This window comes from Thalia democratica, chromosome 4, assembly GCF_965202585.1.
Source record: "Thalia democratica chromosome 4, ktThaDemo2.hap1.1, whole genome shotgun sequence".
In the NCBI taxonomy this organism is placed as follows: domain Eukaryota; kingdom Metazoa; phylum Chordata; class Thaliacea; order Salpida; family Salpidae; genus Thalia; species Thalia democratica.
Window position 1 is genome coordinate 28,979,911 of NC_139168.1, and position 144,179 is coordinate 29,124,089.

At 25.2% G+C, this 144,179-nt stretch overlaps 4 protein-coding genes across 6 annotated transcripts in view; 3 read left to right on the top strand and 1 right to left on the bottom strand.

Moving 5' to 3' along the window:
* The first annotated feature begins 55,934 nt into the window (after nt 1-55,934).
* LOC145835079 (guanylate kinase-like) lies at nt 55,935-62,457 on the top strand. Its single transcript, XM_082942619.1, has 5 exons — nt 55,935-56,106; nt 56,503-56,662; nt 60,810-60,952; nt 61,133-61,261; nt 62,158-62,457. Exons 1-5 carry the CDS (start codon nt 55,955-55,957, stop codon nt 62,276-62,278), a joined length of 705 nt encoding a protein of 234 aa, XP_082798745.1. The 5' UTR covers nt 55,935-55,954; the 3' UTR covers nt 62,279-62,457.
* A 7,167-nt stretch (nt 62,458-69,624) lies between these two features.
* LOC145834099 (NADH dehydrogenase [ubiquinone] 1 alpha subcomplex subunit 12-like) lies at nt 69,625-75,057 on the top strand. The gene is made up of 3 exons (XM_082941444.1): nt 69,625-69,790; nt 72,560-72,710; nt 74,530-75,057. Exons 1-3 carry the CDS (start codon nt 69,634-69,636, stop codon nt 74,684-74,686), a joined length of 465 nt encoding a protein of 154 aa, XP_082797570.1. The 5' UTR covers nt 69,625-69,633; the 3' UTR covers nt 74,687-75,057.
* A 12,043-nt stretch (nt 75,058-87,100) lies between these two features.
* Nucleotides 87,101-103,596, bottom strand: LOC145834342 (uncharacterized). Of its 3 annotated transcripts, XM_082941752.1 has the most exons (18): nt 103,532-103,596; nt 99,399-99,852; nt 99,073-99,199; nt 98,818-98,926; nt 97,362-97,459; nt 96,042-96,100; nt 95,889-95,953; nt 95,563-95,622; nt 95,324-95,359; nt 92,708-92,746; nt 92,133-92,210; nt 91,385-91,417; nt 90,763-90,798; nt 90,192-90,272; nt 89,388-89,448; nt 89,014-89,066; nt 88,037-88,189; nt 87,101-87,389 (listed from the first exon to the last, which is right to left on the bottom strand). In XM_082941752.1, the coding sequence occupies exons 1-18, from the start codon at nt 103,568-103,570 to the stop codon at nt 87,366-87,368; spliced, it is 1,605 nt and encodes a 534-aa protein (XP_082797878.1). In that variant the 5' UTR covers nt 103,571-103,596; the 3' UTR covers nt 87,101-87,365. The 3 variants fall into 3 exon arrangements, with proteins under 3 accessions (XP_082797878.1, XP_082797879.1, XP_082797880.1); XM_082941753.1 differs by lacking the exon at nt 92,133-92,210; XM_082941754.1 differs by lacking the exon at nt 90,192-90,272.
* Nucleotides 103,597-138,918: 35,322 nt separating this feature from the next.
* Nucleotides 138,919-144,179, top strand: part of LOC145833211 (bifunctional purine biosynthesis protein ATIC-like) — a 6,925-nt gene continuing 1,664 nt past the window's right edge. The window contains exons 1-2 of the mRNA XM_082940406.1: nt 138,919-138,980; nt 143,998-144,179. The exon at nt 143,998-144,179 is cut by the window's right edge and continues 1,664 nt beyond it. Of these exons, the coding sequence (XP_082796532.1) occupies nt 138,919-138,980; nt 143,998-144,179 (244 nt within the window). The remainder of the gene's footprint in view (nt 138,981-143,997) is intronic.

Genomic DNA, 144,179 nt, shown 5'->3' on the forward strand with positions numbered 1-144,179 from the left:
AGAACGGCTACTGTTAGCTTTATATGAGCTGGAGATTGGAATTTGTAAATTTCTCATTTGTGTTAAGTTTTACCACAACTATTTGAGCTTGAGGCACTGCTTTTACTTATTACCGTGACGGCTAGAAGCATTTTTATACTTTGAATATAAAAGTCGGTTTTTCAATATAAAATTAGAAACAAAAAAATTATTAAAAATCTAAGATTAGTAATTTTTGATATTACGGTTAGACTCACAATGATATGCACTTGGATATTATTTTTAAACAAAAGTTTAGAGTTTAAAATCGTAATTTAGTTTTTAACACAGTACAATTGTTAAATTATTTTTTTTTAAAGTGAAAGTAAAAGTTTTTAATACCTTAAATTGTAATCAACAAATGTCTTAAGGGTAAATTATAAAAATTATAAATCAGAGTAGCTTCAAAAACGCAGTTTTTAAATCTTTTATAAAAACGTAGTTAGAAAAACTCAAAAACACTTAAATAACTACACAGTTTAAAATAATTTAACTTTAAACTAAACATCTGTACTAGTTTAAAGAAAGAGTATAAAAAACAAAAACTAAAAAATCAAAAATTGTAGTTTAGTTTGAGAAAGTATAAAGAAAAACTTTCTAAATTATCAATTTAAACAAACTTCATTTTAATGTTTCAATTTTTTTAAATCAAAAGCTACCAAATACGTGTTATTTGTAAAATTAAGACTGCAACAAAAATTTACTTCCACAGTTAAAGTTTATATGTAGGTTACAAACTTAAAAATTTAAAATAAAATCCAATAAAACTAAAAGACGATGAAAGCATTATCAAACAGAAATGTAGATAAATAAATATTGATTCATTAACAATGTTATATAAATATAGATACAAACTTTAAAAGCTTTAAATACGAAATTAATAAAAAAACTTAAAACTTACAATTGAAAACAAGTGAAAAGCTTACTTTAAGACAGTATCTAAAAATACTGTATAAATTATTTTTTAACAGATTTTTCCTAATACAACAAAAGTTCAAATTTAAAGATTATAGCATTGTATGCATTGTTATAATATAACTGCTTTGTCACGCATCATAAATACTCAAGTACACCGGTCAAGTAGTACTCATTAAAATACTTTCACATATAGCAAGTATAATTCAATAACTTAGATGGGTTCATGCAATAAACTTTATTGACTCATTGAAATGTTTTAAAAGTTTGGTATTATAAAAAAAGACTAAAAAAGTGTTAATTTTATTTAGAAAAAAATTATCAAGCATAAGTTTATAAAAAATATAAACAAATAGAAAAACTGTATTAAATGTTTTATAATGATGTTATAACAAGCTAATGTCTTTTAAAAAACTAACTGAGAATTCATACTTTAAAGAAATAGTATTAAACCTTTGCAGAAATTTAAAGGTTAAAAAATTAAATGCACAGTAGGAAAAATAACAATAAAAGGTGAACAAGTTTAAATTAATTTTAAGTAAAACAGTAGAACAATTTAAGATAATTCTTTTCCGAAGAAAATTTTTCTTAGTTTATGAAAATCTTTTTTAAATAGTAAAACTTTATAACTTTTGTAAAAACCCTATAGTTGTTCTACAAACTAAACTTCTTAATCGACAAAAATGTGTTGCTAGAAATAAAATAGAATCTGAAAAAAAATTGGCATTTTTTTTTTACTTTTTCTTTAAATAACTTTATCAACAATTTAACATCTGCTGTAAAGCAAAAACGGTAAAGCATTTTCAAAAAGTCTTAAAAAATATTAACTACATTAATCATGTGTTCCTAGATAAAGTATATTTCATGCATTTTTGAAACAGATAAATTAAAAGACAGTACCAACAAAAGTACTTGTTTAATGTATTTATTCTTTTTTTGTTAAAGAAGTTTAGCGGATTTAATCTTAAAATTATTTTTCAACAACTTTCGCTAAAGAATTCAGTATCTATATAAACTTTTAAATAAGCAATGAGACACAAAAAAAAAACAATAAAAGCTTACAACGAGGAAGTTTTTGCTAAATTCAAAATTTTACAAAAGAGTACAAAAAATAATTGTACTCGTTTTAAAAACAAGTAAACACTTTAAAAAATGGCCATAAAAAAGTGTTTAGGACAAAAGGCGGTGTCAAATAAGCTATTATTATATTGCTGGCATAAAATGTTAATCAAAAGTGAAACAATACAAACAACAAACACAAAATCCACATCAATTGCTCACTACTTGCGGGCATTTGTTTTAGTAATAAAAAAAAACATACAAGTAAACAAAATAGTGCAAAAACAAAGTGTTTTAATTTAAAGTTCGTAACAAAGATAACTGCTCATTCTCACCACTTTCTTCTAAGCAAGATAAACATGATAATGACGTAATCACTCAAATTCGCATCCATGTATTGCGTCACAGTTTACAGACGTCGTGATAATATCAGCTGTCAGTTGAGAGCTTTCCTCGTCTAATGATGAGAAATAAGATAGCATTAATGTTAAGCATTAAGTTTAACTCATTAACCCACTTAAATTAAACAAAAGATAAACAAACTAATAAAACGAATTTTGATTAAATTACAAATTACTTGAACATATTCTTAATTTCTAAAGTAAATGAGACAATATTAAACTAAAACTTTTGTTGTAAAGTGTTTGAAAAACCAAGCCAGTTTAAGTTTATTTCATAGTCTTAAAAAAAAATTAAGGCACTATTTTGCCAAGCCTAGTTGTTTCAAATGAATCAAAAATCGTCAGTTTACTTTTCAAAAAATTAAGTAGTTAGTAGTAGAAAAAAGAACTCAAAAGTATAAGCATAATATAGCTCGACTACTAACTAAATACAAAACTGAAATTCCACTCATTGTAAGCTTTTTATAAATACTTAGATCTTACTTACTTACTTAGTTTACTTAGATCTATAAATAAAAAAAAACTGTAAATTTTTTTTAACATTCTAAGTAGTAATCTAAATATTTATAACCATTACAGATAATAACGATACAAAGTTAAACTAAAAACACAAGTTCTTTAAAAATATAACTAACTCAAATAACTAAAAATAAAGTTAAAAGGGGAGTTTAAAAGAGAATAAAATGTATTAAGCTGTAAACAAAATATAGTTTTAAATATTTTTTACAAACAAGTTAATTTTTTTTTTACTAACTTTAAATACTTAAAACCGATAAATAATCTTATAATGTTCATTTGTGTTTTTAAAACAATAAAGAATACAAACTAAACAAACTAACGTTGGTTATACAATGCAAAAAAAAAAAGTTTTTCTGTTTAAATAACACAAGCAAAAAGTAATGAAACTATCTTAAACTAAAACCAAAGTTTACCTTTGGCTTTTAAACTAGTAAAAACCAAATGGAACTGGTATTTTACTGTCTAAGGTATTTTTTTAAATGTGTTTTAAGTATGCAATATTCTAACAATGGCTAGATGCAGTTCCTACATATACAAATAAAGCCATCTTAGTTTTCTTAACATAGTAGATAACAAACAAAAATTAAACTATAAAATACTTAGTTTTATTTGAATATACGGACTATATGCTGCGTAGAATTATTGATACAAAAATTAAGAGTTTTGTATTAAAAAAAGTAAAGTTAACTAGAAAAAAGCAAAAGTAGTTAACAAACCAAAAAAGTATCTTAGTGATAAACAAAATACGCAAACTTGAAAGTAAACAAAACTAAACTAGGTCAAAAATAAGTATAAAAAAATTCAACGCAAACCATAAAAATACCGGTATAATGTGAAAACAAATCGACATAAAACTCAATGTAATTTTGACAATGAGAACGAAATCACGCAATTGTCGGAACGTTCAATTGTCATCAAATATTTGTGTGTGCCGAGAGGGCGTATTGTTCGACACGCTCGAACGATCACGCTTTTCTCTCGCGTGTTGGAGATAAAAGAGCAGTGTTTCCAAACTGGAAAATAAGCAAAATTGGTTTGGGCAGACCAGGTCCGCATTTTGGTGACTTTTGAACTTATTTGTTGGGTTTCGTTTTTGTGTATCTAAAAATAATAAAAACTTTGTTTAGTCAGTTTGTATATTAATTAACAATTTTGCTTGTGTTATTTTATGAAACAGAAAAAATTGTTCCGTTTTGTACATTTACTTAATTTAAGCATAGATTATTGTTAGTCGGGTGTTTTGAGATAAGAAAAAAATAATAACACTAACCAACATTTTTAAACTAGATTACTGGCAGCATTAAAAATGTGTTAATTAGCTAATAACATTTGAATAGTGAAGTATTAAAAAAATTTAAACCTTAAGAAACCACTTCTCTTATTTTTTTTAAGTTGTCAAGATTCTTAATTAAAATGAGTATTTTTGTTTTACAAAAATTTATGTTTTTCAAATACAGCATATAATTTTTTTTTATCAAACAAACTTTTTTGGTGTGATATTAAGATTAGGTTTAGAGAAACAAATGATAAATATTTATAATTTTTTTTTCAAAACCAAGTTTAAAAATATTTAGATATTAAAAAAACCTTTGCGTTAAGAATTATCAGTTATATTTATGGTTTGCTAAGACTAAAATCTTTCTTTTTAAATAAAAACAAAATAAATTATGTTTAGGGTAATAAGAACGATGTATGTGTACGTGTAACACCATTTCAAAAGATAGTGGTATAACTAAGCAAAAAGTTTAAAATGTTAGAAAAATTGTTCATAAATCCTTTTTTTTAAAGCTCGAAATGATTATTTATCACTTTATAACTCGTCAGGCAGGTTTTCTTATACTTCACATTAGTACAGTACATTGTTATTTCAATGAAAAAACCGCTCAAAATTTGATCTGAGGAGCTGGTTTCCCAAAGAAAAAAATGCTTATAGAGTTTTACACCACGGTTTTAGTTTAACATCGTCATACTTATTGTTTACTTACTTGTTTAAACTCTTTGTACAAGACACACTTTAAGCTAATTCAAACACTTTATTACTAAAGGGATAACAAATTAGTGATAGATTGATTAAAAAAAGTGTTGAACAACAAGAATAAATTCAAAACTGTTCAAATTTATAACATTTATTTCCAACAAAAACAAATCGCAACTTATAAACTCTCAGCAAAAAAAAAAAAGCATCTTACGAAATTCAACTCACCAATCACTTGTGAAACGCACTCTGCACTGAGGACAAGGTGGAGTTCTGCTCAAACCGCTCCCTTGTGCATCCCTCGCAGTAAACGTGGTCGCAGTCCAGACGCATCTTCCCTGCAACAACCCCGTCGATGCAGATGGTGCAGCTCGCGTACACGCAGTCGTCGTCGGCGTCGTAACAGGGGAACCTGTCGACTACGGAAGCGGGAAGACCGTCGTTCGGCTGGTGCTCGTCTTCTGGGTCGAGATCCACCTCGGAGTCGTCAAGTGGAAAACGCCGTAAAGTAGAACACATGATGGTTTATCAGTAGCTGTAGAAATTGCATTAGTTTGTTGGTAATTAGTTTATTCACACCAAGTGTAGGAGTTAAATTGTACAGCAGTTGTTATCATGGTTTGTACGAATAACTGTACTAAAATTTGAATTTTTTCCAAGGTGTTTCTAAAAAACTGATAAAACTTTTTTTTAAGAAAATTGATGATAAATATGTATACAGTGAGCTGAGTTGAACAGCATTTCATTTCATATAGGAATTTTTTTGTAACAGTTAGCATTACGAATATTATTTTCACACTAAAATTTGATAATACTTTTAGTAAAATAAAACAAATACTTAATATAGGTCTTACAAGTAACAGTATGTAAAAGTATTTTAATTTAACTGAAAACCCTTTGCATCTTTTTGTATAATTTTTATAACTGTTAACATAACATTCTTGAATGAATGTTTAAATATTATTTCAAAAATTAGGATGTTTGACATGATTTTTAAGTTAGTTGATAAAAACAAAAACAAATTTGTATCTGTCAGAGACAAAATTTTAAAAGTGTAGTTTACATTTTCTTTTTTTAATCTTAATCATTTGAAACTCTTGCTTTTAGCATAAAGTGATGTAGGTTATGGATCTATATCTACAAATTATTAATATATTTTCTGGTGTTGAACATTTAGTTTAATGAAAATCTTAGCCAGTATTTATAACTAGTTATATTTGTAATCCATAGCAATGTATACTATTATTTTAATTAACTTTCACTTACTAATTAACTGATGACTCAAATAAAACTTTATATTCAAAAAGTTTTAAATTATTGTTAATTTCAACTATTTCTAATATCAAAGGTTCTAAGGAATTTTTAGTAATTGTTCATTTAAAGTTGTATGTCCGAAGCATTTACTTGTAATTAAAAAAACATTATAAAATACAACTAATTAGAGTTTATTACTATGATAAGATATCAACTGTTATTAAGTAAGTAATTTTTGACCAAGTTTCTTAATCAACCATAAATTTAAATAATTAAAAAAAAAGTATTTTTTACTCAAACTTTAAAAGTCTAGTAATTATTGTCGTACTTAAAAAAATTAATTTGTGTATTATAATACAAATTGATTTTAAGGCAGTTGAGTTTTAAGTAGAAATTTTTAAAGTTTGAAAAATAAAATATGATTTTTCTTAAATTTTTCGTCTCCTTATTTAAACAAAAAAAGTAAAAAATTTACAAAAACAAAATTATACTAGTCTATACTAGTTGTTTTATAAAGAAACTGTTGTCAAAAAATCAAGCTTATCAAAAATGCAAAAAAAAAGTTTCAAAAATTCTTACACTGTATGTATTTTAACTTATTTTTTTTTAATAGTTTACATGTTACTAGACTTTAGTTTTGTCTTAAAAAGTATTAGGACAAGGTTGTTAGAATTCTAACAGTAATTTCTGAATACTGAATAAACCTCAGTTTGCATGTATTTTGAAATTTAAACGAAGTTCTTTAAACATCACATTAATATTAAAACTTAACTTTTAGTAGAAACCTTTTATGTTAAACTAGGTCAATGAGTGTTGTAAGATCTTGTATAAATATCGAAGTTATGTATTTATTATTCGTTTTTAGGAAAAAAAATCTGTTTGTAATTATAACTTCGATAGCAAATTTTTGAAACTATAAAAAACCTAACTAGAGGTATCTATAAAAATTTTGTCTTGATACTTATTTTTATTAGAAACATTATACAAAAAAACTAGTTTTTAAGTAAAAACTTTATTAAAGTTTTCGTTTAGCTTTCACAATAAGTATGTGTTTTTGTAATCTTTTACTTTTTGTATCAGGTTTAAAACAAATTTTCTGTAATACTGTTTTTTGAAATTCTATCATTTCTATCTTAAACTAATTTAAAACTAGTAAATAATTACTTTTCCCAAAATAAACATACTTGTTTAACATTTGATTCTTATTGAGGTAATTATTTTTAATAATTTTTTTGTAACTTTTTATCACACTTAAATGTTTTTATGTCTTGGACATAAAGTTAAACTGCATCCGTGGTGTAAGACTTATTTCCGAAAACGTTTTTCGTGCACCAGGTCCTTAAGCTTTTGAACAACACAAGAAGTTTATTATATTCTGCAAAATATTAAGTAAACTAAAATGTGAAAAAAAACTAACATATTTATAAAAGAGTGCAAATTAAACTGCTTATAACGTAACGAATATCAAAGTTTTCTTGCATCAAACTAAAACAAAGTTTAATAGCTGATATAAACTTCAAGTTTAAGTTTCTTATGTTTACGTGTCTTTACACCAAAATAATAGCTATTTAGCTTTAGTATTTTTATACATTATTTCCACAAAAATTAGTTTAAAAGGCGAAAAGTTAGGATAAGAACTATGTATAAATCATACAAGTTGGCAACGTTTAAGAAAAAAAAAACTGAAAATTTGATATACTAATTATGTTAAACTAAATTTATGAGCACAAACATTGTTATTGGTTAAAGATATAATAAGAAAAAAAAGTGAGCTTGTTAAGTAGTTTAATAAGTGCTACCTAAATAGGTAGTTAATTTTAATTCATAACTTTACAGCCGTATATTGTTACTCAGTTTATTACTGTACAATTAATTAGTTTCAGTATATGACTATATTCTAAATTTTTAATGATTAAGAAAGAAAAAGTTCAGTTATAAAAAAATCTGTACAAAAAAAAATAACACTTAAAAAAGGAGATGTAATTTGTTTTAATTAAAAAAACTAAGGCAATCAATTATAAATATAAATAGGTTTTTTCTGAGATATTAAGCTTTTAGAAACATTTTATGTGAGATTTTACTTAAAAAACTTTGTATGAAAGCTAGAATTTAGCTGTAATCAGTTAATCCACTAAATACGAATTTGATACGTTTAACGCTTATAGCTTTAAATGAAAATTTAAATTAAAGTCTAGTTTGTGTTAAAGTTAGATCTCATTAATATAGAAATATAAAATTTACTAACTTACGATAACCAAAATTTTTTTTTGTTCAATTGGTCCTTGGACCAAATCTTTTTGAGCGCTTTATTTTTGTCATTCCACAAACTATTAATTTCTTAGATGAAAAGCCAAAAAACAATAAACAATGTAAAAAAAATTGATTTTTTTATATTTATAACAATAATATTTTTTTAAATTTTAGATGTTACTGAAGTATTTATTGAACAAACCTTTAAATATGTAGGATCTGTTTAAAAATCTTTTAGTATGAAGGTTTTTATTAAATCTCTACATTTGTTTATGTATTATTTTTATATAATAACATGAATCTAGGCGAAATGATATAGTTACTAAACACTTTTTAAAATTTCAACAAGTTATTTCAAAGATAAAAACACAACTCAAGTTTTTATAACAAAATATAAATCGTGCTAACTCTTCAGTTGTTTATTTGTTTTATATTGTCTAATTCTAAAAGGAACTCCAGAACTACAGAGAAAAATATCTATTATTCAGCAAAACCGAGGGTTAGTTTTTATATCTAAACTGCTGGCCATTACATTGAGCAAATAACTGACATAAGAATTTCAAAACATGTATATGTAGTATGGTTGTTTATTATTCTTCAATGAATATAGTTATGTCAGAATAACTTCTAGGCTATTTGGTAAGAGGATAGAGGACCATACTTTAAAAAGTATAGAAGATTTTTGTAAAACGGATAAAAATAAAAAACCTAAAAGAGTCGTGAATGCTACAAAACGACCTAGTTAAGAACCTTGATTGTGCAAGTAATTATAGTTTATAAAAAATTAAAATTTCTAAAGATTATTATAACAATTTTTACTTAGTGAAAATTAATGCATCATGTACTTAATTTGTGTAAACATAAAGATTTTGATTATACTGTTTATTTGTTTTCAAGTGTTTTATATACTGTTATGTATCTGAAATGTTTATCACAATTTGTTTTCATTTTAATTTAAATTGAAACTGCTAATGTATTGTAAAATATTACTTTAAACCTCATTAATAACACTTTTGCATTGATTATTTTTTGACTATATAATATGGATTTGAAACTTTATTTTTATTGCTGAGTAAACAATGATGAGTTAGCATGAAATATATTTTGTTATGAAAACTTCAGTTATGTTTCTATCATTGAACTTATTACTAAAAATAAGTTTATAAAAGTATACTGAGTGTAAGTTAAACATTTAAAAAAATAACTTAAATAAACCCTTAATTCTTTAATTTTATATAACTTAATCGTTTTGAAATACGAAAGTGTGCAACAATTGTAGTTGCAGACTTTACTTCTGTATTTCATTTAATAAATTGAAAAAAAAAACTTTAAAAAGTATGTAAATCAGTATAAATTCTAAAAAACAGTTTTGAATTAAATTATAATCCTTATTTTTTAAAACGAATGAATCAATAGTTAATTTAACTCAAAATTAATAAATAAAAATATAAATCTTAAAGTGAAACAAATGTAATGACCTATAAGAAAGTCGTTCAAAAAAATATTTTATAAATATAAATAAAATACTGTAAAGTTTTTTAAAAAGCCAGGCTACAGTAGTTTTTAGTTTGAAAATCGATTTAGTAATCTGTTTTCGTCCATAATTTTAATTTAATCTGTATAAAGAAGAATAAACTAAGACTGTTTAAATAGCTTTGAAAGCTAAGCGTAAAACGTATGTCATGTACTGTTTAGTTATGAAAAATTAAGATTTTTTTTCTTAAAATTAAAATAGGCAAGCTTGAGTTCTACTTACATATACTTTATTTGCAACAGGTTTTAATTTAATATAATTTAAGTTACAAAATTAACTTAAAGTTACCAATCATTTACACAAAAACTTATCGTAATTATTGTCATGTAATAAAACATAACAAAATTATTTCAAAATATCTAAAACAATTTTATTTATCGAAGAAAAGCATATTTTCAATAGTTAATATTTAAAAAATTCAAAAAATGCATAAAAAATTAATAAAATATAAAATAAAAACATTATTTTTTTTTTGTATTGTTAGATGTGTTTTTATTTTTAGTTTATAACTAATATTTCTAAAAATAAAATTGTTTTTCAAAAAAGTTTATTGATTATAAAAGGCTTGAAAACATTTGTCAGAGTATGTGATAAAATAAATAGCAATGAACCATAAAATGAAAACTTTTGTTAAAAATGTCTCTAACAAAAATAAATTTCAATTATTCACAATCATAGTTATTTCCCTAAAAAAAGAGAGTGAAGTAAACAAAGTTACACAAAAGCTTATAAATAAAAATTTAAAACATTAAAACAACAAGAAAAAACTGGAACTGTATGTTTTTATGAAATAAGTTACTTGAACAGATACATTTTTGGAATTGCAGATTTAAACCTACCTCAAATTTTTTTTCGTGTGTTCTTATAGTTAAGTAACAAGACCAATTAGTACTATCGTAACAAAAGTGAGTACATTTATAAACAAAGCAAATAAAATCTAAGTAGAGAAAATAGTTAAATTAGCAGTTATTTATCAAAAAAGTAACAATGAAAATAAGTATAAGGGCGTTGGGAGTTTGTTCAGCAAAATATTCAAATAACGATTTCCACTCAAATCGAACACTAGCTTGTAAACTTTTGATACTCTGATTGCAATTACTTGCTTCTGATTTACCTGTAGTGTGTTGTTGTTGTGTTCTTCTTCTGTGATAATTACATAGGAAGTATTTAACATAGTTTCAGCTTATTAAATTTACTCAGTAAACAGTTTTGTAGCAATAGTATTTTTTTTTTGTTTTTTAAATGTTCAAATTTGTTTAAAATAAAGATTTTTGATTTTTTAAATTTATGCTTTTTTCTAATTTAAATATTTGAAAAAAAAAATCCATCTAAAATAAAAATGTTTAAAATTTGTACAACAAACTGGTGTTTACGAATTTCAAAAAATTTGAATAGTATTTGGCATAAAATAAACTCAAACAAAACTACTTCTTTCTGGATTTTGTAAGTTATACTTGCTGTAAAAAAGTTAAAGCATAAAATAACCGGACATACAAATTACAAACTGATGGTTGTTTTAGTTAAGTTTATACTTGGGTACATAATTAAGCTTACACAAGCAAAATAAATAAACCCTCAAAAAAGATAGTCTATAAATGCCAATTAATAGCAATACTTGTTTCCTATAAAATTATTGTTTGCATGTTAAAAATATTTAAAACTATATATTTTGTTCTATTAACATTTTTATAAAGAAACTAATCTGGTCTATAAGTAAGCTCCTAAGAAATGCTTTGAAAATTAAGAGTAAGTTTTAGTTTGTTTTTTAAAACATTTTAAAATTAAAAAATGATGAAAGACGATTTTAAATCATTATCCTTTTAAACTGTGTAGATTTTAACTTGAAATAGTTTATTGCAACGCAAAATTTATTATTTTAAGATTATTAAGTTTTTTTAATTATAAAAACTAAACCTGGTCTACCGTAAGAACATTGTAGATATACATAATAAATTTTAATGAATCATTAGACTTTGTCTGTCAAAAGGTTTTTAAGGTTCGTTTTAAAAATACAAAGATTAAATGTATTTTTTTAAAGTTTTTCTTTAACCAACAATCGTATAAATTTATAGTACTAAATATAAAAAAAGTTTACTTAATATATTTTATGTAACTTAAAGTACAAAGTTTTTTCTTTTTTTTTTAATTTTGTACAAAACTTAGTTGAATGAACTCTTGTTTATAAAAAAACTTGGACAACATATTTGATAAAATTAGTTCAAATTAGCCTCAGTACTATGCAAAATAAAATTAATAAAAATAAAACTCACTTCTTAAGATGTTTTTCCTTACTAACGGAGAAAAAACCATAAGAAACAAGGAAACTATAAGCACAACTAAAGTAACCATAACTACATCTTTCATCATATTAATAATATATCTGTAACTTTTTATTAACACAAGTAAAAAGTATGCGATTTGTTAATAAACGTTTTGTAGTTGTTAAACTAAGAAACCATTTGTTATTTATAGTCTAAACTTAGTGTTGCTTAAAATAAACATATCTTAAAAAATGTATAAATTGTTAACAAAAATTATTTTAAAACACCAATGAATAGTATTGTTATTTTCTAAGTCTAAGTAATGATTTAAATGATATTTCACTTACATACTTTTAGTTAATATAAAGGACAAAGTTTGTAAATTTTTCTAAAAAATTTCGTTAAGTACAGTTTTGCGGAAGTTAAAATATTAATATTGATATCTTAGTTTACTCTATATAACATGTGTTTTGTTTTACTTAATTTTGTAGAACATGTATTATGTTATTAAATAAAATAAACACAAACTCATTAATTAAAATACTGTATTAGTAAATTAATTGATAAAATGAGTTAAGGAAATGCATAATTTAAATTAAGAAAAAAAAAATTACTTTTAAAAAAGAGTCAAATTATGTTGTCAATTTGAGTTCTTTTTTTTATATATATTCACTTAAAGTTTGATGTAGATATAGTCTAACCGCATAAAAAGTGTTTTAAGTTTTTTAACTTTGCTTTACATGTTGTTGCAAATCTTATAATCATAGAATAAAAAACTTGACTATACTTAAAATAATATTTTAATTTTAATATGCAAACTCTATGTGTGCGTCTTTGTTTAACTAGTTGTCTTTCTTATATATTTGTGAATCTTGATTTATTTTTAGCTAATTAAATTTTCATAAACTATATGTATCTACTATAAGTATAAACTATAAGTATCTACTCAAAAAAAAAAACAAGACTATAGTCCAATTAAAAAATTAATAAATAAAAAAGTAAACCTTCACAATGCTTTCAATGAAAAAGCCGAATAAGTAGTAGTATACTGCGTAGTATATTATCAAAAGAAAAAACTTTCTCTCAAATTCATATTGTTGAAACGTGCCTTATAGGTTAATCAATGTTTAAATTCTGAAGCAGCATAGTATCAATTTACTCTGCTATTTTTACTGGCTTCAAACTTGAACCTAGATTTAAGTATTTTCTAGATCACAGATTAACTTAAATAAATTCGAATTTTATCCAGAGAAAATGTGTTCTTAAAACAAACTTTTGAAGAAATAATTTTAAAGTGTTTTACTTTTAAAACAGCACAAAGAGAAGGGTTATGAAGCTCATTTGTTATTAAAAAGGTAGTCACTGAAACTTATAGTTATTTTTTTAAGTTTAAAAGTTTAAATAGTAAACTTAGATTATAGATTCAAACTTTAAGCATAGCAGTTTTTTTTGAAACGTATTAAAATTTAAAAATCAACAGAAAAATTTTATTTAAAGACTTTGTAAATATCTAAACTTTTATCTTTTTATTGTTTTGAAAATTTACAGGTTTTTTTTTGACCTGAAACAAACACAAATACAAGTTGTACAAATCAACAAAATCACTAAAGTATTACAAACAGTTTGATGAATTTATCAAATTCTCATCACTACACTAATATTGAAATTAAATTTGAAAAAATTCATTCAGATTTAAACACAACTTTTTGTTTTTATTTGAAATTAAGTATAATTTGAACTTAAACTTGTATTTGCTTATTGAAAACAATACTGCAGCTTAAAATGTTTGGTCAAGCTAAAATTACTTTTGTTGTGCTAAAAAGACTTATCTGAGCAAATATCTAAGTGCAGGTGAACTTTAAAACTAATTCCAAAGTCGTTTATGTTGTCTAGACCAGAGTGAAAATAAATTATGTCGTTAAAAAACTTCAAATAAAGTAAAAGTTCAAGCTAAAATAATTCTATTAGGTTCAAAAAACCAGCCTTATCAACTTACAAAGCTACTTTTAAGGTTTAATAGTTTATAGCTGTTTTGTAAGATTTTAGACAGTTTAAAAACATATTAATAACATTTAATTATGAACTTTGACTGACGTATAAGTACTTTTTTAGTTTACTTATTTTCTGTAAAATAAAACGTAATTAATTTTTTTTCTTCAAAGTTATAAGTTTACTAAAAGTAATAAAATGAAAATAGCAAAAGCACCATAACTTTGATGCAAAAATGTTTTTATACAACATACAAATACCTTATACTTCAACAAAATTCTAAAGTATTCACAAAAATCTCATATAAAAGTAAAGTCTCTAACTGGTAAACAAAACAAACATGTAATAAAAACAACGAATTAAGTTTGTTTTTTTATAATCACATCCACGTTTAAAATGTTATTATAAAGTTGTTTCAAAAGGTTTTTGAAATATTTTATGTTTAAAACTGTACAATAACCGCAGTTTCCTTCTTACTCAACAATCATAATTATCACTTAAGTTTGATAACTCAGTTACGGATCTACTGAAAATATCGTTACGTTGGTACACGTCATACGAACAATGGACATTATAGCACTTGTAGTAGATAAACAGCGTTATGATTGTTGTATAAGTGTTTTTGTCATTAATTTGTGATCAATGTTATTATCAAGTTTAGAATTCAATTAACAATGATCGTTTACAACTACATCAAAGATAGTCAGATCGTTTGTTCAGTTGGTATTAATAGCTTTTATTTATAAGTTCTTGCATTTATATCAAAGTATTACTTAAGTATAGGTTTCTCAAACCTTACAAATATTTTAACGAAAACGCTGACTATTTTAACTCAAAGTGGAATCAAAAGTGTTTTAAGCTAAAAGATACTGCATTAAACTAAAAGTTTATTGAAAAAATGTAGACAACTTAAAAAAAGTATATTTCTATAAACATAGACTTATATTCACAAAAAAATAGCGAAAAAACGATTTATTATAACGGAACAACCACTGGTTTTCACTCAAATAGATTAGAGTTATTATAAAAGCTGCAATTTACTACAAAAGATCTTAACTACTTTGTGATAACATTATACTTAGGAATGAAAATGAGTATCATTTTTGCTACAAAATGTTTATTTAAGATAAAAGAAAAAAGATTATTGTTGTAAATTCAATTTTTTTTTACTTTAAAAATAATGTATAATAATGTTTAAACTAGCAGTATAACTCATAGCAATATTTATTTTTTAGTTTGTAAACTGTCTATTCATAAAACTTTGTTGGTTTTTCATATTTTTCTTTTGTTTTTTAAGATCTCATAAAAAAGGTTTAAAAATAACTTTAGTTCTACTTTAAAACGTTAGTTGTATGATATAAAGCTAATTAGTTTTGTTTACATTAAATCAATAAAGAAATTTATAACAAAGCTAGTAAACAAAAATAAAAAAATATTTATAACGATTCTCACAATTTAAAAAGCTATTAAAACTCACAAAATATGTTATACCACTGTTATACCACTGCGGTGCACTACAATATCTGTGTTCTTCTTGAGTCTAAATTCTTATGAAGTTTATAAGTTAAAAAAAATTATGTGGAGTTTTTTATCATAGCCGGTACACAATGGTCTCTACGCACCGGAACTCGGCTATGTATATTTGGTATTTAAAAATTCGTTTAACTTTTCGAATACTACATAAACATAGTTGAAAAACAAGCAAATTAAGCAGGGAAAATTAATATTTAAAGGATACGATAATACATTTTTTTAGGTGGAACGCATGCGCCAGTGTTCCTCCCCACGCTACGCCTATGGCCACTGCTATGTAGTAATCAAGGACTTCTAAAAAATGTCGGGAGTTTAACAGTTTTTAAGTATTGCAGACTCATGCTTTTTGTTTAGGTTTTTTGAGTTAAACAAAAAGTATACTAAAAAAAAATAAAACTCCAAGATGAAATTTAACTAAACTCTTATAAGAACTCAAGTAGAGTTTGTCCAAACTCAAAGAACAATATGTTATATGTAAAAAAATTACGTGTATAAATAATTTAAACCGTTTTGAATATTAAAGACCTTCAAGTTATTTTAATATACCAATATACAAAACTAACAACTATACCTACATGATATACATTTGCTTTAAAACTTTTGCTAGCTTTCGATATAACTTATTTTTATACCAAAAATAAATACAATACGAACTTTATAATTGAAACAAGCACAACTAATTACTCAAATACCAGTTTTTCGTTGCTCGAACTACTTGAAATTTTGTTTTTAAACGATCATTATTTTAGACGGTCTAAACTAATCTATTAAACTTATGTTACAAATTTATACTTCAATAATTCATAGCTTAAATATACGTGTAACATTTTATTATTTAATGAAGCTATGTTTTAGTTATTATTTTCATTTACACTTACTCTGGTATATTTCAACTTTTTAAATAAACACATGTGTCAAACTAATCAAATAACACATAAATACAAATTTTAAGCTGAGTAACTTATAAAAACCAAGTCTTTACTAAACTTTTTAAGTTGAAACTAGGTTTTAAGTATTCAAATTGTTTCACATATTATGGAAGTAGATAATTAAATATAGGCTAACACACATGTATATAAATAAATATATTTTATGTAACTTATAACACTGTTAACGACAAATTATTGCCAGTAGTAAACATTCTAAAAAATTAAAAACAAGTATGTTTGTTTTTTTAACTCATATAATACTATTTATTTGAGGTTATAAAAACATACTGAAATAGCTAATTAAAAACATTTTTTATTTATAACTCACTACTAAACTTGTTTAACGATTGTAGAGTTTTAACTTAAGTTACTATTTTTTAAATATGTAAAAATTTATTAAATTTTTAGCATTAACAAATAAATTTAGGTTATAAAAACAAACATATATTTCTTATTAAAATTTGTACTAAACTGACGATAGATTTGTAAATCATTTTTAAAACTTTTTGTTACAAACTAAATAATGGTATCATTAAAATTCATAGTTGTTTTATATTGTAAACTGAATAGTACTAAAAGTAGTAGTCTTGTATAGCATTTATAGAATAGTATGTTTATGTAGAGTAAAACCGTAATGTTTTTTATTAAGAAAACTAGTTTTTAGGTTGCAAAAACAACTAAGGAAGCGTTGATAAACAATAAAGATAGAAAATAGTACAACAGAGTTAAGTGTTTTTACAAAAACTAATTTAAAATAAAATTAATTAAAAAAAAAAGTTTATTAACAACATCAAACTAGCAATATTTTAATTTTTAACTTCATAAACAAGTAGTCTAAGCTTACATAAACATCAGTGCTAATAACAAATTTTAATGATTCAAATTTTATTGTTTTGTCACTTAAACTGTTTAAAAACGTTATAAGTGCTTAAGCTTTTTTTTTGTGTTCAATTTTTATTTAAAGCTAAATTTTTTTTTAACTTTCAACTTCCAAAACTATACATATATAAACTTAAATGTAGATTTTTTTATGAAAAATAGATATACACAAAAATAACATAAGTAATTAATTGATACTTTAATGCATTAAGAAAAGATGTACAAAAAATATAGAACATAGTGAACTTTTGTTAAAAAACAAAAACAAAGCTCTTACACTTGACAATACACGTAAAAGTAAAACAGAATAATGTCAAAAAAGCAGCAAGGAAAACAAATAAATAGGAGTCGGAAGTTTTTTTAGCAAGACACTCAAATAATCATTTCCGCTTAAATCAATCATCAGTTTGTAAGCTTTTGATATTTTGATCGCAACTACTTGATTCTGACTAATTTGCTTTAGTTCTACACTGTTTGTATGACCTGTTATAAAATATTTTTTTTACTTCTAAGCAATTATCATCTCAATTAGGTAAATTTTAAACAGCCATTTGATATAAGCAGGTGGGTACGATGTCAAAATATTTTTTAAATGTTTAAATAAAAATTGTTTAAATGTTACAAAGCTGTTACGGTTTTTAACTGTTTTGGTAAGTGTTATAGTTTATTCTAGATAAAAGTGGTTTTTGGTCAATAACGCTGACTATATAATATATCTAAAAAAATTCTACAAGAAAACGTCTTAAATATCTGACTAGACAATTTTAATTTCGTTTTTTATGTTTTTTGTCGGTTAGTTTAATCTAAAAGTAAATTAATTGTAGTTAAATTGTTGAAAAGAAAATAAGACTTGATTCTTGTTAAAAATTAATTTGTTTCGGAAAAGTGCTATTAAAAATTAGTAGTGTATAAAACAATTTTAAAACATTTATATCAAGATATATAGATAAAAAATTGACCTTCTTTTGTACTTCTACTTAGTAAAGGTGATACCATCGTTAACAAACAGGAAACTGAAAAAACTGTTAGTAGTACAAAAAATATTTCTTTCATTTTATTTATAAGTTTTACTGTAGGACTTTCCTGCAATATCTTTGTCAACTTAAGAGTTAATTTTTTTAATTAATTTCATTTAATGTAATTTTATGCTATCTATTCTAGATAAATATTGTTATTGAAAAAACACTTATAAATAGATTACAACTTGTTTTCTGATTTAACTAATAAATTGGTATAATCTAATAATTTTTTTTAATTATAAAATAACCACTTGTTTAATTAGTTAACATAGAAAGCCTTTTTTGACTATATTTTGTGTACTAAAACGATAGTGCTTCAAAGACAGACAAGTTCTTCATTATTCTAATTAAAAAATTCAAAGTATTTTAACCAAATTTTATTCGCCTTAAAAAACTTTAAACTATTAAAACATAAAGTACTAATCAATCTTATAAAACTATTATTTTTACGTTTCTGTACGTGCTAAAAACTGAACAAAACTAATTCGTCAAGTATTAAAACCAATGTGGAGCTATATAAAACCGAAAAAAAAACTTAAAATTAATAGTATGCTTCTTTTACAAAAATAAAACCATCATATTTATTACGTGAAACTAAAGTTTTTCATACTTATGTTTACAACAAAGAAAAAATTTATTTAATCTTTTTTTAAACTGTCACTAATTTTACTATACAATGTATGACTTTAATGATTGATTACTAGTACATTAAACTAAGTTTTTGCTTGGAATTTAAGAAAATAATTTTTTTCAAAGTTTATCTTATACAGTAAGACAGAGTGTTAATGTACTGTTTATGTCTTGTATAAAAATTTAAAAGCTCTTAAGATAAATTACTTACTTAAACTTTATTAGATTTGAATAAAATCGTACGCTTCACTAAATCAGAAGCTTTTATTTTTTGACAGATAGTTTTTAACTATTTTGTAATATAAAATGACCTTTGACCATAAATTATGTAAAGAAAAGTTTAGAAGGCAAGTTATTGAAAAAATTATCATTTTAAAAGTAGCAGTTTACTGTTAAACAGTTTTGTATTTTTTGTATTTATACAGTAGTTAGTTTTTTTGTTAAATATAAAAAACACATATGATAATAAGTATTTAGGTTTAAAGTTTTTTAGCCTGTTTCTTATTTATGCGATTAAAAAGTGTCTAAAGATATTTAAAACTTGTTTTATTCTAAAAAACTACTTAAAATGTGTTTTTTATTGAGTTGAAATGTTTAAATTAATTCATAGTACATTTTATACTTTAAATGAGCTATGTATTACAAATATACTTCAAAATGAAAACCAAAATAAAACAGAACACTACTATAAAAATTTAGGTCTTCAAACCGATAATTTTCTATGAAAACTGCCTTAATTTTTGCTAAAAAAAAACAATATGAGATAAATATTAATCTAAAGTACTAATAAAAACCTAAAAACTGTCTAAGAACAAAATAAAAAGCTCTGCTGAAAGTTTTTACGTTTTGTTAATTTTTATCACCCAAGCCTTAAAACTGTAGCAGTTTTAAATTTCTCTAACTGTTGTTTTTATTGATAAGGGCGAAAGTTTTTACTGTAAAAACAATTGACGCAGCAACTGAACTTAAAACTAAATCTAAAATTTTGTTTTATTATTTTATCTACAGACTCAAAATGCGCTGCTTAACAAAAAACTAAAAAATTGTAAAAAAGTGATAAGAAAATATCTGTTTACATGACAAAAAGCTCTAAAACGTGTAAATAAATGTGTATTTTGTGCAATGCGTACTTGTAAACTTGCCCACTTTTACCAACAGCTTAAAAAAACTCAGTCGGTTTGTTTTGCTCATCAATTCCGATTTACGTTTGTGTTGTGCAATTTTCTTTTCAACTCATCATGCAGTTTTAAATCCAAAAAGAAGGTTTTGTTTGAAGCGCATGTTTAGTCTGTTTAAGGATAAGGTCGCATGCAATCATAAAAGAAAATGCCAACAGGTGGTTAGGATTGCAAGTCACAAATGAAACCTGACTTTAACTTCTTTTAATCATCAGATCATGCATGATCAAAGTTTTTATTATTTTTATGATAAGTTTTTCTTTTTAAATGTGCAAAAAAGTAATCGGCTTTGAAATAAATTCCCAGCTGTGTAACCCTTAATGATTTTATAAAAACTTGTTTTCAATTGTTTGAAAAAGCAGGTTTAAAGTTTAAAACTGTAAAGTTAAAAAGTATGGTTACATGACAATTTAAACTTGGACAATTCAAATTCCGACAGTTAAAATTCTTAGAAAAAATTTCAAAAGGACACAAATCAAAAAGTAATGTATTTTTGAATAAGAAAAAAAATACGTATTTAGGTCTTATTAATACCTACAAGCCATTTTTTCTTTTTTAAAAAATTTCGAATACAGTTTTAGATATGTTTAAAATAAGTTTTAAAGTTCAATTACTTTAAGTTATTTCTATTTATCTTATAAAGTATTTAAATTTTTTCATTAAATAAAAAATGGCTTGTAGGTGTTAATAAGACCTACATATATACATATTTTTTTTATTCAAATATGCATAACTTTTTGAGTTGTGGCCTTTTGAAACTTTTTCCAAGAATTTGAATTGTCCGAATTTGAGTTTTCGTGCACCCAAAAGTATAAATCTACCTAAAACTTAAAATGATAGGTTTGTTTGTTTTTTCTTAATACTGAGTAAGATTCACAAGTGTCATAAATTTCTTATTGCTTTAAACAATTTTTCAAAGCTTTTTATGACACTAAATAGTAAAAACTACTATAGAGAAATAATATAACTAAACTAAAACCTTAAAAGCTGTCAATAAATACTCTAGATGTTCTTTTTTATATTAAACTTACAAACTTTTCGATATTTGTTGCAAAACTAATGCTGGCTGCTTTAACAAACTAGTCTTTAATTTAAAACACAAATAAAATAAAAATTTCAAAACCATGGTTTATAAATCTTCTTAAGTAAATAAACAACTTTTTATGTAAACAATGAACAATCTTGCTGCCAAACTTCTTTTAGTTAAAAAAACAGATTTTATAAATAATAAACAATGATTACACAATTTTTTATTTACTCAAGTAAAAAACTTTAGTAAATTTATTTGCCGTAATATACAGTGTTTTTCTATACGTTTTGTTACATACAGTTGTAAATAATAGTTATAAAACTCTTACTAAAAATATTTCAGATTTTAAAAGTTCAGAGTTATGAAACGAACTGAAACAAAAAACGTTGTCAACTTATTTTGTTAGTTACACCTGTTTCTAGCAATTAAGATTTTGAACAACTTAAAGCGTTATAAGTTCAAGCAAGTTTAAAATAAATAGCTAAATTATATTTCGTAAATGCTTGAGAGCAATGCAACAAAGTCACCTATGAAAAGTATAGTTTTTCGAATTCGATTAATCTACCCAAAAACAAACTATAAAAATCAAAGATACGAGTTTAAATGAAGTACTGAAAACAACAGATCTAAGTTGAAAGCCTAAATAGTTTTATCGCAAAAAAAACTAGTACATACACGCTTGCTTTGATTTGCGCACTTAAGCACGCTTTTTAAACGACAATACATATTCGTTTTAATGGATTTCGCTTAAAACTAATTGTTGGAAATCACAAAGAACACTAAGTTGGTTTTTCAACTTCTAAGGCGGTTGTTTGAAAAAGTAAAGCTTTGGATTTATGACAAAGTTCTTAGCTAGCACTTATGTTTAATGAATAAAGTTCCGAAAAATTTGGTATTTTAAATAAAATATAAGTTAGTTCCTGAAAACTAAAATCAAAGTTTTTAGAACTTATTGGGACGGTAAACAGTTTATAACCAAATAGAAAAGTTAAGCTTTTATGATTTATCGAAATAAAAAGGTTTGATAAGCCAAAACCTTTTATAGCTTATAAATAATAAGCCTTTTAAACTTGGTCGTATTATTACGTACAAACAAACTTATTAGATATAATTTTTTAATATAATTTTCAAGTGCAAACAAAGCACTATTTTTCCCTTTATTTCGTTTTTTGAATGTAAAGTAATTAAACTAGTTCCTAAAAAATTAACTATAACTTTAAAATTTGTTTGACAGTAAAAAGCTTTTAAAGTTTTAGTGTTCTTAGTAAACAAAAGTTGTATTTGAAAACTTTTTTTTCTACTTATAGAAAGAAAAACTGTTTAGCTGAATTTATCAACATTTATATTTTATATGCATGGTTAAGTTTCTCAACTTTTTTATGTATAGATATTGGTAAAAAGCGTTGCTTAAAGTTTTATGGTACTATTAAGTGAAAAGTAAATATAATTAATTAAAGTAAAAATTTTAACATTTTATTTACACCTCCATAAACTCAATATCTAAATGCCACTAAGACATAAAAAACGACCGTTTCTTTTTTTTGTTTAATGTTTAAGTATTTTCGTTCTGGGCTACTTTCCAAAATCAAATGAGTTATAGCATGCATAGCTATGTTAGTACTAATTATACACAGTTAAATGTGAAATATTAAGTTATACATTAAACCCTTAAACTGTGTAAAGTCTACAAGTAAAAATTAAAACTTTCCTATAGTATGTAATGAAATTACGAGCCTACGATGTACTTATCAGCTAAAAAAGTACTTATTAGATTAATAAGGCTCTTAATTTTAATGATTAATAAGTACTACTGATTTGTTACAGTTTTATTTATCACATTTTTTGTTAAAAGAAATATTTTTATAATGATTACAACAATTATTCAATTGATTACGGCCTGCAAAAGACATTTTTCTATAAGAAGCAACTTTCTGAAGGAAAATTTGACCGAGGCTTACAAAAGGCTGCCGACCTCTGATATAGTTCTACTGTTTATAATAAAAACCAATAAATTATTCTAAAATGGTAGTTAAATCTATAAAAGCTCTTTTTAAGAAAGCTCATTATGACGTAAGCTGCTAACTTTTTTTAAAAGTTCCTGAATACATTCACACTTAAAATTAAAAAAGTCAGCATGAAATTGTTCATACTAATCTTATCAGCTTCTATCTTATTTCAATTTGCAAATAGCGAATTTTGCTTTTTATGCCAAAATTGCAAGCACATGCCACTTGAAACCTCTGAGGCTTTTTGGAAGACCCCTTATTGTGCCGTGGGCTGGGAAGAAGAACATGGGGTGAAAATGTATATGAGGTAAAGTTTAATTTCTAACAATTTTTTAGTTTTTAAAAATCAGCGTTTATGTATACATTCTGTTTTACAAGCTTATAATAGTGTTTACTACATTTTAAAAAGTTTAAAGTATGTTGATTGATATAATAAGTAACACACTATCATGTAACAACTTGAAGTTTTGTGGGTAGATATCTTTTAAGTAAATACTTAATGTGTAAATATGATATATAAATTTTTTATACTTTCAAAGTTTTTATTTGTTCACTAACTTTTATCTTATAAAAAAATATTTTTGTATATTCAAATTGTTTGTATATCAAGCATTAAGTGGTTTTGAAGATATTAATTGATATTTTTTACTGTTGTTGAGAAAGTATTAATTCATATTTACTTCTGTTTACAAAATTAAAAATGTTAAACTTATTTTTAAATTAGATATCATTTTTTAACATCTTGGTTTTCTTGGACATTAGTGTATGTAAAGCTGCTTTTTAGATATATGGCAGCACGTAAGGGGAAGCTGAAGTTTTGCAGATATTCAAAATCCGATATTCGCATTTTTGAACACTTATTCGCTATAAACACGTTTTTGTAAAAAATTAATGGAGCTTTTAATTCTTATTCAATTCCAACAAAAATATCTTAAACGATTCGTCTTGCTTTGTAGATATGACATTTTTGGTTTAGATTAAATAAAAACATCAAAAAATTATTATTTTTAGACCTAAAAGTTCAACTAGTTTTTTTCTTGTTTATTCTATATAAAACGACTAAGTTTCGTAGAAAATTAATGGAGTTTACAAATCTTATTCAATTTGGATGAAAAAAATCCTAAACGATTTGTCTTGTTTTGTAGATATGATATTTTTGGTTCAGATTGAATAAAACATCAAAAAAAAAATTTTATAGCGAATAAGTGTTTAAAAATGCAAGCATCTGATTTTTAGTATCTATGAAACTTCAGCTTCCCGTACGTAAGTGCTCTTTACAAATACAAAAGTTTGCTAGTTTAAAATTATACATGTTTACTGGTTTAAAAGTTTTAATAATTTACAAGCTTATTAACAGTGTTTTACAAGAGCAAGAAAAGTGTGAAATAAATAGCTGGTCATAGAATCATTTCGTTTAAAAAAAAGCTTTTTATTTACAAAAGTCGTTAAGGAAATACAAAATTTTAAAAGGTCACTAGATCTATGTGTATTATAAAATTTTTAATACATACATTCATAATACATAATGTTTAAGTTAAATTGTATCAAACAGAAACTTTTGAAACATTTGAAACTTTTTTTATTATACCATTCACTTCATGCTTTACTCTTATGGGCGTTTAAGGAAAACTTAAAAAAAAAGAATTCAAAATAAGTCTTTACTGTTAAAAAAAATGCTGTAGCAAGCTGTGCAAAGTAATTAATACGAACGTAAACAAAAATTAAGTGACTTAAAACGGTTTTGAGTAAAACTTTAATGAAACTAATACTCAATCAATTTATAGCAGCTGAGTAAACCAGTATTTTTTAAACATGTTATAAACTATGGCTTAAAATGTGCATTAAAAATACTTTGAAAATATCAATAAAATGTTCATCGTAAGATAACTATGCCACAGTAAACACAAACTTTAAAATAAGTTGAACAACTCTCTTTAGCAGGAGATTTTATGCGTAACAACTAAATACATCCAACAAAAAACATTTAACATTTCGGCACTTTTTTTAACTAACAGTTTTGTTATTATCAACTAATTGGCACTTAACAACTTTAAAAGAAAACTGAACAGCCTCGCTCTTTTTTAAGCACGGTTTTTATGCAGAACAGTAAAGCATACTCAAATAAAAACATCTAAACTTTCAACTATTTATTTATATACTTAATATTTTCTAACAGATGGCACTCACATGTACATCCTGATTCGGAAGGACACGTCGGAGGTGTCAGGTGCGGAAAAGGTTAGAAAAATGATTTGAAAAGAAAAAGTTATTATGAAAAAATATAAAACTTGTGCGAAATCTTACTCAATGTATTGAAAATTAACGAAGTTTCTTTGATAAACTAATAACAAAAGTCTACTGCGTTTTTTTACGTTCCAAAAAAATTGTTTTGTTCGGATATTGAATTAGCAAGCATAATTAAAAATTGGCATTTAAATTACATTAATCATCATTAAGCTGTTAGTGTTTGCAAGTTTTTATAAAAGGTGTTTTTAAATTAAATTGCATTTAACTTAATAAATGTTCAAATTAACAGGAAAACACGGAATGAATTATTGCTTCAAAACTTGCAAAGGTGAATATTGCAACTGGGGAGCCATTGATTTCTGAATTGTTTATAATAAAATTGATACTAAATTTGTATACCGATTTCTCGATTGTTTATGATAAAATTGGTATTAATATGATAAAATTGGTATTAAATATGCACATTAATTTCTTTAATATTCTTAATAAAAGTAATGTATGAATATTTTATTTATTTTTATATAGAGTTTAAGTAATTACTGTAAAGGTTTACTGTAATTAGCGCAACATTATGTTTTATAGTAACTGGTGTTATCAATTAATTATAAGTATCAATTATTAGTAAAGTTTAAGTTTTGTTTCAATATATTGAAGGTAGTTATTGTAGTTAAGTCAGTAAAAAATAATCTTTAAAAGTTTTTTATTTTGTTTAGTTTTAAGGTCGTACAAGCTGGAGACAAAAAAAAGTGTTTTTATTTGTTAGAAGATAAATTAAATTAGGTTCACAATTTGAGTTTATACACTTTATTGTTATTTGTAACTTCTTTTAAAATCAGCATTATTTTAACCATGACTTTTTTTTCAAAATTCGCTTGATTTATTTTCTCCTTTTGCTCACCTGAACTCCGAAAGCTCAAGTTTTTACTTGTAAAGAAGCGAGGAAATGTACTCTATTCCAGTATGTTTGTACAAAGAGTATTTTAAGACTTTTGAACAAATAGGAAATACATTCTAAAGTTAGTTTTATATTTAGTTGCAATGATCAAACAAAAGTAGTATATTTTATTTGGTTATGGTAATCGAAAACAGCACTTGGTCTTGAAAACGAATGAAATTGTGGCTTCTTTTGTTTTTGCTTTTGTAATTTTATAAAGTACATAAAGAATTTTTGAACAGAAGTATTTATTTCGACGTTTATTTACAAAGAATTTTTGTTTAAAATAGTTAGTAAAACTAAGGAACATGTACAAATGACTTTTTTTCTAAAGTAAGTTAAGTGAATTACAGTTATTGAATTTTTTTATAACAACATAAGATTTTTAGATCTCCCTAACTACACTTTGAATTTCTAATCTGAAAATAGTACATGCATTTTAAAATAGCCTTAATTTAATGGGCAAACCTTAATTTATTATTACGACGGAACCAAGTTTTTCTTTCTTTTTTTCAAAGCTACTCTCTTACTTATGAATGGTTGGTGTTTACAAATCGACATTAACAGTCAAAACTATCAGACCTAAACAACCTATACTTAAAAGCACTAAATCTATTTTCTATGAATATAAAAGAATTAAAATTTAGCTAAACGTGTCAATACAGACGATGTTTTCATAAGTATGTTTTATTAATCGAGTTTTAAACTGAAGTTTTCTAAATTTTTGTTAAACATTAAGATATAGCTGATTTAAAGTGTAGTTACTCTGAAGTTGTATGCCTTTTTATTTAAATCAAAATACGTTTTTGTTCAAGAGCTTAATTTTGTTAAGCCGCTGAATTAAATAGCGACCACATACACGTTGTATATTGGTGTTAGCTAAATTTATTGAAAAGTTTAAGGTTCTTTTACATAACGTTGGTAGTATAACACATTAGACATTTGGTAAACTTTAGTAAAAATAGTGATTTGATGCATGGTTAGTGGTGTATAATGGTTAACTCATTTGCTCAACTACTAAGCAGAAAGTTAGTATAGAGTACTTAGCTTAACTCAGCATAGTTAAAGAGAAATGTTTTAACATTAAGCATACAAAAAGTTGATTTTTTTTTCTTTTAAGTGAAAAGTTTGCTTAATGTTTTCAAGCAAAAACAACTTATAACACAGCAAATGTAATCGATTGCGCTTTTAGTGTGAAACTAATTCAGTTATCCGTCTAAATTTAAATTTTGCTTAAAATTTTACTACCAGAAAGGCTTTTACAGAACTACTGTATCAAAGTTCAGACTAACAGAAAAAAAAACTTTTTTTACTAGTGTTTAATCATACATTTTTATATACTAATAGCTTTTAATTGAAAGTTACTATACCTGCTTTACGTTATTTCTTTCATCCAGATAAAACGTTTTTAATTATGCTATTTATATTTAGATATAAAGTGAGTGTACATGATTAAAAAGCTTAAGTGAGTAATCTAATGAACTTCGTTTGTTTTTTTTTTGTTTTTTTTTGCTAAAGAAATCTCATCGTTTTATTTGATTAGCTTTATTTATGTAGAGTTAAAGCCTCTTGTTTTGTTTATATAACATCGTTCTAACTATAAACTAGAATTTGACCGTAAATGTTTGAGCTTTTTAATTGTAAAAAAAGCTTTTATTTAATTTTTTTTTTTTTTTCAAATTATAATTTATTTATGTAAAGTATTTTTTAAGCAAGCGATTGTAGATTGAGTTTAAAACAATTAGTTTATTTTTATATCTAAATGATAAATAAACCTATACTTCTTTCAACTTAAAAATAAAGACTATTAAAAAACAAATGTGCTTATTTGTGCATTTGTAAGCGAATTCGTGTTCATAGCAGTTTATTTGTTTTAAAGGTAAAAGAAACTTTAGTATATTTTAATCAGAAAAAATATGCTTACAATAAAACTATTAGTTATCATTAAACATTTTTTACAACTTTTATAGATTAAATAGTGACAAGAAGTTTAAATAATCATTAGGTCAAACAGATTTTCGAAAATTATCAAGACAAAATACCTTAATATCAAGCTTGACCATATTAAAGAAAGAAATATAGGTTATCAAATCTAAAGATAAGTTTTAACAACTTAAGTAAAAAGAAACTTCTTCATTTTTAAAATATTTGAATAAAAACTAAAACGGCATTGTTGATGCTTTTATGAAGTTAGGATACCTATACCATATTGAAGTTTTAGCAATAAATTTTTAAAGAGCTTCACAATTAAGGAGCCTTTATACAATTATGACAAAAGTTAAATTGTTAAAAAGTTTATTACTTAACAATTGTTTCACGCTAGTGCGATGATCACAAGTAAAAAAGTAAACAAACTAATAAGTTGCAACGGACAAACATTTTATATAGTTTTAGATAAGTAATTAGTTGATTAGGTAATTGGTTAACTAATTGAATTTTAGTAATATTCAGCAAGAATATAATTCAGCAAGAATTCAGTAATTAATGTAAATATAATTATAACAAAAATTAAACGACAAAACGAAACTATATAATGAAAACAAAGGTAGATTAAACTTAAATTTAGTAAATTAAGACTTTAAATAAAATTTTGTAAAATGTCTACATTTTCCCACCAATTCTGATCTCAAGTTTAAAAGTTTTTTGTTGTCTGCAAATGCAATTTCGAGTCTTTCCAAATTACATAGGGTGGAAATTTTACTGGGCTTATTTTGGTTATTGCGATGAATAATTTCCCATACCTATACCATATGTTAGTGGAGTTACTCATAATTTTATGCTTTTACAACTGCTATTGACTTATATGGAAAAGTTTATTTGAAATTCTTGGTAACAATCGATTTTGTAACTTAATGTCCAATATTGATTTCTCGTGATTGAAAAAAGTTATATCAAGTAATTTAAAACCTATGCTCTTTATGTAATAAGTACTTTATATTGGTTACACCTACACGAAGGTAAACCAATATTAAGTTATTTGTGTTACTTTATCTGATGTTTCATTAACTTTTTTTTTAAATGTATTTAAAAGAAATAAGAAACAATTATGAGAACAGCTAAATGTTACTTCATTGAAGTTTTCTTTTGACTTCTTTTCAAAGCCTTAAACAACTTTAGCTTTTTTTTTTTGAAAAATAAGGGAAAGATATTATTTTTTTATCTTCAAACTATTTGTTGTAGTTTCACATAGTTGGAAAAAGTTACATCAAGTAATTGAAAACCTATGCTCTTTCGCGAAGCAGTTTATTATTTGTTTATTATTTGTTTCACCTTTTGCGAAGATAAACCAATATTAAGGCATTTCATTTACCTTATCTGACGTTCTATTAACTTTTTTATGTTTTTCAAAGAAATAAGAAAATTTTTGAGAATAGATAAAAGATACTTTGTTATAGGTTTCTTATAACGATTTAGTTTTCTTTTCAAAGCCTTAAACAACTTTTTTTTTTAAGTAAAAAAAAGTTATTCTTTTTATCTTCAAACTGTATAATGTGTAATATTAGAGATAGAAAAAATATTTGTTAAAAAGTATGTGCAGATTTTGAATAGTATAAGACTCATCACACATAAAATTTTAAACAATATTTAATAAAACAATTAAAAACTTTAGTTTTGTTAGTTTGTTTTATACCTTTGTCTGAGTATATTTATTCTGATTTAGATTATTTTTTTTTAAAGACTATCGGAGTAATTTCATAAAATTTATTTGTTGCCTGAGTAAAAAAATCTGTTATATCATATTTACAAAATTAAAATCATAGAAACAAAAAGTAATATACAAACTTGAGATATTTTTTTTCATAGTTAAACTAAAAATCCGATTCAATAAAACGCATTTAGCTTTAGTTATTTAAACCGAGATTTAGAGGAGCTTAAAAAATCACTTAGGCATAACGTTTTCTTGGACTGAATGAAAATTATTTACTATTGTTCTTCATACAAAAATAAAATATGTATAACGGTTTCGTAAAAACAATATCTTCTGTATATTAAGTTCTTTTCTGTCAGGAATTTTCTTTTGTTCTTTTATCTATTTGTTGAACAAAACCAAAATTTGAAAATTTAAACTTAAAAGACATATATCAACACTTTTCTTTATGCATTGAAGAAGAAATAACGTTTAGAAAGCAGTTTAGTTTAAAAAGATCCTTTCCAAGTTAAGTTGCACAAAAAATTGAAAAAAATATTTGAGAATAACTAGTTATTTAATTTATTAATTTTTTATACCTAGTTTGTTTCGAATATTGAAAACATGATAAAAAGTATAAAATTGAAAAATTTTACTACAAAAAGTATAAACGTGTTTGTTTTTGTTTTTTTAGTTAGAATACTGTAAAACATCAAGCTCATATAGAATAATAATATCAAATTAAAACTTTAAAATATTGTTTTAAGCTAGCTATTGAACAATTGAAAACAGCTTTGTGATGTTGGTGAATACAACACAATATATCAAATACAATTTTTTTAATTATTTGTTTGATCTTACTCAAGTACAATTGTAAAGAATAAATTTATAAAAACTTTGCTTTTAGTAGTGAAAAAAAGTAATCTTTTTAATAATTCTTTTTATAAAAGACATAAAAAACTTAAAATATCGATAGGAAACTTCTATTTTTAGCATGTATTGTTGTCAGTAATAAAACTTAAAGACTCAAATATTAGTTTTGTAAAATAGAAAACACTCTTTCAAAGACTTGTATTTTAAAATAATCAACCTTTTTTACTTCATTTATATATTTTTTTGGTGTTTTATTCTTAAAAGTAAGTTTTTGTAAAAGTAAGTTCACAATATTTAAGCAAAAGTTTTCAGTTATAAGTTCAAGAAAAATTGTAAGAAAATAAAAAAGAAAATAATTTTACTTCGTTTTATGCTTTCATTTGTTCAAAGAAGCAGACTTAATAAATATTGATTTTCAAAATAAATTGTACCATTATAAAAGTAGTAAAAGGAACAAAAGTCTTACATGATATTTAATAGTTTTTCAAAACTTATAAATATTCCTATAGTTTTATTAAAAATTATACTTAACAACTTAGTCTATATATTTTACGTCAACTAGTATACGTTTATCACATTGAAAACAAGCATTTTCGTATGAGACAAACGTAATTTTAAATAGCATTTTACCCAAATCTTTAGCTTGTAAAAAAATGAACGGAATAAAATCTACCAAAGATGTTTTTCAGAAACTTAATTTTTCAGCACATTTTTATAAACTACAATTTGAAAACTTTTTTAAGTTTTTAAGCATATAATAAAAGGAATGTTATTGTTTCTCACGTGAGATTGTAAGTAATACACATTGAAACAACATATTGTACACGCTTTGTTCCAATAAGCATTTAAGGTTTTTTATTTATTTGCATTTGACTTAGAAAAACTTTTAGTGTTTATTGGTTCAACTTGAAGTTTATGTTTTTAATAGTTGCAGAAAATAATATTTAAGGTAATGTAAAGGTGCTGTACGAAAAGTGTAGTCATAAGCATAAAAAAATAAAATCATACAAGATTTCTTATGAGAGGTCGGGTACTTTACACTATTTGTCACTATTTGTTTAAGTAAATGTACGAGCTGTTGATTTTTGTTTAAAAGAGTTGTTATAAAACTAACAAGCTAAATTTTATGTTCTTATAAAATAGATAGATTGAGTGAAAAATTTTCAGCTAGTGATAATACTAGCAGCTTCGATAAAAAGTTTTAATGTAAACTAAAGAGTTAAAAAAAGCTTTTTTTCTTTTGTTTTAAATTTAGAGGAAAGTTGAATATGTGTAGCAATAATTTACAAATTGATTAAAACTTTTCCAATTTGATTTGTTGACTGTGAATAATTCACTTAAGAATAAAATAAGGAGTTTAGTTAAAGAGTTACAATTTAAAATAAAAAAGTTTCAAAAAGCCTAACTTTAACTTTTCTTTTATTTTAAGTTTATAAGATTCATCTATAGGTAGGCTATTTGTAACAAAAAAAATTGACAAAGTAAGTTTTTTTTTTTTCATTTATTTTTATTACTGCGGTCTGTGAACAATAGATCACTAAAAAACAGATTTGTGCAGTAAACATAAAAAGTAAACACTTGATATTAAATTTAAACTCTTGTTTAGTGGTTTAAATGTATTTTAAGCATGTAGTATAATTGAACTTTGTTTTAAGTATTTTCATAGAAAGTTAAAATTTTAAAGTATGTTATAAAATAAAAAAACATGTGTTTACTATCTATTAAAAGTTTTTATACACTGTAAACTAATTTCTATGAATGTTACGGCATACTAATTTACATTGCATTAAAATTTTTAATAGGTAGTTGATACATACTTTTTTTATTTTATAACATACTTTAGTATTTTTGTCACATGCTTTTAAAACACCGTGTAGAAAATTATTACAGTGTTCTTAATTTATGTACAAAAGTTGTATTTAAGCTTTGACTTACTTAAAACGAAGACTCTACAATTAGTTTTTGTTTTATTCTACTAAACATTTTAGTTGTAAGCATCAATTGCTTGAAAAGCCTTAGAGGTCTCGTAAATGAGTAAAAAATTCCAAATTAAACTTTTAACAGTTGATTTACTTGACAAATGCAAAAGTAACTATTTAAGTTTATAAAAAAAAACCACACCTAAAGTTTGTTCAAAAAAGTAATTTTCCTGTGTAAATGTTTAATGCACGAAAAAAAAAACGAGTATACTGCAGTATTTAGTCTTTACCTTTTCAAATAAAGTTAAAACCAACATCGCAAAGTAGTTTTTAAACACACTCTGAAAACTTTTGCAAATAATTGCTGTTGAAATTTGTTATTCGAAAAAATGTAAAATAGTTTTCTAAAATTAAAAAAAGGTTGAGCAAATATACCGAATAGTTTAAGAACGAGTAGGTGTATACTTGATGGGGTTGACAGTTTCTTTCTTTAGGTTGTCCTAAAAACTTTTTGTTTCAATTTTGAGTACTCTTAGTTTGAACAGTTATTACTAAATAGTACATAAGAACTTAAACTTACTTTAGCAGCTGTGTACCAAAGTTTTTCATGTGATTTTTTCTCTAACTACTGTTAAAGTATACTACTATAAAAGACATATTAAAATGATTTGTTGCTGTTGTTAAAAAAACTACTAGACTAGTATTTTCTAATGTGTTTGTAGACAAAAAGAGTTAGATATTCATATAAAAAAGTAACTTTAGATTATGTAGTATTTTTTTACAATAAAAAACTCAGCTTGTTAACCTTAGGACTAGTCTTTTTGAAACAGTATAATAAAATAAATTTAAGAATATAAGATCGGACAGAACTTTTTGTTTGGAACTTAAACCGAGTCCAGTTATATTTTTCTTAAATAAACCAAAAAAATATAGCCAGCTAGTTTTTTCAGTCAATAGTGTTTTAAATTAGAATAATAACGCTAATCATTATAAACAAATTTTCTCTTATATTAACATTTACTGAGACTTATCTTAAAGCAGATGCCCATACAATAATATTTTTTGATATATAACATTTTTCATTGTATTACAAAATTTTGATTGATGAATGAAGATAAAACTTTATTAGCTAAAACTTTTCGATATTCAAAGCATGTTAATGTAAAGAAACACGTTTGAAACAATATTTTTTATATTAAGAAAATTTAACTGAGTAAAACGTCTAAAAAGTCTATCAATCATCTAATTTCTGCATACTTTTTATTTTAAAAAGATGGTTGAACCATGTATCCTATATTAAACTATAATCTATTGAAATTAGAAACTTATGTGTAAAAGGAAAACTAAAACTAAATGAATAAATCAACAAATATTTCAGTATTAAAAAGTATTAAAAAGGTTAAAGCAAACTTTTTTATTAGCTTGTAGTAACAATAGCCGCTTTGTAAAAAAAGTATATATGAAGCTAAAAAGCTAAAAAATCCATTTTACAATCTTTCGTCCTAACATTTTTAATTTAATTGTTATAAAAAAGCACACTAGTGCAAAATAGTAGTTCTAAAAGTTTCAAAACATGTGTTCAGCAGACCATTAACAAACTATTTTTTGTTCAGACTGTGTGGTACCGTCCTGTTAATTCGTAACTTTTTTGAAAAAGTTAGATTAAGTTAAAATAAAGTACTATAAAACTTTTTGTCTTCCGAATATATTACTTTGTTAGTTTGAAACCTTTTTTAAAGCTTTTTTATTTCGTTAGTTCTTAAATTTGAGTTGGCGGTTTTTATTTTTCTTCGGTTATTAAGAAAACATACTTTATCCATTTTTAAAACAGTTTGAATAAAGCATTTTTTCTACGTTTTTATTTATTGTTTCATTAATGTCTAGTATAATAAAATAAATATTGAAATAAAATTAGCTGTAACTTTTGTAGTTTTCATTTATTTTACTAACATGAAAATCAATCAAACTATATCTTAACAACCTTTAGTATCATTCAAAGCCTTTTTTTTCGAGTAAAAAATGAAACTACTTGTGTATAGTAAATTGTAAGTTTAGATACAGTAAAGTTTTACATAATAAAAGAAAGAAAGTTTAATAAAAGATTATACTCAACAAAAAATGAGTAGGTGTGAGTTTTATACTTAACTAAGTTCTATGCTCTCAGCACAAAAGTCAGTTTATTTCAAACCATTTAGTTTCATCATGAATATTTTTTTAGTTTGAACAGTAACTACTTTAAGTTTAACATATTTTAAACTTGTATTTTACAGCAGTGTAGCTAGTGTACTTATTTTGTTTTATAAAGTTTGTGTTTTAAACTAGTTCATTAGTTTTTTTTTTATTTAACCTGTATATTTTTTAATAGTTTGTTACTATTTTCAAAAACCTTATTTTATCTTGACAAGTAAGTAGTACGTTTTCGTTTGTTGTTTCTGATTAAAATGAGTAATGCAGTTTCAATAAAAACGTTTTACTTTAGTCTTACTTGCAATACTAGCTATTCTATAGTTATAAAAATAAAATTATAAAAGAGTTTTATTATTCTGTTTAATATTTATAAATAAATTTTAAAAACTAACTATTGCTAAGACAGACATTTTTATTGTGATTTTGTTCTGGTTTACAATCTATTTCAATCAAATTCTATAAATACAGTCGAAAAGATTTTTAAACATTAATAATAACTTAGATAAGAGTAATGACTATTTTTTTATTTTTCCTAATAGCTTGCGTTTTTCTTATGTATTTACTGAGGCTAAGCTTACTGCAAGAGTTTTTTACAAATTAAAGGGTTATAAAATGGTATCAAGCATTTAATTTTAGCTAATTTTAATTTTCATTCTAGCTTTACAGTCTAAAATGCAAATATTTTCAAGTTTTAACTATATTTTGTTTTTACATACTTTTAATAGTGTTTTATTTAATTTAGCTGATGATAAAGTGTTTCGGTGCTTTTAGTTTTATTGTAAATATTTCTGTTAGTAATTTCTTATTACTTTATTAGTTTGTTAGAACTTTAGTGTATTCAAAATTACTGTGGCCCGTTAAAAACTTCTAGTTAGTGTTGCCGTTACTTACTTGCTTGCCAATATTAATGAATAAAGAAGATCAAAAACTAACTATTTTTAAGAAAACAAAAAATGTATGCACTATATTTAACTTCTGAATTTCTGTTTTAGTTTTTCTTTTGTAAAATTTCTTAAATTTTATGTTGTTGAGTCAAGTTGTCTGGACTTAGCTTAGAAAAACTATAATTTTATTAGATAAACAATACAATATGTACTTTTTTTTCATTTAATCTCTTATAAGTTTTGTTGAGTGTAAAGTTTAAAAACTTAACCAAAGAAAGACTATATTTGTCGAAATTAAAACATTTTTATGTTAAAGCTTGTTTTCAAAAACTTTCAAACTTTAAGTGTAAAAATTAACCTGTAAAAGTACTACTTTAAGACAACTAACAGCTGAAAGTTTTAAAACTTTACAATCAAGTTTAAAAACTTTCAAGATTTAAAATTAATCGAAGTCATTTCTTTAAAGTTGAAAATAAATGCAAACTTAAAACAGCAGCACGGGCTTGAAGTACATTCTAAAAAAAAAAACTTCAAAAATTTAGTTATATTTTTATCACATGGTTAACGTGCTTCAAGTATTTTAACTTAATAAAAGTATTGCAAAAATAAAGAACGTTTAATCAAAAGACAATCGAGGTAATTTTCGTTTTTTTATTTATGAAAGCTTTTTTTTTATATTATCTTTAAAATTAGAGTTTAGTGAATTTGTTTTTATGATGACTAAAACTGTTTTCATGTTTATTTTAATAGAACTTCATTTTATTGAATTGATAAAAGAAGCGTAAGTTTACTGAATAAACTCTTCACACATTGAGTTTTATCTTTTCCACTGTTTTGCTATTTTAAAATTAAGAGCTTTTTTAAACCTACCGCAAAAACAACATATTGCGAGGTTCAATACTTAGAGCGTAAAAATAGACAGAAACATTTTTTTTATTCGATTGAGCTTAATATTTCTAAGAGTTTATTTGAATGTTTTCATAACAGCCTAGGTTTGAAACTTAAAAAACAGTACCCTTTTTTTATTGTCTTTTACAGAAGTTAACCTTTTATAAAAGAGATGTTGCTATCGTTTGTTTTCTTTGACTTTGTTTTAAAAGAACTTGATGAGCTTGTAAAGAACATGTATTGAAAAGCACTCAAAGAAAATTATTTGTTTACGGTTTGTACATTGCAGTACACGTTTTCATTAGAAGATTTTTTTCACAGGCTAAAATTAAGAAGTAAGTGTATGTTTATAAAAATAAGTTAAATGTTCAATGATAACTATTTTCAAATTTAGTACACTAGTAGTAAGTTTAAAATGTTATCAGCTTCATTAGAATGTGTTTATCTAGTTAAGTATAAAAAAAATAAATTTAACTACAAAAAGTATACCTACCTATGCTACGTAATATGCAGTTTTAAACAATTTTGTTGATGAAAAAAAGTACAAACATTTAAGTTTTAGTCAACATAAAAAAATATTACAGTGCTTATTCACTTACCCTGACTTCACTTATCCGGACGCTCACTTATCTGGACAGTTTCGGTCAGAAGAAAGTTCAAAAAAATTACTATAGTAAACACAAAAATTCATTCAAAAAGTTTCACATATATAAAACTATAAAACAAACATCTTTTATTTCTTACTCTAGTAAAACTTCTAATAAAAACTAGTTTGTTAGGAGTGATATGTTTCCGTTAAACTGACTTTAAACTTAGTCAAAGTTTCTTGTTTTGTTAATGTCTGTTTTTTTTTTCTTTGTTTAAATTTTTTTTTCATTTAAAGAGATAGGTTTACATTATTTTTCGTTTTAAAAGATAAATTTAATTTATATTTTCTCTTAAACATTTTTTTTTTAAATTAATAGTTAGTGCAGGTGGAATTGCAAATGATAAATTTTACTTGCGTGACCCTCAAAAAACGTATATAGTTGCACGGGGTTAGTAAGTCTGATATTTTTCTACCTTAGAAAAAACAAATTAATTAACCTTAAGTTTAGCTTTTATTACTAATCATTTTATTATATATTACTCATAATTACTATGTGTTTGTTTTTACCATAACACTTTTATTATGCATTGTAATATGCAGTAATTATATTATCATATGAAAGAATTGATTTTTTGTACTTATCCGGAAATTTGGTTATCCGGACATGTTTACAGAAAAATCTTGCCCAAAGTGTCCGGATAAGTGAATAAGCACTATACACTCTTTTAGTTCTTAGAAAATTGTACTATTCAACAAAGCAGAACTATTTTTCAGCTAAATTTAAGACTTTTAAGATACACTTTATTCTTTCTAGACTTTAATTAGTAAACTAAGTTCTGGTCAAAGACCTCTTCTGTACTTATAATAAAATCTTATTCAAATAAATTATTTTATGTTATAGAAAGTTATCGAATAGGATTTTATTATTAGTTCACTTTTGTATAATTTTGAATCTAAGAATTTAAAACAGAAATCAGCAATGTTGTTTTAGTCTAGCATTAAGTCTTGGTTATTTTAAATTTAAGTTGTACTTTCGATCATTACGTCATAATATGTCATATTATGTAAATTTTATGATGTTTTGATTTTAATATACTTTTATTTCATTTTAGTTTTACTAAAATGTTAACAAATTATTTATTATTAAATGTATCGGAAAAAGATGTTAAAATGATTTTTATTTAGAAAGCAACGTATTCAAAAGTTTGTCTGTTTCTACTAAAGAATATACTTATTGTTTAGAAGTTATTTAAATAAGCTCCTTACTTTTCAGTAAATTGAGCAATTTTTTTTTAGTTAAGACAAATAACTATATACTAATAAATATGAAAACAGTTTTCTACTTCATATTTTTAAAATAATTGCTCTTTACAGATAAAGTAATGCAAACAGTTAAAATGGAAGTGACAACGAAGAAAATATTAATTATAGTTTCTTCCATATTTTTGATATCTCTACTTTTAGTAGCCTTTTCGCCTTTAATTGAAAGAAGAAGAAAACAAAGTAGGTGAAGTAATATTATATTCGTTAAACTATTACAATTCTTTAAAACATTGTTTCGTAACAATTTTTTTAATAAACTTTATTTAAAGCAATCATAAAAGTAAAACGTAAAAGTTTTTAAAATTTTAGTAATTGGTTTCACAAATAAAACTTTAATAGACTTTAATGTAAATTTACACAACCAAAACTAAATTTATTATGATTGATAGTATATAATTTACACGTTGTCTTAGTTTATTACACAAAAACTTTAAATGTTGTTAAATGGAAGTTTTTTTTGAGCTACAATTTCATTTTTTAAGTTTAATACGGATTAAAACTTGTATTTGGCCAAGTGATTTTGTTTTAATATTTTTGCTCTTTATAAGCCTTATTAATGTCTGCATATTTAAGCCTTACAGAGTTCTAAGTTTTTGATACTTTAGAAAACAGTTAACATTAAAAATGGCAATCGTATGGCACAACGATAAATAAAATTACTTAAAATGTCAACTCATTAAGCACCTGATTTTTGCAAAAAACAGCTTATCATCACATTTGTTACAGGTCAAGCAAACAGTATCGGTCCAAGTAAAGTTAGTCAGAGGCAAATAGTTGCGATCAGAATATCGAAAGTTTACAAGCTAGTGTTCGATTTGAATGGAAATCGTTATTTGAATATTTTGCTGAACAAACTCCCAACGCCCTTATACTTATTTTCATTGTTGCTTTTTTGATAGACTATTTAAGCATTGATTTTATTTGCAGGATATGAACTGCAGAGCTTCGTAAACCATCAAATCCATAGACGATAGCTTTAAAATACTTTTAAGAAGTGTTTATTAATCCTATCCATTGAAACGTGTTTTTTGAATTTTTTCAAATTTAATTTACTAGGTTTTAGATTTATACCGCTAAATTTTAATCAAAGTTTTGTTTTTTTAATTTTTTTTACTATACTTCGATGAACAAACTTTAAGCAACTGTTTTTTTAATTACATTAAAAACCTTACATTTTTTTAATAACCATTCGATAGTTTAAATATTTATAGTTAATTCTTTAAAAGTTTTGAGTGTTATAAACACAGTTTTTTTTTTATAAAGCTAGATTATAAAAAATAATTTAAACTCTTATAGTTTTTCAGTTTCAACTTTTGTGACTTAACTGAGTATATTTACATAATAACTCATAAAATTTTTAGTATTTTCATGCTTATACTGTGTAGTTTTATTAAGTAAAATCTTATACTTATTTCAAGAATACTAAAGTAGATTTACAAAAAAAACTGAGCTTATATATTTTTGTTAAATTTAAAAAAATTATCTAGCATAGCATGAAAAATAAGAAAAATAAATCTAAACAAATATTTTTAATAAAGCTAACTGCAAATAATTTAATATTTTTATTTGCCTTAAAGTGGATATTTCCTGTATAACTACTTAAAAATATAAAATTACAACACTGTTTACGCCTTAAAGATATATAGTTTCGCAGTTAATACCATCGTATCAATTTTTTTAAAGTATGTACATTTTTTAAATAATTTCTCTTTTGTTAAACATACTATAAATAACAAGTTTCAAATAAAAAGTAATAAATACTTTAAAAAGCTTGAACACCTTACTCTGTTAAAATAAAGTACTATGAAAAGTAAAGTTTCAACTTGTTTGATTTAATTACTAAATAATGATTTTATATTGATTATTTATTACAATAAAAAAGTTTCGGTACAGTTGATCAAAAAGGTTTTTTTCAAGATACATAAAAAATATATCAAAAGACTATTTTTGTAAAAGATATTTATTGTAATGATTAAAAGAAAAGTTCTATAAGTTTAACTTATAAATTTACAATAAAGTAAAAGTTATGAAAATGACCAAACTAAGATAACAAAAAAATGGACTTATGTTTTTTTCTATTGGCATTATATAAGAATATTGTGTTTCATATTGAAACTAATTGTATTTGATTTATATTTGCCAAAAAATGAGAGTTTTATTAAAAAAAATTTCAAACATAATTTAATAGAAAAAAATGACCACATTTTTTTTAATTCTTACTAGCAATATTTACTCCAAAATATTCATTGAAAATAACACACATGATTAAGTAAGTAAGCAACTATGACTTTGTAAGTTTAGCCGAAAGAAAATTTAAATTCCGGCAATTAAAGTTCCATATAACTTTGAGTTAATGTATGTTGTCTTTATTAATAGTTTTTTTTTTAACATTTTTATTATCACAATCTTATTAATTATGCCCACATGCGCAGCTTTTATTTTTATATTAACAATTTTTTATATTATTTCTTTTTATATTGTAAGTTTTTTTTACAATATAAATACACTGTGAATAATATATAAATTTATAAATTGTTCTTCTAGTGAAAAAATTTTTAGATTTTCTCAGTACCTAACAAAATTAGCCTGATATTTTAAGTTATCTAGCATAATAATCTACAGTTTATTACCCTGGTACACTAGAAATTTATTTCCGTGTTTGTTACTGTTTGGTGAGAATTTTTTTGTGAAAATCTTTTCGAATGGTCATGAACTTTATCTACATTTTTAAAATAACTTTTGAAGAAAAACGATAAAAAATTATGCACAAATTTAAAGATAAAAACACCTTGCTCATATCTTTAAAAGTTTTCAACATTTGATATTTGTTTTGTTTTTTAAATGTTTTATTTTGTATACACTTTAATCATACTTTTTGTATGCATCTAAGAGCTTTACCTATAAGAGCTTTGAGTCTAGTTACAGTATAATAGACTTAAGTTTTTCTGACTAAAAAATAAAAAAGATAAATATTAAAGAAAACATATTTTTTAATCAAAAAGTATCTTGCTTTATACAAAACACCAATTTTCTTTGAGACTTTGTTTTCAATGTTTCTATATGTTCTGTCTATTTAAGGCTATATCCTTTAAAATCCAAAGTATCTGTATACATTTACTTTAAAAGAAATGTGTTTACTTATTTTTGTATTAATACTAATGTTTTTCCAATAATTATTTCTTTACAAGTGAAAAAGCATGCATCTTATCATATACATTATATTAAATAATATATAAATATGGCTAAAACTAGTTTTAAAACTTAGTAAAGTATGATTCTTTGTAGTGATAGTAAGTTTTCTTCTTTTCTTTAACTTTTTCCCAACATAATCTTATAAATCAGTACTCTTTTTCAAGTTTAAATTGTTATTTGAGATGTTCTCCCTAAAAACTTTTTTATTAGAGTTTGAAATTTGAAATACCCATAGATATTGCACATCCTTCAACACACTGTTTGTTAAGACTTGTACAAAAAATTTTACAGATTATTTTAAGCCATTTATGAACTAAAGTTTTAGTCTATTGTAATAAAAGCGTGGTTATAGTTGTTTTATTGTCGTTTTAACAAGTTGATTGTTAGTTAATCTTTCAGTTTATAGAACTCAAGTTATTTACAACAACTTTCAAACTTTCTATTTTCTAAAAACTATAATGTACCAAGTTATAATAAAAACTAACACAACTCAATATCGATAATTTAGTTTCTAATATAAAAACAATTACAATAAGCTTTAAACATTTTCAAAGCACAAAAGTGGAGTTTTCTGTTGCTTTTCTACAGAAATACATTTAGGTTTTGTTTCAAAATTCATTTTATTAGCTTTTGTTGTGGGTTTTCTTTTAACTCTTTTAAAACTATTTTTATGTCCTTATCAAACTTATATGCAGAATAAAATCACCGAAGTGTATTGTTTAAATGCATAAACACCAAGTACTTGACTTGATCGAAACTTTTTTTTAACAGCTAGGTGGTACAACAGAGAAACTTTAGATTGTTTTATTTTTAAAGTGGTTTTTGTAACTAAAACTGACTTATTTTAGTCTCAGTTACTCTAAAATCTCTATTTTTCGTAACTTTTTATTTGCTATAATTTAAAGTAAAATCTTGATAAATTTAATATTTAAGCTATTGTTTTATAAAACAAAAGTACTTTATTCAAGTTTTGTTTAAACTTTAAATTTACTGGACATGTTGTAATTTTGTTTTCTAATTTGGTAAAAGGAGTGTGTATAAAACATATAACAAGATATAAATAAAAGAAAAAATGTATCAATACAGTTAAGTTTAATTTTGGATTAAATTTATATCATTTCAGTAAATTTTTTTAACATAACCCAGTTAGTAATTAAATTATGAGAGCTTAAATAGCAAATACATAAATATAAAACTAATTTTATTGAATTAAAAGTTAAAACAATTTGTAAATAGAATTAGCTACTTAAATCAATAAAAGTAATATTAATTAAGTTTAACTTAAGTTTATGATAAAATGAAAACACTACTTACAAAATATCAAAATAAAAATTTTTTCTACACGATGAATTTTAAAAAAAAAAAAAAAATTTTTTAATGTTTAAAAACGTTTAACAATGTTTCATAGGTCACAACTTCTTTTCCGTAAATGGAAAATTTATTTCACGTTAACTCCACTAAATTATTATAAATTTGATCACTTACTTGCAAATTTATGTTTTAAATTAAGTAAAACTACTAAAGTTATAAATATTATTTACTTAAACATTAAACTTAGTTAAAGTGGAACGTCAATTTGTTTAATTTTATCTAATTGTTTTGTTAAAAAAACAAATTAAGTTCACGTATAAACTAATCAAATTAAAAAAATTCGAAAACCTTGAAGCTTAAGTTTTTTGATTAGCTGATGAAAAATTGAAGAGTTTTTTTTAATGTATGAATACACTTTAAATGTAGTTCATGTTTTTAAAACAAAGCAAATTTAAGCATCAAGTATTGTAACAAGATTTAGTGTTGTTACATATTTTTTAAAGTTCATTATTTATAACTGTTGTAAAATAACTTTAAACTTTATGACAAAAAATCCAAATCATTATTAAAAAATTTTTTTAAGTTTTTATACAGCAGAAATTTTATTACAGATGCAAAGTGCCTACTCTTTGTACTTGACTTTTGTAAAACACTTAAGTTAGTTTTTTCAACGTAACACAATATTCTTGGAAAACTACAAAGTTATTTGTAAATGACATTTTAATGCGATCTTGCGTAAAACGTTTGAGAATTTTAAAGCTAATACGTAAATTGAGCTTTTTATATCATTAGTTTTTACAACTTATGCAATCTTGAAGACTTTTAATTCTAATTTTTCTTGCGCTTGATGTTTATTTTATAAAAAATTTTAAAACACGTCTAAATGGTTAAAATAGTATGACAAATTTAAATCAATAGAAATAGTGTCTAACTTACATCAACTTTTTGGTATTAGTAAAATGAAAAAATACTAATGATCTAAAAACATTTTTCCACCCTACTAAATCTTTGTGCACAGTAAAATAATTTCTATGCACTTTTTATGAACAAGTGCATATTGTGAAAACCACTGACAAACAATATCACTTTTTACCTCCTTTTTATTTTTATTGTACAATTGTTTAATGATTTTTGAAAAAGAATTTTCAATAAATTTCAATCACCCTAAATGCAATAACATGTTACAATTTTTAGTTATTTTGATTCGTAAGAAGTAAAGTAATTAAAATAGCATAAATTAGAATATTCAACGTTTTCTTTTTATCAAGAGTTAAAAAGGTTCTTCCAAAGTTTCAATGCAATCTTGCTAATGATAATTTAATGCGTTCAAGCATTTAAACGTTATGGGATATTGAGAACAAAACTAAGTTTAAAACGTTTATGGTTTGATTTAATACGTAATCCTAAGAAATTTTCACATAATTTTTTGTGAACAATCAATTAAAAACAACTTCATTATTTAATTAAGGCCATGTCTAAATTTCTGAGATTTTAAATTAATTTAAACTTTTTTTTTACTGCCCTAAAACTTAAAAACTATCTTAATGCAAACAGTTCTAAAATAATAAACCATTGTTTCACAAAACAGTGAACATTTTATTATGTGTATTATAAAAACCCCATTGCTTACTAAAAATGATAGACATATTGTGCTCAATCAATAAAAGCTTAAACATACGTGTTAATTACGTCACAATACAAACATATTGTAGACTAAAGCACATTTATGTTTTTAAAACAAAATTTGTCAAACAAGAAATATAAAATTTATCTCTATAAGCTGTCTTTTAAAAACAAACAGATTTTCAGACGTACCAATACGTAAATAAAAATTTTTGATGCTTTTTTATCTTTGTTAAACAGGAAACGAAAGTTTATTTATAACGGAATTAGTTGTTTCTGTATTTTTATATTAATGTCAATATTCACGTTTCCTACGCATGAAAAAAAGAATCACAACAGCTTTTTGTTTATAGATGTTATCTTTTTGTTCGGTATGCGTCTAGAAATATTAAGTTAAAGCAACGATTAGGGCATAAAGCATTTAAGGCAGTCGTTTTTAGTCAAAAAGTTAAAATACATTATTTTACTAACGATTATCAAACTGTTAAAAAAAATATTAATTCCATATTTGAAAAAAAGGAATTTAAACAAGTAAAATGATCTTCTACAGGCCATAAAATTTTAAAAAGTATATTGACAAAAGTACATTATCACTTTTTTTAATTAGTTGTTTTTGTTTTAGTTGAGACACCTTTTTTTCAAGTCTTTAAACCATCAGAATTGCATATTTTAGCTTAAATTTAAAAATTTTTGTTGATCAAAAACTCAAAACAATATTAATAAAAGTTTCAAAAAAGTTTAGTCGATATAACTATAAACTTTATACGTTGACAAGTCATCTGAAGAAAACAAAAAATCAATAACTATTTAGTTTTGTTGTTTTACTAAATACAAAGAAGCTTCTGTTGTTAATAATGTCTTGGTTTAGTTAAGTTAGCTTTTTTAACTAACTTAATGACTCTACCGTTGTTCACAGCTTCTTAATTTAGATAGGTTAGTTTTTCTTTTTGTATCCTTACAAACTTCTATCAAAATCTGTTTAATTTTTGGAATAAAAGTTTCTCTAAGGTTTTTTAAGATTGAATATGTTACATAAATATTTAAAAAAACCTAATATTTTCCTAGTCATAAACTACTTTAATTTCTTGCATTTTACACCATTTGGTCTTAAAATAATTAAAAGTTTTGATTAGAGAATTTTTTTATTTCAATGTTAACAACAACAATCATAAAGTAAAGTTTTAAAAATTTTTTTTGAGAAACTTTTTTCTTTCAATGCCACAATTTTCGAGAAAACAGTTTGCTTAAATATTTATAACTTTTTTCAAAGTTAAATTTATTTTTAAACCATAAACGATTTTTTTGAGTATAAATACCAAGAGAGATAAACAATTTTAGAAACTAATTGTTTATATACTCAACCCATTGCTTAAAAATTAAATTTTTACAACCAGTTATCGTTAATTAATTTAGTTTTGTGTTCATTACACTTTAAGTTCCAAAATGATCAATAAAAGTTCTTAGCTAAGAGATCTTAAGGACGAAACATTGTTTTATACATAAAATATGTTTTTAAAATCTTGATAAGCTTTGTGCTAAAATAATTTTGTGTTGAAATCTTAACATTTCCCAAAAAAAAATAGTTGAAGTTGTTCATAGAAATGTTAATCGAAAAATAGTTAGGTAGCTTTTTATAGGCAAAAAATTGAATTTATGTAGTTTACAACAGTTAAAAAGTTGCAAAACAACTTATTAAAAAGTAATGATTTTTTTTTCTTTTTTAAGTAAAAAAGTTGTTAAACTTGACATTTAATTGTAATTTGAAACATAATTTTCTACCTTGCCACGTTTAGTCACGTTTAAACTTTAAACAAGTAAAGTTAAAGGAAAAGAAAAATGGGTAGAACACTTTTCTCCTTATTATTATAATTACGTGTTTTGGTTGCATCATACTTTAGTGTTGTGAAATGAACACATTAGTTTTTTTTTGTTTTCATTAACTTAACTTAAACTGAGCATTAACTTTTTGTTTTAATGTTTAGTTTAATGTTTAAAGTTTAGTTTTAATATCAATTTTTGTGTTTAACCTTTTTTTAGCTTAAAGCAGTTTTTTTTTATGAAAGTTTTATGAAAGTAAACATAAAAGTATCAACTAAGAAAAAATAGTTTGTTAATCTAAAGATAATAAACGTTTTTTTTTTTATAAAAAAAACTTATATATTTAAAATCCAAAACGCCGTTACATTATCTAAATCTAAACAATACTCTAATGATAACAAATAAATAAATACGCTTTACACTTTTACACGTGAACAAAATCAGATAGTGGTATTTACAAAAGCAGGTGTTTTTAAACATCAGGTATTTTTTGAATTAATTTGATTGAAAATACATCGAGGTAAAGTTTTTTAATTTGAGTTGGAATTTTGGAATCGTCAGCTTTCAAAACAAAAACTAAAGTTTTGCAATTCAATAAAAATTGTGTCGTTTTTTTATAGGCATTGTGTCGAGTTTGAACAGATTTATAATAAATTAAAAGCAAAAGGAACGCGGGAAAAACAAGTTTTTGTAAAAATGTAGTAGTTAAACTTAGTATAGGTTGTTGTTTATAGGTTGTTAAACTTTTTTTTCAATCTACTTTTCGACCAGGTTTTTTTTTAATTTTAGCTATTAATGAATTACCAAAATGATATAGTGTACTTGACTAAAGTAAGTAAGAATACTCTTTGACTCTTTATTTACATAACACATAAAAGCATCATTTTTAAATAACTAAAAGTAAAATTATGAGTTTGAACTGTTTATTGAGAAAAGTGAAATTAGTTAAGTAATAAAAACTTTTCAAGTTTTTAAATAGACATGTGACTCATTTTTGTTCGCAGGTTTTTAACAAAAGTTACGTAATGTAAAAATAAAGAAATAAAAAAACTCCTGAAAACATATATTTATGTCAAAGATTTAAAAACAGCTGTTTTGTTTTGAAAAAAAAAAAATTTACTAATAGTTTAAAATTTACTTTTGATGTACTTTATGAAATTTTTTAACCAAGTTTTCTCAATTTAAACTTTTTAGCTACTTTTTGAATTTAACAAAATATAAACTTTCAATTTTTTTTTTTCAAGTTTTAGTTTAACACTTGTGCAAAGAAGTTTCTAACAAAAGTGTATTAGTTTTTATTTAACAATACAAGACTAATTGCTTAAAATCTAAAAATAAAAACGATTTTTTACAGTTTTTTTTTTTACTTTTACAGAATAGGCAGAGAGCTAATTAACTATTAAACATTTCAAAACTTACCTAACAAAAATAACTTATTAACCAGAATACCCTGTTTAATTGTTTCTTTTATTCTATAGTGTATCATGTAAGTCTAACATATGCTACAAACTTTTTTCTTGCCGTACTGAACATATTAATTTGAATTTTTTTATGGCTAATATTTTATTTGAAAGTAGAGCATGTTTTATAGACAGATTGATTTATTGAATCTACCAAACATATGCACATTGAATAATTAAATTTTTCTCTGTTTTTACCATACACATTCACAACTCTTGTGAATAAACTATTAGCTATTTCTATAAAAAATTAATTATTTATTTACTGAACATCTAATTGAAAAAAAAAACTCAGCCACTCACTCGAGATTTTTCATTCTTTTTTGCTTACATTTTGGCAAACAAATGAATTATATGTGAGTTTAAAAATTTTTTAGCATTTTGAAACTACTACTTGAACTAAAATCTATTTTCAGGACATTAAGTAAGTTTAACGTTGTTGTAATTAGGAATTTACGTAAATTTTAGGCTAATTACTCAACTTAATGGGAAATTAAATATTTTTTAATATAGCTACGAAAACAACTGCTACCAAATTACTTAAAACAATTACACATTAATTAATTTACATACAAAACTATATCAAGTTTCAATCTTTTTTAACATTAAAATGTTTATTGATTTAATTTTTAACATTTCTAATTTCTAAGTGAAAATTAATTATGCAAAAAAAAAAGTTTTAAAAATAACAGATAACGTTTTTTATTTTACTTTTCTCTATAAAAATCGACTTAAAAAATAAGAAACTAGTTGAAAATAAATCTAGAAACTTTTTTTAAGAAAACTAAAAAAGTTTTAGCCAAATGGCTATTTACTTATATACTTCTTATACTTATATTCAGAAACCTTTAAATGTTTCAAACTTCCTTTTCAACTTTGTACGAACAAAACAACAAATTGGTTGTTGCCAGACCACTCGTTAATTAATACATAATTAAGCTGACTAAGTAGAAGTTTGTAACTTACTTAAATGATTTATCAACCTAAAGTACTTAAGCGTCGTAAATCGGCTTGAAGGTTTTTAACGTTGCTATTAACTTGGCTCAATAAGTTAAGGTGACTTAATTGGTAGTTATTTTTTAAAACTTTATTGTTTAAAACAAAATATTATGCCATGGTAGAGTACGTTTAAGTATCGTACACTTAAGCAGTATCTTAAAAGTGAGTCTGTCTTTTTAAATAACCTCAAAAACGGGTTTAAATAAATCTTCTCCGTTGTAGTTAATACAGTTTTCATTTTTTCTTTTTTGTAGTTTAATAGTTCAAACCATTTTGAGACTAAAGGAAGCGCTACCAGGATACGAAGTCAAAGTAGTAGCAAGTAGTTTAGTATATTGTGCTTTCAAAATATTTTCATTGTAGACATAGTTTGTATTTGTTTCAATAATAAAATTGGCAAAACAATAAACAAACAATTTGATAATTGTTTTGCTAGATGATGTTAAAGTGGTTAAATTGAAAATGTTTTGTTTAAAATAGCCGACAAGTTGTTAAGTCATAAATCCGCCATAAACCACTTGAGTGCTTAACTTAAACTCGAATTATTGTCATAAAATTTTTACTAAATAATAAGTATTTTTGATACAAAAAAACTATACTAAAAGCTGTTTGCGCTATACGGTTTGATTGTATAAAGCATTTAGTTTAACAATAGGTTTTAAGATTATTACTGCCTCAAAGCTTAAATCTTTCTGGATAATTTCAAAGAAAAAAATCTTAAAATATTTTTTTGAAAAATATCACGGCTAATAGTTTTTTTTCAATAGAAAAGTAGTAAGTTTTTGAAAAAACTGTTATTGTCAGTTTAAGACATACCATAACACCACTTACATTAAACTTTTAATGATAATATTGTGGATTGTTTCAAACTCAAACGTTTCATAAACAAGTTAAATTAAAAAACTACTTTGATATTCAACTTTAAAAGCTACTACCAAAAGCAAATCAGCCGAACTTGTATTCAAAAACCGCTTTTAAACAAGTAAACAAACTCATTAAAAAATCAACATTTTGAAAGCAAATATTTCCATGTACCCGTCACAAAGCAAACTTTCAGCGCCGCCTATACGAGAGCAGTGTCTTTTTTCTTTTCTTTTTTGTCACCACTCTGCTACTAAGCCTCATTCTGCTTGTAACTTGTAATGGTGGTGAAGCGAAGAACAAAAAAAAAATGGTTTGAAACCATCTTGTTTCAAACGAGCTAATTCAGTTTCGGTTTTCCTTTTATTGGTTTTTTATTTGTTGAAGCTAGTTTTAGATTTCTTTCTAGTTTTTTTTTGTACTTTTATAAAAATAAAGCGTGCTTGTTGAGGTTTTGCTTAGTTTACAGTGCTATTTATTACTTCAAATGGGTCAGTTATAAGTCAGCGTTTTTCAGTAAGCTTCTGGTATAGTTGTATATGTACTTGCAAAGTTTCTGCCTTTTAAAAATCTAAAGCAGTTTACAAGCTTTTTTGGTGCATATTTGTTCGAAAATTATTTTTTTCTGAAATTAAGTCAATATTAATAATTGCTATGTTTTAAATAATAACTTAATAAGTTATGTTTGAAATTAGCTTATTTTTCGTTAATATATTTATCTATATTTGAGGTTCTAAATTGAACAAAAATATTCCTATTTTTATTATTTTTTGAGGTTGTTTTTAATTGAACAAAAATATTCTTATTCAAATAGAAGATTCAAGATTTAAAATTTAGATTTACAATATTACAATTCAAGATTTAAATTGTAACTGAAGATCCTTTAAAGGGTTAAACTTAGTTTTGCAAATAAAAATCTTGAGTAATTAATCTTGTATGTTAATGTATTTATACTTTTTTCAATGAATTGTTTTCTAGGAAAAGTCTAGTTTTCATTCATACAGGAGCTATTGAAGTGCTTAGAAGTTTATTTTAATTGTTTTTTTAATACTATTAATAGAAGACTTAACTTGCTTACAGTTTTAGATAAGTGTACTTACTAAAATACTTGGGTTTTAGTTTAAATCAATACAGTTTTATGTTAACTAGTTTTTAGTTAAGCATTCTGATAAAATGTTCAATTTTACGTTTGTTGTATCAGTATTTATAGATTACATAGCTTTTGTTTATTCAACTTCCTAGCTTGTTTAAACACATTACAACTTAGCTTTGAATGCTTGCTTGAAAGCACTTTAAGGAAAACTTTTTGCAAAAATGTTACATCATAAAAACTGTTGCATAGTTTAAATTACTTGTAGGTTGTGCAAAGTAGCAACTATTTTTAAATTGTATTTGTTTTAGTAATATCTGCTTTCTGGGTACTTTATTACCTTTTTGTTTTTTTTTTTTTTTAATATTTGACTAGTTTATAACATGCTTAAATTTTGTTAAATTTTTTGAAAATAACTTAACTTTTTATAAAAAGCTAGATAAACGAAATTGCGTATTTTTAAGTTTATTATTTTTGCAAGTAGCTATATAAAGCATACACAGTGATAATAATTTTTTTACTACTGTAACTATTTTGAAATTCAAACAATTTGTTTAAAGTTAATAAAATTTATAATTGTATATTTTAAATAACTTTTTTTTTAATATTTTAGGTTTGTTAAGTTTATTTTGATTCCTTTAAACTTTAATAGTTAAAACTTTATCATTTTTTGTGTACATTCAGTATTTTTTACTATAACCTACTGCCATACAAAAAGATTAAACTAACCTACGATTGGTTTTTATAAAGGTTTGAAATCAACATGAGAGTCATAAAAATAACAACTAGTCTTTAATTAATTTTAAATATTAATTTTTTACAGTGCTAAACTAAATTTTTATCGGATGAAGCTGTAGTTTGTTTGTTGCTTTACAAGAAAAATAATTACTAATTTCAAGATACTAAAAATTTAAAAGGTATATTTAAAAAATGTTTCATAATTTTGCTTAGTATGTTAAGAACTGGATACTAACAGAAAAAAAATAATATTTTAATAAAAAAGTAATATCTTTGAGCTATAATTTAATACTAAAGCATAAACATTCAGCTTTATTTAAGAATTTTAGTTGTTCTATTATTATTCTAAAAAAAATTTTTAATAATTTTGCTTTATATGTTAAAACTGGATACTAACAGAAAAAAAATAATACTTTAATAAAAAAGTAATATCTTTGAGCTATAATCTAATACTAAAGCATAAACATTCAGCTTTATTTAAGAATTTTAGTTGTTCTATTATTATTCTAAAAAAAAATTTCAATAATTTTGCTTTATATGTTAAGAACTGGATACTAACAGAAAAAAAAATTAAACTTTTAATAAAAAATTAATACCTTTGAGCTATAAATTAATACTAAAGCATAAATATTCAGCTTTATTTAAGAATTTCAATTGTTCTGTAAAAAAATACTACAACAAAGTCTACTAACAATAGCTTATATTTTTGTAAATTTATTTGTGGTATATCACGCTTTTATTTTTTTCTATTATTCTCAAACTATAAGTTTACATCGTGAAAAAGTTTTTGTTTCATGACAATATTTAAGCTACTTATAATAATTTAATGCTTTTTTACTATTAACACCAAAAAATACTTTGAAACTAAAACTATTGACTTTATTTTATAAAGCCTGAAGTGGTTATAATTTATATGCATTATAAATAAAAAAATTATAACGTATAACTTCCTAAACAACATAATTAACTAATTTCAGCTCAAAAGCTAAGTAGTATTTTATCTAACAACATTACTATTCTAACAATAAAATTCTAATTTATTTTAAATATGACTTGTTGTACCTAATTATTTATAGCTACTTTAAGTGTTCTATACAAGATTAGCACTATTGCTTTTATTTTTAATAACTATTTAAATGTTATAAATCTATTGTATGCATTTATAATTTTTATTTGTTGAAAATTTTAATTTTGAACAAATAAACAAGCTTGACGCATTTTTTATCTACTTATGTGTTAGTTTTAAACATTTTAGTTATAAGTACGACAAAATTAAATTTATAGACAAGGCAGATATTTAATAATAACTTTACATAACAAGAAAAACTAGTTTTGTTTTTGTTTTCAAAATCATTTCAGATTATGTTATTCTTAACAACCATTTATAATATTCTTTTGTTTTTAGTAGTTTATAGTTTTTGAATTAATTTCAGTATTTCAATTAGAAAAAATAAATAGCTAATTTTATATTTTACATACGTTACAAACTAATACTACTTTTGTTCTATCAGCATAAAGTTGACTTAATTAGCAATTTTTTGAGCATAACAGAAATTTGAACATTACAATATTGATCGGTAATACATGTAAGATATGTTTACTTTCAACAAAAGTATAAATCTCTTGCTTTAACCTTACTTCATTTGTAAAATTGAAAATTAATCATTTTTTTCATCTCAGTCACCTAAAATGTGATAAAAAACCAAACTAAATAACTTGTAAAACTTAGTTTTAAGGTTCAGGCCTAATGAAGTTATATTTAGTATCATCGTAATTAAAAAATTTTAAACCAATTCATTAGAGCTACAACATACTTTAAATTATTTTTTTTAAGAGCTAAATATATTGAATATTTACATAAGGAATATTTACATAAAAACACTACCGTATAAAGGTTTCAACAACCACACTAATCATAAGCAAATCAGTCTAAAGTTGTTAAACATATGAAGACTTTATAATCACTTAACAAAAACTTGTCGTTGCACTGTTTTGTTTTTTGTTAAAAAGTGTTTATCTTTAGTTTGAACTAAATACCAAACAAACAACATTGAGTTTTTTAAATATTTTTATTGATGCTTTTGTTTCAATCGATATGTTTTGTTTTTAGTTTGCGAAACAATAACTTAATTTTCTTTGTTTTTTTTTATTAAACTAAATCACGCCTGAAACACTAACAATACTTTTCATACTTCTGAAACAACATTTACAGTCGTAAAGTAAAAGCTTTAGTAGCATTAATGTTTTTTAAGACAAAAGTTATTTGCTAAATGAGATGAAGTATTTTAATAAGAAATTAGTTAGTTTTATTAATTAAAAAAAAATAATTAGCAAACACTTATTTAAATTAGGCACCATATTACAGCAATTATACAAGTTCTTAAAGTATTATCTAATTAGAATTAAAACCTAAGCTTAACTAAACCTTGTACATAGCTTTATTTTTTAGTTTGAACTAAACTGAATCTCTAAAAAAAAACTTTGTTATCTTACATTACACAAAACAAGAATTTTTTACTTCATTGTATTTACACATGTCCAAACTTAAATTTCGTAAGTGAAGCATGCTTAACATTTTTTTTAAGTTTTAGTTTGCTAACTTTTAGGTGTTAGATATAAGTTCTACAGAACAAACTTTTGGTATACTATACGAAAAATTTTGTAAGTTAACTATTTATTCCAGTATGAATAAAATGACAAGTCACTGTTTTTTTTTATATACATCATTTCAGAGAAAATCAAAAATCAGCTAAACTGGTTTTCTAACAGTTCATAAAACTTTCTATTCATGACTTTTTTTAACAGTTTTATTAACTAAGCATAAAACCAATATAATTTTGTTTTACAGTGAACAGTTTAGGTTATTTCATAACTCCTTAAATGCTGAACTATGTTATGAAACGTGTGAAAATAAAATACATGTCTGTACATTGTTTTGTTTGAACTAAAGCACAAGTTTTATAAAGTTTGAAATATTTTCATAAAACACGATTGTAAAACTGAAGGTTTACTTTCGATAGCTTAAGTAATAAAATGAAAAATTCAATACAATTATTAATAAAGATGAACAAGAAATAGGGAAAAGAAAAATTTACAACCCTTAGAAAGTCTTTAAACTATATTTATCTATAATACCATTTCAAAAAAGCATTAGCTTTGTTTAAAAATTATTTATACAGTTTATAAAATGTTCTCATTTCAATAACTAGCTTTCAAAGACACAGCGTCATTATTTAAACATTACAACTAAGTTAAACTTCATACAATTTAATAAAACTGATTTCAATTATTTATGATTGAAAATGTTTATCCAATAAACAAAAGTATTTGTGTAAAATAATTGTTTTATGTTCATAATCTCGACAGTAGTAAAACTGTTTTAGTTAGTAGTAAAACAATTTGTGGTGTGTATTCAGTCTGTTGCTTGCTAAAATAGAACATTGTTTCCTGTCTTAGCAAATAAACCATAATAGTTCTAAAAATCAGGTAATAAAAAACAGTAACAAATATAATTTAAGCTAACTTAAAATTTCTTCTACATCAACAAAAAAACTTAATAAACATTTTCAAAAGATAACAAATTTTTGTATAATTTTTAAGACGTAGTTTAAACATCAGTTTATATATTTTTATGTCTTAAATACATTTTTGTGTTGAATTCAACTCTTTACTGTTTATTCAAAAATTAGAAAATTTGAGAAAAAAACTAAAAAATATATTTCAGTTTTAGACAACTAAATGCTTCAGGTATAAAATCAACAAAATTTAAAAAGGGGTTAAAAGTTTTATATCTTCATACACTAATGCCAAATTGTACATTTGTTTATCGAAGTAAAAAAACATTCTAACCAAAACAATTAGCATTAATAAAGAGAAATTAATAAGAATCAAATTAACTTACATTTTATTGGAAACTCATTGAAGCTTTCATCATTTTTTCTCTAGAGTATCAGATTTCAAACTTTTTATTTACAGAAAGTTTTGATTTTTAATTAATTAAATAAAACCAAAATGACCGCCAACAATCAGACGTGCGAGGCCAGCATCTTCGTATTGTGCGGGACGAAGGGAGTTGGAAAAAAGTCCCTGATGCGAAGATTGAAGCGCCACCTGCCAAACCATTACGTCATATTTCCCCTGCACACGTCACAAAAACCGATAAGGTAGTTTTGCTTTACTTGCGTGTGAGATTATCACTGTTTTAAACACATTAAAGTAAAAAATTCTTGTAAACATTTTAATATTTTATTACCTCTTAGAAGACGTTTTGTAGTTTTGGGTGCAAGTTAAGTGTTAAAGTTAGTTTTGGTATTTACATGAGTGCTGCATAATTTAGGAACAAGTTTGTTAGCAAATCATAAAACTTAAACTTCCAAAAAGAGTACTTTTTCGTTTTTTTTTTTAAACAGCAAACTCTTTAAATTTAACCGCTTTGAAAACCGCTTTAAAAATTACTTACACCGGTTTTTCTGTAGCGAACACAATTACAAACTGTTCTAGCGTAAAACAAGGCTAAGTCCAACTAAAACTCACCCTTAATCTTAATTATGACGTAACAGCTGTGAGCTTACGCAAGGCGAGTTCTACCACGTGACGCACACGAGGCGGGAAATGCTGGAGCTGATCGACCATGACGAGTTCATCTGCCACTGGATGGCCAACAACGAGTTTTTCGGAATCAGCTTCAACCTGCTGAGTTCCTACCTCAAGCACTCCAAGGTTTGTTTAACTTTATTAAATTTTTTCTTACGTTAAATGCATGTTATTGCAAGCACATATTGAGTAACTTTGAATAAAACTTACCTCTGCAAAAAGGTTGTAGATGCCAGGATAGAGTTTAATTAGTTCTATGGTGCCTGTTTAAACCTACTTACTTCATAGTTTAACATTCCAGGGTTTTTCTTCTTACATGGCTTAGTTTAAAATTATTTTAATTTTATTTTAATTGTATACCTAAATCTATATCAACCTGCTTAGTTTCAACCTGAGTCATTCAAGAGTTTTTTTTTGTCGATACTTTGTTAAATATTAGTCTTTACCATGATAAGGGAACATAAATATATAAACATAAACATTACTATCAAAACTATATTTTATTAAATGTGTCATATATGCTAAGTGAATGCAAATATCAGTAAGTATACAAAATACTATCAATAACACTTCTTTTTATTCACAACCTGAAAATAGAGAGGCTCTCCACTTTAGTTGTAGGCGTGTCAGGATCAGTTCAAACAGATCACCACCTGCCACAACTGCTTCACTGGCTTTTGAAAGTGAGTAGGGTTTCAAATATACAAGTCCGCGATATAACATGCTGAATGTTTTTTTTAAATTGTAAATTTTGGTAATGCTTTAATAAGACACTGTTTACTTTTGAATGCTAGTGAAACATTTATATCGGATACAATATTTAAAATACTCTTATATATTAAATTCTTTAATTCAAAATGTAAATTTAGTTTTAACAACTGTTCCTGTGTTTAACATATTCCATAAAAAATGTATTATTTTAAATAAAGTATTTATTTTAGTTACAAAATTAAGTACGAGTTTAAAGATAAGTTTTCCGTTACACAATACTATAAGCACGTAAACTTTACAACTAAAAAGTATTTTAAATAACACTTTTTATATAAAACTTTTACAATAATACAAACATTCTGTCCGCATTTATTTTATTTTGTTTAATAATTTTAACTGGTAGTTTTTCAGTGTTACACAATTTAAATAAACTTTTATCTTCGTTCATTTTAAGAATTTTGTTATTTTTGAGACTGTTACAAAGGTACATGTACAAATGTTTAACGTTTAAAATCGTGTTTATATTTTGTATGAAGATCTCTAAAAAAATATCCAGTTAAGCCAATGAGATTTAATACTTTTCTATATCTTATATTAAATTCTCGTCGAGCTCATAGTATTTACCAGATATTTTTGTGGTGGTTCATTTTTTTTTGTCTCTTTTGTTATTTAATGTATAAGACACTGTGACATTATACTATTGCATTCTTCTATGAAAAAATTAGCTAAATTTTTCACAATTGCTAGGATGATTTACCAACTTGCTAACTAGTAGAAAAAACAAGTGATTGGGTTGTGTGTATACAAACATAAAAACTTTTATGAAAAGTTTTAACTTACTGAGTGGTTTATAACAAGAAGTCTAAAAAATATTAATCTTATACAATAAGATTTTGTATAAACTAACTTCATACATATTTTATTCATTTAAAATCTTTCAAAACTTTTCATACTACTTAGATCATATTTCTAACAGTCAAATTATTTCACTCATACATTTTTATGTATTTTAAGTTAAGTGTTTGTTTTTTACTATAAGTTTATACGAACATTTTTTTTTATTCATGGCTTTATAATCATAAAGTCTGTTGTTGTTCTATTAAATCTGGAATTAATATACATAAAGATTACAAAGCTTTCGCTTTAAAAAACTTTTTGTCTAAAGTAACAACTTAAAAATCATTATATTTTAATTATTTACAATTTTGCATCAAAATAATAAACATTTTTTTTGGTTTTAGAATTACGCACTAACTAATCAATTTACTTTTTACTTGACTTCTTAATAAAAACTGTTGCTATAGTTGTTAGCTTAATCACATAATAAATCAACTAAATTACTTAAACTAAGTTTCTACTCAGCGCAGATCAATAGTTGTCTTTATTTTTTTAGAAAAAGAGTTTGTTTTAAATTTTGAAAGTTTTGGTGTAGCTATAAAGCGTATCCAGTTTAAGTTTCGTTGCTTAAGTTTGTTTTTAACTAATGTTGTTTTTTTTTCAATAATTTTAAATATGGCCGGAAATTATCCTTTGAATGAATAAAAAAAATATGTTTTCATATGTTCCGTATATATTTTAAAAAGCATTCTCCGTTCTAAGGCCATAAAATTTTTGAAAAAAAACTTAAAAAACTATTTTGGAATTTTATTATTCATTTTTTTTCTGATTAAATACAAAACAAGTTAAAAAAGTATTTAAAAATTTTCCATCAAACATTCTGTGCTTTCAGACTGTCTAAGACTTCTAGACAGTTTTTTGTAGAAGCTAATCATACATCGAACCTTGCTTAAGGTTCTCAAAATACTTAAAACTTCTAAGTCAGACACAAAATATTAGTTATAAAATCTTCATAGTAAAAATAATTTTTATGGATTTTACTCAAAACTTTATTGAACCTTTGATCATGGTCATAAATTATTAAAATGCTTGTGAAGTTGTAATATAACATTTAAATTTTATATTTTATCTTTATAACTTTCAAGTCTCTTTTGTTTATTATTTTGTTGGTTTCAACCATTTAAATTGACCGAGTAAAAATAACAAATATATTTTAATTTAAATTTATACTACTAAACTATGTACAATTACGTATTCACAATTTATTATATATTTATAGAAAACATATAACATCTACTATATATTTTCTGTATGATTTTTTTTTATACTTTCTTGGTATTTTTAGATATTAGGGTAAAAATTAGGTCATTAAAGTCGAATGATATTTGTTTTAAACATACTTTTTTTTACCATTTTTATTAAGTAAAAAAACATTTAATTAGTTTATAAACAATTTTTAAACCAACTTAAATAAATTTATGAATCTAATTAAATTAATAATTTGAGTTGAGCTAAAAAGAATTTAATTTGTATTCTACAGAACATGAACTCGAAATAATTAATTTTGTTTTCTTAAGAACAGCTGTGTCTCAGCGTTTTTAACTGAAAACGCTTAGCTCATTGTAAAGTGAATAAGCATCAAACAATCGAACTGCAATTTACCCTCTTTTTTGCAAAATCAATAAATGTCAACACAAGAAGTTGTTTTCTAGATTGCGGCAGCTGCTGCGACTTATTAGTTGTAACTAATACTTTTAGGCTGGATAACGAACACAACAAACTAATTTTTAAAGTTTAAAAAGCTGTTTTTGAGCCCAAATGTAGAAACAAGTATTGGCAACTATTTATCAACTTAATTCGTGCTTCTTTTGATCAATCTGTATTTACGAATATTCTAGCTGACTTCAGTTTAATAAAAAAATATATTTACAACAATTAAATGTCTGTTTTTAAAGGCTGATAATTTTAAAACAGATTATGGTTAAGATCTAGTTAACATTTAACATATTTTACAAACACTCAATAGTAGTATAATTGATTAATAAATTGCATTATATCTAATTTCCCTGCCATTACTTACTTTTAAGAAAATCAAACGTGAAGCAAAGTTAAAATTATTGTTTAAATTTCTAAGCTTTTTTTATAAACGGGAGTTTTAAAATTACTACTTTTTTTTGGTCCTACTACCTTTTTTTATTCATTTTTTTTTAGATTTAAGTTAATTTTTTTGATAACTAACTTTTGTGGATACCTATTTTTTATTCAATAACAACTTAAACTGATTTAATTCGCTTGAAAACAGTTTTAAGAAACTTTACCTGTAGGTGACGCAAATTTGTTATGAAATTCAATTTTTTCTTTTAACTACAATTTTATCAAAGTTTAAATTAATTGATGTATTGCAACAATTTAAAACCACTAAAAACAGAAAATAAATCAAGACTAAACTAGTTTCAAAGAAAAACAATAATTTTAAAAATCGATTTTCTTTTTCGTTAAACTATATTACACAGCTTAGAAAAAATAAAATTAAAAAACAAGCAACCTGAAAGCTAGTATCACAACGCAAGTAGAACAAATTAAAACAGTATGTAATAAAAGTAGTATAAAAAGTATATGAAAATATAAAAAATAAAAAAACGAATTAAAACAAAAATGACTTAAACTTGTTTCTAGTATTATTTTTTTATGTTTATTCTAATAAAATAATATTTTATCAACACAGGCGTGCTTCTTCGCGGTGGACGGCGTAGACGCTGTTATCAGGCTGAGGGAATCCCCCCTATCGAAACTTTTCAACTGCAACTTCGTGCACGTGTCTACCCCGCCCGACGACCCGCGGCCCACCGTTAGGAGGAGACTTTTGAGGTTTGAAGACACAATACATTTTATTTTTTCATAAAAGTTCAAGTTTTAGATCCAACATTTATTTACATGCTTTTGAATAAAACTCATACTCAACTTGAAAGCTGACGTATTAAAATAAAAAGTTCGCTAATCTGATTTTAATAAAAGTTTTTAATTTTTATACTATTTTTCACTTCTCAGATGTGGGGATTTTGCGGAAGACGACGTGGAGCGCCTTCTGGCGGAAGTCGGTAAAATTTCCCGCGTTTTCGACGAGAGCCCAGAGCTCTTCGACGCGAAGTTCACCGTGAAAGATGAAACGCTCAACAGGTAACTTTTGTTTCACATCTTTTTTCAGATGACTTGTGTTTAAATGTCTTATTATGATGTTTGTGTCAGAACTAATATCATGGCTTTGTTTTGTTAATAGATTTCCTTATTCTTAATTTTTTCATTTTCTAAATTATTATTTCTTATTTTTGACATTCAGTTCTAAATTAAAGTATTTAATTTAAAAAACATTTCGATAATATTATTTTACGGATTCGGATAATGTTGTTGATTCGGATTCGGATCCGGCCGGATCCTGATTTAAAAAAAATTCGATCCTGATCCGGCCGGATACTAGTCTAAAAATAAGAAAAAATTGAAAAAATATCCGGATCCGACTAAAACCTATTTTGAAAATACTAACTGAAAAACCGGTTGAGTCTTAAAGTTATGGATCCGTTAGGTCACTGAGTATACTTAGTTATTTTTTTTGTTTTGTAAAAAAGGTTAAAAACATATCTGAGAGTTTTAAAATGTATGCTAGATATTCTGCAGTTTATGTTAAAGAGCAAAAAAGTCTTAGGCGTATTTTAGGACAGTTTTGAAAGTTACACTAGGTTTACGAAAAAATCTTCGAAACTTACACTAGATATTAGGAAAAAATATGAATACAATACATTTTTGAAGTTCATGATTAAAAGCAAAAAAATGTCAGGCGTATCTTAGGGAAGTTTTGAAACTTGCATTAGATACTACAAGAAATTTGAGAGAATTATAGGATTCTGCCGGGTACTAGTTTTTTGGATATGGTAGGTCACTATTATTTTTTCCATTCAAATTCTTTTTAGTCGTAATGTATAGAACTCATCAACTACTCTTTGAATTTTATCCAAAATGTAAATTGTTGTAGTATATTCTAAACCAGTATATTTTTTTTTTATTATAGTGTATTTCAGCTGCTACGAGAAACTGTTGAGCTACGTCGATGACGTCACCACGCCCCTCAGCGGTGATTATGACGTCACTAAGCGAAGCGAAATAATGAAGGGAGTTTTCGAGTTCTTCAGATTCTCATAACATCTTTTTATTTGTTTTGTTTTGTTGCAGTTTTTTATTTTGTTGTAGGATCATAAAGTTGAAAACAATTTTTTTTTTTACTAAATTTTATCAACTCGTAACATTTAATAGTTGTTAGTTTATTTTATCTTTGTTTACTTTTACTTTTATTGCTTGGTCATAATATAAGTATTTGTTTATATAAACATGTTATAAAAGCGTTCAGGCGTTTTACCTGTCTCTATAAACAGAATTTTCTTTAACTTATTGTCATTATTTAATGTTAAATTCTTAAAATTTTAAGTCTTTGTATGTTTTTCATGGTCTTTATAGTTTTTCATGTTGTTAGTATGTCATTGTGTTTGTTTATTCAATTTCATAAATGCTACACTGTAAAAACTACAAACTATAAGGTTTTTATAATTTATGACTTATAAGTACATGTTTTTTGAATCTAAGAAAAAGGTAAATATTTTATTAAACTTTTTTCTATACTAAAGCATTTATACAACTTTAAAAATACTTCTAACAAGCAGCTTTTTCAATGGCATAAAAAAAACTATTAGTAATTATTGAAAATAATTTATAAACATATATTTCTGTACCCTTTTTTTATTCCAAAAATAGTTAGAGCAATTTTAAACTTCTTAGGTTAATTGCATTTTTCGTTTCAACAAAATAAAACAATATGAATTTTTCAACTATGATACTTTATAAGTTTACTACACGTAAAACTATTCATTTTGAAAGTAATCAACATAACAAACTTTAGATTTATAGTTTTTAGTATTAAAATTAGAATAATATGTAATTCATAAAACTTTTAACTAGTGGATAAATGTTGCCGAATAATCTTTTTTACGAAAGTCAAATAATTTTTTTATGATAAAAATCATCAGTCTAAAGTTTTGCCCTTAGCAATAGTAAACTCTTCCAGGGGAGATATAACAACTTTGTAAAGTACGCTGATTCAGTGTTTTTCGAAAGCCCTATGCATTGCTTTACTTGATAATAACTCCAATTATTTGAATTTGAAAAACATTATAACTTAAAATTTAATCTTAAATCTGAAAGTTTTATTTAGTAAATTAAAAAGTTTACTTTCTTTTAATAAAAAGTTTAGATAAGAACTTTTAGCCAACAAGTTATAAGATTTTGCCCAGTGCTTTTTTTTTATTGTAAAAACAGCTGATAATGCTTTTTATACTTGCAACAAGATAATATTCTACTACACTATGGTCCAACATAAAAAAATCTTAGTACTTTTAAGGTTCATCAGAACATAATTGCCATTTTCTAGGTTTTAGTAAATCTAGCTTCTATAAATAGTATTGAAATTTAACTTAAAACCGGAATTCATGAGTTTTTGACGTAATAAAGGCAAAATATTTTAAGCTTTGGAACCGGTAGAACCTAATAAGCTTCATTTATAACAACTTTGCAATCTGCACTTTAATAAGTTGGCATTAGGTCACCAAATTATGCCAAATGGCTCAAAAACAATCCAGCTTACAGTTTTGTAAGCATGTTTAACACACATGTAATCAAAATACTACAAGGCTAATTACATTTGATTTTAAAGTCTAAACTCTTTCTCTTTCGTTAATCGCTTATAAACTGACTGATTTTACTTGTAATCCTTTTAAATATACTCGATGCATAATGAAGCAAACTAGCTAAATTAGACGAATCTATCATAAGCATAACTACAGCACAAATACTTTACATAAATATTTTTTTGATTTGTACTACTCAAATGTATTCCAAATATACAGTTTAGTTAATAAAAATACGTATTTTACTACCTAAAGAACGGTTCACATCAATTAAATTTTTTAAATGTATTTTTTTAACACACTAAACTCTCAGATAAACTTTTTTTATGAAACTAAAACTTAAAATTTATTTAATCCCTTGCTCGCTACTTAACTATAAATGTCTAAGAAATCGTTTAGTTAGCACTATTGTCTGGCTGTAAATATGACAATAAAAATAACTTTATTTGATAAATTTAGTACTTTAACCTTTATTTCATTTTGTATGAGACAAATAAATAACAGTTATAAACTTACTTTTTTAACAGTGTAAATACATAAAATTATTTCAATGTTTTAAGAACAAATAAAGTATAACAACAAAGAAATTGACAAAAAACGACTGTACTTCGTTTATTTTAGTTCTTTTTACTGCAAAATAGAAAAATAAACAGCCAGTGGTTTTAATACAGAAAAAATTTTGCTTTTCTTTATTCTTTAAATTAAAATTTAATATCTCTTAGTTTTAAAATAGACTAAAAAAGAACATGTTTACTAATTTTTTGAAAGCTCGAAGTGTGTACTTAAACATTTTAACAACAACAATATTTCATGTCATCGCATTAATAAAAACAATTTTATAGAGCTTAGCTTTAAAATAAGTGGACTTTATAATTTTCTATCTACTTCACATCTTTATAAATAGAAAATAAGAACTACCAAATTAATTCGCTCGTTCTAGTTTATTAAAGATTTAAAAAAGAATGAAATGTGTGGCTTCAACATGTATCTAAATTCTAATCTAACAAATATCTTATTGCAATTTTTCACAATTTTAATTCTGCTTTAAAGCAAAATTTATAAAGTTAGTTTTTAATGAGGTTTAAAATCTTTTTGTTGTTTTGTATTCTTTTGAATGTGACCTTTTTTTTTTTGGGCCAAAAGCAAGAATGAGAAGCAGAGTAATAAAACTTTAATATGGTTTAGAAACCCATTAGGCTCTGCCACAAAGTTTATAGGTAATTTTATAAAATTATTACGATGAGTTCAAAAAATTATACTGTTTTAAAAAATTTAAACTTTCAATGCCTCTGTTTACATAAATTGTTTTAAATTGTTATTGAAATTTAGTCGGTAGTTATTTTTGAAACGTTTAGTTTGTTTGTAAGCTTTAATTTAAATAGATTTTAGCTTTTAGTTGAATCCGAAACATATTAAAAAACAATTTTATATGTTAGCTTAATATATGACTTCAATTTCTTTTTTTTTTTTTCTTTATTTAATTTACTCTATGGATAAGCTGTTTTTATAACAGACTTTGTAATTGAATAAATTCTTATTACTGTTATTGTCATGATAAAAATAAAAAGCCAGTTATTGTTCAATTGTTTTTTACAAAATAAAGTCGAAAGTATTGTTTACTTTATATTCTGAAATTTTTTATGTAGTTGAACTTAACTATCATTCTAAATTTCAAGATTAGCAAAACCTCTTATGGTGAGCTTTGTGAATGTTGAATACAAAAACTATGTCCTTACCATTTCAAGTGTAAAATTGTAAATACATAGCAATGCATAAATATATTTAAAAATTTAAGATAATTCTACAGATATAAAACTTTCTATGCAGTTGATGAAGAACTGTGGTGAACTAGTTGTAAAATTATTGTATCATTTGTAAACCAACTACACAACATTTGTCTGCAAACAGTTTGTGTAGTACTTTTTTAGCAAATATCTAAGTTGCTAAATGAAAGTATAACTTATTTCAATATATTTTTACAGTCTTTTCTCCACTCACTATTTCTTAATTTAAGTAATACACTTTTTTCTGTCTTCTAAATAATTTGTAGTTTGCAAAAAAATAATTTTAACTGGAATGTTGACCAAAAATCATAAAAATCTTGTAAATATGATCAATTCCTACATGTTCTTTTTTTAATTAAGTTTAAATAACAAGGTTGCCAAAAAATGTGTAGTCTTTGAAAACCTATTATTTGAGAAATTTAAAGAAAAACTTGGAATTTTGCACAAAAATAACTAAGAAAGCCTAGAACTGTAAACTATCTTTACATGTTAAGTCTCAAATTTTTGATTAGATACAAAAAGTCTATCAAAAACATTTTAAAAAATTATATCTTAAAAAAAAATTCATTAAAAAAACACATTCAAAGTAGCTTTACACTCTTTCTTAATATTATACTTTCTTACAGTTTTTTTTAACTTATAACAATTTATATCTAAAATAGACAAAAAACTTGTTTTTTAAAGCCTAGAAGAAATTCAAAAAGCCTGTAATAAATTTACAAAAAACCTTTTGCAATCCTGAAATAAAAAATTACTATTATGTAACCTATACACTTATAAACAATTTAGATTTTGTATATTATATAACAAAAATAAGTTACTATTGTATTATTTTTCAGCAACTTTATAGTATAAAACAAAACTTTAACCTGAATTTTTTGTCTTCTACTGAGAAAAATACAACAAAAGTTGAACATTCAAAAACTTGAAAAAATTTAAAAATTCAGTGGCCACGCAGATAAATGTCAATTCAGGGTTCGTGCGCGTCAGGCTAAATCAGTTTTTTTGAAAAAAGTTGAAAAACGTCAGGCTAAATCAGTTTTTTTGATTAAAAATTTGAGAATCTCAGTTTTTCTCAGTTCAAATGCTCGAAAAAAATTTTATTAAAAAAATATGAAATCTTTTGAAGGTCAAATTGAGATGTGAATTTATTTGTAAAAATAAATGCTTAAAACTTTTTGTTGAATCTCTAAAATAGTTTTAAAAATTTTCATTATTTTGTTTTGAGTAGATTATATACGTCATGATTATTAAAATTCATAAAAAAAATACAGTTTAAACATTATAGTTTAGTTCAACAACTTAGCTGTTTGTTTAAATTTGTTTACATCAGCTATGTTTTCAGAGCTTAGTTGGTTAAACTGTTTTAATTTTGAATTTAAAGGCTTTATGCCAAATACTTTTTAGATTAAAGCTCTTAAAAGTTTATTCATATATCTTACTGTTTGTTTAAAGTTATTAGAGATATTCACAACACCAAAACTTAGCTTTAAGATATAAGTACAAAGTTTTGTGGGAGTACAAATTTTAGGTACAATTCATTTTTCTTTACAAAAACAAAATAATAAAGATTTTTTTTAATTTAAGTGTAAGCTTTTTAAATCTGATACGACACCAACAATCACTGTATTTGTTTAGACTTTAGAGTTAAGGATTTATAATTATGTATTAATTTTAAGTATTAGTCAAAATACTATAATAAACATTTTTTACTTGTTTTAATACTCGTGTAAGCGTTTCATTTTAAATTTTAATAAAACACAACAATGCACGTCGTTCTGTAATAAATCTTCTGGTTATAATGTTTTTACTTAGTGTTTAATTAAATTGAACAACTGGGTTTAGTATTATATATTAAATTTTTGCACTAGTAATAGATAAGATATAACACTTATTTTAAAACTTATCACTGAATTGGTTATGTTAAGGGCATAGGGGAGTCATTCACCCTTTGCACATTTTAGTCTTATTTTATTGAGTTGTAACTAAGCTATGAGTTGCTTTTTGCAGATAAAAAGCTCATAATATTTTTGAGATATAGCTGGTTGAAGTCGGGAGACCACAATCAAGACCCCTCCAATACCTAAAATAACTTCTAAAGGGGATTTTCCTTACTTTGAAAAAATGTCAGGCTAAATGAAAAAAATTTCGCGCACAAACCCTGCAATTACAATAAGACCATATTATTAGATCTCATTCTGTATTGTATATTTGCTACCTGAACCCAAATTGTTGTATGCAATAAAATCAGACATGTTGGTGCCTGCCCGACCCCAACAAACTCTTGGTCCTGGACAAAGATGGTAAAAGGTATCCGTGGCATGCAACTCTATAACAGAAAAGTTTTTTTGTGCACCAGGTTATAGGACCAAATATTTTATACCTTTTTTTTATCTCAAATAACAAGTCTGCCAAAACTAAATGATGTTTAGAAGTTGCTACTTTGCAAGTTGATGTGTAACACTTTGAAAGCGTTTGATGTAGACCACAATAAATTAATACTTGCTAGCTCTGTTCATTCACACAGTACAAGGTTTTCAAAGAAGTTAAATTTTGCAGCTGAAAGGTCAGGACAAGACTTAGTATGCTTAAAGTATACAGATCCAAACTAAAGATTAGTGTCCCACAACTTTTTGAAAACAAAAAATTCAATTTTTAATATAAGGCAATAGGGGAGTTATCATTTTTTTAATTAAAGAAATTAACATTGGCTCTAGTATTAAAGATTAAAGATAAACTACAAGATGGTTTTTATAATAAAAAATTGGTTATGGGCATATTTTATTTATTATTTTTTTTATTTTCAGAAGTACTTTTTGACATTATATTACAGGTTTTTCCCTAATATATTCAATTTCATATATTACTATAATTATCAAAGTTAGTTTTAAATTTTTATTTTGTTTTATTTTTAATTCAACTATTTTATTAATTTTTTTATCATAACTGTTACCCCTAACCCTTACCCTCGGACGGTAACTTTTTTTTTATAACTATTTTTATTTTCTTAGTCATTATTTGTATTTTATTTTTTATTTTTACTATCATTGGTACTCCTAACCCTCGATAGTCAGTAGCTTTATTTCTTTTGTTTTTATTTATTATTACATTCTGGTGTAAGTTTCAAATTATGACCTCATGGCCACCCTTTAGCCCCTTTGCTGCTTATGGCCCTCAAGGGGGCAACTTGGTCCACTTTGGGAAACTCTGGTGTAGATGAATGACAGTGCAAGTTTATAAAACCTGAAAAACTTTCCAAAGTTTAATAACAAAAAACTGGAATCTTAGTTGTTCATATTCAGTTAAAGTTAATTTAAAAAAAAAAATTGTGTCATTACTTTTATAGTGATTCTCATTTTTTGACATTTATTATGGTTTTTTTTTAACTTTAAGTTCTGTTTTTATCATCGAACTTAATTTTAAAACTTTTAAAAATGTTCAATATAAAAATACATAGTTTGAACACAGAAATTGATATGAGCTTAAGAGATTGATTACTGTATACCACAATAATATTTGCAGAGTTATTATATAATTCACATGAAAAATTCAAGTACAGCTGTTTTTATGTTAAAATACTTTACAAAGTTTCATTGACAAAACTTTATAGTATAGTCTTATCTATAGTTTTGATTTAAATGAGTTTGTTTTCACACAGAGTTGTTTTTTATAAATTACATTATAAAAATAACATTACCTTAATAACTTTAACATCTTATTCAGTATAATTTTGTAAATAATGCGCATTACAAATAACAATAGTAAAGTTAATCAAATACTTATAGTGAAAAGTTCTTTTTTTTTTAACACGTCAAAATAAAGTCAAATTTTCTTGCGTGTTAGAAATTTATGTACAAAACATGTTATAAACTATGTTTACCTACATTTGTTGAATAAAAAAAAGTTTAATTTATAGCTAGCTTTTTCAACAACATAAAAATAAACTTTACTTAACACAGCATTGTTTTTTAGGAAAAAATAACACTTCAGCTTACAAAGTTTTTACTTAGACACTCTTTGCAGCTTTTATATAAGAATGTCGAAATTGGCAAAGCTCATTCAAGATCAGTTTCGCACTCCGCTGCAGGAGCTGATGAAGACCCTGAGGCACAATTATGCAAACGACGGAGGGTACTTCCCCAGAGCGAGAGGGCTTTTCATCCAGATCATCAGAATGAACGAGATCAAGCATGGTTAGTTGGGAGTAAATAGAATTATTTTGTGAAAATAGTGGTTCTTCTTGAAAAACTAATTGAGTTTTTTAAAGAGAATTATAATTGTTTTTTAACAATTAATTTGGATTGTTTGTTCACAAGTTACTAATGATATATTTTATTAACATAATATATAATGGTTTGTTAGGAATAAATATAATACTTTGAGTATTAAAAGTAGTAATATAATGGATTTTGAAAAGTGATTAAAATGGTTTGTCAATTAGTTGGGAAAAGTATAGTTTTATTAACCAACTGTTATAATGGTTTGTGAAAAGTAAGTATTATGGTCTTTTAAAATTTGACATAGTTTTGTGTATAAAAGCAAATTTAAATATTTGTTACAAGTATCAAGTTTTGAGAAATAGTTATGTGTTTTTTTGTTAAAACTTTTTTTTTTCATTACAATAAGGTTTACATAAAGTTGTGTATTAAACAGAGTTTGTTTATAACTATAATATGTTTGTTTGATATTTTAACTGTAAATCATAATTAACAAATTTAATATGTTTTTTTTGTAAGTACATTATAAACATAGTTGTTTTTCAATAATGTAATCAATAAAATAGTTGGTTTAAATTTGATACATTTGGTACTGTTATAAAATTTGTACACCTATACATATCAAATTTTACCACATTCTTCAAGTTTACATGTGATAAAGTTCACATTAAGCACTGTATATAAAAAAGTTTGAAATTATTTCCTTAATTTGTTTTATGTTTGGAATTGTTTTTTATAATGAATAAATTAATTATATTTTGTTTAATGTAATGTTTAAAATTTTTAAATTGTTTTGTATGTTCGAAATATACTTTGTATTAAAATTTATTTTAATTTCTTATTGTTTTATTAAGTTTTTTGTTTAATATTTATTTCTATAATAATAATAATTATATAATATAATAATAACTATAATAATATTATTTTATTCTAATATAATCTTCATATTTAGTTAAGGCCATAGGGGGGGGGGGGTAAACCATGTTTTTTACAAGTTTATCTGATTTTATAGAGTTTTTTCTAAGCTTTAAGATGCTTTTTATCGTTTTTAAAAATTCAAAATATTTTTTTAGATATGACCAGTCAAAGTCGGGCCGCATAATAGGTTCCCTATGGGAAGGGATACTAAAACAGCGGAAAAAGACTATTTCATTTAAAATCTATCTCCTACATTTTTCAAGCAATCTTCTTCAAACTTTCACAGTCTAATCTTTATACAATAACAAAAAAACGTTACTTTGGAATTTAAAAAAAAAAATTGTAAAAATTTTTTTTTTTTTTTTAAAAACTTTTTTTTTTTAATTTTTGTGATAGAATTTTTACTTTTTAAAATTACTTAAATTCTAAAGTAACGTTTTTTTCTTTTATTATAAGGAACGTTTCCTGAAAATTTGAAGAAGATTGCTTGAAAAACAAAGGAGGAGATAGATTTTTAGTGAATTTTAAAATTTCCAAGAAAATTGACCCCGAAAAATTTGCGGTCCATACGTTTATATTGGAAAATTTTTACAAAAAATTAAATATCTTAAAAGTTAAATTATATTTTTGAATTCTATAAAAACTGGCTTGTAGTTTGTACTTAAAGCTTTCATATAAAAGCCAAACTTAATTTTTGTAAAAAAAAATGTTGGACCCCCCCCCTGTGGCCTTAAACTTTAATAATGGTAATATAGCATTAAGACGGGTATTCACTATATTCTCAACAAGAAAATTCCGTGCATAAAACTCTTGAAGAACTAGCTTAAAAGATGTTTCAATTTTTGATTTATATTGATCAAAAAGTTTATGCTAATAGAATATTTAAAGTAAACTACTTTTTAGCAATAAACTATTTTATAAGGCTTATTTCATATAAGGAAAAAAAAATCATATTCAAGTGTTTCAAAAAATAGTAAAACCCTTTATATTGACTATAAATCACAATACTTATCTATTACAACAAAAAGTTTTTAAGAAATTGAATGTAAATAATCATTATATAGCTTTACTATAGATAAATGTAGTCATAAATAAAAAATACAAGCTAAATATTTTAAAGTTTAGTTTCAATGTATTATATGAAATTAAATGATGTAGTTTTTGGTACCTTTAAGTAATTATGCTGTATTGGCTATTTTCTTTTGAAAAGACAATGATGAATTATAAGGAAAGTTTTTGATAAAATTGTTTATGTGTGTACAAAGTATTTTTTCTAATTTATTACTTGTCTACACAAAATTAAACTTTTCTTACATGGTATTTAAAAAAAAATTTATTGATTTAAAATAAAAGTTAATTCCATAAATTTAAATTTTGATTTAAAAGTTTAAAGGGGGGTTTGGACATCTAAGATATAAAGGGGAAAGCCATAGAGTTCAGTAGGTACCCTTAAACAAAATAATATTTTACTTATTCTCGAATAGACTTTATTATTTAAACTTATTATTAAGACTTTTTTTATTGTTTTTATTAATAAGTTGTTTTATGATGATGTAAATATGCATATTGACAACAAATATCACAAGAGGCTATACACAATTCATTTTCTCAGGAGACTTTACACATTTGATTTTTACAGGTTTTTTGACTGTTTTATTTTCACAGGTTACTCTACACGTTATATTTTCATCAGAGGCTTTCACGTTTTATTTTTACTGAATTACTTTACACGTTTTATTTTCTCAGGATACTTTACACTTTTCATTTTCTCCAAACACTTTACAGGATTTATTTTCACAGGATACTTTACACGTTTTATTTTCACAGGAGAGCTGGTGGGCACGGACGACCTTGGCAACCGTTACTACGAGAACAACAGGTACTTCCTGGGCAGGAACCGGTGGGTGGACTACAACACGAGCAACTGGAAGGACAAGTGGGACTTCAACGCGTCCATGGTCGCCCCAGAGTGGCACAGGTTGATAATTTTTTTAAGGTAGAAAACAAGGATTATTAGTTAATTTGTTAAGGAAGGGTAGTTGTTGAATATTCAAATGGTTTAGTAGGCAAGGTTGTGACTTTACCTGGAAAAACCTGGAATTTTGAACAAAAATCAATAAAAAACCTGGAATTTTAACAATTTTCACATGTTCAGTAGTAAATTTTCAGTTTGACGCAAAAACTCTATCGTATAAATAAATAACATTTGTCATCATCAAAATTTGTTTTTATAAAGCAACATATTTAAAGTAGTTTTACAGTATCTTTTTAATGTTATTATATTATTTAACGCAGTTTCTTACCTTAAACTTAAGTTTCAACTAAAAATAGACCCAAAAATGTGTACTTTTAAAAAACTGGATGAAATTTGGAAAGCCTGGAAAATGTTTTTAAAAAACGAGTGGAAACCCTGTTTAGCAGAACGATTGTTTATTTAAAAATTATACTGTCGTGTGAAACATGTATTTATATGATAATTAAACAGTTTGGTGGAAGAGTTAATTGTTTGATAAGTTGACAGTTTGATGTTAGACACAGGTTGTTGTTTGTTAGTTGGATAGATGTTTAACTATTAGATAAATAATTAATTTTATATTTTAGTAGAACAGTTATTTATTCTATAGTTAAATATTTGAGTTGAACAGGTATTTGTTTAGAATTTAATAATTAATTAGAACATGCATTAATTTAATTTTTATTGGAGCCGTTAATTATTTAGTTTATAAACATTTAAGTCATAAAAGTATTTATTAAATAGTTAAATAGTTGACTCGAATTTGTATTTATTCGATATTTAAATATAAAAGACAATGCTAATTTTGCAAAAAAAAAAAACAATTGATCTATATAGTCTTTACTTTCATGCTCATTTCTTTGGAATAAGTTTTAGCCCGACTTTTATCTTTAATATATAGGGTTTAGTTAGCAAGCTTTTTTTTCTATTTTATTAGTGTTTAAGTATTTTCTGCAGTAATAATGAGTTTATATTGTGTTTTATATTATAATCAGCTAATAAACTGTCTCAAGTTAATGAGTTTTACTAGTTCAGCTATATGAATAATACTGTTTGATTACAATAAAGTACTTAATGAAATATTAGATTATATACTAATCAAGTATAAACATTCAAAATTAGTACTAAATGCAATCAAATTCTTTCTTAAAAGTTACACATATAGTTTATAGCTTAAAAAACTTTTTATTTGTTTTTTATAGTTTCATTTATGTTTTGTTTATATAAAATATTTTGAAATAAATTTTGTTACTAATCCAAACTATATTGAAAAAATTAAATTCTTATCAATGTTTCAAAAACTGAGGTTTTTACTTTTTATGAAATCGCTTTATCGCTACTTACTGAGAGATTGTAAAAAAATATTTTATCTTCCATGAAGTTCAACTAACAAATAGTTTTACTTTTTAATTTAAAGTAAATGTCAATTGTATAAGTTGAAAGTTTCGCATTATAATTTCCAAGATATAACTAACGAAACTCTTATTTTGATTTTCTTTTTAGATATTTATTTTAAAACTTTGTACTTACATTAAAGCCCACCATGGTTTATAATTGGAATATATAAATAATAATGTAGGTTTCTTAATCAAAATGATGCTTGTTCAACGATTGAAGTTGCTTATTTTATGTATTTTTGTATTAATTTTGCACAAAACCAGTTGGTGTCATCAAATATATAAATAGTGCTAACAGTTCAAGCATTCGAAAAACTGAACTTACAAAGCTTGTTTTATTTAATTTTTGTAATACTTAAATTTGAATATTTTTTTTCAAATCACAGGTGGCTCCACCACATGACCGACGACGCGCCGTCGAAAAATCCCCCCACGCTGAGAAAGTTTCAGATGAAGCACCAGAAGAACTTGACCGGAACTCCGGACTGCTACGTTCCCTACTCCACAGTCAAGCCCAAGATCGAGAGCTGGAAGCCCGAATAAACCGTACTTGGAAAATTTTAATAATTTAGGTGCCTCTATGAGGTATTGATAAAAATATAAATTTTTAAAATGTTTTGTCTTCTTTCTACTCGTATGGCTATCACAAGTTAAATCTATAAAGGTGAATCAATAAATGAGTTTTTAATTGAAAAAATGTTTTAAATTTAGGCATCCTCATAAGCATATAAAGTTTTGATTAAATATTTATTTAAAAACTACTTAGTCTACTGGTGACTTATGATATTAAATATTTAATTTCATAGTTTTCAATTTAGTTTTCAACATTGCGAATTTTGGAATAAAGTTTTTTTTTTACCTGGTTTTTTATTCTGCTAATTTTCTGAATATTTCAAATAAACTTATATCATTGGGTTTTTGCGACAAGTCTTTTAAATTTTTTGTGTTTATGAATTCGTACTTATTTTAATGATTTCAAGTATATAATAGTTATATAGAAACTCAGTAATGTTTCATAAACAATTTTCTACTAGTTTGTACCTATTTGCTTTATTATTAATTTTAAGCATTAAAAAATTATTTAAATATACAAATATTACTTACTATATTAAATTACTTACTATATGTTGTATTAAAAGTCTAATTGATGACAATTGTATTGATAAGGCCTTGAACCTTATATGCAGTTAGAACTGTTTTATTTTTCTTAATTTTTAAAAAATAAAGGTTTTTTTTTAATTCCGTATTACTTACTTAAAAATTTTTTTCAAGTAACATTCTAAGAATGAAAAGTTTAAAAATACTATATTTTAAACTTTATTATGAAGTGAGCAATTGAATTATTATTTAATATTGATACTTTTAGTTTAAGGTTACTAAATTTAAGGCATTAAATGTTTTTAAATTAACAACTACCTCTTTTTAGGTAACTTAACAGTTGTTTAAATCTTTTTTAAATGGAATCAAACATTAATTTAACCTGTTAAATTTTGACTACTTAATTTTATTGAAAGTTTGAACTTTTATATACCAATTAATGTTTTGCCTACTACTGGGTTGCCATAAAACCAGGAGTTTAAAAAATTAAAAGGAAAGATATTGTTTTTTTTTTACATTTAAAACAATGCAATTTAGTTTAGATACGAAAAATTTATCATTAACAATTTTTTGTGCTAAATACAAATTCATTTTAAGCATAAGTCTGCTATTTGCTTGATCATAAAACAAACAAAGTGATTATGAAAAACTGAAATTCTTAATAATTGCAACAGGGCAGAGTTACAATAAGTTATTTGAAAATTTATTCCAGGTTTCTGAATTTCTTCCAGATTTTTTTTCAAGTACAAGTTTTTGTTTCCATCTTTAGCATAAAAATAAATTTAAGGTAAAAAACTGTCTTAAACAGTATAAAAATACTAAAAAGACAATGTAATGCTACTTTAAATGTGCTTCATATTAAATATAATTATTTTACTCAATACAAATATATTTCAAAAAGTTTTCATCAGTGTGATACAGTTGTAACAAAATAAAAATTTTAACTTATTTATATCCGAACTTATTTAATCCAGCAGAAAATTAAAAAAGTTATTGAAAATTCTTAAAAATAAACAGAATTAACTAAACAAGGATAATGAATAATCAAATTATTTCTGCTTACAGAACTTTGGTTTGTTAAAACAAATGTAGATGGCTTCATTTTTGATTAGGTCAAAATTCTTTTTCAACTCTTAATATTTTGAATCTCATTTTATTATAACTATATCTCATTTTGTTACAACTGTATCACACTGATGAAAACTTTTTGAAATATATTTGTGTTGAGTAAAATATTTTTATTTAATATGAAGCACGTTTAAAGTAACATTACATTGTCTTTTAAGTATTTTTATACTGTTTAAGACAGTTTTTTACCTTTAATTTTATTGCTAAAAATGGAAACAAAAACTTGTACTTTGAAAAAACCTGGAAGAAATTCAGAAAACCTGGAAGAAATTTTCAAAAAAAATTATGGCAACCCTGCACTGTTGCAATTTTTAAGAATTTCAGTTTTTGATAAATACAAAATGGTTCCTGAAAGTTTTTCGCTACATTTTACAATACTAGTCTACTGGAAGAAATCACAAAATAGTTTTAAATGATTGGAATTGAAAAACGTCATTACTATTTTTTGCAGAAGAAAAATATTAAAATCATCCAATTCAAAGTATTCATTATTTTTGGTCCCTGCTAAAATGAAAAATAAATATAATTGAAGAAATTACAGGCCAACTCGTGCCTTTTAGATTTTTAGTAGTCAATTTAAAAAAATAAAGCTTCTTCAAGTTTCTAGTTCACAATTCAGGCATATGATGTTCTAATAATGTCATGCGAGTTTATGATAACTGCTTTATTTTAATATAAATTTCTTAAACTTTTAGTAGGAAATTTTTCAGTATACACCTTTATTTTCAGTAAAATCCTATTAAAATTCAATAACTGGACATTTTGTTTCAAAGAGTGTCAATTTTGGTAAAATATAATGTATTTAATATTATAAACTTACTAAGTATTATCAAGTGTTTTTAATTGTTCATCAATTGGAACCAGTTTAGAAACCAATCATTAAAGTCTAAAAATGAAATCTTATTGAATCAGAAAGTAGTTTTATTATATAAACTATAGTTCAGAGAACTTATATTTATACCTTAGAAGGTGTTAAATTAAACTTTTCATTAATTACGGACAGTTAAAGTTTTTAATAAAATATTCTAGTGACTTAATAATAAGTTTTTGAATAGGTAAGTATGTTAAGTTTAGTGTACAATAAACCTAACTTCTGTATCATTAATACCTTTAACTATTAAATCAATAGACGAGGGGAAAGTTATTTCTGATGTTTTTATACCTTAAAAAATATATTGATCATTGCAATACTAACATGCTAACTTAATAATTTTTACAATTTTCTCACTTAAAATAAAAGACCTTTTTAAGAAAGGTTAATACTTTAAGTGCTATATTTAAATAGTATACTAAGTACAACTAAATTAAAATGCTAGTTTGATTGATTTTTATATCCTTTCACACTATCAAATTGAAAAAATCTGAGTCAGTGGTAAATAAATAAGAAAAAATCAATTGGAATTTTAATTCAACAATATATTTTACCAACTAATTTTTTTGCCGTAGTAGTTTCAAAAATTTAAATGAACATATTTTTTTGGAACTTATGTGTGGCATATAATTTAAATTTCTGTACTTTGATAACTATTACAAAATTTTTGACTTCTTTTAAAGCTTTTAGTTATTCATGTTTGTTTTCAGTTTTTGGTAAAACTAAACACATCTTGGATTTTTTAATCTCAGGCCAGTTGTTTGAATTCTCAATTATTTTTGTTTCAAGTTAACATTTTTTAGATATTAAGTTCTTTAGGTTTTTTTTTTGTGTGTTAAATATCAAAGAACAATAATTAATTTAGTTTTTCGTATTTACTAAAATCTTTAAAATTTTATCACAAACTCAGTCTAGTTTTTATTCACTCAAATTGAATTTTTTGTTTTGAAGTATTTCGATTAAAGACGTAGACAGCCCTATAATAAACTAGATGACATAATCAGTTTTTAATGATCTATAAAAGCTAGAACTTCAGTATTGAAATTTCAGAGCAATTAATTTTTTTTTTACTTTAAGCAAGCGGTCTTCACGGTGTGCGACCACCGCAAACTTATCTACAAGTGCGTAAAATTTATTTTTGGTGGGTATTAGGTACACGGAGGTTTGTACAAACTTTTTGCTGTATTCAAAGGATATTTTATTTTTATTTTTACTCAGTTTTAGTGATTTAACTTTAAGTTAAAGCTATTTTCAGCTTTAAATTGAAAACCGTAAATAACCATGAAAAACAAAAGCGTTAAAGCATTCTTTCATAAACCCATTTTTATAATCGCCTACTTGGCAGAATTTAAAAATAACTGACTTCATTTGTTAGATATTGTTGGATATTACTTCATTATAAAATTTTTTTCACTTAAAAAGTTAAGTTAACCATATACTTAATCGCCCACTTACAATTTATTGTACCTAACAATCTTAATTGTAATTTTGCTTACTTTTGAAAACTCTACTTTAAAGAATGACGAAAATATTATTATCCATTTTAGGTTTTTAGTAGATTCACGATCGCTCAAATTCAGAGCAACTAAGTACATTTTGAAATTTTCGGAAAACTTTGACTATATATTAGGAATTTGATTTTTTCCTAACATTTGTGTTTTTTTTTGAAAAAGGTCTTAATTCCTTTTGTTGTTACAAACTATTTTTGGTATCAAAAATTTTTTTACTTTGTACACTTTTGGCTTTTACTTTTTGTTCATACTTTTTCAAAAACAGAGTTTGGCTCCGGCTAGTTTGGTGTTAGTTTAAAGTAGTGATATACCGGACCCACAATTTCGGGTCCGGCCGGACCCGGATCCGGACTTTTTTTTTTAATTAGAGTCCGGCCGGAACCGGATCCGGACTTTTTTTTCAAACTAGAATCCGGCCGGATCCGGATATTAGACAAAAATGGCAATATCCGGCCGGACCAGGATAGTGAGTTCGGTACATCACTAGTATAAACTAGCCAAAGTCAGAATGAGGTTTTTAAAAACTGAAAAAAAAAACTTTATTCCTATAATAAGTAAAACAGCTAACCACAAGGTTTAAAAATTTATGTGTTATTTACAATTGAAAATCTGAAATCAAGTTCTTGAAGAAAATACACTAGAAAATTACAAAATATTGAAAACTGGATCAGCTCAAACTCATTCAAAATCTAAAAGAAAACTAGCCTGAGTTTTTATAAAAAACTAAACTAGCCTGAGGCAGTTCAAAATTTTCTAAAATTCCCAAAAATTTTCAAACTAGCAGGGTTGCCACTATTTACGTCATTAAAACTATCTAGAGTGAGTATAAACAAGCCTGAGTCAGAATGAGGTTTTTAAAAACTAAAAAAAAAACTTTAATCTAATAATCAGTAGAACAGCTAGCAAAGGTTGACAATTTGGTAGTAAAGTTGTGGACTGATTGTGGTACACTTAACTTATTAGTACTACCCATCATAATTAAATCCTACCTTATTTAATTAATATCTAACAAATACTAAATTCTAACTGAGACTACTTTCTATAATCAGACACGACAGTTTTGAGTGATGAATCTTTTATATAAAACACAACAAGAAATACTACCATTTACAAAATTATTAATCACTTTGGTAAAGCTTTAAAAACTGGAAGCTATTTAAATCTATATCAAAAGACTTAAAACAATAAACTGATTTTAAATAAAACTTTTAGTAAACAAGAAACTGTGATATTTTTAATAAACTATTAAACTATAAACCTGGATTAACTACTAAAACAATTAAACACCAGTTAAATTATTCGCTTTTAAAACAAAACACTACTTACAATAAGCATTCACAAAAATGTTCAAGATATTCTGTTGCTTCAAGCTGCACACCAAACTAACTAACTGCTTACCTATAAACTGCCTGTCAGGTTCTGATGTTTTGTTGCATCAGTATTTAGTTTGAAACATTTCGTCATATGATTCTCATTGGCTCGTACATTCAACCGTATTAACTCTAAATATTCTCTGATAGCAACTTTAAACAATAAATAATGCAAGTAATCATTCCAAAGTTTTAAATTTTACTTCATATGTAAAGAGTTGCATTTCTGAAATGTTTATTTCATAGTTTAATAAAAACAAATGTAAATTAGTCACGTGTACAAAATGAGCCAATCACGGTAGGTGTTTAATTTTAACTGACGAAAATGACTCTTATTAATTTACACAGGGTTTGTTTTTGAAAAAATACTTTTCAGTATGCTCTTTTTTACTAACTAGATCCGGGTCCGGCCGGATTTCTGTTAGGATCCGGCCGGACCCGGATCCGGACTTTTTTTTTCAAATTAGAGTCCGGCCGGAACCGGATCCGGACTTTTTTTTTCAAATTAGAGTCCGGCCGGAACCGGATCCGGACTTTTTTTACAAATTAGAATCCGGCCGGATCCGGATATCAGACAAAAATGGCAATATCCGGCCGGACCCGGACCCGGATAGTGAGTCCGGTACATCACTAGTTTAAAGTCACTCAGGCTGGTTTTATTGGTTTAAAGAAAACACTCTGATAACAACATACTTGGACAAATCTTAACAACTTTCCAAAGTTTAAACTATGTTAGTATATATCTCCGTTATAAACTACTATTTTAGATCACATGGCCAAACAATTAGTTTTTAATGAGTTACAAAAACAATAACTATGTTGTAATAAACGTTTACTAAGTACGCACGCACTTTGACGGAATGCACTCATCAGTGACTGATTATGTCGTTTGAATTTCACAAAATAATGAGATTTGTTTGTACCTTTTTTATCAAAATTTGTAGGCATTATTGGGGGATGTTTGAGATAACTCGTGAGTTAAAAGAATCTATTGTAATCTATTTACAGGAAAAAGGTAGTCATTACTTTCTATCGTAATGCGTAAAACTAAAATTTAAAAAAAATTAAAATCGGTAAAAGTACACTAGTTATAAATTTAAATGTTTGTTACCTATACTTATAACAATTTTTTTAGAAAAAAAACAATACACTTAAAATGTAATGCTAATGTAGTTATGCTTCGGTGAAAGAAATAGTATTTAAAAAAAAGTGACTTAGACAAAAATTAGTTAAAGCGACAAGGCTTGCTGTGAAATAAAGCTGAATGCATACGACTACTGTTATTAAAAAAAATCATTAACAGCAATTTATTAACACTTTATTAGCTTTAGTGTTTTCTAAAATATATACAGTAAGGGCTTGGAAACACTGCTTTAGGCTATGTTTGTTATTATTTTTTAATATCTTTTATACTAACTATCTTATAATTTATTTTTTTTGTAAAGAAAACTAGCAAGTTGTAAAAAACTCCTGAGTATTCTAAAATGGTTAAAAGCTATTAACAATTAGCTTTTTGAGAAAAAAAAAATTTGTGCAGACATATCACGATATTTTCAACTGCATATAAAATATTTCTTTTGGTGAGTAAAAAAATACATATGCAGTATTTTTATCTATATTGAAAAAAAATTACCGACGTATTGACAATTTCAAACTTTTTAAAACTTTGTTTCTAAGTTAGCATTGGCAAACAGCGTATATTTTAACAACTTAAGTGAATTGAAAACTCTTACTTTTACATTTACAGATATAGATCAAACTTATTTTTGATACTGACGCTGTTTCAATTTTGAAACTTTGTAGATTTAAGATATATGTTGTTAACAATTTTTTTTAGTAATGAATTAGCGTATGCTAGTAAATCATTAAATACATAACATATTAAGCTCTTTTAAAGTTTGTTTTAAATAATTAGTAAGCATTTTACAAGATAGAAATTTAGAAGACTAAAAAACTCTCAGCCTTTTTTTTATTTATTCAATATGTACATTAAGAAAATGATCTAAGAAACTAGGTATCTGAGTAAATGTACTTTATAAAAAAGTTACTTCTTTAGTGTTTATATTGTGCTAACACAAAATATTAGTGTTTTTTAACAGATATCAATATAAGTTTAACAAACACCAAACAAAATTGAAGTTTTTATGTAAGTAGTAGTAACTTCAAATTTGAAATTTCACAAGTAAAAACGAAAAATCACAGCTATAAAAGTAACTTTACTATAAAAATACAAACTTTTTTTTAGGCTTTCAGAAGCTGTTGCACCTAAATTTTTCAAAATATGACTTGCTACGAAATTTTTGTGTAAACTACATTTGTGGTTTCTAAAGATGTTTATGTCGTAATTATTGTTATTACTCTGAAAAATTTAGAAAAGTGTTGTTACTGTTTTATGTTATTGGTTTCTGTCTAAAAATTTACAAAACACTAAGTTTTCAATCGCTTTCCAACGTGGCCTTAAATTAATTAAACGAAAACCAAATACGAAACCGCTGTTTTTTTTGAGCTCAAATGTTTGCTTGGCACGAACTCTGTTTGCACAAAAACATCAACGGCCAACTTTCCAACCAATCACCTTGCTCGAACCTTGAACCGTTGCCTTTTTATTACACTCGTTTTTCATTGGCTGAAAACCTCAAGTCACTTAAACAAACACTTCACCGAGCATAAAAACTTCGATTTAAATCCAACGCGTTTCATTTTCAAACTTCTGCAATGAACACGCTTCTGACAGTTGTTCTACTGGTGGTTTCCCGCGCTTGGGGTCAAAACTGCCACCAGTGGAGCGTCTGCAGCCAGCAGCCCCCTGCCGACCCCGCGAACCCCGTCAAACTGGGGAAGATGGGGCCCAGGGGGGAAAAGGGGAGCCCCGGAAAGGATTTGTCACGTGAAGTTGAGAATCTGGTGGCAAAAACTTTGATGCTCGGCTCGAAAACGCTGGAGCTCAACAGAACCTTGTCGGCTCAGAGCGCGAAAGTTCATCGTCTCGAGCAAAGGAAAGGTAGTGGATTTGTTTTCAGCTGGTTTTTGTTTTGTACGGAGCTGATTCACAGTTAAGGTTTTGTTTTTAGTACTTATTTGTAGTATGTTTTTCATCAATGCCAATATAAAAGAAACGGACTAAACATAAAACTGAAGTACTGCTACATTCTAAGTATTTTCTAGTTTTTACAAAAAGTAATTACCTATACAGTTTTCGATATTTCCTATGTGTTTGAAACAATTTTAGGTGAAATGAATGAAATAACTACAAAACAAAGCACACAAATACAAGAAATAATGCAAGCATTAGCCAGGCATGAAGAAAAAACTAGTTCATTAATTAACATCACTTCAAGTATGCGGTTTTTCTTTATATAATTTATTTATCATACACTCATAGATTAAATTACATATTCGTTAAACTTTTATAAGCATGACTAATAGCTCTTTGATAACTGTCAACATTACAGCAAAGACTTTCATTTTTCTGCTGAAACAAATTAGTTACTATTTTTTTACTTTCTCAGCTCAATTGGCGATTCAAGCAAACAAGTTGGAAACTTTAGAAGAAGTTATCAAAAACCAAACGAAATACATAAAAACAGTGCTTAAGTCCAAAAAACGTAATTCGGGTTTATTTCAGGCATATTTATGAGAAATTTCGTAATCGTTTGACCATTAAATTTTTGCTTTAACTTTGAATTTTTATTTTAACAGAATGCAGGCTGCCAAGCATAACGCACACCGCGCACCGAACACCAGGAAAATTTGCTCACAACAGCTCAGTTGAACTTTCTTGTGCAGATAACTTCTTACCTGTCGGTTTGACGAGAAGAAATTGCGACTCGGGTAGCTGGTCACCTGGTTTCTCCTCACATCCCTTCGCCTGCAAAGGTGATTTTTATTGCATTTTTTGCAATAACTTACAGTGCGTATTGTTTTATGGACTTAAGTAAAAAAGGGGTAACACTGTTTTTTTTTGTAATAAGAAATAAAAAAAGATTCGGTTTTGTAAAAAAAACTTTTTGAAATCAGCTGATCTTTAAAAGAAGTAATTTTACTTGCTTTGCTTTTAAATATTTTTATTAGTAACTTTTTAGTAAATCTTTTAAAGTCTAAGAACTGGTTTTGTTAAAGTTTTTCTCAAAAAAAAAACGACAACACTTTCAGAGTTATCATTTTTCATGGGATCTTATGATTCTGCCAACAAAACTTGTAGGGATTTTGGAACAACTCTCATCTACAAAGACATAGAAACTACTGAAAAAAGAAAGTTGGTTACTAAGTATTTCGTGCTCTTAAAACTTATATTCTGTGTAGTAAACTATATAAAAGTTTTTGTAATTCAACGTTAGACTCTAAAGTTTTAGACAACAACTATAGAAAATTAAAACATTTCCTCAGAGTATATACGAACTTTATTTGACTAACGGGGTATTTATGTTCTTATTAAACAAAGTCATATTGAAAAAGTTGTTTTATTTCAACAATATATATTTTTCATCACTCTGCAACAAGTTATAAAATCAATTTTTTAAAACAAATGTTTTGTTGATTTTTTTTTAGTATTAATATAAACAAACAAATTTTAGAGCCATCTGCAGAAAATACGGAACAGGTAGAGGTACTTGGACGGGAATAAGGAGATCAAGTGACGGAATATGGAGGTACCCCGATGAAAAGATTCAAAAAGATGATTTTCAACTGGATTGGATGCGTGGATATCCATGGAAAAACCTGACCCTTTTAAACACGGTTCTATGATGATATATTGTTATGAAAGTTATGATTTTGGTAAATTGTTTAACGACCCAGAGTCATATAGATTTGCTTTTTTGTGTCAAAATTAAAATGTTTGAATATATTTTCACAACTTTTATGGTTTCTCTTGATTCTTATCAATTTTTGTAAGTAAATTTTTGTTTATATTTTGTACTACGTCTAATAAAATTTCAATCAAAATTGTTTAACACCCAAGCAGTACCTTAGATTACTAGTTTAATCTATCATTGTGTTGCTTTTTTTTTTTCGTATGTAAAGCTTAAACAATATTGACCTGTAAGTTTAAAGGTTCTTTTATCTTAGTTAAACAAACTACATTAAATTAACGATGAATTTTTTTTAAAATAATTAACTGATTATTCTTCATAATAGGTATCTGATTATTTTTCATAATAGGTAAAAGTAGCAAGTAATGAAAACGAATGTTATATAAATAATTTATAGTTGAAAAATTGATCATCAAAAACTTTCTAGCTTTGTAACAGACAATAACTTGAAAGTCAAGCTGTATATAAAACATAATTTATTAAACTAGTATAATATAGTATTTTTTGAAGGTTTAAAAGGAGTTAAAGCTAATATAAATTATGTAATAATGGACTACTAGTAAATATACAAATTAACCAGCAAAATATATTTATTACACGGTTAACACAATTACCCTATTATACTTTTTTTTATAGAAAAACTTAGTTTGTTTTCTAGGCTAAACAATTTTTTTGCAGTTCAAAAACTTTCCCGGTATTTTAGAATACTTTAGAAATGTAGATGATCTTAACAATTTTAAAATTAAATATATTTGTCAAGTACTTGCAAACCAATAAACACTACTGAAAATAAATCATTATGGAAGTAAATTGCTTATCTTAATTTTTTTTTCATATAATTTTTGTAGCGTTAAGTTTGGTCGTGGTCAGAATAATACTCAACTTTTAATCAGTAAAAAACAACAAAGACTTCACCTAAATAAACCTCACTTATTCACAGAAAGCAAAAATATTTAACTCAATTGTTTTAATGTGAGACAAAATAACAGCATTTTTTTGAAAATATTAAATAAAAAAAATTTTCCAATATTTGGGCTAATCAGGAAAACCTGCTTCAAAAATTTTTAATAAATAGTTTTAGTGAAATTTACTTTGCAATTAGATAAATGTTTTAAAATGTAGCAAGCAACTTCTAGGCTCAACTTTTTTTTTTTAAACTAAGTTTTAAAATATTGCAATACGGTTCTTTAAGTTTTCTGAGTTTTTTTTTGTAAGTTTTTCTGAATTTCTTCTAGGTCTTTTAAATTATAAGTTTTTTTTGTCTAATTTTAGTCTAACATTAAATTTAAGGTATAAAACTGTCTTAATAATATAAAAATACTGAAAAGATATTGTATTCAGGTTTGCCAATTTTATTCCAGGTTTTCAAAATTTCCTCCATGTTTTTAAAATTACACATTTTTGGGTCTATTTCTAGTTTTGAGTCAAGTTCAAGGTAAAAACTGCGTTAAATAGTATAAAACATCGATAAGATTACTGTAAAGCTACTTTTTGTGTTCTTTAATAAAAAAATGTTCGATGATATCGAAGACAAAATTAAATTTATTGATATGTTATAACACTTTTTAATTTAAGACTTTTTGTGTCATATCGAAATCTATCTACTTAAGATGTAAAAATTGTTTAAAATTTCTGTTTTTTGTTTTGAAAATTTCTAAAATTCCAGGTTTTTAAGCCTAAATTGTCAAATTCCTGATTTTTCTAGGATTCTAAGTTTTTTGGCAACCTTGAGTAATGCTACTTTAAATAATTTTGTGTGAATAAAATTCTAAATAATAGTTAAAAAAAATTGTTACTGATAAGTTTTTGGTATCTAATCCAAATTTAATTGTTCAAATGTAAAAAAAAAAAAAATTTAGGTTTTTAAATGATTTTATTCAAAATTTTTTTTTTTATGAAACTTCTCTAAGTCAAGATTATTTTACCTTAATTTGTCAAATTTCTTTTTTTTCAGAATTTAAAGCTTCATGGCAACTCTGTATTTGAAAAAATAGTAATTATAACTGAAAATATTATATAGATAGTAAACCTAGCTTTAGAAAAGAATTTATTGGAATAAGTAATATTATTATTTAGCTATCATTATCTAAATATTATTGAGAATTAAAAATACGTAATTTATTTCATCTTTACATAAAACACAACACATTCACATACAACGTCCTCTAAAAAGCATAATTTATAAAAGAAAAAAGAAAACTAGATCAGGCTTAAAACAAAATTAATACTACATTACAAAAAAGATAAAACTCGGTTCAAAATTTTTTACAAACTTTCCTATTTTCAAATGCAATTGAACGCAAAAGTTCGCGTTTAACTTGTAAAAACGTTGCTTTCAGGTACATACTATTTTAAATATTTTAAACACTAGGTGGAGTCCAAGCTCGTAATTAGTGATGACGTCATAAGTAGCTGTGACATCACGATCTCGTTTTAATCGTCCTCGTTAGATATGAGCTGTTGGGAATTTTTATTGAAAACATAAATGAAACTGAAAAAAATCTTAAATCGTAGATATAGATATGCATAATTAACATTGTTGTTCAATTAAGCACAATCAATTTTACACATTTAAAAGATCATTTAGAAATATTTTATTTTGAAAATTTGTCAGTAGTTTTTCAATAAACAACAGCATAAATTATATCGACAGCATTAAAATTTTCTCTTTTATCAACGCTTAAAACATAGGGATGCTACTAATTTTAAATATTTTTTAGTTTCTACCCAATTCTAGTTACCATACACCAACTTACATAATTTACAGTTAAATTTCTCACCAAATTATACTCAAAAAAATATTTTTTTAGCGTTTTTTTACACACAAACTTTTAAAGACTCCTTATTGACTTACTTTTTTACATTTTTTTAACTTTGTTCATTAAACAGTTTTTTCAGAGCTATCAATCTAACCACACTGTTGCGAGAAGTCTAACTTAAAAGAAAAATTTTCTTTCTTAATTTTCTATCACAAACAAAAACTTTTTCAACGGCGTCTTTGAGGGAAAACCCAACTGGTTTCGTTTTAAAACAAAACAAATTTTTGAAAACAAAACCCGCGGAACCAACTGATCAACGAAAATTTGAGTGAGAGATAAACCAACCTGCTTCACGGTGTCCTTCAGAAACTGCTTCTTCTCGGTGAGCGGGTCGTGGGGGTACTTGGCGTAGATCTGCTTCAGGATGTCCTTCATCGTCGTCGTTTCCAGGTTCACCTCCTGCAACAGCGCCCTGCAGTCCAGCTCCAGCTGCTCCTCCTGTGTTCAGTGGTTCATGTAAGAAGGAAATGCTTCGAACGTGTTAAGAGACAACATTCTGGTTTTAAAAAAATGCACCTCCCATTGAGCTGGTAGTTGTTTTTTGTTTCGATATATTTTACGCTTTTTATGGCCACGGGTTTAGATTTAAAAAATTTGGCTGAAATGGATTAGGCATAGGGGCTAAAATGTCATTTATGTCCAACTGTATTGTTACTGTTTGCCAGTTCATGAATAAAACTGATGAATAAATTATTACAGTACTACTGCAGCCGACCCATAAAAATCAGTATTTATCTATGTTGCCTTTTTAAAGCTCATAATTATAAGGAAAAATTAAAAGTTGAACATTTTAAATAAAAATATTGTCATTTTGTTCATATTTAAATATTAAAAACTAATTACAGCATTAACTTTGAAATTGAGAATAAAAAACTAACTTAAGTTTTGATAACTGTTGTAATCTAGTATTTTATGGATAACAATAAGACATCTTAAAAGTTTTAAAGAAAAAAATTAATCTCAAACTTATTTATTTAAAATTTCTACTACTAGATTGGAACATGTACATTATAATTTAACTTTTAATTCTATCAACTAAAATTATCAATTTTAGTACTAAACCAAAAGAATCGTAAAATATATAGATTTTTAATTTATTTATGCTCATTTATTCAAAAAAAAATTGTTTAGCTTGAAAGAAGTTTAAAAGAAAAAAATTAAAAAACTGTTTTTACTGTTTTTATTTTACTTTAGAAAACTTTCAAAATTAAGATTTGGTTACAAATGAAACATCATATTTTTTATATTTTCAACAAACAAACTGAGGGGTTTTTCGGTTTGGGTTCCTTGGACTTCCTCTTTGTTGACTTCGGTGCTGAAAAATTTCATTGTTTACAGCAAATATTTTGTTGTTTTATTACAGCAACTATTAAACACATTTTTAACTTATCCAAATCAAAATTAAAAGAATACTTTTAAGATAAGCTTAAATATTAATAAATAAAAAATATAAAGAGCAACTGTATTTAATTTAACAGATATAAATTTTACACGTTTTTTATTTTTTCATTAACACAACATAGAAATAGTATAATCTAACACATCTAACCATATTTACTACATCGACTATATTTTTTAACTATTCAAGTTACAACAACAAGTAGTTTTAAATGTTATTAATAACTAATTGGCTAACTTGGAGTTATTTTAACTTTAGCGACTGGTGTTTTTTTCTTTGGTGCACTCTTCGGAGTTTGCTGAAAACGTAAAAAATATTTCTTTATCTGTTACTTTTTCATTTCTCATTTATATTTCTTACAAAATCCATCATTTAAATAACTTACAAGTAAGATAGCGACTTTTCTATAAACTTTTTAGGTTTGGATGCTGATTTACAGTTTTGAAAACGTAGCAGGAAAAAAATTAAAACATAATAATTACTTTTGTTTTCATTGCAGAATTGTAGCTCTAAAAAACAGGAAAAACTTGACTATCAATCAACAAATTAAAACTTTAACATGCCCACAAAAAACAACTAAAAAATTTAATTTAGTTAAACTGGAAACACAAAAAATATAATTAAAAAATAATTTTTCACTAAATTCACTTAAAAAATAAACTGTTATCATAACCTTTATACTGATAATACTTGGTTAGAAAAACATAAGTATGCGTGAACAATAGAAGTTTTATTAAATAAAAACAACAGATACATTTTTGCTTTGTTTTCAATTTTTTAATTATAAACTAAAGTTTGAACTTCTTTTTAGTTTTATTTAGTTTGGTTAAAACAATTTCACTAAACTAAATACCATGTTTGTCGATAATGTTATTTTGATCCTTTTGATGTCTAAATCAATTTTTAAGATACTTTTCAAAAAAATTAAATATCTGTTCACGGTCAAAAACAACATACAAATAATAGTTATTAAACCAATCAAATTGAGCGTTCGTGACTCGCATGTTGAAACTTTCCGATACATAACACTTTTTAACTTACTGTTTTTTTGGCGGGGGTTTTTTTAGCAACAAGGGTTTTCTTAGCGGTGGCTTTTGAAGCAGAGCTCGGAGTTTTAGGTTGCTGTTTGATTGGTAAATAAAAATTACAAAAAAACGCAAAAACCACATGCAAACATTTCAACTTTTAACTAAAAATATTCACACGCTTTACATGCAAGTTTTTGATAGCTTAAAAATATTTTTTATCAAATTAAATTTATTCAGATATAGCAAATACATTTCATAAAAAATTGAAAAGAATTTTAAAAACTCACTCAATTTTTTTTTAATATTTATTAAGTTTATAATATATGCAAAAAAGTGTTAGTAAAACTTCTAAGTTAATTTGATTTTTTCATGTAACAAATAAAAAAAATTAAGGCTTTAAGAAAGAATTTTAGTCTTTATTTATCGTGTAGCTATTCTTTTTAACCATACTACAAGCACAGGGATTAAAAAAAATTGATACAATTAAAAAACAAAAGCCAAAGCAAAACAGTTCTCAAACAAAATATTCCATTAATTTTGAGCATTTTTCAAACAATTATTGCTTCAAACGAAATTTGTCTCACCTTTTTTTTCGGCTCCGGCTGCTCCGCAACACTTTTCTGAAACATTTTTAACGTTGACCTATTTTGCTCTAACTAAAAAATAAAAAAGAGAAAAATATGTTTGAGCAAAAAGAACAAAACACCTGCGTTGATAAAAATATGCCGATTAATTTTTTTCTTAGTGATTTGCTAAAAATTTAGAAAAAATGTGTGTATTGAATAAAAGTAATTAAATATGTAGTTCCAAATAAAAACATGTAAGAAAAATTATATACACACATACTGTATATATTAATTAATATTATATAAATTTTTTAATTAATTATATATACATTAATACACTAGTCTAACTTCTTTACTATAACTGAAAAGGTTATTACAAAAAAAAATTAATCTAATACAACTTGTAAAGATGTTATTATAAAAAAAATAACAATTTAAACCATAAACAATTACTTTTATATTGCCTTTTTTTTACATAACTAAGACAATTACTAAATAACAACTTAATGACACTAAAAAATACAACTAAATTAAGAGTTAAGATTTAAATGCTTGATGAAAATTAAACTATTTTTGTATGTATACAGATAAATATAGCATAACTATTTTTTCTGAAATTTTTTATTGTACTATTACTCACTCTTTTTTTCATAACTTTTGTTTTTGATGTAGTCTGAAAATAAAAAATTATTAACTTTATAGTTAATTATTTTTTTAGCATTATTTGTAAAGGTAATGGTAAATATGTTACTTGACTAAATAAAAAAAGCATGTAAAGTTTTAAAAGCTTATAAAGATAATGAAATTATGTTTTATAATAATAACTTAACATTTGCTAAACAATTTGGTATAAAAAATAAAAACTGTTAGATTCAATATAATTCAGTTATTATTTAAATTTCTAGAATAAAAAAGTTTTATTTTATTCTATTATCTTTCTCAGTAAAGTACAACTTGATTTGATTTTATTTATCATATTAGTTGAAACTACTGTAAAACAACTTATTAGAGTATTACAAATTTAATTATGATAACTACAAAAAAATGTTTTCTTAAATCAGAAACCATTTAAATACAAAAACAAGTATTTTAAGACAAAATATGTAAGCATACAATTAAAACTTCTCGGCTGTAAATCAAGTACGTGTACTAAAAATCAAAAAGTTTCAGTTTATATACAAATGCAACTGTAAAATTTGAAAATTTTTATTTAAAAAAGTTTTAACTACTTAACCAAGTTTTTATAAGTTTTGCAGAAAAATAAAGTAAAACATATATTTAAGAAAAACTTAGTTATCAAAAATCATTTTACCAACTAAATTTTCAATTTAAGCACTCGATAATTTATGAAAATAATATTTTTACTTTAAAAAATTCAAAAAAATTACGTTATTTTTTACAGTTGAAGGTTTAGGAGTCGTCGGCTTGGAGTTTACTTTTTTTGCTTTTTCCTGGTTGTTTGGTGTCTACAATAAATTTAATGACAAAAACACAAACAAAATATTTACGAACAAGACACAAAAAATTGTTGTATATTTTATCATGTTAATGAGTACGTAGAAATAAATTAACATAAATATCACAAACAAATATAATAATTCAAGTGTAAGTGCAATAAAATCCAAGAAAAAAGTTAAAAAATAATATTCTCATAAATCTGAGCAATTTAGATTGTTAATAAAAAACTTATTGTTTAATTTAGCAGCATTTTTTAAATGGATTATACAAACTATTACATTTAATAGGTTTAATACTTAACTTAAAAAATTACTACGTAAAAAAACAAAGAGAATTTAAAATACTCTAAGTTGAAGTTCAAAAAGTGAATATAAACTTTTAATAAACATTTTTTCAAAGTAGGCACACAACTTTTAAGTTATTATTTTGTTATCCATTAAAATTCCAAAAAAAATAATATTAATAAAGTAATTTAAATAAACTTATACCAAAATGTTATTAAAACCTTTTTATTGCTTCCAGCTGATTTCGCAGGAGTAGGTTTCTGTTTTAATTATTTAAATTAAACAAAATATAAAATTCATTTTTTGTCGATTAAGACAAACTTTTTTTTTTGGGAAGTTTTAATAAGGCAAATGTATATAACTAGCTATAAAATTAACTTCTTTACATGTGTACTAGGGTGCTTATTTTTACAGCTACTTTTGATTTTGTGGCTGGAATAATTTTACGTTTCGGAATTATCATAAACAGGATTGCTACAGATCAAGCTAAGAAAAAATGACTGACTTTTCCTGACTTTTAATTAAAATTTTCTTGATTTTTCTAAATCTAAACTCTAAAGTTAAACTTATTCTAAAATACACAATCAAACACTTGAAATTATATAAATCTTCCAATCTTATTTTTATACAGGTTTAAACAACAGTTTTTTTTTTGATGAATTCAATCATCTAACTTCCATTACATCACTTGAACCATCTGTATATGATTGATGTATTTGCAACAAACAGCTCTATCAGCAAAATACTTGTATTTTCTAAATTGATAGTTCTAGTTTGTATTCATACATACAAACTCTTCTTCTGGATGTAATAGTTTCTCATTTCATACTGTTTTCAAGCAGAGCTTTGTTAATACTTAATGTAGTTCGACCTCAGCCTGGTCATTATGCAACACAAATAATGGTTGCAACATCTTTCCGAGAGAAGATTTGGCGAAAATTTTAATGTTTCAAAATAGAACTGGTCCAAACAATCTTCCTTTTGCTTGAAGCTCTTGAACTTTATTGCATTCATTGGACAATTTACTAAAGTTCTAAATTGTTCAATGCTAGTATTACCTTCAGAGTTGGAGCACATTTTTACTATGTTAAGGAGTGCACAATGTTGGCAAAACGCTTAACAACAATTGTGACTCCTAATTTTTCAAGGCCATGCGGATTTAGGCATGACATATTTTTTACAAATGTACTTCCATAAGTCATTCTGCTCCGGAGATTTTCAACCGCTTTTATAACAAATAATCTACATTCTTTGTTGAATTTAAGACCTTTTGTTCCTCAAATAGATCCTTTTTCCTCAAATTTGCAAGCAAATTGGTTGCAGCACAACTAAGATCAAGGGCCGGTTTTAGGGAAGCTTGATCATTTAATTCAACCTTGAATAACTGGTTAAGCTGAGGTTCGTAAATATCACGTCTTTCATAATGATGCACAGCAATTTAATTACCAAGCACGAAATGTCCTCATGCATAAAGGCAACAACAGGCTGGGTACTCTGGCACAATGTCAAAAAAGGCTGCATAAGAGATATCACATAACTAAAGAAATGCAAGAAAACTTTTGAGTATATATCACAGTTTCACTATGGAAGTGTCCTTGCCACAGATCATCAATACTAAAGAGCATAAAAAAACTGCTTGTTCAAGTAGGGTAGTTGTACAATATGTTAATAGAAAAATTTTGCAGTTTTACAAAGGATATTTTATTAATCTATACATTACCAGATGAAGGCATTGGAAATTAAACAATTTTGTAAATTTCTAGGAAAATTTTGCAATTTTAGTCTGACTTTAAAGGATTTTTAATTAATTTTTTACTATTTGAAGGCTTTGGAAAATAAGGAATTTTGTAAATTAATCTGACCTTTTTTTTTTCAATTTTGTCAAATTTCCTGACTATTCCTGACTTTTTTTCAAAAACCCCCATTTTATTCTGACTTTTCCTATTTTTTTTTATTTTTTTTTTTATTTTTCTTGACTTTTCCTGATTTCTTGACTTTTCCTAATCGTGTGGCAACCCTGCATAAAACACCCTGTACAAAACTTTAGATGAATTGAAGAAACTTTCACCTTGGATCCAACCGATTTTTAAAAAACCCCCCCAAAGCAAAATGTTGGGATCCTAAAAATGCAGCCTTGGAGCTTAAGTTGAATTTTTTTTTATGTGGCCAATTATCACACACACGATTTTGAAGAATTTAAAACGTTTTAAAGAAAGTTTCATGGTGGCGCTTCTTGTTTTTTGAAAAAAGTAACTGGAAATTCAAGAAAACTTACAAATAGTGATAAAAATTAAATAAATTCAAGAAATGCCACCATAAAAATTTCTTTAAATCGTTTTAAATTGTTCACAATGTGTTTAGCTGATACACATTAAAAAAAAATTCAGCTTAAAACTCTAAGGCTGCATTTTTTGGATCCCAACATTTTGCTTTGGGGTGGTTTTCAAAAAATCAATTGGAGCCAAGGTGAAAGTTTCTTCAAATTATCTAAAATTTCGCCCAGGGTGTTTTATGAAATTTCCGAAACGTAAATTTTTTTCCAACTGGAAAATCAAAAGTAGCTGTAAAAATAAGCACCCTATTATATTTATTATTTATGAAATACATCAGGTTATTTTTTTCTAGTTATTAGAATAGAAGTTCTAAAGTGTTTTTGATTATATATTTGACCTACTCTATGGCTTAATAAAAGTTTCCTTCAATAGCGTTTAATTTTTCTACTTTTAACTAAATTTTAAGATACAGATTTGTTATCGTAGTAGTACGGCGACAAAATTGTTTTATTAAATTATAGTTTTGTTAATATTCATTGACTAATAATCTTTATTCAAACTTACCAATTTTTTGGCTGGAGTTTTTGTTGTTGAAGTGCTCTGTGAATCAAAATTAATTATTTCAAAGTTTGATAAAAACTATAAAAACTTGCAAATATATCAATTTTGAAAAATGCTATAAATCCAAGTTCTCTACTATTCTTATTTCAAAGTAATTAATTAATACTTCCGCTATAAATTATTGATAACTTATAACAATTTTAGCTTATGTTAATGATTTTTTTTCATCATATAAAACTCACCTTCCTTTTTGTAGCTGATTTTTTAGGACTTTTCTTGGGAGTCTTTTTAGCTTTAGGGTCCTGCAGTATTAAAACAGTTGATTAAATAAAAAGTTAAATCTAAAAATTTTCTAAGCTAGTTATTTTTGATTATTTGGTGTACATAAACTACGGGAAATTTAAACATTTATATATATAACTGATAAAAACAGTTTTAACATTTTTAAATTAATTCTAATAACTATTATTTAAACCTTTCCACATGGTTGACGGCACATTAAGGTATATATCATAAATAGAAAAACAACTTTATTTCTAGTATCAATTCTAATAACTACTATTTAAACCTTTCCACTGGGTTCAGGACACATCAACCATGTCATCAACCCTCCAATCATGTCATCCTTTTTACCTGAAAATTAAATATATATATATACAAAAATGCTTGGTATAAAAAATTGAAATTCAACTACTCAGTTTACTTTTACATATTTTCTAACCTTTAGCTTTTTGAACGTCGAACAACTCGATGACCCATTTCAAGTTCGCGGTGGTGTACCTGGAATGTAATAGTATAATTATTTGTTGTGAAAAAAATATATTGCGCCTGGAAGCAATGAAAAAACTATCTCCGACTGACAACTGTAATACCAATCGTCTTTAGTTATTAAAATTATGCAGATAATTATAAAAATTATTTTTAATGTTTTTAACAATGAGCAAGGAGATAACTCAATTATTTTAAATGAAGAAATAATTAAATAGAAAATAACAGGTAAACTCGTTTACTTATTTTTGCATAAAATTTCAATTCTGTTTCAAAACAAACTTTGAAACCTACTCACTTAACAAACTCAACTAAAAACAGTACTTTAACTCTTCAAGCTTAAAAATTGTAAGTTGCAGCAGCTCATTTGAGTTAGTTATGAAATTTACCAAAATCATTCTAATAAAATACATTCAAGTAGGAAGGTTTTTAAACGTATTTATATACCATTTGCAACTTATTATTAATAGATTATTCATTTTGTTATATATTTTATTACACTAAGCTTTTCAAAACTATACGAGTTTCATTCTCAAGTGACAAGTGTTAATGAAATTTTTTAAAATTTTTGGTTTGTAAACAGCTTAAAAAATAACTTTAAATTGTGATGTATGAATAAATTAAAATAAATACAAAGCTTAGAGACTTCGAAAGTAAAAATAAAGTAAAGATGTGTTTGTTAGTAAATTGTTAATTATTTAGTTTTTCAATTTAATGCTATTTGCTTATTTAAATTAGGTCGCTCTTCCTCAATCAATATTGATTCCAGGCTGTAGAGTTCGCTTTGTTTACATCGTTTCAAAGCTTTGTGTAATAAAATATAAAACAAAATGTTAAATCTATTAATAATAAGTTGCAAATGGTATATAAAATACATTTAAACTTTAGCCTTAAGTAATAAGAGCCGGAAAATGAAGAATTTAAAGAGTGATTGAGAGCAAATACAAGCAACAAATAATAATTATAGTTGTGTAACTAATCAAAATGACTCACATATTTAAATTGGAATATTTAAGTTTTTAGAATTAATGTTGAAATTAGCATAAGTATTTCAAAAGATAGGTTTATTTAAGTCTGAAATTATCCGTATTTTCCGATATGATCAAAAATTTCAAAAAATGTATTTGGACAAATGAGTAAAAATTATATATAAACAAATTGAAAACAGTCAATTTGAAATAACTGTTTTCTTTAGCAAAATTGATAAAACTTAAAAAAGCATTATACACATAAATATCTAAATATTAATATTAAACATATAAACTGAACCAACTTTTCAAGGGCGACTTTCTTCAACTTGTAAGGTTTCGATCCCTCTTCAAAAGCAAATCCGTTAAACAACCTAATATTAGCCTTCACTTTGTTCACGTTCTGTAAGTTTGTTTAATAAAAATATATATCATTGTTTATTTAACTAACTATTATTAAATAAATTTATTGAGTTTTTGCGTTATTTATTAAGTAGTAGAATACTACGTATACCTAGACATACAGAAACAGATAAAAACAATCTAGGAAATACTTTGTAAGTGAAATGTTGTTTTTACAGATGAAATGTGCCCGAGGACACTATTAATGTTCCTCACCGTATGGGGCAGTGGTCAGTACAAGAAACCCAATAAAAACTGATAGGTTCAAGGTAAGAGATAGCTTTTGGAAGACAAGCCCATGTTTATTAAATTTCGATTGTAAAAAAATCATATAAAATATCAGCTACCGAAAATAGAAATGTACATAAAAATTTTCAAATTTAATTTACGCATAAATTTGCAGAGTTAAAAAGGATCAGTTGCTCAAGTCGCCCGTCAACGGCGTACTTTGGTACAAGTTATCGTGCACAAAAGTATTTTGATAAAAAAACCATAGATAACCGACTTTTTTTATTTCTATGCTTTTAATACACCTTTATACCAAGTCAACCTTTATTTGTTTTTATTAACCATCATTCTGATTATTTAAGTTAAACACTATAAAATGTTTGTAATGTGCTAGAATAAATAATATGAAGAATAGTATTTTCGTTTATAACAATAATTAATCAAGCAATTGTAATTATCTAACTTAACTAGATTATAATTTGGTAGAATTTGAACTAACGTTTAAGCTCTGTTTAACATTACAAGTTTACAAATATAAATTTTCTGTAGTATTTCAGAAGTAATACAATAAAAAACTTAAACTTCAAGTCTGACTTGAGTAGTTGAAGAAGTGTGTTTGGAATAATTGTAATTTAGTCAGATAAACAAGAAATGTATTTTTAGGCTATGCTTACTTAAAAGATAGAATATATATGCGGCATACATATTTTTTTCTTAAGTTTGCAGGCTTATTCCGAGTTTGAAAAAATTGAAACCATAAAAAATAATCTCAATAATACTGAATGAAAATTAAATGCACTTCAGCATTAAAGATAATTCTATTAATTAAATATCAGTTGTAAAATATATTATTCTACTATAAAATCATTGGAAAGATGATTCGTTTGCAAATGAAAGCAACTAACAATTGCTAAACTAAAAACAGGGACGGTGTTGATATGGTAAAAAGCAAAAATTTCAAAAGTGACAAAAAGATAGCAAATACAAGTTTTTTTTAAGTTTTAATTACTTACAGATTTACTTATTTTATCAACAAAAAAATCGAAAATTCACAGCCTAAAAACTACATAGCAATAAAAGCTTCAATTAATCTATCATTTATACAAAATTTACACAAAAGACTAAGCAAACCTCGGCAGGCTGCGAGTATAGAAACTTGTGGATGGTCTTAAGATCCGCGACCACATTCTTCTGTAAGTTGTGCTCGACCATGGGGTGGTCTGCTAACACGACTCCACTCCTGGTAAAAATACTTTGATTATTAAACAGATGAAGTAAATAAAGTTACTGTTAGGTTCAACTGAGGTCATATAAATAAATAAATGAATGCTATAAACAATTGTAAAAAACAATATTAAAATTATTTAATTTAATCATGAAAGTTACCCTTCAGGTATTTCCACGTTTTTCTTGGGAGTTGTTGCGGGCGTGTAGTCGGATGGCATGTATTTTTTTGATTTTTTTCTTTCCCTTTTGCCATCTAAAATTTCCACCGGTGCCTCTAAACTTCCCACTAAAGTAACAAATATTAGTAAGACATAACACGTTATACTATTGAACTTAAACAATTAAACAACTGCATAGTAATTTAAACTATATTTTTGTTCATGTGTAGTTTTATTTTAAAATTCTAATCTGTCACCAGTGACTCAACAAAAACTATTGAGATTAAAATAAACAATTAAAGTATTCATTAATAAATAGAAACCAACATGGAAGCTCCTCATCGGAAGAATCTTCATCTTCCCCCTCTTCATCCTCCTCATCTTCCACTTGAGTACCTTCAGTTTGCCCCTCCTCTTCATCTCCCTCATTCTCCTGAGCTTCTTCAGTTTGCCCCTCCTCTTCATCTCCCTCATTCTCCTGAGCTTCTTCAGTTTGCTCCTCCTCCTCATCTCCCTCATTCTCCTGAGCTTCTTCAATTTGCTCCTCATTTTTATCCTCCGGTCCTTCAGCTTGATCTTCCGCCACCTCCTCTTCTTTTTTACTCACCTCATCTTCTTTATCCTCGCTCTTCGCATCTTCTACTTCTTTTTTATCATCTTCCGCCTTCTCAGATCCTTCTGTTGCCTTCACTTCTCCTGCCGACTGGTCTTTTACTTCGGCCTCAGGCTCATTTATTTCTTCTGCTGCTTCCGAGGGTTCTTCTTCTTTTGTGGGAGTTGGCTGTTGTTTCAGAAGAAAAGAATTTCAGTAAATTATTATTATTAATTTATTTATTTTTTAGTTCTTATAGTTTGAATAAACTGCCTCACTGTTTAAGGCTTTTTTGTAACATTTTTTACGATAGTAACTTAGTTAACAGTTGTTTTCCTTAAATCAGTAAAAATCTACCTCCTTTTATGATTTTTGAGCAGTTGTTTTACAACTTTTTTTAGTCTAACCTTAGATAAAATACAAACAACTTGTAGGAAATAGAATTTCTTACTTTTAGCAAATTTTGTTAAAATATTTCTTTTTTAATTTGGTGGCTTTTTTTTTCTCATTTGAAGTTGTTAGCAATGTTAAAAAGAACATTTCCTAAAGACTTTAAGTAAATTGCTTGAAAATATAGGAAAATATAGACTTAAAACAGGGCATAAAAATTATATTTTTCTTAATTTTGTATTACCATTTAAAAAACTGATATTATTCCAAAATTAATAAAACAATTTAACAATAAAAATTATCTTATAGTACACACTAGGGGCGTAGCATGGGGAGGGACACTGGTACATATGTGCCTCCTAAAAAAAGAAGAAAAGAAGAAAAAAGTATAGATTGTATTATCTTTACTCCGTAAGTATTAAATATCCCTGCTTAACTTGTTTATTCAACTATGTATATGTAGTTTTCTGAAAATAAACAATTTTTTTGAATACCAAATTTACATAGTCGGTGCGCAGAAACAATTGTGTACCGGTTTTGATGCAAAACGCCATAAGGAAGTTTTTATAAATTCATAAACTCCATATTAATTAAGATTCAAAAAGTGTGCAGTGCTGTTTGTGCACCGTGGTATTAACAGTTATGATAGATTATTTTACAAGGAAATATACCAACATTTTGTACACATACCATCAAGCTAAACCTATCCTATGATTATTTGATTCAACAATAAACAAATTTTTATAAAAAAGTAATATACAACTATTAATAAAATAAGAATGAACTTAAAGAGAAAACAAATATATACAGGGAAGCCACTGATTTTCCAATTTTCTTCCAGGTTTTTAAATACACACTTATGGGTCTATTTATAGTGAGTTAAGTCAAAGGTAAGAGAAACTGTGTTTAATAATATAAAAACATTGAAAAGATACTGTAAAGCTACTTTAAATATGTTTTTTAATAAAAACAATTTTTGATGATGAAATTTTTTTTTTATCTATATAACAGATTTTTTGAGTCAAATTGAAATTTTACTACTAAACATGTGAGAATTAATATAATTCCAGGTTTTTTTAGTTATTTTTGTTTTAAATTCCAGGTTTTTCCAGGTTTTTTTCAAAATTTCTCAAATTCCAGGTTTTTCAAGGTTTTTCCAGGTTTTCAGGTAAAGTGGCAACCCTGTATATAATAATTTATAAAATAAATAAAAAACATAAAAGAAATTAAAAATAATAACTAAATATTACAACTTAAATAATAAATCGGCAGTGCATACTGTAAATACAGTATTAACCTCACTATACAAAAAGACTAAGTTTAAGTTTGGTAAAAGTAGTTTTTATTAACTTTAAAAAGGGAACAAACCAAAAATTGTAATTGTACCAACCAGTAGAGTTAAAAAGTTCATCAATTTTTGTTGCAAATTAGTCTACTAGTTTTTTCACCTTTTTTTTTAATATTCCTAAGACTCTTAATTCCTATTAGTTAGTTTATTTTTATTTAATAGATTTTTTTTTAAGTTTTAACACTTTATAGGTTGCTAGAGGGTGATTTTAGTAAGTTTGAATTGAAATTTTTAAAGTATTCAGAAAACTGTATCAGAAACTTTTATAAAACTGGTTAGATCTCAGGATAGCCACACACTCATAATTCTCAGTACAACTCAGGATATTTTAAGTTTTCTTTTAAACTCAAGCTGACTTAGGATAGTTTAATTTTATATAATAAACTAAGATAGTATTAACATTTCTTTTATTTCAGGACACTTTTTTATAGATTTTGAATGAGATTAAGTTGCATTTTTTGTTGTTTTAAAACCAATTTTGTTATAGAACTTTTTTATTACTTTGGAAAAACAAAGCAAATTTTTTGGGGTCAATTTTCTCAGAAATTTAAAAAATCATTAAAAATATATCTTCTCCTTCATTTTTTGAGCTAAAGACCTCAAATTTTTAGGAAACGTTCCTTACATAGTTTAAAAGACTTTGAATTTTGGAATTTTAAAAATAATAAAAAATAAAAATTTCAGATTAAAAAACAAAAAATAGGTTGTTATTTATAATAAAAATTTTATTTTTCAAAATTAAAAAAATTCCTGCATTCCATCTTTTTAAAATTTGATAATACATTTTCAGAGAAAATTTGAAGAAGATTGCTTAAAAATTAAGGAGGAGTTGGATTTTTAGTTACAGTCTTTTTTGCGTTTTTAATTTGTGCCTTCCATTAGGAACCTATTGAGGTCACCAACTTTGATTGCTCATATCTCAAAATTTACTTTAAACTTTTTCAAGCGGTTAAAAATGTCTGATAGATCAGATAAAACTCTATAAAATAAGATTGTAAAAATCAAGGTGGACCTCCCCCTTATGCCCTTAATGATACTGTTTATGCATTATTTAATGATGCATCAAGTATAGCTTATGGAGCATTTAAGTCAAAACTTGAGGGAAAGACTCCAAACTTAATTATTATTATGACTATTACTAGTGAACAGTTATCACTATTTCTATTTTTTAATTATTAGTTATATCTTTTAACTGTTTTCGATTTATTGTTTAAACCATCAATTCCCATTTATGTCTGCAGATTTCAAAAATATTATTCTCTTAAGCTTAACTTATTTGTTACATTTGTTCAATTTTAATTTAATTTGAAAGAGATAAACAATGTATTTTCAAGTGTGGTAATTTACTACATTATTTTGTTTGACCTTTATAACAGAATCAGTCATCTGTTTAGTCTAGTTTTTGTAGGTTAGTATTTCATTTAGTAAGGTTTTAGAAATTTGGTAGCCCAACAATATCTTCAGGTTTAAATTGGAATAAAAAATAATAATTGATAAGTTTAAATTTTATGAATACAAGATTTGATAAACTTTTCTTTCGTTTAATTTTGCTTTTAAATGTTGGTAAAAACTATAAAAAATTTCAAAAGATAGATATTTGACTTAAAAGTTTAAAACAATTGATTAAAAATAGTAGATAATAGATTTTTTATGAGACAGCCATTTTTTGTCTTCCAGATAGCCTTTTCCTTAAGGAACCTATAAAAACTCTCAAAACTTGATTGTTTATGTTTTAAGTTATTTGCAATTAATCAAACAATAACAACCAACTTGTGGCTTAGTTATTTACAAAAAAAAACTAAAAAAATAAATTTTCTCCTATGGCATTAAACAGCTTATTTATACAAAACACAATACAAAATTTCTTTTTTTGAGCTTTTAAATACTAATAACTATTATTTTTATGCATCTTTTAAAATTAAAAAACTTTTAATTACTTAATGTATAATTGAATTAGAACACAATAGTCAAAAGACAAAAATCATATTTTTTAATGATTAAAATAATGATATACTTTAATTATTTGCAGAACAAACTGTAGTTGAAACGTTATTGAAATTTTGATTACTTCATTTTTAATTTCTTTTAATATTTTATTGATCTAATTTTAAGTAACTTAAATAAACTCACTGTTTCAACCGGTTTACTTTCCTCTGTTGCTGTTGACATTGCAAAAAACTCAAAACAAAAACAAAATAAAGCTGCAAAATAAATAGTTATATCTAACATGTAACTTTGAAAATACAAAAAATAAAAGGTAATAATTATACTTTATTTTACCTTGAGCTAAATTTTTTTTTTGTTTTGTTTGTCTTCTCTAATTTTACAATTATTTTATAATTAGTTAGTCAAAAAAATTTCAGAAAAGTTTTTAACAGAAATAGGATAAAAACACATACTATTATATGTTTTGGCTTTAAGAAAACAAATTAAGAGATCTCAACTACTGGAGGAGAAAAAATGAATTTATTCTTTCAAGAATTTATTTTACAAACTAAGTTATGGTCAAAGACCTCTTCAGTGCTCAAATAAATTTAAAAAGACTGTTACATACTTTTTTAGATTTATTTAAGCACTGAAGAGGTCTTTGACCGTAACTTAGTTTGTAAAATAAATTCTTGAAATAATAAATTCATAAAAACACATACATGATATATAAGATTTAAACCACGTTAGAAGTGTTTTATACTTACGTTTATAAGTACATCATGTGATAACATATCTGAGTTGTGTAGAATTTTAACTGGAGTCTATTCAATAATAGTTTGTAGCATGTAATTCAAATTAGAACTGCTTTATAATAAAATTTATAAAATAATTTATAACAGACTAAAGGAGATAATAAAATTAAAACATAAGTAGTTAGTTATATAACTTTAAGTGTAGCAGGAAGGTCCTAATAACTGTAAATGATTAATTATTTTAATATCTATTTTAGTTGATTGTTATTTTCTTATCAACTAAGGGCATAGGGGAGGGGGTAAATCACCTATTTTATAACTTAGTTTTAATTTATTGAGTTTTTAATAAGCTACAAGTTGCTTTTTACAGATTTTAAAAATTCAAAATAATTTTTGAGATATACCTGATCGAATTTGGAGACTATAATAGGCCCCTTAATGTAGGCGCAAACTAAAACCACAGATAACAAGAAATCACTTAAAATCTATATCCTCCTACAATTTTTGAGATTAATACCTCAAACATTCAAGAAATGTTCCTTGCAATATTTTAAGATTTCACTTGGAACAAAATTTTAAAAAATTAATAAATTAAAATTTTATGACAAAAAATAAAAACTGCTTTTTGTTTATTCTTTTTTTAAAACTTTTTTATTTCTTGTAAATTTTTTTCCAACAGAGTTTTATAAATATTGCAAGAAACATTTCCTGAAAGTCTGAGGTAATTATCTCAAAAAACGTAGGATAGGATTTTTAGTAAAGTAGTATTTTTTTGCAGTTTTAGTTTGCGTCTCCCATAAGGAACCTATTGTTGCCTCCGACTTCAACCAGCTATATCTCAAAAACTATTCTGAACTTTTGAAATCTGTAAAAAGCATCTTGTAGCTTAGTTAAAACTCTATAAAATAAGACCAAATTGTAAAAAAATTAATTTACTCCCTCCCCTATGACTTAATAGCATTTGTTTTTGGTTTCTTAAAAAACATATTTTTAAAACAAATAAGTTTTATTTAATTTTCTTTCTAACACAAAATTACACAAATTACAATTTGGTCAGTGTTATAAACACTTAATTGTCTTAAACAAAATACAAATAAAAACTATGTTTTATTTTAAAAAATTATGTTTTTTATGTGTTCTAGACATGTTCCATATAAGCAACAACTCTTGTTTAAATTAAAGATGTTTGTTTAATTAATCAGCAATTATATTTTAGGGACGTAGGGGGTGAGGCACTTTTTTACATTATGATCTTATTTTAAAGATTTTTAACTAAGCTAATAGTTGCTTTTTAATGTTTTGTAAAATTCAAACTACTTTTTGAGATACAATGGTTCAATAGATTTTAAGCTCAATAAGTTCTGTATGTAATAACCAAAGTAAAAAGACAAAAAATACTATTTCATTAAAATTTTATTTCTTCTCCAACAGTTTTTAAACTATCTTTCTGAAATTTTCTTAGTCTAATCTTAAATAAATAATAAACATTTCTACTGTACCGTTTTTTATTTTTCCTGTAATAATATTTCTTTTACTCATAAAAAAAAATATTGAATTTTTTCAATTTATTAAATTTATCTTCTTTTTTGCATTTTATTGGTGCAATAAAGTTTCTTATATTAATGTAAGGAAAATTTCCAAAAAGTTTGAGGTTATTGACCAAAAAATGAAGAAGATAGATATTTAGTGAACTTTTAAAGGTTCCTAGAAAATTGGCAATGAATAACTTATTCTCCATTTCTTTTTATCAGAAACTTTTTACACAACTAACAATATCTCAAGTGCAAATAAATATTCTTCTATTTTGTAAAAATTAACTTATGGTATATATTTAGAGTTTTCATATATGGTCTAATGTTAATTTTTGTATTAAAAAAATGTTGGACCCTTTATGCCTTTAACTTGAAAAAAAATTGTAAAACTTAATACAGTTGTGCTCTTCCATCATCAAATATAATATTTAAAATAATAAAAAATATATATATAGTATTCTTTCTTTATTACACTAACACATGTTTCTGTGTGTTAACGGGTTAAGGGCATAGGGGAGAAGGGGGTAAAACACATTTTTTCAAAATTTGATCTTATTTTATATAGAACTTATAAAATTACATAGAACATAAATAGCAGATTAAAAATAATATCAGACATTCAAATACTTGGAATTTTTCATTGGAAACTACACTAAATCAGAAAATTAGTATAGGAACATAAGTATGTTACAGGTAACTTTCTTAAGTTGTTGCAGGTCTCAAATAAAATAAATTATAGGGAACTTAGAGAAATTTTTCAAGTAAAAAATTACAAAAATTGAAGCAAAAAAATTACATTTATAAAAAAGAAAAACCTAGCTCTACAAAACATATATATGATTTAATTTTATTTTTAGAGAACAAAACATTCAACTTTAATGCCAGTTTGATGAAAAGGTTAAAATCTGCATTAATCAACTATATTGTAAGTTAAAAAACACTAACTTCAATTTTAAAAGTAGATATAATATTTGTTATACAACAGACTGCTCTAAATTGTAAAAGGTATTTATAAACTATTTATCATTAAGACAAAGGTGGAATACATGTGGGTTTTTGTCATAAATTTTCAATAAACATGTTTTAGATTTAAAGAGTACCTAGGTTATATATTCAGCAGGAATTTTTTGATTTCTAACAAAAAAATAATTGGGCTGTTAGAATTAACATGTACATTTTTATTCCACCTTACATATGCATTATTTAACTTATTCTTAAAATGCACTTAATAAAAATTTTATACCTTAGAAGAAAAAATATAAACGCTCAGAACTAAGGTCAATGGATTGGTTTGGAAAAAAGACCTTTCTGTAATCGAGCTGCACATTATTTGTTTGTAATTAATACTTTGAGCTAACTTTAAAACAATGATGAAAAAACTTAAAAAAAAACAAAAAAATACTTTAAAAGTAATTATATACACATTGAAAAAAACTGTCTAAGTTTAAAAAAGGTCCACACCGCCTCCTCCCCTAGATTTTGATTTTTATGATCATTTACATCAGGGTTTATCAAAGTTAACTAAGTGGCCCCCTAGGGGGCCATGACAGATATTTAGGGGGCCATGAGCAGTAAAGGAGCCACAGGGGGCCATGAGGTCATAACTTGAAACTTACACTAGATGTTCTTGAGTTGCAGATGAAGAGCAAAAAAAAAGGTCTTTGGTGTTTTTTATCGTCGTTTAAGATTAATCTTGTTGAAGGGGGCCATTGCTTTTTCAATTTCTTTAAAAGGGGGCCATTTGCAAAAAAGTTTGGGAAACCCTGATTTACATTCACGTTTTTCTTATTGCCCTTTCTACAAGAGCAACCTTTCTACAAATATGCAACAAATAAATGAGATGAAAGCTGTCACTATACATAGAATGTTTTGTATAATCATAATACTGTAAGGGCACCATATATTTTTAAATAGTGTCTAAAAATTTTAGTATATGTGCTTGTAGGTCGGTAAAACTTTCATATTATTAAATATTTGCTTAACTGTTTTATTGGTTTGTAAACAATTCGGTTTTAAACAATAAAATCTAGTGCTGGTAATTGATTGAATTTGATTGAATATAAAATAAAATCACTCCTATAACTGAACAATTAAACTTAAAAATAAAATGATCAAACTTAACAAACACTCTAAAAAAAAACAATAATAAGAGTATTATAAATGGGTTAAATAAACTTAAAGTAAACATAAAACTAAAAAATTTAAACAAATTAAATTAAACAACCAGAGTAACTAAAAATATGAAGTTTAAACAATTTAGTTCAGGATCTCTATCTTATGAAACAGAAATCTAGTAAAACAAATAATAAAAATACACCTACTTATTTAGTTACACTGGCAATGAGGATGAAAAATTATATTATACTTAGATGCAAGAAACATAAAAAAAATTATAATTTTATAAAACCATCTTATACCAATCCAGCTCTACTTACACCCAGTTTATGAGACCAATAGCAATTAGCCCATAAAAGAAAAGTACAAACACCAATAACAAAGATATAAGTTCAACTAATAATATGTTAAGATTAAGATATAAAACAGAAGATTAACAATTATTTCTGGAGCTTAAATTTCCCAAGGTAATTAATGCTGGTGGTGTTTTAAATTTCTTATAATAGATGTTAGTCTCAACCTTGTACCCTTTGAAACAATAAACATTTTCTTGGCAAAACCAAGTGTGTTACATCATGTGTAGTTTTACTTGCCCCAAATTATCCATGATTATTAAATTAGCCTACAAAATTGGTAACTTATTACAATAATCATCTACAAGCTAATCATTGATACAATTAAACACTAACTTACGATTGTCTTACAGTTTAATTAATTATAAATAGTTTTGATTAAGTTGCTGGCAACACTAGCATTGATTTTTTTTGGTAATTCTATTGAGTTTCTCATATTTTTACTATTCCCGCCCGGAAGGTTGAGAAATTTCAACATGTTGACTAAAATGGAGTTTAATAAAACAATTTACACTTGGTTACTCAGAAACTAAGTTTAGTTTACTAAATCAAGTAATCAAATATGTTTTCGGGTAACTTAGTGAATTTTACAATAGATTATAGTAAGCTATTAAAATATTAAGAAATAATATATGTGCTAAAACTATTAATAGAATAAAATGTTTAGCATCATATAACTAAGAAAAGTATAGTTTTTTACGAAAAGTATAGTTTATTTCTAACTGTAAAGTTAGATTAATGCAGTAGAAAATAAAGTAATCAAAAGTTGTTATTTTACTACTAAGAATATTTTTATTTAAGACGTACATTTAATGATCAAACAAAGATTCTTTGATAGTAATAGAAATACTTATACTTTAAGATGTAAACAAATAATTTTGATAGCAAGTTGTTTATTTAACACACCAAAGTTCTAAAAAAGTTTAGTAGATTTGCAAAAATGCTAATTTTAGTGTAATAAATATATGTTTATTTAAACATTTTTGACTTTTAACTGACTAAAATCTGGTAACTATGGTCTAAAGACCAGTTATACTAAGAAACCTTTCGGTATTGAGTAGTACACAATAAATACAGTTTAATATCTTGACGAGGACGATTAGTACAGAGTAAAATATGATTTTTTTCTTATTGTGGTGTACGATTCAATAACCGAAAGGTTCCTTTGTACACCAGGTCCTTAGACCAAACTTTTTGAGTGCTTTTTTTTATCGATTAATAAACAATATTCACTACAGAAAATTGACATTTTCAGACATTTTACTTTATTCAGATTTCATCTGATTAGTTTTAACTTTAAACTAGAGAATTTTGCGGAGCAAGTTTAAAGAATGTTTACAAATACTTTTAAGGAATTAATTAAAAACTTCTCCATGACATTTTAAAATATTTACAGGAGTTTTGTGATGAATTTATAGACTTCATAACCCTTTAATCAAACAATTTTTGCCTTTAATTAAAAAATTATTCTTAAAAAAAATATCCTTTCAATATAAAATATAAGTCGTAAGGAGAAAAACTAAAAGTTCATGAATAAATATAGTTCAAATATCCAGAAGATAAAAAAAAATAAATCAAGTGAGTAACATAGAACATAAAAAAAGTGTTAACCAATACGTAAAAGCAAAAAGTTTTACTGTTTTGTAAAATCGAAGTTGAAGTTAGCACTATCTCTTTCTATTAAATTTAATGAAAATATTCTCTAACAATATCTGAATTTGATAAAGCTTCTTCTTTTTTACAAGTCTTTTCAAAAAAATCACTTAAAGACAAAAAATTTAACTTGGTAATTTAAACTGTTTTAAAACTATACAATTCTTTTCAAATAGTAATAATACAAATAGCTATTTTATCATATGAAATAGAAAGAACACCAAAAATTATTCCTTAATATTTTATTAAACGTACTATTTGTTCTCCGACTTTACAATTTCAATAATTTTAAATTTTCTACTAGCTATACCTTTTATAACAAGCAAATGAAAATATCATATGCTATAACAGTACAAAAAAAAAGATAGCACTACCAACCGTACACATAACAGACCAATTGCTTTGACAAGTAGCTTTTGAATTATTTTCGAGTATATAATTTCTTTAGAAATCCATGATAATTGCTAAACGAACATTACAATTATTAGACTGTTTGCACTCATGGTTGGTGTCTTTTTTGAGCGATGAGTCTACTAAAATAATCTTTACAGATATACAAAAAGCTTTTGAACTTGTGTCTCATTCTTAATTTTGAAACATTATCCCAATACCGAATTCATAAATGTGTTGTTAGTTTGTTCAAAAAGTTTCTAGATGATACAACCCAAAAAATAGCAGTTGATAGCAAATTTTCTGAAATTTTTACCTGTATTAGTGGGGTGTCTCAAGTGATTCGACAACTCTTATTTATATTTTATACAAATAATACAGAAGTTAATGCTAGCAGCAACATTAACCTATTCGCAAAAAAAAAAAATTTCTAACATACTTTTACAAAAAATCATTAGATAAAGTTTACCATTTGCTTAAACAATGAAAATTAAACTTAAATCCTAGTAAATGTCATGTTCTAAATAAGTTGATAAAAACAGTGAAAACACTTGTGTTTCTACCTTCTGTAAATTGAAACAAAGTGGTGTTTTTTAATCGATATTAAAAACGATAACTAAGAACAAGGTTCTGTCAAGTTGCTCAAATATGCGAAACAAAGTTCTTAAAGTCTGGATATATATATATCAAGTTGATGTTTGTTCAAGAAGTAAATTATGTCCTAAATTTTAATTGTTGGTTTGAATTTCGGCATTATGATATGTTCTAACGACTAAAATGAATATGACTAAAAACGCTGAATAGATGTGGAAATTCGTGATTCACACTATGTTGCTGGTTTATACATAAAAACCACTGATATGATTGACTTTAGTAGTTAAGAATTTTTTGCTAGGTTTATAGGAAATGTTTTTTTTGGTTGGTGATAAACTGGAAACTGATGATAAGTAGGAGATAGTGCAATTGTATTTTATGGTATTAAAATTCATAAGCCGCTGAAAAATGCTGATGATGAAGTTGCTTATGAGGTCGTGAAAGACAATTTTAACAAAATGTCTAAAGAATCTTCTTCTTTACAGCGTAAATAAATTAAATAGTATAAGCACTATGTGTTAAATAATTTGGTTTTTTGTATTAACATATAAATTTAAAATTATGTTTTCTGATTTTATTCATTATGAATTTTTGTTTTATTTTTTTATTTTTCGTTAATTTTTTGTGTGGTTTTTAGTTTAAATTTTTCAGGTTTTGATGCCTTAATACGTTGTAGAACAATAAATTTGAATTAATAGTTGTAACAATATCAACTAAAACAAAGTTTTATACAAAAACAGTTGTAAGAATTACCTCAGCTCTTAAAAACTGTTGTTATAATTTTGATGAAAACTAGCTTTAAATAAAAATTCTAAAAGTTTTTTAAACTTTGTTTTTAATACACATTGCTGGTTGGTGAACTACAATTCAAATTTTGCCTCTGAAAAGTTTTTAAATTTTTTAGTAAACTTTGTTTAAATTGTGCGGCCTGCGAAGGCTTTTTATAACAGCTTAGGCCCGCATATCAGTATTTTTTATATATTAGATCATTGGCTTGAAAATTTACAAAATCCTAAAGAGTGCTTTACAGTTTATCAGTTTGAACATATGCTTACGAGTCGTAATACATTAAAAGAAAAATTTTCAAAAATTAACGCTTTTTATAGCTACTTTGAGTAAATTACTAGTTATAATAATGCAGCAAACATGATGCAAATATTGATTCTTAAATTAAAAAGGAATACAAAACAAACGCAATGTTTAAGTGTAAATTTTATTCAGCTACAATTTCAAAACTGGAATGCTATAAAACAATTTAAATTTCCGACATATATAAAGCTGAAAATATAATAAATTTGGTTTAAATGTTTAGAAATGTAAAATAATTGCATGAGCTTAGCAATTAGTTGACAAACCGATCAAAATTGTTAAGTTTTGTTGTAAATAAACTATAAAAAAAAAAACCTTAGTTTAGTTGACGTTTAAAAACAAGTTAAATTCTTATCTGACATAAAACAAAAAAAAAACGTTTTATTTCATTTGTTTGTTTTAAAATAAAATATGATATGGTGCGAATAGTATGTAAAAAAGTCTTTATTTATAAAACTTTTTTAAGTTAAGTTAGCAGATACTGTATGAAGCTTAAGTGTTAAGTAAGTGTATATTTAACAAATAGGAAAAACGTATTCTTTTACGTGTATCTTTAAATTAGTTTTGCGTAAACAAGATGCTAAAATTAACTGATTAAATAAGGTAAATTTTTGCACTTAAGACTAAAAAATATTAACTAAATATAATTTTTTAAAATTTTAATTAGCTTACTTATTTAATAAAAAAAAGTAAATTTCTACTACTTCATAACAAAAAGTAAACTAAAAGTTTAAAAACCAACAAAATAATTAGTTATATATTTTAGACATAAAAAAATCTAAGCTAATTGTTTCTTCATAAAGATGCTAGTGAAGCAAGTTTGATGAAATATATATTGAAATATCAGTGCAATATTTTTTGTTATTTATTTTATTAACTTGTAAAACTCGTCGTAAAAAAAATATTTTCTACTATATTATATATTTAAGTATATTTGTATATTTTTTTCTTTACAATTTTAAATATAGAATAAACTCAGTGTTTTAGTTTAATAAAACAAATTAACAGTTTTCTTATATGTATGATAGTAAATAGGATTTAAGTGAACAACATAAACACTTTTTTCAAACTAATAATTAAACTAACTTTTATATATCTAAAAAACTAAAAAAAATTAAGTTAAAATATTTGTTTAAATTTAATTACAGTTATACATTTTTAACTTTGATGGTTTTTAGAATTATGGAAATGTCAAAGCTTAAAAAACTTAACGTAAAATATAATAAAGTATGACTAAAAAATTTAATAATTTAGGTTTAAATATTGTTTAAAGTTTCAACATATAATACTTAAGTCTTAGTTTTATTTAGATTATTTATAAGTTTATAGCACAAGGTTAAAGGTAGTTGGTATTTTTTAGTAAACTTTTAAAAAGTTATTCAGGCAACTTTACATAACTTCATAGCTAATCACATTTTGTAAACAGGATAAAATGTCGTTTTACGTATTTATTTAAATTAGTATTTAAAATGGCGGAACACTTCGATACTTGCTACATAACAAAAGTGCTCAAACAGAAAATTTACTTTGAGAAAGTAATTAGCTTAATGGAATTTTGTTACAAACGATAATAATACACATGTAGTAATCATTTGTTTGAGTAACTAAATGCTAACAATAAGTTATAATTTAAGGCTTTATGATAAGTTTTGTAGTTTCAACTTAAGTTAGCTGTTTATTAACTTACAAATTTTAGTACTTTCAATCATAAGCTTAAATATTCTAAGTTTACATTTTTGTGCTACAACGGAGTGTTACTTATTCAGCTACAAAATATTAGGTTTTAGCGATTTATAAACAAAAGGTACTTCCAGAAAATAAAACAAGTTTAAACATGTTGAAATACATTGTTTTAACCTAACTCTTTTATCTGGTGAAATTTTTTGAAAGAACAAAATTAATGTGTTATTTTTATTGAACATTTTATAAAATGTAGAATGCTAGGCAATTGTTTAAAATTTATTTTCACTAGTTTACATAATCACTTTTAATTAAACGAAATAAGCGTTAAAATTTCTTACCTATTCTTATATAAATTTGTTCGTTATTTTAAAACTTGAACACACCTTCAAAAGCTTGTACGTATGTAATTAATTTATGTTTTTTTTTTTGATACCTGTTAAACTATTTTAAACAGTATATACAAAAATGACACTGTACGCAATGTATTTTTTTTGCACATTTTGTAATAAAAAAGGTCATCGAAAGAAAATAAAGTTCTTGTAAAGTGTAATAGCAAGATTCTAATCCATAAGATTTAGAAAAATTTTAAGTTTTGTATATTGGTATAATAGTTTTTTTTTTGCAAAATCCTAACATGTTTCACGCTATTTTTATCAGAGGATACATGGTAATAAATAAAGAACAAATTTAAGTTTATATAGTAACAGTAGTAATCATCATAAACAAACATTAATTACATACAAAATTTATTACACAAGACTAACCAAAATACTATTTATTCCAGATAATTAAATACAAAAAGCATAAAGTAGATAAAGCAAAACTATAGTCAAATTCCTGTCGCCTACAAAGGGTAGGTTTTGTATTTAAAATACACATAGCCTTAATTTTAACCAAATCAGAGTTGTTACAGCACCTTTTATTTATCTAAAGTCTTATAAATATAACATTTTTCGCACAACTTTGATTATTCATCAAATGTTTAGCAATAGAATTTTTTTTTTCTGAAGCAGTCTTGTTGTTAGACCGATATAGTTATTGTTACAATAGAGTTTAATATGGTATATAACCATGCATGGTATATGTTTGTATAGGTTAATTAGCTCTAATAATTAGTTTTTTAATTAGTATTTTGGAATTAATTTTGTATGTAATTAATATTTGTTTATGATGATTGATACGGGAACGGGTCAGAAAAGCACGGGTGACACTTTAGCACAGAGTGACACTTTATCACGGTGTGACAATTTAGCACATAGTGTCACTTTAACACGGCGTCATTTTAGCACGAAGTGACATTTTAGCCCAGAATTTATTTTGAATTTTTTTTCTTTGCTTAAATCACATTAAGTATGGTATTGTTTAAAAATCTAAAAACGAACTATGCAACGTGTAAAATAAAAGTTAACAGGCTCTAAATGAGTTACAAGTTTAATCTTTAGTTAAAACTAAAACAAAAGTAAATTAAAAAACTTTATTAACTTGCTTTACTATTTAATTTTAGATGAAAAGATTTTGATACTTTTACTTTAAAGTTTTTGAAATAAAACTATTTTGATAAAACTACCAATAAATACAATTTCTAGGATTATTAAAACTTTTTTTGTATGCTTTAACTAACTTTAATAAGGCTATACTTTAAGCGTAAGTTTTAAATAAAAAGTGAGATATATAAAGATTAAAAACTTTCTTAATTTATTTTAAGCCCATAGTAAAAACTTTATTTATAATTTTTTTAAGTTGTTAGAACTAATTTTCACAATTATTTGTTTAATTATTAAAGTATTATTATTAATTTAATTATTAGTATTATTATTTAAGTTAATTATTTTGGATATTTTAACATTATTTAAATAAACATTTAAAATAATTTAAAATTATTACGTGGTAAAATGTCACTCCGTGCTAAAGTGATGCGTGCCAAAGTATAACTCCGTGCTAAAGTGTCACTCCGTGCTAAAATGACGCCGTGCTAAAGTGACACTCCGTGCTAAAGTGTCACTCTGTGCTAAAATGACGCCGTGCTAAAGTGACACTGTGCTTTTTTGACACCTACCCGATTAATACTTTTACTATATAACTTTAAGTTTATCTTTTATCTATTGATATGTATCCACTGACGAGAATAGCATGAAATATGTTTGGTTTACTGCATTGAGTACCTCTTTTGTGGGTAGCTGTCAAATTTGAACGAGCGTACAAAATTGCACGAGAGGACAGAATTGCACGAGGGCACAAAATTGCACGAATATAACTTTGCACGAAGACACTCATGTACGAGGGGATAAAATTGCACGAAGACACTTTTTCACGAAGAATCACTTTTGCACGAAGACACTTTTGAACGAGTAGATAATTTTGCATGGAGAAATTTTTGCACAAGTTGAATTTAATTTTTTTTTAATAGTTATCATTTTTTTTAAACTTACTAATTATTATTTTTCTAATTACTACTTTTTTTACTATCAGTATTACCCTTAACCCTTACCCTCGGTCAGTATTTTTTTTTTCTTTTTGTTTTTTTTTACTCTAGTCCAAAATTGACCCTTGTTGCAAAATTGTCTTCGTGCGAAAGTATCTTCGTGCAATTTTGTGCCCTCGTGCAATTTAGTCCTTTGGTGCAATTTAGTAAGCTCGTGCAATTTTGTTTTCGTGCAATTTTGACCCGTTCCCTTTTTTTGAATATACTGTTGTATAAATAATTAGACTTAAAACCTAAAAGATTATCTATAAAGTTTACAAAATATTTGATAAAAATCAAATTATGTATAAAATGTATAAAATATATAATAAAACAATTAAAATAAAGTATCTAACAAAAATATCTATAAATATAAGAACAAAGTTGTTTATAGATAACTCAACAAAAAACCCACTAACTATTCAACAATAAAAAAATTTAAAAAATGTATAAAAATTAAACTTTAATAGATAACTAAAAGTACTAGGATGCAAATTTTGGAAAATGAAGAAAAGTTGGAAGAAGAGAGAAAATCTAAGAACAAGTGCTGCCTTGTATGGGTATGTGTGGTATTTGTATTGATCGCCATCGCTGGAGTAACAGTCGGTATTTTGTACGGAGTTGGCGTCATTAAAATCGGACTAACCACTAGAGGTAAAATTTAAAATGAAAATAAATCTGTTCTGTCTACATCAATCAAGATCTACTTTTTGTTCAATTCAGGATCGAAAGTACAACATCTTTAAAAAACTTAAAATCCTTTACTTATACGTCATAACACTCTAAACTCATTTTTAAACTGTCTACTAACTAAATACTTTTCAAAAGCATTTGTCACTTGAAAAGAAACTTTGTGTAGTTTCAAAAACGTTTGTGAAGTTAGAAAAAAATATCAACTTAATTAAAATTAAATCTTTGATGCAAAAAATATAAAATTTAAAAATTAATTATTATTGTAAAAGGCGAGCCTGACCCGGTCACGGCAGCAACCGACCCGAGCGGTCCGGTCACGGGTGGAGGAGCTCAGAAGGGATGCAGCGCCACCGGTCAAGACACAGTGAAGCATAGCGAGGTTTTGGCGCCAAATTGCGGGGAGGGAGAAGCGCCGTTCGATGGCGTCATGACGTGCGAGGATGGGCAGCTGGTTGATGGTGACGGAAACGCAACTGGAAATGACGTATGCGTAAAACGTAATAATTTCGTTTGTTACAAATGAAACGTGATTTGTTTATTTTTTGCTAGGTTTGTACAACTTCTGAAGAAGTTTACTTTGTAAATACCCGACCTCTTTTGCACATACAAAACGCTCGTGTGACTTTTAAAACGTACAACATAAACTATTTAAGTTTTATAAGTTGTTGTACATAGTAAACACTTCATTTGAAATTTTCAAAGTTCAAATAAGGTTAAGTAGAAGTATTAAAGATAAAAATTAAACATAACATTACAAAATATATAGTGTATTGCTTTATATCAATACTTGTACGACACTTCGTAGAACAGAGGCGACACTTCACAGAAAGAGCCAAACAATCAAAAATGTATTAAACCAATTTTACATTTAGATTACTCATATTAATGTTTTTGATGAAAAAGTTAAGCCACACTTAATTACCTGAAACATACAAAAAAAAACTAAAGTGATTAATAATGCTTTACCGCGACACTTGTTATTACTACTCGTGAATCTAAGCTGTACACACTTCCGTTTATTTCGGCTCATTTGTGTTTGAACACGGATATTTTTTACCAACAGTCACAGAGTGCAACCACCTGAAGAAACTTTCAAAGGGCAGCGGAGTGTACAAAATTTCCCCGTTCGCAGACAACGCGAACTTCAAAGAGGTTTACTGCGACGTTGGCACGGACGACTTCGGGTGGATAGTTGGTTGAAATTGAAAAAAGAAATATTTGTTTAAAAACTGTTGGTAACTAGTCAAGTTTGTTTTGTTTGTTACAGCTCAAAACTTTAGATTTTAAAAGTAAATTTCATTAGCTCGTAATGAATTGTTAAAAGCATTTGGTGTATGACTCGATAACCGAAAGGTTTTCTTTCGTACACCAGGTCCTTAGACCAAATATTTGAGCGCTTTTCTTTTACTGTTTAATAATCAATAAAATGTATTTTAAAACTTAAGTCGATTATGTAGCGGTTTGGCACTTACTTACGTTTCGCTTGGTCTTGATGAAAACAGTTGAAGACAGCTTAAAAAAGTACAAAGCAAATTAAGCTAAAAATTAATTCTTAAGCTTACAATTATGTTTTCTTCCATAAAAAATAACTTTGATTACCAACTTATAAAAGAGCTTAATAAACAAGAACCTATTTCAATTGATAAATTCGTTCTTAAAACTTAATCAACTGCTCGCATACTAATTTAATTTCAAGTCGATTATGAGGCGGTTCGACGGATCTCTGAGCTTCGAAAGGGAATGGGAGGACTACGCCGCCGGATTCGGTGATGTTGGAATTGAACATTGGATGGGTATTAGATTTTAGTATTTTTGTATGCTTTTTAAAATAATTTTGAGTTTATTGTTTCTAAAGCATAATAAAAAGTTTTTTGCTAGTATTAACATTGAAAAATGTTAATAGTTGTTTCGTTTCCTTTGTAAAGGTGCAATTAAATGTGAATCACATTAAGTTTGTCATCTATTTTACAAGCTTAATTTTATTGTATATTAATATTTATTATCAAAAACCTTTGTTCATTACAAACACACAAGTTTAGTTTTTTTATACTATAAGTTATCAAAAATTTATTTTAAATTTTTTAATGTATAAGCATATAAAACTAAGTTTAGCTTAAAATACATTTTTAAATTTAAAATAACAATAAATAAACAGTTTACTACTATTTCTAGCCTTGTAGTTTTAGTTATTTTATTTCCGTTTTTATTCACTTTATATACTTTTAAACTTGATGATTTTAAAGCTGTTCGTTTCCAACTTAATATTTTTTAGTTTAATAATTACAAAACGACAGAAAATAATCAAAATTAAAAAAGGAAACAGAATTAAATTAAGAATAAGTTCAATTTTTTTTCTTTTTTATATGTTTAATAATATATGATACATATATAAACACAGCACTAAAATACTTGAGCTATTACACACATATCTAATCTGAATTTCGATTTAATTTCTCAGGTTTAAAAGATATGCACGCAATTTTGAAAAACGACGACTTTATGTTCAGAGTGGATGTGGAGAAGTTTGATGGTAGCAAGGCGTACGCTCAGTACGGGTAAATAATATTTGTATTGTTGATATGAGTATGAAGTAGTTTTTTAACAAAAAACTTTTTTTGCATGTCAAAGTACAGTACAATTTTCATATATTGAAAAAACACTTGAAAATTAAAAGTTGTAAATAAAATCTTTTCATATTAAAAAAAATTTGTAATGATGAAATTTATTATACGGTTGAACATAACATTTTAAAAAACATTAATTTATGAGACTAATACTAAATTTAGTTTAAGCAATTTAATTTTATGTGAATATTTCTAACTAGTATTTACCTTTGTCATTTAACTAATTTGTACTTGTTTAAAAAATCAAAACAATCAATGTGACATTTTAGACTGTAGGAAAACAACAAAATTATTAATTAGCATATCAACAGGACATTTCGTATAGGATATGAGAGTGAAAAATTTCCTGTACACTCGGAGACTACACCGGTACTTCAGGTATGCTTTTTTCTTTGCGGAGTAATAGGTTCTAAAGTATTAGTAAGTTGAAAACACATTGCTTCAAATATTTTAACCAAAGTAAAACTTATTAACTTGAGCTGGACTAATAAAAGTATAGTACCTGCATTTTTTCAATAATTTCAATTTTTACTGTAGTTTTCACATAAAAATGAGTAATACTTTTCTTCCGTTGACTATTAAATGAACAAAATTTCTTTTAAATAAAGTACCTACAGTATACATAAGGACTTTACGAATTTTAACTGATGTTAACTCTTAACAATAAAAACCTTTAACACCTTTTTTTACTTGATGAAAAACGTTTTTAACCATTTTAACCAGGCGACGCATTTGGCCACTGGGGGAAGGGTACACAGAAGTACGATTAACTATATTATTAACAAACAAATACATAAAAATTCTCCAAAAATGTATTTACCTACATTTTATATAAGAAATTTATAAACTTTAACTGATGTTCGTTCATAACAAAAACAACTTATAACACCTTTCTTATATAAGCGCCTAAATTATCTAAGAAACCTATAAACTTTCACTGCAGTCATATTAACATTAAAAAATTTACTGATTTTGTTCCGTTGTAGTTTAAAACTTTAAAACTTGTTCGCCAGACGATTCATTGGGCCACGGGGGCAGGGGGCAGGAGATGCAGCAGAGTCAGCTGTTCACGACCACCGACCAGGACAACGACGAGTGGCGGGCCAATTGCGCGTCCATCCGTGAAGGCGGGAACGGCGGGTGGTGGTATAGAAAGTGCACGTAAAGCTCGCTGACAGGTTTGAAGTCGTAACTGTTGTTGATTGAAGCCGTTGAAACAAGTGTGTATTGTTTTCATGGGAGACAGTGGAATCGTACACTCAGTTTATTGTTTCCTAAGATACTTTTTTTATCCTTTACCGCAAGTGCACCTATAGCTCTCAGGTTTTATGATTGATATTAGTTTTTGCTAACAAACAAATGTTGTTCATGTAAGATACGGTTAAATTAATTTGCATACTAAATTCGTTGTTTGCTAAAAAGCTTTATATTTTATTGCGGGTGCACTTACAACTCTCTCACAGGTTTTGTGATGGAAAAATATTTGTTAGAGCCGTTTAAGGGTTTAAAGTGTTTAATTCAATAAACGAAAGTATTTGAGTAGAATAATTGCGATTTGTTCATATAAGGTACAGTGGAACTAGGTCGTGTATTCAATATATTTTTTTCTTAGTTTTTTTTTGTCTTAACAAGTATAGCACATAATTTTTAAACACATTCAGCTCTCTTACGTATTTGTTTTATTATTTGGAGCAAACAGTGGGGGTACAGAGGTGTGTTAGCGGAGACAAGAGTCAACTTTTACTATTTTTTTTGTCGCAAGCTACACATCGTTTTGAAAATTATTATTTCGAATTATCAGTCATTTGTTTCTTATAAAAAATTGGTCAAAAGATTTTTGTTACGAAAAATCGACAGTGTTTTTACTTGCAAATAAAATCACTTTAAATCACTTTCCAGTTATTCTCTTCTGACAGTAAACTTCAAAAAGTTTTGAAATCAAATTTTTTTCAGACAAAGTTGTGATAAACAAAACAGATATGACTTGTTGTTCTGTTAGAAACAACCCACTTTACTGAAAAATAATAAAACATAACATCGTTTTTTGACGGAATTCTTAGAAATAAAAATTTTATAATTGTCACCTCAAACCGAAGTTTAGAAGTTTGATTGTTGCACCTAGTGCTAAAAGTATATGAATAAAGATAGGGCTGAATGTTTTTTTTTTTTTTGATTTTTACCAAAAACCTACTTTACATTAAACTTCTAAGTATTAAATTTTTGTCCTGTCCTGGACAAGACGTTAAGAGGTATCTAAGTGGTGTACGACCCGATAACCGAAATGTTTTTTTCGTGCACCAGGTCCTACGACCAATTATTTTAAGCGCATTTTTGGTCATTCCATAAACATTATTATTATATTGTAAACTTTCGTTTTAAATGACAGGTCTGTACTATCGACCCGGGGAAAGCGTTTACCGTTTGAGCGGCTTGACTTGGATACCGTACTTAAATGAAAGACAATAGTTAAAGGCGGCGCAGATGAAAGAAAGAAGAAAAAAATAGCTGATGACTTGACGTTTTAATATTGACTGTTGTTATGTGATCTTCTATAATTATTTATACAACAAGTTGTTTAAATCTAAATTTCTGTTGAGTTGCGATTGACAGAAAAATTTATATATCTACTTAGGCTGCTGTTAATTGAAATAAATTTTTTCATCTGATTAAATATCAAGACAGTAGTATGAATTTTTAGGTGATAAACAAAAAAGTACTTTAAAGCTTTAAAAAATTTAATATTTTTATAAAAGTTTTGATTTTGTTGCATCAGTATATGTACATGTAAAAGTATTTTCATGAAAAATCAGACATTAAAAAAAAACTTTATTTTCGCAAGTTTATTTTCATTTAATTTTTCTGTAGCTTAACAGTTAAAGTATCATCATCTCGTTTTTTTTTTCATAGTATTTAATAAACACAGTAAGGACATTGATGAGGTACGCACTTTGAAACCAAGCAAACATACGTACTTTACGTAGAGTGCGTACCTTACGTTACTGTGACTAAATTTGCCTTTTTCGTGTATATCAATATCTAGCCATTTAAAAGAAAATACTATCAGTTTTTTTAATAAAAAACAGTTGTGTTTTATTTGCAAAGTTTAACATAAAATATTGTTTTGTTTTTTATTTTAATAATTTTACTATTATATATTTTGGTTTTAAGAAAACAAATAAAGAGGTCTCAACTACTAGAAAAGCAATAATGAATTTGTTCTTTCAAGAAATTATTTTACAAACTAAGTTTCGGTCAAAGACCTCGTCAGTGCTTATATAAATCTTATTCAAATAGAAATTATTAGTTTTACAATGAACAAAAAAAAAGAAATTGCTAAAATTTTTGAATCCAATCATTTTCGAGATTAAAGCGGGTATCTATTAAAACTTTACCTTATCAATATTATAACTGTATAAACAGTTTTTTCACAATCTGTATTTTTATTTGATTTTATCCTTTTTTATTCATAAGTTCAAAAGTAGTTTTATCAAAATGTCAGTTGTACTGTTGCTTAGTATAATTTACCTTACATATGATTATTTATACTGGACAAAACGTTAAAAGGTACCCAAAAGGTGTGTGACTCGATAACCGAAATGTTATTTCGTGCACCAGGTCCTAGGACCAAATATTTTGAGCGTTTTTTTTTCGTTCTGTAAACAATACTAGATACAGAGTACTAAAACTATATCGTATGTTTACTGCAGTTTTTATTTCACTATCAATCAAAAGTTAAGTATTTTGTCAACTGAAGAAATATTGTTTTTAAACACGAAGAAACTTAGCTATTGTGTTAATTAAGGGGAAGTATTCAGGTAAAAAGATTAGGAAAACTAATTTTTAACTTAGATCGTATAAGTTTGGTAAAAATAATAAATTGTTTTAATAAAATTTGATGTATGCAAACTCTATATAAGCATACCGCAAAACCACAAAGTCGTACAGATAGTTGAAGTTATTAATTCTTATTGCCAAACTAAAGTAGACAGTTTTATTAATAATTATAAAACAGTATTTTTAGATAGAATCCAGATAAGATTGCTTCTATTTTTGTTATTTTTTAGTAAACATTTATAAACTCTACATAAAATAAGTATAATTTTTTACAGCTATTCAGGTCAAATGATAAATTTAAACTAAAAAAAAAATGATAAATTTATACTGTTTTCAATAACTTTAAAAGTATGATTTCAATGAATCTTACCTTATGATTAAGTTTTGTTCAAAAGATATTACAATTTTTAAATAAGAAGGCAAGTAACTCAAATATAAGATACTTAACTAAAAACCGGCGAAATATAAAAAAGACAAAGTTCTTAGTTATATTTGCCAAAATTAAAATAGAAAAATTCCAAGTTGAAAATAAGCATTTTCTAGTACAAAAACAGTTTATTACTTTGAGTTGTTATTTTTGAATTTAAACCAAAAATCGTAAAAAAAGTTCAATCATCTATGATATGTTATTAAATTTACTTGTTTTACTAAATGTGTAAAGAAAAACAAAATTAATAATGAATAATGCTTTTAGAAAATAATCTTAATTAATTATCACAAAGTTTCTCACAGAATAAAAACAATAAAATGTTCTGCTTTGTAAAAATAAATTTAATTTTTAAAATTTGAAATTTTTAAATTTTAAAATACTTTTGTTCTATTAATATATTAAAATAACTTACACTTTTGACTTACACAACTTTAAAACTTAATTAATTATTTTCTGTAGTGCTTAATAATTTTTTTTGTTATAAATATGCTTTTTGTTTAAATTTTTTATACAATAGAAAACAAAACTTGTTGATTTATTCTTTTAAAAAAATATTGTCTAAAAGTATATGCTAAGCATCTATATTCTATATTATGAAGTTTAAAATGTTAAAAAAAAAACTAACATGACTAAAATGATCAGACATTTATGTCAGACTGTCTTCTAGTATGAACTAAGATTGTTGTATAACCAAAGCTACGAAAATAAAAAATTAAAAAATTAAAAACGGTTTGTAGTTAAATGTAAAAGTTTATCGTTCTTATAAGATTTGTGCAAAATACCGTGCAACAAACTATTTTTTATTTATTTATTTAGTATTAAGTTTGTAAGAAAAGAACCATCACATCTAAATCAAAATATTATAACATTATAAGAAACTTATAGGTTTCATACAAACAAATAAGGCTTCGTGTAAGATTTTCGGAATGAAATTATGAATTTATTTTTGTTATTGAATAACTATGACTTTCTCAAAAATTTATGAAAATTTATAACACGCCACTATGTAAATTTTATTCAATGAATCACATTTATATTTGTTATTCAGCAACCTTATTAAACAGTACTTAGTCTAAGTTACACTTTGTTATATTATATAAAAATAGAATTTTCAACAGAATCTAACTTGTGGCCCTTACTAACAAAAAACATGCTTTGAAAAAACCTTTTAGATTTCTAATCTAAATATATAAAAATTTACTTTCAACGTAAAGAACATACCTCGAACTTCAATATTTTCATACAGTGTAGGACTATCAATTTTATATTGAAACTAACTAAAGTATATAATATATTAGTCACAATAACAGTATTAATAAGCTTAAGTTACTATTTTTCATTAAATAACGTTTAAAAATTCCAACACAATAATACGAGCTGAATTAAAGTTTACTAAAAAAAAATTTTTTTTTCCACGTTTGTACTCTTATTAAATTTTCTAACAAGATGTTAAAAAAACACGTATTGTCATAACCACTTATTAATATTTTAACATCGTAAGAACAAAATAATAATAAAAAAAAAAAAAACTATATTCTAGTTTTTTCCGGTTTATAAGGACTTAAATGTAAACTTCAATACTATTTAAACGCTAGTTTTGATTTTTTTAAAGGTCACATAAACCTAACATGCGAATAAAATTATTTAACAGTTTGTTCGAGATAAGAAAAAATTTCAACTAAGTTTATTTTAAGCATTTACTTTTTGTTAAGTTTAAAAAAACAAATAAATAAAAATTAGATTAAACCCAACAAAAAAAAAAAAAAAAACTGAAACTATAGCCACATTTTTTACGGTTTATAAGGACTTAAATGTTAACTTCAATACAATTTAAATGCTAGTTTTGATGTTTTTAAAGGTCACATAAACCTAACATGCAAATAGAATTTACTTAAAGTTTGTTCTAGATGGGAAATTTTTCTAACTAAGTTTATTATAAGCATTTACTGTTTGTTAAGTTCAAATGACCAAACAAGTAAAAAATTTTAGTTAATAAAGATACTTAAAATTTTGATTTTAACCGAAGACTAGGATTTGAAAAATAAACTTTTTTTTTGAAATAAAGATAAATTATATTTTCAATTAGTATTGAAAAGACCTATTTATGTTTGTTGTTACTGTATGTTGTTGTTAGTATTTTCATTAACAAAGTTTTAAGCTTATTTATTTTTTACTACATAAAGTATATATCAACAACTAGATTTTAATTTAAAAAAAACATTTTATATAGTTTAAATTGAATATAATTTAGCACGGTTTCTTTAGTTAATTTATAAAACAGTGTATAAGAAAAATGCAAACAAATTACTGATTTTTTAAGAAAACTTATTTGTAAAAACTTTGATTTTAATTTTAAATTGTAGTTTAGACCTTGATGAAGTATGATATAGCCAGTATCCATGGTTTTAATAAAGTTTAACTAATATTTTTTTTTAAGTTTTCAACTTTAGAGTTACTTAATATATATTAATAATCATGTACAGATTAAAAAACGTATAAAATAATTAAAATTATTTAAGAGGGATATCATAAATGTTATTTTCAATATTTTTATCTTGAAAACAAAACTAAAAAAGTTTTAAATTTACAAAGCTGTTTCTAATAATAAAGCTTAGAATTAATTTATAATGTAACTAGCTGCTTTATTTTACTTTTAATTAAACTATCCCTAAATATCTAACCTAAAACATAGATAAATAAAACTAATTGTTTTATATAAAAAGCTGTTCGAGTGAGCACTGCAATTGTTTGAATTTTTTTTTTGACGTTAAACAATAATTCAAATTTTTCCTTAAAAATACTTAAATTGAAATTACACCACTGCATGAGTTTTTGTTTAGTAAATGTTTTAGAATTTTATGAAGTACAAAGTAAACGCTATTTCATCTGAGTGACAAAAGTAAAAATTAAAACAATTACAAACTTACAAAACTATTTTTCAAGTTATAAATAAAAATTACTTTACAATGTAACTAGCTGCCTTATTTAATATTATTTAGAATTGCACGAAAAAAATACTTAATTAAAAGAAAAGAAACTTATTCTTATATAAAAAAGTTGTTCTGAGGACAGTTATTGTAACCAATAATTTTTTTTTTCACTTTAAGCAACAATTTCAATTTTTCTTTAAGTTATTAAAATTAAGATGAAAGTACTGAGTGAGATTTTAAATTTTTTTAATTAATTAAAGCTTTTTTATTACTCTACTCAATAGTTTTAAGGCATAGGAATGAAATTAAACAAAACTAAATAATTTGATTAATAGATGTATTTCTAAAGCTAATTATCTTTTCTTTTGTATATAAAAAAAACATTATATATTTGCTACCGTTTTTATTTATTTGTTATGTGATGCTACACTTTTACTAATAATTGGTAGAATTATCTTAAAAGTAATTTTTTATGACTTTGACTAATAATACTTATAATTATAAGAAAAAAACATTTATTTCTTACTTAGCAATCTAAGATTGTTTCTGACCCAACTTACAAAAAAAAACAGTTAAAGTTGAACTAATAAAAGACTGACTATTGTAAGGTTACAAAAAAATTGATATTTAAATTAAACCATACATTCAAACTTATTTTTATATGAAAATTTTAAGTAAACTTAACTATACTCATTGCCACTTTACTTCCGGTTTGTATGAGCTTCAAGTTAACTGCAATAATCAAAAAATAATATTCTTTAATACAAAGGTCACATGAACCTACTATGCAGTTTAGTAGCAATTTCTATTAAACTGTAAAAGTCTTTATATTTACTTCATTTTTATAATTTATTTCTTTTTAAGTTTTAGTATGTTTCATATCAAAGAATTTAGAAGAAACAAAGATGTTTATACTAGCTTTTGTATGTAAAGGTTTATATTAGAAATTCGAAAGTAGCACAAAGTATGTTACAAAATTAAAGAAAAAAAGCACTGTGATTAGCATGTTTTAATAAACAAAATCAATAGTTTTAAAAGTATATAACAGAGGTTTTATTACTAGTTATTTTTTTAAGCAGAAAACTTAACATATCAAATTGTACTTCAATAAAAAGCGTTTTTGGTCAAGCTTCTTAAAAATACATGCTTAAGATAAGCTAATTCTGTTTGAACGGTAAATAGTATAATATCTTAACTCAAATACTTGGTCATCAAAATTTTATTTAATTTTAAAAGCTAAAAATCAACGGCTCTAAACTAAAGGTTGCTATAACAAATTCATGAATAGACTAAGCAACAATGTTTTGACCACTTGTTGGCGTCTTTATCACTTGAGGGCGTATAGTTGTTATATTAGCCGAGGTTTATAACTACTAGTAAACAAAATAAAGCATTATAAAGTTTCCATCACTCACCGAAGCATCATTTCAGAGCGCGGAAAGGGAGCAAGGCTTTAATCGAAGTCAAATAGTCGTTCATCACGTGCCGGACTTCAATTTCCAGACGGAAGTATTCACCGTCTGCTGAGAAAAAGAAACTACAGCGACAGTGTTGGTGCCGGAGCACCAGTCTACTTGGCTGCAGCATTGGAACACTTGCGCGCCGAATTGCTTCAGTTGGCTTGAAATGCTCCTCATGATGATAATCAGTCTCGTATCATTCCCCATCACCTTCAACCTGCAATCTGCAACGATTATTACTATTGCCCAAAGAGGTTTATTACCAAACACTCAGTCTGTTCTCTTGCCTAAGAAGACAATTGACAAGAAAAAGGCTTAAATATAAAAACACATACATTTAGATAAACAGATAAAAATCCTCAGTCTTTTTAAGGGCCACCCATTATTGTATTCATTTCTTAAGGTATTCTAAAACAGTTTTATCTAATTTTTTTTCTAAAACAACAACTTTTAATCATATCAAAGCTAAAATTGTTATAAAAATTAGTTATAACACTAATGCTTTTACAAAATAAATTTAATAAACTACGACAACAATTGCTCACAATACAAGAAATACTGAATGTTTCGATTTATAAATTAATATTTTAGGTTCAAATATACTAAATAGAAAGTTAGTAAAAGCACATTAAATTACGACAAAAATTGCTCACAAAACAAGAAATACTGAATGTTTCGATTTATAAATTAATATTTTAGGTTCAAATATACTAAATAGAAAGTTAGTAAAAGCACATAAAAGCATATTATAAATATATATATTTAGATAATTTACATATTTGTGACTTAAAATTAATTTTAAATTAGAAATTTATTTGATAAACTGCTATAAAATAAGCATTTTTTTTCTTTGTAAACAATGGTTCCAAATTCTATTATGAAACGTTTTCTACTACTAAGTTTAAAAATGTTAAAAAAAACATTAACTAGCAAAGATTAGATAAGTGTTTAACTATTTTCTAGTCTAAATTAAGTTTTTGTCCTACGGAATTTAACAAAAATTAATAAACAAAAAGCGGTTCAGAATTAACTTTGAAAATTTTTCGTTGTAATTATATTTATGTAAACCACCATTGATCAAACTATCATTTCTAAATAACAAAATGTATCTAAAACAATATATTAAGAAATTAAAAGAAACTTATAAGTTCCATACAAACAAACAAAACCTTTTTGCAGATTCATGAATAAAATTATGATTTCATTTTTTGTTATTGAATAACCATGCACTTCCTTTAAATTTATTAAGACTTATAATAGGCCACTACATGTGTTTTATCCAGTAAATTTTATTCATATTTGCTATTTAAAAACTTTTTGACATATAATAGTTTTTAGTCTAAACTACATTTGTTAATGTTATGAAAAAAAGTAATTTCTTTAGTAATTTACTTGTTGTAATTTAGATAAAATTAATTACTTTTAAAACTTATAAAAGCTGTTAAGTTGTTATGTACTGTAATAATAAAACAATGATGTGTTAGAATACATAAAAAATGATTAAACATGCTTAAAAAAATTTAGTGTTATAATTTGATTATTATATAGCTCTAAATTAATCAAAATAATTAAAACAAAATTAATTAAAATAAAAAGATTTAAATAAAGTCCATCAAAATAAATTTTTTTTTTTGTTTTTTAAATTACTTTTGTTGATAAGATGTTTCAAATATGCGTATTATCATAACTAGTTGTTAATATTAAAACCGTAAGAACAAAATAGATTAAACTCAAAAACTAGTGTAAAACACTCAAGCTATAGTCTAGTTATTTCCGGTTTATAAAGACTAAAATTTAAACTTAAATACTTACTTAAAGGTAAAATTTTTTAAAGTTTTAACTCTTATAAACGTTACATAAACCTAACATGCTACTATAGTTTAAATAACTATTTATTCTCAATATAGTAATATGTTTTAAATCAAACCATTCAAATTTTTCGACTTAATTAGCTTTAAGGACATTTTTATCTATTTTTTATCTTTACTGTTTGTTATCAACAAAACAATGTTTCACTCCTACATTGGGATATAGAAGATCATCAGTTGCTATGAGCTTCGAAATACTACCACCCATTACTTTAATTTTTACCTGTAATAATTTGTTACTTAAAATACCGTATGTTTATACTATAAATACTTATAGTTTCCTTACATACTAGCAAATAAGTTATTAAAAGAATATCTGTGAGCATTCAAAGGTTTCATTTAAATAAATTAAACACGTAATTCTTTATTGTTCAAAACTGTGAAAAAACATAGTTTATGATAGAAAAATAACTTAAAAAGATCTTCTAAATAAAAGTTATATTCGTGCTTTAAAATAAGCATTACACTGCAGTTCATTTTAAATGACTATTTATATGTTACAAACTTTCATTAAAACAATGATTTTATTAAAAATATCTCGCAAATATACTATACTCAACACAACTTAAAAAATATTCTTGATGTTTCTAACACAACTACATATATTATTAATTTTTTTTAGAAATGATACTTGTGGTGAGATATAAACATTTAAGGCAACTTAAAATAAACTTCAAAACGGTATTTCAGATACAAAAAAAACATAATCTTACAAATAGTTCAGTCTAAAGTTTTAGTTTCTATAACCTCCAAAGAAAAACGAACGATACTTTTCAAATACATATGAAATAGAAACATGTCTAGGCTTTTTTAAGTGGGGTAGTATGACACTTTTTAGGTTTTTGTTTTCTAAATTACTTTTCCATATAATACCTAGAACATTGAGTGGGTGCCTATCATTATCTAATAGAATTAGTAAATAGAAATGCAAACATAAATATTCTTTTATAAAATTGTTTTTAAAACATTTAAAGTGGCCCTTCCTTTTATTTTATAATTATTTCTTCAAAAAAACATGTTGTAAAGTAAAGATGTTCGTAGTTGGTACACTTAATTTATTGGTATTACTCATCAGAGATGGTAGCAAGCGTCGCAAATTAAATGTATCACTATCAAAAAATCCCCGACAGTAGGATTTTTTAATCTCAAATGTAATTAAACTTTTAAAAATAGTTCTAATACTTAATTTCTATTTTAAAATAGGTTTTCTCATTCTGAAGATATCAAAATTAATTTAAGCTAAAATCTTTTTGGTTTCATCATTTAAATCTTTGATTTATTTTATAGCAACAAATTAATACTATATAACCATTTCTTTAGAATAATTCAGCCTATAATTTACAATTCTCATTTGTGGACAAAACAAAGCATGCACAAAATAAAACTTAATTTTGTGTACTGTAAATAAGACAATAAAGTATTTCTCTAAAAATATTGTTTCTAACTTTTATTGATTTATAAAGATGTTAAAACATTTAAGTCTAATGTACCTAGAAGAACTTATGTATTTAACTTAACAAGAAATTTATACAAAAAAAATAAACAATAATGTTGAATAAAGTTATAAAGATTAATAAAGATTAAGTTTCAAAAGAAAAAATATTTTATGTTTAAAATTTTTTCTATTCTTTTTCTAAAACTTTTAGCTAATCGTTATGAAAACTTCATATTGAAAGACTTAAGGAACTTGCTTTAATATAACCAGAAGTTAAATTGTTGTTTATGTAAAATTAGATTTGCATACATAGTTTTTTTACAAGTAACTTAATGTAGTTTTTTTCAAACTTTAAATGAAAATGTTTAAGGTAAGACTTAACTTTTTCAAAAACAATGCAAGTTTATTATTTATTACTTATTTGATATACATAAATTTATCTTCAGTTGAAAACTTTATGCAACTTATTAAAAAGTTTCTTTTTGAAAATAGGCTCTTTCAAAGTTTAAAATTATTTAAAAAAGACAAGATAATTTTAATTTTAAATGTCCTTCACCTGACAGCTAGTTTTGCACAAGTAATCTTTAAAACTTTTCTTAACCTCTAAACTTTATAATTTTTTTATTCATTAATTAAAATTTTGCAAAAAAGCATAATCAAACCTATTAAAATATGTATGTAAATATTCTCGTGTAAAAAACAATTAAGTGAATCAAAAAAAATTCTTTTTTTTCTTAGGGGTAGCACAGTAAATAAGAATCCAGTCAAAACACGCCCCTTTTTAAAAGTAACTCTTGTAAGGTATAATTATTGGTACAGTTTTAATTGTTAAAAAAAACAACCGAAGACGTCTTCTTTACAAGTTTAATCCTGAAACGATATTAAACTACATATGTGGTGCATGACTCAATAGCTAAAATATTTCTTCTGTTCTCTACGTTCTAGAATCTAGATTCTAGAGCAGGGTTTCCCAAAGTGGGCGATATCGCCCCCCTGGGGGCGATTTTAGTAAGTCGGGGGGCGATAATTAGTAAGGGGGCGAAAGGGTGGGCGATAACTAGTGAGGGGGAGAAAAGGGGGCGATTTTAAAATTTTGGGCAGTTATAAAATTTTTACTTTTTATCTTGCTTTTTTACTAGTTTTAGCTTGCTATTAAATATTTGACCCTGAGGTAAAACTTAAAGAAAAAAGTTTATTTTGTTTATGTAAAATATAGAAAAAAAACCAATTGCTTATGATTCATACTTTCAAGTAAATTACATATTTTCATTCATATATTTTTTTACTTAAAAGTTACATAAATCATAGACGATCGGAATTCATCTCGACATTTTATAACCTGACATATATGTTATTTGTGATCATAAATGGTTTATAAAAATCTATGATGTCTATTATTAAGTATCACCTCATAATATTTCCAATTGTTTTTTGAAAATTTACTAAGTTAGACTAAGAAATAAAACTATACAAGGTTGCCAATTTACCTAGAAACCTGGAAAAACCTGGAGTTTGACAATTTAGGCAAAAAAAAAACCTGGAAAAATCTGGAATGTTTAACAATTTTGAATTATTAAAAATTAAAATTTCGATTTGTCACAATAAAGCTATCATATAGATAAAAATATGAATCCCTTTGAGGCAGATCTTTTTGAAGTAAACGACATACAGGAAACGTTCTCAGACTTACAAACTGACCTTGAACTTAAAGTAAACTTTTCCAAAGAACGATCTGGAAGCTTTTAGACTCAACAAAAACTAAGACAAAAGCTTCCAATCATTTAAGAGAAATTTAGATTGTTCTTTATAGCTTTTCCTTCTAGCTATAGTATTAAAAAAACTTTCAATTCAGTTATTAACAATTTGAGCAAAAGATCTAATCTAGATATTTGTAAAGGAGGTGACTTAAAGCTTTATTTTACTGATTTAGAATCAGATTAGAAAAACTTGCAAGAGTTCATGAACCTCATCCTTCGCATTGTATTTGAATTCAGTAGCAGACATTATTTTTTGAAAGTTTATTTATTTATTTGATCTTTTAAAATACTTCTTGTTTAACCTGGTTTGTATTGTATTCAAGTAGTCTTTTTATATTAAAAGTTCTTTTAAGTTATTTATTCTATAACAGGTTTCATAATGCCTAATAAATATTAATTACGGTAGACTTTCTCTTGAGTTCGCACTTTTTACCTAAAAAAAGTGCAAATTTATATTTTCTTAAGTTTAAGATAAAAAAAAATCTATTACTAACTAAGTATCAATAAAACAAAAAATATATAATATTTTATAGCTCATATAGACCTATTTTTTAAATGAATGTTTGTTTTATGTTTTAGTGGATTTAATATTTATTCATAACATTATTGCATATAACATATTGAAATTTGTCATTTTGTAAAAATAAATGATAATGCATTTTTGAGTTCGCCTTTTTTCGATTTTGTTCAAAGTGCGAACTTAAGCGGAAGTCTACTGAAACTATTAGATGGTTTATGTTTTAAAAATGTTAATAGTTTTTTTTTGACCAGGTTAATTTTGTAGTTTATATTTCTCGTTTTACATTACACTAAAAGTTTTTAAAGCATAGTGATTAAAATATTTGTTTGAAAAATATTTATTTAATCTTGTTTAATCTGTTTATTTAATAAATAAATAAATCTTGATAACCATTAAAGTTTTTATGTCAAAAAATATTTTTTTGGTTTTAAAAGAGTATAGATTTAAGGTCTTTATTTGAGATGACTTAAAAATTTTCATCAAAAAGATTCTTAAACTCATTTTTATTTTCTAACTTGATTTATTATTGTTAAGAAATTCATATATTGAGGATTTTCAAACTATTAATACAACTGTTTTTTGTTTTATCTTAATTCAAAGTATCTTAGCAATTAGAATGTGTTGTTTATTTTAATATTTCAACACTAGCTTTTAGTTTTTCACTATTTTTCTTTGATAAATTATTATAGGCTAATAGCTAGAAAAAAAAATAAACACAATTAAATAAGCCATCAAAAAGACTGCTACAGTTACAAAACAAAATTTTAACCTAATTAACAGTTTTTTTTAATTGATTACTATCTGTTCACAGAATTAACTGTAAAACATTTGATTTTTTTAAATTTGAATTTAAATTAAGATAAAAAAAATTGTTAAAATAAAGGTTTAGTTTCCTTAAGGTTATTCCAAGTCAAATACTATTTCATGGTATTCTACTACGCAACATATATTTTAAAATGTTTAAAATTAAAATTTTAACTTTACAGCTAACTTGCTTATAATATATCTTCGCATTGAAATTTATAATTTTACTGCATTAACTGAAGCTGTTGATGAAACTACTTTTCATGTGAGATAATCAATCAGTCGGTCAAACTTCCTCAAACTAGATCAGAAATTATGTTTTAATATTTATTTCATTATGTGTAAAATAAACTGTTCATTCTTTTATAGTTTTTTAATCTCTGGTATAGTAATTTTAGAATATGCCTATTTATAAAAAAAAATTAAGTATTTTGTGCGGCTTAAATAAGTTACTTAGTATTAACTACTAAATGTCCAAAATTCGTTATATGAGAGATTATTACAATGCCAGGTTTCAGTTAAGATTTTAGATGGGTAACGTACGGTTCGGATTCAGTCAAATTTCGACCCGCTAATTAACTTGAAAACTACTTTCTGAAAAATAAATAAAATTAGTTTTTTGATACTTAATATTTTGAAATACGCTTTCAACTTGGGTATCAGTTCACAATAGTGTTTCTTAGATCACAATAATACTAAACATTTTATTACAATTTCCCTCCAGTTTTTTTGTTTTCTTATACGTTATTTTTTTAAATTATGCAGCCCGCAATCTTATTTTTTAACGAGTTGAAACTAGAAAAGACTTTATAGTAAATATGAATTGCTGACTACAAAAGTTGTCCACCACTAACCTAAAAGTTTTATTAGTTTTGAAACAATTCATATTTAAAAAGGATTGATTACAAGTTACTAAAGGATTTTTAATAATTAAGTATTTTTATATACTTTACTGGGCTTATAAGAAAATAACTGTAGATTATTTTCTAAAGCCCTGTAAACTACTTTAAACATAGCCCAAAAGTGCGTGCATAAGAAGTACCGGACTGAATTACATTTCAAACACAACTTTTTTGGCTTAAAATTTTGTACTCAAGAGAAAAACTACTTTGTAAAATCGTGGGGGGCGATTTTTTTTCAAATTTCTGAAAAGGGGGCGATTTAGTAAATAAGTTTGGGAAACCCTGTTCTAGAGTCTAAACCATCTTTGTGAGAACCATTTTCATTGTTTTTTATACATTATAAATGAAGAAAAATATATGTCTTTTTTTAAAGTTTGTTTTTCAAACTAAATTATCCCCAAAAAAATCGGCAATGCTTAATTTTTTCATTTAAATAGAATAAATTATAAAAAAAGCTCATATATTTGTAGATTTCAAATAGCTCATATTGGCCCTGGTTTATCTATTTAAAAATAGTTGTAAACTAGGGAAATTTTTTTATTGAAATTTTCGCGGGTTTCTAAAGCTATTCTACTTAAACTTTTATGCCTTCACTTTTTTTTTTATAGTATAAAACATCAGTGTCAAACACTACCCCTTGCAATGATAAACGTTTTCTGGGGGAAAGTGAGTGTGTTACATCATATGTAATTTTACCTGCCTCATCAATATTTAACTTTAACATCCAAAAATAAAATAAACAAAAATTATTTTTTAAACAAATAAAAAAATCCTTGGTGACACGCCATTTGGAGAACACTCACAAGGCTAAATCTCAACACTGAAACCACGAAGTGTTGGAAAATCATGAAGCTCAAATCCCCAAGTAAGTGTTCACTGGCCTACAACAAAAAATCACACCAAAAATCAAATCATGTGATCACCGTCACCATAGTGAAATTACAATCAGTTGTTGAGAAAATGCATAAAACTAGTATTATAATAATTACATAATCTTTAAATAACTATATTAAAGCTTGATTACTAACTAACTTACCAAAATGTTACTCAGAAAAAATTAAAAATTAGGCTAAATTAAAAAAAAAACTACTAAGAAAAATGTAGTTTCTGAAACTTGTATTGGTAGAATTAATTTTAGTCTAATAATGGTAAGAAGAAAAAAAAAACTTATATTTATGCAATAGTAATTAATATATACAGCTAACAAATAAAATATAACAAAAGTATAACAAAAACTGTAAAGCAGCAAATAAACAATCACGCTCAACCATACAAAATCTTTCCCCATCAACAGACAAAAACCGCAAATCGTAATCAGAGTAAACACAAACAAAATTGACCATACATATATTAAGAGAAACAGATAAAAAATAACAACCAAAAGCAATTAAGCAAAATCTGCGTGCAACACTAATTACTCAACCACATCACTCTAAACCTACTCTGTATACTGGCTCAACAAGAATTTTTTGTAACTATATTTAAACTGATCCTTTTTTAGGTTTTTAGAAATTTCTTGAACACTAGACCACAACTTAGGGCCCAAATACTTGAAGGAGTTTAGGCCAAGCCGTGTTCTAGGTCTTTCAATTACAAAATTATTATTTTTTGAATGTCTTGTATTGTGTGTATGAGCCATACTTACTGGAGTAAAACAATTGTGGTCAACCTCAAATCCTCTCAAAGTACTCAGCATCAACTCACAAACTTGCAAATTAAACACCTCATTAAATTTCAGAATACCAGTTTTAAAAAACAATGAATTTGCTGGAGACAGTGCAGGCACCAACAAACATATCTTACAATTCTTTTTGCATACAAACAATTGGTTTAAAATGACCACCTCAAATAATAGCAGCACCACCTCAAACAGATATACAATACAGGATATGAGGATAAAACAAACTATTATACACCAGTTTCAAAGTACTCGTATCCAAATAATATCTCAATTTTGACATCATAAAACAACTCCTCAAAGCTTAGACTTAAGGTACTTTAAATGTGTTTTCCAATTTAAATTATCATCTAGTACCACACCTAAGTATTTAATATTTTCACTCTGCTCAATCATAAATCCATTTACCTTAACACTGAATTTATTCTTTTTTTTGCAGTTCTATTGAACAGCAAAAACTTTGTCTTTGAATAATTAATAAACAATCTATTTTTACACAGCCATTCATCAATTTTTTTCAACTCCATATTTATAACAGCATTAACATGGTCAATATCACAATGTTGATAACTCAGACAAGCATTGTCTGCAAAGAATCTCAATTTAATATTTGTAGCTGAAAATATGTAATTTATATATACAAGAAACAACAATGGACCAAAACAAGAACCCTGAGGTATCCCAACATTCAAAATTTCACGCTCAGAAACAACATTATTTACAACATTAGACTGACTTATATCTTTTAAATAACTTTCAATAAAATTTAACATTGAGCATTTTATGTTATAACATTTAAGTTTTGATACTAAAATTTTATGATTAACAGTATTAAAAACTTTTGCAAGATCCAAGAAAACAGAACAATTTACCTTTTTTTTTCACCAGTATCAATTAGTTCCTCAACAATCAGATTTACTGCTAACTCAGTTGTACTATTTTTTGTAAACCCATATTGTTTGCAGTGCAGTAAATTATTTGACAGAAAGTAATCACTCAGTCTCTCACACACTAATGACTCAAAAGTTTTAGAAAAAGGAGACAAAAGAGAAATAGGTCTATAGTTATTTACATCATTTTTTTTTACCATTTTTATAAATCGGCACTACCTCAGCTTGTTTAAGAGAATTAGGAAACACCATACTCAACACAACTATTATACAACATAGAAAGGTAGGGAGAAATTATTTATTCACCAAGCTTCACAAAACAAATACTACGGACATCAGAACGCACACTCTTGTTAGGGTTCATTGTTTTACTATAATTTTCAATTTCACTCGCTGATATATTCTTAATAACAAAACCATTTTTTACATCATTTTCACAAGCAACACGTGTTCTTTTTTTTTATTAAATCATCAGCAATAGACACAAAATTTTTATTCATAACATTACCAATTTTTTTTGGTGCAACAACAACATTACCATGCACATCAAGCACACTATTGATTTTTGAATGAGAGATAGGCTTAGTAGCAACAATATTGTTAAATATTTTCCACAACTTTTTACTGTTTGTTTTGTTTTTGTTTACAACTTGTTTAAAATAAAGTATTTTAGATCATTCAATAACCCAATTCAGAATATTTCTATATTTTTTGAATGTAGTTGAATTTTTTTTTTGTTTTATCTTTGATGGCGGACAAAAACATTAGATTTTTCTTTTTAATTGAAACAATAATCCCCTTTGAAATCCAAGGTTTAGCTTTTAGTTTTTGATCTTTTTTATTTAAAAGTTTAATTGGTGTATGATAAAACACTGTGCTACCAAACACACTCTCAAACTCATTCCAACACTCATTTATATCCTCACCTTTTATAATACTCATTTTCAATTTACCCAAGTTCCTTCTAAGATCATTTGAAAACTCCAACATCAAACTTACTAAAATCTTGAACTGATTTTTGATAACAAAATTCATTTTTATTCATTAAACATTTAATTTCACAAACAACAGGCGTATGGTCAGATATATCATAATCTACAACATTAACATTTAGCTTCTCACTCCCAAAACTAGAATATACATGGTCAATCAAAGAACTAGAGGAGCAATCAGAGGAAAGTCTATTTGGGGAATCAACAAATTGTTTAGCACCAGCACTAGAAATACAATTAAAATAGTCACAAGTACGCTGATCTCTATTAAATAAGTTTATATTTATATCACCACCAATTATAAAATTTATTTTATTTTCATTTAATATATCTAGACCTTTAATGAAATTTTCTTTAAAAGTATTAAATGTAGAGCTTTGGAATAAATTGAGAAAAAAAAGATCAGATTTATTATACAATTGGACATTAAGGGTAAAAATATTTATATTATTTTTCAATTTATATCTCAAACAGTTATGTTTTACGTTTGTTTTTGTCCTGTTTATTGTTTATTTAAAACAATTCTCTTTTATTGTTTTTCTTGTACCACATTTATTGAAAATGAAAACAAAGTTATTAATTAAAAAATAGAAAATATTTTTAGTTTTTAACTTTTTTCTTTGATTGTATTATTTGTTAAATAAATGAACCTGAATAATATTTGTCTACAAAAACAAATTTTGTTATATGTCTTACTAAAAAAAAGTTTTAAAGTTAAGACCATAGAAGGGGGGTAAGCCATGTTTTTACAAGTTGATCTTGTTTTATATTATTTTTTCTAATCTTTAAGATGCTTTTTATGCTTTTAAAAAGATTTAATTATTTTTGAGATATGACCAGTCAAAGTCGGGCCACATAATAGATTCCCTATGGAAAGGGAAAACTTAAACAACAAAAAAAAAAAATTGTTTAAAATCTATCTCATACATTTTTGAAGCAATCTTCTTCTAACTTTCACAGTCTAATCTTTATACAATAACAAAAAGCGTTACTTGTGAATTTAAAAAAATTTAAGTTAAGGTACTTTTTTTTTGAAATAAAAAAAGACTTTTTTTTTAGTTTTTGTCATAAAATTTTAATTTTTTTAAATTATCAAAATTTATAAGTAACATATTTTTTCTTATAATGTAAGGAACATTTCCAGAAAATTTCAAGAAGATTGCTTGAAAATGAAAGAGGAGATAGATTTTAAGTGATTTTTAAAGTTTCCAAGAAAATTTACCTCAAAAAAATTACAGTCGATACATTTGTATTGAAAACTTTTTACAAAAAATAAAATAGTTGTATGATATTTTTGAATTCTATAAAAACTAGCTTATAGTTTGTAGTTAAAGCTTTCATGTTAAAGCTAAAGTTAATTTTTGTTAAAAAAAGTGTTTTTCCCCCTAAGGCCTTAAAGGATTCAAACATATTTCTTTTCATACTTTACTAATTTGGTAATTTTAGTATAATACTAATGTTTAAAATTTCAATATAATTGAGAGATGAGGTTTGTTAAAAATAAGTCTTTTCAGAGAACATTACTATTACTTTTATCAACTAAGTTGTACTTTTTTTTTTTTGTTAATTAAATAATTTTTTACTTAAAAAAAAATAATAATTTGTGCACATGCTGTTATACTGGGGTAAAAAGAAGAGCACTTGATGAAAGCCATAAGCTTTGCAAGAGCTTACACTAATATAGAAGATAAAGATATAAGTTTAATCAGACACACCTGTAAGACAATTCTAACATTAACAGCAAAACATGGATTAAAAAAGACGGCAACACATTATTTGATGTACCAATGGGATCATTTTCTGTGACCTTATAGGCCTTTACGTCCTAAACAACTTAAATCCCTCTATAAAAATAATGAAATTGGTTTATATAGAGACAACGGCCTAGCCAATGGCATGCAACTTTTTAGACACAACTCTAAACCTCACTGACAACAAATATAAACCATACCGCAAAGAAAACTCAGATGTTAAATATGTTATCAAAAAATCAAACCACACAATACTTACGAAAAAAAACCTCCCATAAATTATTGAAAAAAGGATTAAGAGACTCTCCAAAACTGAAAAAATATTTAAAAACTCTCTACACACATACCAAAATGCTCTAAATGATTTAAATTTTAAACACATACTAAAATACTCAGAAAATAAAAACCCTCAAACTAAAAAAAAAAAATCCGACCAAGAAATCATCTACTTCAACCCACCCTTCTGCCAATCTTTTAAAACAAATTTAGAGAAAATATTCTTCCAACTCATCGATTAACATTTTAAAAACAATGAAGTACTCAACAAAATTATAAACAAAAATAATTGCAAAGATTCATACAGCTCTATAAATGATATCAAAGTTATAATACAAAAACATAATAAAAAAACCTTAAATAATATTTCCAATAAAGAAAGTCAGACTAAATCAGGCTAAGTCAGGCTAAATCAGTTTAAAAAAAAAGATGAAAAACATCAGACTAAATCAGCTTTTTTATTTAAAAATTTGAGAATTTCAGTTTTTCTCAGTTCAAATGCTTCAAAATTTTTGATTAAAAGTAATTGAGAAATCTTTTTAAGATCAAATTGAGATGTGAATTTATTTCTAAATAATGATTTAGTTATTAAAGACAAAATCAGTCAGTATTTGTAAAAATAAATGCTTAAAACCTTTTGTTGAACCTCTAGAAAGTTTTTAAGATTCTTTACTATTTTGTTTTAAAAGATTATATACGTCATAATTGTGAAAATTCATAAAAAGAATCTGAATTAAACATTACAGTTTAGTTCAACAACTCAACTGTTTGTTTGAATTTTAAAACTTGTGTAAGCGTTTCATTTTAATTTTTAATAAAACACACAATGTACGTTGTTTTATTATAAATCTTCTGGTTATAATTTTTACTTAGTGCTTAATTAAATTAAACAATTGTGTTTAGTAATATATATTAAATGTTTACACTAGTAATAGACTAGATATAACACTTTTTTAGAACTTATCACTGAATTTGTTATTTTAAGGGCATAGGGGGGTCAATCACCTTTTTTACAATTTAGTCTTATTTTATTGAGTAGTAACTAAACTATGAGTTGCTTTTTCCAGGTTTTTAAAGCTCAATATTTTTAAGATAAAGCTAGTTGAAGTCGGAGACTACAATAATACTAATAAAGACCCCTCCATATCTAAAATTAATTCTATACGAGATTTTCTTTACTTTGAAAAATGTCAGGCTAAATTGATCTAAGTCAGGCTAAATGAAAAAAATTTTGCGCACGAACCCTGCAATAAAAGAAACAATTTAAATAAAAGACACAAACTGTTTGCGATTTGTCCACATTAAAAAAAGCTTCACTTTAAGACTTAAGCGCTTGCTAATTAATTTTGCATGCTATTTTATTCTTTTAAATTAATTTTCATTTATAAGTACAAAATGTTTTTAGTCCTATTTAAATAACTTAACAAAACTCCAGCTTTAAACTGTAAAAACTAAATTATAACATCAACTTAGTTCAAAGTATACATTACTTAAGTCATAATGATAGAAGCAATATTATTCAAAAAAATTTAATGCACTTTTAAATTAGTTCAATTTAACTTCAGCTAGCTAGTAGTTTATCAAGTTATAAATTTAATTCAAATCCATTTGTACATGGTAATATGTAAGTTATTTAGTTTATTTATTCACTTTAAGCTGATTGTATTTTTAAATCTAGTAGTTTTATGTTCAATACCTCAGTTAAAGTTTTCAATTTATTTAGTAATTCTAGTACAGTCAATTTTTATGTTTAAGACTCAAATCTTTTTAAGTATCATAAGTTACAATTTCTAATTCACTTGTTTTGCTTTGCTTTATTTATAGTATCTTCAATGTCTTGTTTGATTTTTATTTTTCACATTTAAATTGTAACTGAAGATTCCTTAAAGGGTGAAACTTAAATTTAAAAATAAAATTTTGATTAATTAATGTTGTATATTTGTCTCTTTATTTTCAAATAAGTTGAGAACTATTTTTGTTCAATTTAGAATCTCATATACAATTTATTTGCTTTCACTACACATTTTCCTAAAAAATAACAAATTGTAAAAATAATTTTAAAATATGCTAGTTATTTTGTATCCTTTATGTCATGTTCTTAAATCTAATTCAAAGATTGTAGTCAAAAAAGCATGGCTTTAATCAAGTTTAGACAATGATATCAAATCACTTTTATTTTGTTTTATTTTAATTTATAAATCTTGGGTTTGTATTTTTATTTGTACCTCTGTTTTAAACTATTTTATATTATTTAGTGTTGCAAAAAAATAAAAGAATTTGACATTTTAGACAAAAAACCTGAAATTTTTAACTAGTTTTACATGTTTAGTAACAAAGTTTCATTATATATAAAAATTCTATTATAAAGATTAAACAATTTTGATCCAGTAAATTTTTTTGTGTTTAATTAAAAAAATTATTAAAAAAACACATTTAAAGTAGCTTCAAAGTATGTTGTTTTACTAATGACAGTATTTCTAACTCAAGTTAAATTTTTACTAAAAATGGTTAAAAAAATTGTTTTTTATAAACCTATAATAATTTACAAATAACCTTTGGCAACCCTGATTCTTGTAATTAATTCTGCTTCTAGCAAATGTTTGTAAATATTTTCTAGCTGTAAATTTATTATAGAATAAAAACTATTAGTGCAAAACCATTAAAAAATAAATTAAGTTATTATTTAAGATGTTCACTTAATATTGTGATGTAATTTTTCTCTTAATCCTATAAGAGACAAGTAAACTAACATTTACTCCTTAAAATAACCTCAAAAGTTTAATAATGTTTGAAAAAGACTAGGCTATTAGTTACTAATTACATTATAAATTATAACTGAAACATTAGTTACTGAAACAGTAGTACCAACAAATATAAAATAGTTATCAACTGAAAAAAATCAATAAATTTTGGTATATGTTATCTTAAAGCTTTTAAGAATAGGTCTAATTCTATGAAAAATATGTTGTAAAATGTATTTAGATAATATGTTAAAAAGTGATAATACAAACTACCCTTGAAAAAATTTTTCAGTTGTTTTATAATAAATTACAAAACCTTCAACTGCATATTGTTATAGAAAAAGGGTCTAGTTGTTTATTTTAAATTAGTACATTATAATATATGATGAATTTTATAGATTTTTATTATACACATTAATCACACATTTACTTTTATGATTAGTTTATTTATTTTTCATAGTACTTTTATCACCAGTAGATTTTGTAATTTAACCATGGTTCATGATGCAAAAAAGATGAAACTTTCTGCTGACTGCAAGAAATTTGCCATATTAAGCGTGTCAGACAAAACTGGGCTGGTCAGTTTCGCCAAAAAACTGTCCGAATGCGGGTACAAACTGCTGGGAAGTGGAGGAACTGCCA

Bases quoted from the DNA above. Each gene is read 5' to 3' on its own strand.
- LOC145834342 (XM_082941752.1), bottom strand. From the start codon at position 103,570: ATGTCAACAGCAACAGAGGAAAGTAAACCGGTTGAAACA. The intron at 99,853-103,531 runs GTGAGTTTATTT...CTGAAACAACAG, and splicing joins AAAGTAAACCGGTTGAAACA to CCAACTCCCACAAAAGAAGA. The intron at 89,449-90,191 runs GTAAGTTAAAAA...TTACGTTTTCAG, and splicing joins AAACCCCCGCCAAAAAAACA to CAAACTCCGAAGAGTGCACC.
- LOC145835079 (XM_082942619.1), top strand. From the start codon at position 55,955: ATGACCGCCAACAATCAGACGTGCGAGGCCAGCATCTTCGTATTGTGC. The intron at 56,663-60,809 runs GTTTGTTTAACT...TTATCAACACAG, and splicing joins CCTACCTCAAGCACTCCAAG to GCGTGCTTCTTCGCGGTGGA. The intron at 60,953-61,132 runs GTTTGAAGACAC...TTCACTTCTCAG, and splicing joins GTTAGGAGGAGACTTTTGAG to ATGTGGGGATTTTGCGGAAG.
- LOC145834099 (XM_082941444.1), top strand. From the start codon at position 69,634: ATGTCGAAATTGGCAAAGCTCATTCAAGATCAGTTTCGCACTCCGCTG. The intron at 69,791-72,559 runs GTTAGTTGGGAG...TTATTTTCACAG, and splicing joins AATGAACGAGATCAAGCATG to GAGAGCTGGTGGGCACGGAC. The intron at 72,711-74,529 runs GTTGATAATTTT...TTCAAATCACAG, and splicing joins GTCGCCCCAGAGTGGCACAG to GTGGCTCCACCACATGACCG.